The sequence below is a fragment of the Cricetulus griseus genome, chromosome 7 (assembly GCF_003668045.3).
Source record: "Cricetulus griseus strain 17A/GY chromosome 7, alternate assembly CriGri-PICRH-1.0, whole genome shotgun sequence".
In the NCBI taxonomy this organism is placed as follows: Eukaryota; Metazoa; Chordata; class Mammalia; order Rodentia; family Cricetidae; genus Cricetulus; species Cricetulus griseus.
The window spans coordinates 79,043,420-79,187,598 of NC_048600.1; the positions used below are offsets into that span (position 1 = coordinate 79,043,420).

The 144,179-nt window shown below is 43.1% G+C and overlaps 2 protein-coding genes across 5 annotated transcripts in view; both read right to left on the minus strand.

Annotated features, from left to right (window-relative positions):
* Positions 1-21,463, minus strand: part of Arhgap44 (Rho GTPase activating protein 44) — a 159,423-nt gene extending 137,960 nt beyond the window's left edge. For both annotated transcript variants that reach the window (XM_027427147.2, XM_035447638.1), the window contains exon 1: positions 21,098-21,463. In XM_027427147.2, coding sequence (XP_027282948.1) covers positions 21,098-21,150 — 53 coding nt within the window. In that variant the 5' untranslated portion in view covers positions 21,151-21,463. The remainder of the gene's footprint in view (positions 1-21,097) is intronic.
* Positions 21,464-39,375: 17,912 nt separating this feature from the next.
* On the minus strand, positions 39,376-94,759 carry Myocd (myocardin). Of its 3 annotated transcripts, XM_035448189.1 has the most exons (13): positions 94,702-94,759; positions 84,959-85,014; positions 83,567-83,642; positions 79,493-79,654; positions 65,421-65,596; positions 61,770-61,895; positions 56,784-57,058; positions 55,902-56,055; positions 47,657-48,553; positions 45,364-45,507; positions 44,268-44,396; positions 41,853-41,910; positions 39,376-39,947 (listed from the first exon to the last, which is right to left on the minus strand). In XM_035448189.1, the coding sequence occupies exons 3-13, from the start codon at positions 83,580-83,582 to the stop codon at positions 39,376-39,378; spliced, it is 2,709 nt and encodes a 902-aa protein (XP_035304080.1). In that variant the 5' UTR covers positions 83,583-83,642; positions 84,959-85,014; positions 94,702-94,759. The 3 variants fall into 3 exon arrangements, with proteins under 3 accessions (XP_035304080.1, XP_035304082.1, XP_035304081.1); XM_035448191.1 differs by lacking the exon at positions 45,364-45,507; XM_035448190.1 differs by lacking the exons at positions 45,364-45,507; positions 94,702-94,759 and adding an exon at positions 89,969-90,112.
* Positions 94,760-144,179: the final 49,420 nt, after the last annotated feature.

Genomic DNA, 144,179 nt, shown 5'->3' on the forward strand with positions numbered 1-144,179 from the left:
CACAAAATTTGTAACTTTATTTTGTTTCAAAATATCTTTATATGCCCTATGGAATGTCCTGTTTGATCTATGGATTATGTATAAGTATGAATACTGTTTAACATCTTGGATTTCTTCATCAGATATTTGTTGGTTTCCACTCTGGTCAAAGAACATATTTTGTATGATTTCAAGTTTTACAGTTAGTTATGGTTGATTTTAATTGAAAAGAAGGTCAACTCGGTGAATGTTTCACAAGCACATGAGGGAACTATGCTCTTATTGTTGGAGATTATTCTAAATGTCAACTGGATCCAGATTACTTACAGTTCTTTTCAGTTCTACAGCCACCTTGAACTTCACTGTAGTAAGACTTCTAGAGTAACTGAAGGGAGTGTCCAAGTCCAGACCTCTGTGATCTGTCTGCTTCTTCTCCAGCTCTGCCTGAGGTTGTATCTCAAACCTCTGTTCTCATATGATGCACAGGAGAGATTATCATATCACTCTGGTGAATGGAACCTGGCATTTTGTAATGCTTCTTGTTATCCCTATATCAGTCATTGATCTTGCCTAGCATGTACTATACTATTTTAGCCACTCTGTCTTTCAACTGTGCAAACTTGATAAACTTTTAGGAATTCTAATTGTCTGCAGCAGAGATGATTGGACTTCCAACTAGAAAACCAGATCTGAAAACAACGATAGTCAAGAATTTGTTTCTACTTTTAATATCTCTTTATCATGCTCAAGGACTGTTCATGGTATACTCTCTGAATGACAGGGATGGATATGTAGTGCTCTCATCCTAATATAATCCCTCGCCACAACCTACTCAAATTAACTGCAGCTTAGGAAAAGCACATGGAAATATTAACAGAGGGCCACATGGCTACTTTCAGACTCTCATAATTGCGGAAGGTCATCTTCACTGTTAAAGCTCACAGCTTTACAACAAACAAAAGAGGGAAAGGAAGGGATAAAGAAAATTATTCCTAGAGTCCAAATACGCTACAAATTCAGAGGCTCAATGACACCAGCCTTCTACTTGACATTCTCTTAGATGGCTTCCTTCCTCCTAGGCTCCCCCTTCTCAGCTACACCACATTCTAAACCAATCATGTCTATAATCCTATGCCCTTTTCAGCTGCCCTCAGTTCCTCCCACAATCTAACAGGCCCCACATCAGTGTATGCCCAACCTTCTCAGTGTGGGGCTACCAGTCTCAGAATACCCACTTTCTCCTACCTAGCTCATCTCCCCCAAACTCCTACCATACCTCTCTGAATGTCCCTCCCTTCCTGTGGACTGACTGCTTGCCTCCTGATTTAACTGAACTGTTCTTAAGGGTTCACTTTTACATTTCTTGTCTTCCACAAAGTCTCCCAAATGAGAAAAAGAGAAGCATAGGTTTTTTTGTAATATTAGCTTCATTTGCCAATAGCCAGTTTAAACACTGGGCAGAATCTAGATCTAACTGGGTTCTAGTCTGCCATCCATATGCTTTGATTTGGAGCCATTTTTTTTAACCTTTTCTTGACTGTCCCACCTCCTCTAAATTGGAGGTACAGGGGATCTACCTGATTTACAGTCTATACTGTCCTGTGACACTTAGTGATGAGAATGCACTCTAGAAAATTCCTCCTTAGGTAATCTTTTGTGCTTGTACTAACCCATGGGATGTGCTTATAAAATCCCAGATAGCTGAAAGCCTATGACACCATTAGGTGATACAATTGGGGATTATCATCATACATCCAAGTCTGTTATTTATTATAATGTCACTAAGTATCATGTGACTGCATACCTATGGTGGGTCCCAATGATCAGTGCAGGCTCTGCCTCACATCCTTCTTATCCTTTACTCATCAGCTCTGTATATGCCACAATGTCTTGCTCACTATCCCAGCCTCCTCTAGTCACCCCACCACTAAGACTATTTCTGTCTTTCCATTTCTCCCAGCGCTGAACACAATAAGTATTCACTGCCTGGGGGTGGGAGTGGAGGTGGGGTGGGGGCTGCTTATTTGCCTTCGTGAATGAGTATAAGGAGGGTGTGTTTGCAAAGAAATGCAAAAGGTACCTATGTATAGCTCTGCACACCATAACCACTCACAGCATAAGCACTGGGGAACCTCCTCCGCATCTCTCCTCTATTATAGTCTACAGAGTCCCAGGAGTCAGAGAGAATCAGGGAAGGTAAGGCAGGGATCTTTTGAAAAGTCTGAAGAACAGCCAGCATCAGAGCCCTTCTGCTCCCACTCCTCTGGAAAGTCAAGAGTGGGGTTGTTTCTGCACAGCAACCTGACCCTAGCAGTTAATGATTTTAGAAAACTTACCAGTTGAAAATGTAAAGCAAGTATTTTGAAGTAAAAAAAAAAAAATAGGGAGCACAAATGAAAGTAGAGAAAGAGCTGGAGTTTAAAAATATTCGAGGAAACTGAGACAGATCCTTGGTGAAGGACTGTGCCAGGTGTGTACAATGACAAGAGGGATTCGTGGTTTGGAATGCTGCCCACTATCCATGGAAGGGTTATGAGACTCTACAAGACCCCATCTAGAGGGACACATGCGCTTCAGCCTTGTCAGGAAGGCATAATGAAGAAAGCCTGGCAAAAGCTGCTGTAGACAAAGACTTTACACTACAGGACCCTGGAGCAATGGTGACTTTGACCATTGCCATCAAACACAGGACAAACACAACTCAAGAAGGAAGATTTACAGTGCCTGTGGTTTCAGAGGCTTTAGCCTGTCATGGTGGGGAGGGTACAGCACAGTAAACCAGTTCATGTCATGGCCACCAGGAAGTTGTAAAGAGAATTATAGGGCAAGAAGTTCCCAAGGATTCATTCCCTCCAGTGACCCCCTTCCTTCCTCCAGTTGCCCCACCTCCTACTCCTCACCAATACCACCATGTTAGAAACCCATCAAAACCTAATAGTGAAGTCATGGCCCTCAGAGTCCAACCACTTCGCAAAAAGCTCCTCATCTGGCCACAAATCCTCAATGCAAGAGGCTCTAGAGGACATTTGTATTCAAACTATAATACCTTGAGAGAGAAGGAAGCAACTGCTCTTAGAAGTACTGGAAGTAAACCCAAGGCATGAGGTCAACACAACAATGAGCCTCAAGGAGACTTGGCCAGGAGAAATACAGTCTTCCTGTATCACTCTGACACTAGTGTGTTCAGGCATACTTAGTTTTTGTCAACTTGACACAACTCTATACATACCTGGAAAGAGGAAATCTCAGGTGTGGAACTACCTTCATCAGAATGGCCATTGGGCATTTCCTGAACTGTTGATTGATGTGGAAGGGCCCAGTCCACTATGAGCAAAGCCTTCCTAGGGCAGGCAGACCAGAGCTCTATAAGAAAGGTAGCTGACTGAGCCAGTAAGCAGTGTTCCTCCACGGTGCCTGCTACAATTCCTGCCTCCAGGTTCCTACTTGAGCTCCTGCCTTGGTTTCCTTCAATGACAGACTGTAACTTGTAAGCCAAATAAACTTTTTCCTTCCCAAGTTGCTTTTGGCCAGGGTTTTATCATAGCAAGAGAGAAAACTAGAATACTCATCCATGAGTCTTGGCAGTAGGAGCTAAGTCTTCATATGTCCATATATTTGTGTGTTCTGAGCCAATAGCAATGGTACACAAAGCTCCCATGCAAACACAGCATTCTCATAACAAGTGGCACAGCAAAGACAGAATGGTACAAGGCAGCTCCAAGGAGACCCACCTATTGCAACCAACAATGACAGGTAAGACATCTAGGAAAACCAGGGGCCCAGTTCGAGTCCAGCCTGGTCTACAGAATGAGTGCCAGGACCAGCTCCAAAGCAATACATAGAAACCCTGTCTCAAAAAAACTGAAGAGAGAGAGAAAGAGAGAGAGAGAGAGAGAGAGAGAGAGAGAGAGAGAGAGAGAGAATTTCAACATGCCAAAAGGCCATACAGAGTACTACCCTGTTTTTTTTTTTTTAAGAGAGTTAAACTAGCCCAAGCATGCAGTCAAAAATGGAGACTCCCTTCCCTGTTCCCAGTTATCCAAGGGCACTGTGATCAGTCTTTGTACTCTCCCAGAGATGATCCATGCATTTACAAACATATTAACTGCTCATGTTTAGGAAGCCATTTGCTCCAATGTGCTTTTTATAGAAATCAGGTCAGACACAACATAGAATGTCCTTCATCTTGTTCTCCCATTTGTCAGCCTGTCTCTGAGATAACTGCCCATCAATGCATTTAGATCTGGTTCTGATAGCATGCTGCCTACAGACATCTCAGTCTACCTAATGCATTAAGGAATAAATTCTACAAACATCCAGCTACATATCTTAGGTGTGTGTGTCTTCTTTGTTACCATACACTTTGCTAACCTACATTTTCATTTATAGTTCTCCTTCATCTTTATCTGTCAAGATCACATGCTTTCTTCAAAGCCCAGTTTCAATAGGCTTCTGTTCCCAGGCTGATTGATTTTAAAAAGATGTAGTCATGCTTCCATTCTCCCAAACAATCTAATATTTCAAGCTATCATGGGGCATAATCAAAACACAAAAACCAGCCTCAAGTATTTGCAGTGTGTTTGTGTCTCAAGTTCTCTACTGGAACACAAGCTCCTGGAGGACAACACCCTTTTTAACTGGTCTGGGTCATCCTTGAGATCTCATCATCAGACCTACCACAAAAGTGGAAGAGCAATAGTATCTGTTAAAGTGTCCTACATCAAGGGGGAGCTGCTAGTACAAAGGTACAAAGGCTCACTCTGCTCTCTCTCCTCAACACAGGATGACTTTGAACTTATTCCAGCTCTAGAAGTTAGCATGGAACCTGATGAGGTCATCATGAAGAATGTGCCACCATGCAAATCCTTCTGCCCAATCCTTTCCTGCCCTTCCATGCATGTAGAGAGATGCTAAGAATGCTTCTTAACAACTGTTTCTATGTTATTCTTAGTATCTGCTTTCCAGGGACCCAAGCTGTGGCACTAGGTTGCAAATACAGGTCCATTTAATGGCATCTTTACTCCATGAACAGACATGCCTTCCACTGCCTCCCCCCTTGATTGGACTATACAATGGCAGAGTATCAATCAAGATTTGAGGACCATGCTTTAAAGACAAACCATCCCAAATGGCTCTAAAGATATGTCAGACTGTCTTCTAGCACAGAACATTTTTGGCTCCCATGAAGGCCTGGTTAGCTACATATTTAGCATGGGAAACTTCAATTAAGAAATGCATTCTCTGGTTTGGTTGTTCCCTAGGGAGGCAGGAGCAGAAGGATTTCCATGAGGCAAGGCCAGCCTAGTTGGTATAGTGAGTGCTTAAGCCAGCCAGTCAAGCCTATAGAGTGAGGTCCATCCTCAAATAATGATCAAAAAAGTGATTTTTTTAAAAATCCACCTTTGAGGGACTGGAGAGAAGGCTTAGAGGTTAAAATAACTTGTGGCTTTTGCAGAGGTTCCAGTTCAGTTCCCAGAACATATATGGTGGCCTACAACCGTCTGTAACCCTAGTTACAGGGGATCCAGAAGGCATAGATAGGGTTAACATTCATGCATATGGGCAAAACATTCATGCATAAAAAGTAAAAATAAATCTAATAAAAACAAAATTAGCCACTTCTGAGTCTTTTCAGAACAACCCAGAGGGCCTCATCAGCACATTCTTGAAAAGGTCCCAGGAAACATCATGGATGACACTAAGCCCCTATCTATGTGAGCACAAACAACTTCCCACCCTAGTGAGGAAGTAACAGCAACTAGAAATCAGAATGGAATGGGGCAGGTCACAGGTGAGAATGAACTGTAATACATGAAGAGCAGCCGTGGAGGGTGGGGAGACTGGAAGGGCTGAAGTCTGAGAGTAAATGTGACCAACTGTTTTTGAGTCTTTATTAATTCTGTGTTGTGGACACTGTGCCAAGGGTGCAAAGACTCACATAAGACACAGCCAGATGCAGAACCATCCATGTGAACCAGTGTTCTGGAACAGAAGGAATGGCTCTGAGATAGAAGAGGCAACACTTGGTCAAAGTTGAAACTACCTGAAAAAGAACACTTGGCCTTTGCTGTCTGATTTTCCCCAGGACACAGTCCACAAATCACTGGATTAAACCAAGCCACAGAGCACAATGTTGGCTTCCTTTCTGTTTCTTTGTTGTTATTTGGTTTGGTTGTCTCTTTGCTTTTTGAGAATGGGTCTCTCTCCTCAGTGCTGGCTAACCTAGAAATCACTATTTATAATCCAGACTACCCTAAAACCTGTTGTGAGCCTCCCTCTACTTTCTAAGTGCTGGGATTCCAGCATGTGCCACCACCTCCAGCTTTACATGTGTGATGGGGGTGGGGAGATGTCCTTGTTAGTGTGGCTGTATATACACACATGTGTGCTCAAATGTCTGGAGTTCTCCATAGTTAGTTTTTGAGACAGATTCTCTCTCTGAGCCTACAGCTCATCAGTTCAGCCAGACTGGCTAGCCAATGAGCTTCAAGGGTCCTCTTGTCTCTATCCCACCCCTTTCAATGCTGGAGTTACAGGAATACACTGCCACCATGTTGCTTGTGTTTTGTTTTGTTTTTCCTTTTTTTGTTTTGTTTTGTTTTTTGTTTTTCGAGACAGAGTTTCTCTGTATTGCTTTGGAGGTTGTCCTGGAAGTCGAGCTGTAGACCAGTAACGCTGTAGACCAGGCTGGCCTCGAATTCCCAGAGATCCACCTGCCTCTGCCTTCTGAGTGCTGGGATTAAAGGCATGCACCACCAACACCCAGCTCCATTTGTTTCTTTAATATGGGTACTGAGTAGCCAGTCTCAGGTCCCTGTGCTTGTAGGACAGGCACTTTGCAGATAAGCCAGAGATTTGCCTACAGCCAATCTGATGGGGCAGTTGCTTGTTTGAGGTGCCCTCCTCCCAAATAGCCCTAGCTTGTATCAAGATTTAAAAGGAAGGAGAAGAAAGTAGACGGAAGAAGAAAAAGAGGAGGAGGAGAAAGTGGAGGAGGAGGAAGAAGAGGAGGAGGAGGAGGAGGAGGAGGAGGAGGAGGAGGAGAAGAAGAAGAAGAAGAAGAAGAAGAAGAAGAAGAAGAAGAAGAAGAAGAAGAAGAAGAAGAAGAAGAAGAAGAAGCCTAACCAGAACCATTTCTAAGATAAATTAGTGGTACACAGAATTTCCTACAGTCCTAGGAAAAACACCCACAGAAAAGTTAATACAGAAGAAAAGTTATATTCTTCCGAACTATACACAAAGAGTACAGTATAAAGCCAGGCATGACTAGATACAAATGTCACTGCAACCATCCAGGCTACAGACATGAACTCTAGTTATGATTTAAAAAATCAAAAAGTGCAGATAAGCTGAGTGGGGTGACATATTTGTGTATTCCAGCACTCCTTAGGCGGAAGTGGGAGAGTCTCATGTTCAAGTCTAGCCTGGGCTACACACAAGACCTTATCTCAAAAGAGGAAGAAAAAATTACTTCAGGAATAGAGTCACAGAAATTAACCAGGAATGTACAAGTAAAAGCAACTTCCTTAAAAATCAAGAGCCCTGGCAAGCTGGTCAAGGTGGGTGGAGTGCAACTTCACTGCCTATAGAACTCAGTCAGCATCCAGGCTTGCTGAATGGCATCATCCCATCCAAGGATGTGACCCAAGCCTGACCAATCAGACTCTTGACAAAACAACAGAAAGCCCCCAACTCTTCTGTTCCTCTCGTGACCAGGCTCTCAGTAGCTATTCCCATAATGCACTGTCCAACTTTTCATTTGGTTTGGAGAGCATCCCTCACCCATGTCCAAACAGAGCACAGTCTACTGCTAGAACCAGAGAAGACTGGCTGCCCATGGGGAAGCCCTCGTCCTGGGGGCTGTCTGGTGCAGTCCATATTCCAACATATTCTCTTTAAAACTGGGGACAACTGGGGCTGGAGAGGTGGCTCAGTCGTGAAGAGCAGAGAACTGGAGTTCTGCTCCCAACACTGACCTCAGCAGCTCATGGCCACCTGTAACTCCAGCTCCAGGGCCATCCAACCTCTCTGGACTCCTAAGGTACCTGTGTCATATTCTCTCTCTCTCTCTCTCTCTCTCTCTCTCTCTCTCTCTCTCTCTCTCTCTCTCTCCCTTCTTTACTCCTTCTTTCCCTCTCTCCTCCTCCCCCTCTCTAACACACACACACACACACACACTTACTTAAAACTCTAAAAATTAAAAACCCTGGCAGCAATGAAACACAAGAACTAATTCCTCTGGCACTCTCTGCAGTACTTGTGACAGACAATAATGGAGCGTTCACATCAGCAAAGCTACAGAGTCCTGAAATGTTCCTGCATAAAGACATGATCAACATCATCCAGGGAGCTGGTCTCCTTATCCAGATGTATCAAAACAGCACATGACACTCTGAAAATATGTATCATTTTTATATATCGGATTAAAAAAATATTGATACTGGAGGTGAAAATGCTAATTATACTGATTTCAACATTGTATACTCTATATTTATCAGTGTCTCTCATAAATATGCATAATTATGTGGCTTTTTTTTATAAAGAGAGAAGCAGGTCAGCATGATGGCTTGGTGGGTAAAAGCACTTGCTGCCTAACTGGATCCCTGAGACCCACAAGACAGAGAGAGAACCAGCACTTAAAGTTGCCCTCTGACCTCCACACATGTGCCATGCACATGCAAGGCCCCCAGTATGGTACATAAATGTGACAAGTTTTTATTTTAGATACATTAAAAAGGAAAAGGGAGAAAATTAAAATTCCCCTCAAACCCTCAAAAACATGATTAGCTTCACTGATCTAAAAGTCCAGGGCCATGTCACTGCCCAAGAGCAGGCTAGTCTATGCTACAAAATGAAGTCTGCCATCGTGTCCAGAGCACTAAAGATGATCAGTGTCCTGTGTTTGAAACCAGGCTCAAAAGAACTGCAAACATGTTGCATTCGAATCCAAAAAGACCCCCCAAAGACAAAACATTATTACAAGAAACTATGACTACTTTTGCTCCTACCAAGTCCTGGGAGGGCTTTCTTTTTGTTGTTTCTTCATGAAATGTGTGTTGATTCGAAAGAATCCAGATGCAATGTACAAGCAGCAGGAACCAGAAATCTCTTCTCGTCCTGCAGTCTTAACCCTCCCTCTTCTTCCAGTTTACCCTATGCAGTTTGCTTCAGCATTGGGCCATTGCCTCTGTGTGTATTTCTGGATCCTGTGTTTTTATCCTACCTTCTTCTCTACATTTTCTTGATGTTAGGCATGGGCTAAAATAGTTGCAACTATGTCTACCCACAACTTTATTTCCTGACTCTGTTCATTGTCAGAAATTTGATACTGTTTCCCTACTGTGGTCATTAAAGCACAGTAGCCAGCTAGGAGCATGTTGCTCCCAGTGTCTTCCCTCACATGCTAGGAGCATGGTGCACCCAGTGTCCGCCCTCACATGCTAGGAGCATAATGCTCCCAGTGTCTTCCCTCACCTGCTAGGAGCATGGTGCACCCAGTGTCCTCCCTCACCTGCTAGGAGCATGGTGTACCCAGTGTCCGCCCTCACCTGCTAGGAGCATGGTGCTCCCAGTATCCTCCCTCACATGCTAGGAGCATGGTGCTCCCAGTATCCTCCCTCACTTGTTAGGAGCATGGTTTTCCCAGTGTCTTCCCCCACCCTACCCCCTGGGCAAGCAGCAGCCACACTCTGCCCTGCCCAGTGGGTGCAATTATAGAATGGAGTACACTAAACAGATAATGCCTACATCACAGTGAGAATGCACACACTGATGACAGGGACAGTGAGGCCACTGTGAGGTCAGACCTCGGTCTACTTGGCTTGTCCCTTTGGCACAGCAGTCAGGTTGCTGTTTTGTCCTGAGCTGGAGAAGAAGCTGCAAGGCTTTTGCAGACACACAGTCTGCCTTCCCAACAGAAGGCAAAGAACCTTCAAAGGGAGCTTTTTCACCCTTTCTGCTGAAGCTGCAGAAAGGGGATGCAGGGAAGAATATTCTATTGACAAGATTTCATTTATGCTCTTTGTGGTTAAGGCTCTATACAAGATACTCCATTATCTTAAAGGAAATGGGACAGTTTTATTTTTATTTAAGTCAGGAGCAGTTAATTAGCATTTCTAAAACCACCTAGAGCAGTGGTTCTCAACCTTACTAATGCTGCAACCTTTTAATACAGTTCCTCAGGCTGTGGTGACCCCCAATCATAAATTATTTTTTTGCTGCTTCATAACTGTAATTTTGCTACTGTTATGAATCATAACATAAAATCTGATAGGCAAATGGTCTTAGGTGATCCCTGTGAAAGGGCCATTCAGTTGAGAACTACTGACCTAGACTATAAGGACTTGGGACCCTGTGGCCGCAAAGAAATGGGACTAGTGAGAGAGAAGGAGGCCTCCATGCATGCTCACCCCACTCAGGAGGCACCTCAAGTCAGATCCTGCTGTTTTCCACCTCCATTTCCCCATCTGCAGTGTGGGTCTATAAACACCACTTAATTCATAAGGTAGCTACAGTGAAAACAGTCCTCACCAAGTATCTCAGCCAGGCTCCTACAACAGGTCCTGCAGGCTGCTTGCTTGTCTCCCTTCCATGCCTGCAGCCAGAGTCAGGTGTGACCAGCTGACATGCTTTGACCAATAAAAGGGGAGAATTGGCACATGTTGCTTCCAAAAGAAACACGGGAAGCCAGAGAGTGACTCACCATGGTCTTGTGTCCTTTTCTTCCACCACAGAGGCAAGTGTGGAATAGAAGCCAGGAGAGCATGGGACGAGGAGAGCTGTCCTCACTCCACGGGCCAGTGCTGGGAGCCACTAAGATCTGGCACACTTTGACTCTTAGATTACTGCCATTACTGATAGCACAAATCTTGTTTTTGCCTAAGCACAGAGAAACTGGGTTTGATTTGAGGCAAAGATAAACGGCCATCAATTTCAAGTTGTAAGTTTCAAGTTCTCAGGAACACAGGTAAAGGAGACCTGTGTGTCATACTCTGTGTCAAAGAGACTCTGCACAGCAAGGGATCCTGAAATAACTATAATTTATTAAGTGCTTATTATAATCAGGAGTTCCATTGAAGATATTACATTTACTATCTCATTTAACCCCAGCAATGATCCTATAAAGTGTCATGTCACAGTGGCAGGAAGAAGACTTTCTGTTCCCTCCATTATTCTCCCTATTGTAGGAAGGACATTTAAAAATACATTTGTTAAAACTAATTTCAAAGGTGGGCACAGCAGAAAATGCCTGTAACTGTGGCACAGAGACCATGAGTAACAGCAAGAGAGAGATGCTTCTCGGGATGTTGGCTCCTGGGGAAGAGCTGACCAGCTCCTTTGGAAGGAGAAGAGAATCTCAGAGCCATGTTCTGTGATATTCTGTTGCAGTCTCAAATATGCACCAGGGAGACAGTGCAAGACTGGGAGACAGATGTGCAGAAAGAAGGAAAGTCTTGGTGACTCAACTGGGAGGAGTTGGCCTGGGTCTGGTTACATCCAGGGGAACTTTGTGACTAGCTCTGGCCAACGAGGTGTGATAGCAGAGCAACCTTTGTGCATTCTAAGCCAAAGACTGAAGAGCCAGAGTGCCAAGAAATGCCATTTCCTTCTTCTCTCTTCACCTTAGCAGTGCCAAAGACAGAGTGGAGGGAGTCAGGTTCAATTCTCAGACCCCAAAGTCAAAGAAAAGCAGTGACCTTGAGAGTGTTCTCCATCTCAGCTCATTTTTCATGAGCCCAAAGTGAAGGACTGTGACATTATGTTGCTTGAGTGTTCCCACAGCAGAGTCTGACCTATGCATACACACAACATGGGAAATTAAAGACCCAGAGCAGGACAAAACAAACCCAAGGAAATCACAAGAGAACTCAAACGAGAATAAACCAGGCCTAAAAGCTGGTCTGAGGGTGGGGAGACAGGGCAAAGCAGCTAGTCAAGGGGCTAAAAGAGAAATACATAGTAGACCACATTGGAAACCTAATTCATATGCAGAGTCTATTAAACTTGTTTTGGACATCAAAATCATAATAAAATGAATATTTTAAGAATGTGTTACTCAAAGTGATTCAAGGAAAAAAAAAAAAAAAAAAAGGAAAACATGACTAGTCTAATGGCCAGTGAAGAAAATGGAAACCTGCCAAAGAACCGTATCCAGAGTGTCCTTGGAAAACTGTTCAGGAGCTTCAAGGAATGAGCAAGTCCTGGTTTCACCACTCCTTAGAAAAGGAAGACTGGGGAATCCATTTTTACACTGTTACTAAAATGTGAGAGACAGAGCAAAATGCCAAATCCCACACAAACAATAAATGCAATCTAGTCATATAGAAACAGTCACCAAACCAAGGTCTGCAGGAAAGCAGAGTTCAGTACTGGAGACTACAGAGGATCAGGCACACACACAGATACACACACACACACACACACACACACACACACACACACACACACACACACACACACAAAGGACTGGTGAGATGGCTCGGCAAGTAAGGGCCCTAGCCATTAACCCTGACCACCTGAGTTTGATGCCCAGAATCCACATGCTGCATGCTAGAAGAGGAGAATCGATTCCCCCAAGTTATCCACACACACAAGCACACATACACACATAAATAAATGTATGCTAAAAAGAAAAGAAAAAACCCTCTCAAACCAACTGTTATGCATTTATATTAAAGTCATTAACATAGGCACCTATATACTACCACAATACTATAGTGCTTTCCTTTGAGTGCTAGACAATGCAATTAGATAAGAAAATAAAGTAAGTACAAACCACTAAGAAGAAGTCACAAAATTATTATTTGCAAATGATACAGTGGAGAATCCTGTGACCCAAGTTCTAAATCATCTAAAAGCAAAGAAATAAATAAGAGTAAGGAAAAGAAAAAATTCTAATCCCCAAAGCTGCAGCAACAAGTCCAAATCATCTAAAAAGGAAAGCATGCTCAAGAGGGACCAAAATGTAACTGACTGCCCGAGAGGACCACAGGCAAGCTTAAATAAACGGATGCTGCTCTCCAGAGGCAGCCTCATGATAGCCAACTTTGCAAGGACTGCAATGTCTCATGACACCCAATGTTGCAAAGATGGCAACGCCTCCATCTTAATACCCACATGTGACAAAATAGGGACAGGCAATAAACACCTTTCTTCTACAAGGCAGACATCTAGGTTGGGTAGGAAAGTATCCAGCCAAAGGCTCAAAGTTCTGAAGACTGGGCCATGGAACATCTCTAACAGAAGTTGGGGTACAGGGTCCAGCCTGGCTTCACTGTTCCCCCAGTACTGGGGCCTTACAATGAGAACTAGCCTATTACTGCTCACAGCTGAGCCCACCTCAGCTTCATACTAGAATTGATGAGGCAAGCCAAGGAAACAAATCAGAAACCCTCAAGCATATAACAAGTGGTCCCTTAGGACCTGGTTGTGATACTTCAATATAGTACATATGAATTACACCATCCTTTTAATAATAGGGTAACTAACTTAAAAAATAAGTAGGATCACCAGAATAGACTCCCTTAATATAGGTGACAATGGTATCACTGGGACAATATATGAGGCCGCTGGCAGTAGGTCCAAGACCTAACACTAATGCACAAACTGACTTAGTGGAGCTCATTCTACATGGAGAGATACCTTGCCTAGCCTAGACACAGGGGTGTTGGGGTGGAGAGGTGCCTTGGTCCTGCCTCAACTAGATGATAGAACAGACTTAGTAGATTTCCTAGGGGAGGCCTTACCCTGTCTGGGGGCGGGGGGGGGGGGGAGTAGGGGGAGCAAGAGGAGAGGAGGGATGGGGAACTGGGATTGGAATGTAAATAAGTAAATGCAAAAAATAAAAACAAAAACAAACTACAATACTATTTAAAAAAACAAAACAAAAACAAGAAGGATCCAGAAGGTAAAACATGACTTCTAACACGTGTCACACACACCAGAATGGATGACTGGCAAGTTCCAGATTGGATAGTAAAATCAAGGCCTCTCAGACACTGCTGAAGATGTTTGAGTGTCTGTGTATTTAGGGTATGCTTACTAATCAATAAGCATAAACTATAAATTAACAAATCCCAAACTACAAATATTAGATTTCCTTATGAAGAGGGGAGGAAAAGGACCCAAACCAAAATCTGAAAGAAATCAGGAGCCTACAGGGAAATGTGTACAGTAGGTTACTAAGCAGGTACATAGACATTAGAAATTTCCTAAAAATAAAGCAAAGTTATGGACACAAATTTAGAAAATTAAGCCAAAAACAAATGCAGACAATTCAGAGAGTGATAAATGTTCATGGGGGGTGGGGGGATAGTTCAAGCTAACTAAAAATCCAAGGTTTCTTCCACACATTAAAAAACATTGTATTAGTGACTGATAGAGTTGGAGAGAGGGACAATTCTACCAAGGATGGAAAAGCAGTGTGTGTGTGTGTGTGTGTGTGTGTGTGTGTGTGTGTGTGTGTGTGTAACATACACATTCACACAGTATTAAAAACTCACATGGTCTCTGACCCAACAATTCCACTTCTGAAACATCATCTTAGAGACAGAATAGGTTGGATGATCAACAAGGAAACGAGTCACCTATGGTGGATTAATAGATACCCTAGAACATTATGTTATTGATTATATGCACATATGTATATGCACATAGGTATGAGATCATATAAGACATAACATGAAGAGGGTTAAGAAGGTTACAAGAATACACATTAATATGGTCACTATTCTTTTTTTAGAATATACAGTCATATGCCCATGATGATGTCTAGTCCACAATAGGCTGCAGATACAATGATGGTCCTACAGGATGGCATCACCCACAGCAGCAGAGCAATCTTAGTTTGTTCAAGCACGCTCCAGAAAGCTCACACAACCAAGATATCACCTAGCTAAGAGACTGTGGATACCCACCAACAGACTGCATCTAAGGATTTACTGTGGCTCCTTGTGGAGAGAATCACTAAGTTTCCCCCTTTTTCTGACCATGGATAAGCCTATCATTTCTCTATGATAGACATTACTTATGCAACTAAAAATAATGGTTAAAAAAATAAATTGAATTCTGTGGGAAAATAAACATGTATTCTAAAAATAATCTCTAAAGTTAGAAAATGAAAGCTACATCTGCTTTCTGGACAGAAAGGAGAGTTTCAAACTGCTAGACGCCACAGCCTCCCCAAGGCAGCAAGGGGTTGGAGGTCCCTGAACCTGGGGGGGAGCTGGAGCCTCTCACTCTCTCCCCTGAACCTGTTCTCTGCTCCGAGATCCTCAGCTCTGAGCCAAGCTAATTCCACTGTTTACCGTCATTTCTGAAATAGCATTTGAAATAATCTGCTCTTGACTACTAATAAAAGGGATGATTACAGATCCCTCTAAAACAAATAACCACAAATTACTGTTTTATTTACGTGGTTACTAATTCACTTTTTTAAACAGTCACACACACACACACACAAGAGAAAAAAAATACAGCAGTGCTTCTTATCACCCATCATTAAAAAATTACCAATCAGGGTTGATAAATTCCGCCAATGGAGGAAAATGGGAGGGGAGATGAAGATTAATTGCTACTCAAAATAAAAGAGGCTCCCTCACAGTGACTTGCAGGTCTGGGCTGAGAGAATTCTGCAAGAAACACAGGCAGCCTCCTGCTGACTGAAAAAAAAAAAAAAAAAAAAAAAAGGCCAGCAAAAGGGTAGTGGGCAAGGCCTGCATAGTAAAGGGCTTGGAGGACCAAGGGTAAAGGTCCTTCTTTCTGCCTCTAGAGCCTGTCATCATTAGGCCAGAACATCCTGTCATCACATAGCCACACCTCGAAGAAGGTCGAGCCTGGGCTCCCAGGACTCCACTGAAGAATTCTAGGTGCAGTCTCTGGTCTGGAGAGCCCTGCTGCACTCATAGAAAGTGGCTGCAGAAGTCTGCATTGGTCTGAGAAGTCCAAATCACAGACAGCAAAATGCAGGTGATGACTAATGGAGACTTGTTCTGACTTTCCCCTCTGGTCCTATTGATTGGCTGACGGCTTTCAGAGGCCTGCTGAAGGACAAGCAGTGGCTTCAAGGAAAGGGCCCTCTGTGGCTTCGGCCAGAGCATACATGCAGGCCATGCCCAAGCTCCGAGAAACTGTGTGGCCTCACACCCAGCTGAGGACCCCTGGCTGATGTCTGCTGGGTTACTTGCAGTTCAATTTTGCAGTCTGCGCTGAGGCAGTGAGGCTTGGCAAGGCTACAGGAAGAACCAAGCCCTCTCAGCTCTGTCTTGCATGCTAGCAAGCAGTCGAGGAATGGAAAGCAGAGCTCTGGAGACAAAATGTGTTCTTCCACCCCCAACTTAGCACCTCTAAACCTACACAATCTAGTGCAACCCAAACAGCCTTGCTCCCACCTACAAGCCCATTACTACTTGGCTACTCTTGAACTTCACCCAGTGTCCTACAAGGGCAGACCCCATGCAGAACTGCTGGGCAGTTAACTATTGGAATCCATTTCCAAGACAGTGTATGTAGAAGGCTGTTTTCTGAAGACCGAATGGGCCAGCTATAAAGGAAAATGACCAGAACCTGAAGGTCCTTTTGATGAGCCCTTCATCAGGCCAGGCTTCCATCAAACTCATCACAGCCCTCTAAGATGGGGACTTGCTGTGATCCCAACGTGCAGACTGGGTGTGGGGAGCCCTCAGCAGAAGCTGATTTTGCTTCTTACATCTTCTCTTTCACCCTGTGGGTCTCTTGGGTGCTAAACTTTCAGCTCAGCATTTTGTTTCACCCAACACAAACCAGATACCACTCCCAAGAAGAATACCGTCTCTCAGGATGGCTAACACTTCAGAAGACACTAGATTGTATTGAAGACTTAACAAAAAATAAAAAAGCAAGTGGTGCCACACATATGGTATAAACTAAGCCCTCCTTCGAGGCCCCCAGGCCAGCAGAAGTTGTCTCTCACCCCTCTAGACACCCACTCCCATTACAAAAGTAAAAGAGGCAGCACCAGGTGCTCACCCCATCTCTGAACTATTTCCCACGACTCCTCTACTTATAATGCATGGATCTTCTGATGCAGTTGCCAAGGAATTTCAGAGAACCTGCTACATGCCAAAAGGTATGCCTCCCAAGGAACTCAAAGTCAAGTCAGGAAGATAATTGACAAGTTAAAGATTACACTCCACATGAACCATTAAAAGCATGGCACACACATAGAATTCAGGCTCCGATAAGCAGAACTCCTGTTTGGCCAGCACTATAATATTCCTAGAGCAGAACAGGAGACAGCCAATCATCTTATACTGACTGAACACAAGCATGCCACCATCTAAAGAGTTAGAATGCTGGCCCCAAAATCCTGAAGCTACTCTCCATTAAGCTGAGCACTGTGTTGGGCATTTTTCTGTGGTAACTTCATCGTCACTACAATTCCTGTATCTCCACAGAGTAACCTTCATTATTCCCATTTTGACAATAAGAAAACTAACGTATGGAGAGCCAATCTCAAGATCACTAAGCACCCAAGCAAACAGTACCACTTGATGATGAGTGTTCCTGGTCACTAGGTACAGGATGGCCAGGGAGAGATTTCCAGAGAGTGGGTAAAAGTAAAGGGACAAATATGGAAAAATCAAGACAGAAGCATGTGCACTGACTGCAGAATATGACCAAGGTAGGGTCTCATGATTCCCAGGTTGACTTTGAACTCACTAAGCAATCAAAGATGACCTTGAACTTCTGATCTTCCTGTTGCTACCTCCAAGTGGATTATAAGTATGTGTCTCCATATGGTACTGAGGATTGAACCCAGAACTTAATACATGCTAGACTAAACCCTACCAACTGAGCACTTACCAACTCTTTCCATAGTTGCTGATGTCCTACTTAGAGATGCCCAATTCATGGCAAAGTGCTAAGAACCCAAGACTACACTGAGAAGGGCAACCCTTGCACTGTTCAAGAGACATGAGCCAATCCTTATAAGTTTTTCATTTGGAATAATCCCAGAATGTGAGCTAGGTGGGGAGAAAGATGGCTCTCAAGCCCACCTCTCTTCCAGAAAGAGGGATGTCACTGCTTCCAAAACCATAGGAGTAAGAATTGAGTGTCTACTAAAACTACTCTACAAAGCACTTTATGACACCATACCCACTGTCCAAACTTCCAACACTGTGTTGGTTTGAAAGAAAATGTCCCCCATTGGGAGTGGAACTATTAGGAGGTGTGGCTTTGTTGGAGTAGGTATGGCCTATGGGGATGGGCTCTGAGGTAACCTATGCCCAAGCTATGCCCAGTGTGAAACACAGTTCACTTTCTGTTGCCTGGAGATCAAGTTGTAGAACCCTCAGCACCATGTCTGCCCGCACACTACCATGCCCCGCCATGATGACAACGGACTAAAGCTCTGAAACTATTCCCAATTAAATGTTTTTTTTTTCCTTTGTAAGAGTTGCTGTAGTCATGGTGTCTCTTCACAGCAATAGAAACCTTAACTAACACAAACCCTATGAGTTCCTAGTGAATGAAGATATTAAGAAGCAAATCTGGGCCCTTTCCCTATACATTGGGTTGTGCCTCTCAACATTCTCAGTAGGGAGAAGAACCCCATCCCACCCCTTTATTCCCCTCATGGTCCAGGAGTAAACCATTTTAATCTTGGCAATAAATATCAACTGAGCACCAATTGTCTACAAGGCACTGCTGTATGTCCTTGATATGCAAGGGCAATCAATACATTCTATGGGAGACAGATAGGCAAAAAAAAAAAAAAAATTACAAGCTTTCAAACAGTGGTGAGTACTGTGCAAAAGTGAAAAGGATGATGGGCAAGAGTGGGGGGGGGGCTTGCATGAGCCTACGGGCCAAGTCCTGATTGATGAGAAAGCCATTTGAGAAGACCACATCCTCAACCAGGCAGTAAAAATTGGTGGTCAGCAAGAAAAAAGCCCTAAAGTGGAGATGGGCTGGACATGTCTGAAGCACAGGAGAGTAAGTGGCAGGAGTTCAGGGTCAAGAAGAAGGAAAATCAAGATGAGCATGTTGAGACAAAGGGGTCACGGTTCAGTGAGATGTGGTCTCATAGGTCACTGGAATACTGGGAATACTAAGTGGGATGAGATGGCATTGGGCATGTTGAAGCAGCAGAGCATCGTGAACTAATATTTGCTTTAAGAGTTCACTCTGGACTCCATCAAAACAGATGCAAGCAGGGCCTCAGTTTGTACAGGTTGGTCATCCTCGAAAGGACTCCAGCAGCCCTGGCAGATAAGCATGGTACAGGCCTGGTATTTGTACTTCTAAGAGATCGTTCTTTCAATAAGTAAGACCACTTTTTTTTTTAAATCCATTTCGTCTTTGCCTTTTTTCACTTCCCCCCCAATAACAAAGGTGAAAAATAAGGTTCCGACGTCCATGACTCAAAAATCTCCCAACTTAAAACCATTCCTTAAAGGAAGATATAATACTCAGGGTTCATGAAGGTGGCATGAAAGCCTTCGCACGACATTTACATCCTAGCACCAACCGAACACTCAAAGACCATTTAGACACAGGGACCCCTGTCAGAGTGAGGGGCCTACTGAACCCTGAGATGTCTAATGCCATCACATATGCCAGATCACAGAGAGTATTCCAGAAGCCAAAACAGTAAAGAGTGGTCAGCTTGATAACCAACTGCTACATCCCCAGTACCAGGAAAACACTGTCTCAGCATCCAACATACCAAAGACAGTCCACGTGAGGCTATATTTGTGGCAATACCATGCCAAAAATCTGGGCTAATCTGACTCTGCTATTCATAAATTCCCCCCTCATGTTAAAGCACATGTGTTTGGAAAGGGAAAATGAATCCAAGTCTGGTTTTGACGCTGTTACTTGGAAACCATCTGGAGTCCCTGAAAGCGTGAGAAGCCGCCACATCCCCTGCCCTCAAATGCCCACTGTAACTAGGGCAGTATGCTTCCCTGGAGTTGAGAAGTCCTCTATTCTCCAGGGAAGTCCCCCACCCCCACCCTACAAGGTGCCAGCTCAAGCTCCACTTCCCACCCAAGAAAGGTATTTGGTTTCTCAACAAACCTGGCGGAGAGCACTCCATGTGTGGAGCTTGCACTTGAATTGCACCCAAGGCTGGGCTCTTTGCTCTATGAATGCTTTAAACTGCACACCTGAATTCCTTTGACAACCACACAGAAATCCTTCCCCAGGCACAAGGATTCCGGAAAAAAAAATCCCCTCTACCTAACAAGCCTGTGTATCGAGAATGTCTAGCTTTGGAAAAGACCCACCAGAATCCTTATGTAACCTTAATAGATGTTGGCACCCCGCAGATCCTCTCCTAGAGACACTGGCCCAGATCTAGTCCATGTTCACCAAGATGAGAACAGTCTGGGTCCTGCAATTCGTGGGGCCAAGCTGTTCTGGACTGAGAGTGGGTTGGGAGACTGTCCCCATCCCCTACCTGGCTGCGAGCCTCTGAACCTCTCAGCTTCCAAGGGAGCTGGACCTCGCTTTCTGCAGCCTCCCTCCTTCCACTGAAATCAGTCTTGGGACCGAGCCCACAACAGCGCCATGCCACTAGCACCTTCCTCCTCCCTGCCATCCTCTCCCCACCCCCAAACGCTGAAGAAAAGCGGCCGGGAAAGTGATCCAGCATCTCATACAGTCACAGTCCCTGAAAACAGACACGCCGCGCGGGAGGTGGGGGCGGGGGGTGGGTTGTCAACCAGGCCCAACACTACCCTACCAGCCCCGAACTGGGCACAGGTAGGGAGGGATCTCCGGAGGCAGCCAGAGACTCAGCAGCCACCAGTTCCATCAGAGCAAACACCTGTTTCTAGGAAGAATCACGGCCAGAAGGAGAGGGAGTTCCCTGGGAAAGGCAGGGAGGGCGAGGTGAAGGGGCAGTTGGGGACGCAGGTGAAGGATGCGTCACTCTCTGAGCTGTGCAACCCAAGCCTAGACCGGCCGGCTGGAAAGGAGCAGGGGTCGGGTTGAGAGAGGAGAGGTCGCGCCTGCCGGCGCGCGCGAACCCAAGAGAAACACAGGAGCTCCAGGTGGGGCAGCTCCATCACCTGCGCCCGGTAGATGCAGCCCCGCGGGCGTGTCGGCCCCAGGCAGCCAGCGGGTGACCTACCTGCCCACGGTCTGGTTGGCCAGCTGGCGCATGCGGTTAAACTGCTTCTTCATCGTGGCCCCGCTGCCCCGCTAGCCCGGGAGCTGGGGAAGGACAGAGCTGCCCGGAGCCCGCCGCAGGGTTACATGGCTCCCGCGCCCAGCCTCCCGGGCGACGGCAGCGGCGGCGGCACTGCGGAGCCTGGGGAGCCGCCTGGCCCGCGCCCAGCCTCCCGAGAGCACCTCCGCCTACTCTGCCAGCCGCATCCTTTTCTGCGCCACGCCCGGGGCCGTCCTCGGCGCCCGCCGGTCCGCCCCGGGCTGCAGCCCCTAGCCCCAGCCGGGCGAGCAAACCGGGGAGTCTCCGCAGGCTAGCTGGCCAGCTGGCCGGGTGGTCCCCTTGCGCCTGTGCGGAATGCGCCGTGCATGCTGGGACTTGTAGTTTCCTGCTCCCACCTTTCCTCTGTCCAAAGTTTGCAAGGACAGCTTTAGTGCAGAGGTGGCAGAAGGCAGTGTTGTTAAGGCATTCAGGTTTTAGCCTTCTAGGACAGGAAATATGTTCGTGCTTGGAAGGTGAAACCAAGGTCACAATAGCAAACAGAGTGTCTTCTATTGCATCTCGAGTGAATGTAAGGCGGTTCAGTGCTGAATTTACAGAAGACATTCTGGGGGGGGGGGGCAGGTGCTCATTAAATTGTATAAGGTCACCTTATTGGTGTTCAGTTACAGGGTTAAGCTTGGCACAAAGGGGTTTCTAACTCGGCATAGCATGTATTCCAAAATGCCATCCTTAATCTTCTCCAAGCCTAGTAGGTAACCAAAAGCTAATATAGGATAGAATCAGTGACATCTTGTTTACTGGCCCAACCTGAGACAGCTTTCTTGTATGACTTAGATTCTAGCTTCATAGCTGTGCCTATCTCCTTTCCACTGCCAGACTATGAACGGGTGTTGGCTGGACATCCCACTGGTACCTACCAGCTTGTTGAAAGGAATTGTGGTGCTAGATTTAGAGAGTAGCAGTTGAAGGGAAAGCAAGATGACTTAACAGGTAAAGGTGATTGTCATTAAGCCTGACAACCTGTATCCAATCTCCAGAACCTACAGGGTAGGAGAGAAGTGACTCCTGCAAGTTGTCTTACACACACACACATACACACACACACACACACACACACACACACACACACACACGGGGGGGGGGAGGGGGGAGACAGGGAGAGGCATATGATCCCAATTAGTTGTCATCATCATATATCAAGTAAAGTCAAAGTTATTGGGCAGTAGGGACTTTGAGTCAAACAGATGTGAGTTCCTGTTAGAATTCCACATACCTTGTAAAGAACTTTAGGAAAATGGCTGGGTGTCTTTCATCTCCAGTCTCCTGGTCTCTAATAGAGAGCACTACTCCCTAATAGATGAAAATGGAAGAGTACTGTTTTCCTAATTTAATTACATACAAACTACTATGTTGTCCACTGTGACAGAGACAGTGAAAGTTAGCATAATGGAAAAATCCAGGATAATTCCTATTCTGAAAAACGAAAGAGCATCTATGGCCCGAGATAATTTTGCATATGTTGATTACCGTAGAAAGATGTCCTAAATATGGATCTAAATATCTCACTGGCCAGCTGAACAAAAGATGGTTTGAGGCATGTTTTGGCTGAATGAACATGAAATGTTTAATTAATTGTGAATTCAGCCTCTGCTTATTAGGTCAAGAGTTCTAGCCAATTAACTGGTAAAGGCATCATTTGCTTTTAACTGAGTGTATGTGGCTATAATGTCAACACCACATTTATATAAATACGTCATTTCCATTCTGTATTTTTTATAAAAACATGACCATTGTGGTTAATAATGATTATCACTTTGACAGGATCTCGATTCACCAGAGAAGCAAGTTTCTGGGCATGACTGTGAGAACGTGTTTAGGTTAGCTGAAGTAGACAGACACATTAAATGTGTTCAGCACCGTTCTATGGGCTGGGGTCCCACCCAGCCTGTATAAAAAGAAGAAAGTGAGTTGAGGTTATCCTTCATATCTCTCTTCCTCATGACAGCTGATACAGCATGACCAGCCGCCTTGGGGTCCAACTATTACGACTTCTCTACTATGATGGACTGTGTCCTCAAAATGTGAGCCCAGATGAACTCTTTTAAGTTGCTTTTGCTGGAGTGTTTCTTCACAACAATAGGAAATATTACCAATACTCTAATAAGCACAGCTTTGTGTGCATAAGTAACAGTGAGGCAGTAAGAACAATATATGACTTTAAACAGCACTGCTATTTTGTTTGGTTTGGTTTGATTCAGATTGGTTTGGTCACATTTACAATTGTGTTATTCAGTACAGTGGCCCCTGGATATGTGTGGTTGTTGAAATTGTTGAAATTTCCATTAAATAAAAGAAAGAGTTTAGTGTCTCAGTCACCCCAGCCATATGTTAGCTGCAACTTCTGCTTCCTGTCCTAGACAAAAGATAACACAGAAGAAAAGAGAAAATGAGGTTGAGTCTGTGCTTTTGAGCTTTCAAACCAGACTTCAGAAACGTGTAAGAAAATGGAGTTTTTAAAGAAAAGAGTTTGAATTTCAAGAACTGGTGCTTTCCTGTAGCTTATGAAGACTAACATCATGCTGCCTAAAGAACTCGAACTCACATGGCACTGGAGTGTTACAGATGATAGCTCAGGAGAAGAAGCCAAGAAAGAGAAATGGGAAGTAGATGATATGCATATAGATTCTATGATTATCCAAAATAAATATATTGTATGCTACCTATCCCTCTAGGAGGGGCTATAATTTATTGAGGTCATGATTAGTCAGGTGATTTTCTGTGGACAAATATACAGAGAATATCTCCCTTCTCCTTTTCACTATGTCATAAAACCAAACATGAATTAGTTATGGGGTGCTGTGGAGCAGTGACAGCCATTTAGCTGGAGTAATTAGGAAACCTTGATTATTTTACACCAGAGGGTTGGGTTTGTTATTGCCTCATCATTGGGTCTTTGGGGGATATGTCTGAGAAAGAGGCCTGTGCCTTCTTCCTTCTGTGGTCCATGCTAGGCAATAGCAATAGTGAAGCTGTCTGGCAGAAGGACAGGGAGTGCCTCCATCACAATGTCTCACAGCTCCACAAGTCCCTGCACAAAAGCCATATGTGGGGGGGTGGGCAACTCCATGAAGGACCACCAAAGTCCCATCTCTCCAGTTGCTGCAAAAGCTGAAAGAGCTGGATGTGAAGCAGGTGGGCTCTTACCTATGAGCAGGAAGCCCTGAAGCTCCAGTGTGGAATTGCCTGAAATGTAATTTCTGCACCTAGAAGAAATACATTTAAAAGTGAAGTTCATCCACAGAAGAGATGCGGATGTGGGTGGGGGAGAGAATGTTCTATTGTGTTCTTGACTTTGATCTATGGGAGGAATGCACTTCTCTGTCAACGTTTGGCTTGGTCACAGGATTGCCCTGGCCAACAAAATTATGTGGATCTTACTTTCTTCAAAACTTTATTTATGTGAAATAAACTTCCCTAGGAATATGGTAACCAAGTTCACAGCCAGTCATTGAGTAAGAATGGCTTTGGCATCAAATTAATTAAAATTTAAGAGTAGTCCCTCAGCAGCTACATACTGTATTTCAAATATCCAAGAACCACATGTGGTTTTTGAATGATAACCATGGGCTTATGTATTTGGACATTTGATCCCCAGTTGATGACGATGTTTGGGAAGGTGACACTTTTAGCAAGGGGAATCTTGCTGGAAAAAGTATGTCCCAAGGCAGTGGACTTCAGCAGTTTATAGCCTTGCCCTGTCCCCTGCTTTCTGCTCTCTGTGTATTCTCTCTCTGTGTCTCTCTCTGTGTCTTTCTCTCTGTCTCTCTCTCTCTCTCTCCCTCTCTCTCTCTCCCACCAAGTGGGGGACTGAAAATGTGTTCAGCCAGCTTCCTGCTCCTGCTGCCATGCCTTCCATGTTTTGCCTACCATGATGGATGCTATTCTACAAGAAGTGTAAGCCCAAGTAAACTCTGTTCTACTCTAAGTTTCTCTTGGTCATCATATTTTATCACAGCAACTATAGCAAAGAAACTACAATATACAACACATGACATGGCTTCTGCCTACAGTATAAGACAGGAAAAAATGAACCATGACTATCACTACAGAAAAATCCACTGACTAGTGTTTGTCTCAATAATCAGATTGAAGAAGAGGAAGCTGCCTAGAACTCTCCACAAGACACTTTATCACTCTTCAGATGGGAATTAGTAGTTCCAAATCTCTACAATTTAAGGTGTTTTGTTTTTGTTTTTGTTTTTTTTGGGGGGGGGCTTTTCAAGACAGGATCTCTCTATGTAATAGCCCAGGCTGTACTGGAATTCACTGTGTAGATCAGGCTGGCCTCAAACACAGAGATCTGCCTCCACCTCCTGAGTGCTGGGATTAAAGGTGTGCGCCACCACCTCTCTGCCAATGTAAGTTCTTAAATCAACCAGTTCAGCAAGTCATTTGGAATTTGTACAACTGAAGAACCTATCTGATTTTCTGAGATTCTAATCACCTTTATAACCACAGGTATCAATATTGTGCCACTAAAACAACCTCATAAGTCCCACAGTATTGGGGAAGAGTTGGATTTTTTTTTAATTTTATAAACTTCACTATCAAAATAACCTTGGAAATAAGTAAAAACATTACACATCCAAATTAATCAGACCCAAAGTGTACACAACCCCCCTATACACTAAGAATAGATGTTCAGAACGGAAGCTATGGGTCTTCATATCATATTTTTAGTAATGAATATATTGTATGTGCTTATCCACCACCAAGACTTAAAAAAAACTATGTGACAGATATAGAACTAGAAAGACAATTATCCTTATATCCTCTTTTATAACTGTTGTCCTCTGTTACCTATGTTCAGTCCTCATCTCCTTATATGCTCATGTTATACTATTACCCTTGTGTGCATTTATTGTTTACATATTCACATATATACATATAAGTCCATCCATTTCCTGTAAATTTTAACTTCCTTCTTCTTTAGAGACAAATAGTATTCATATATATTTTTCACATAATCCATTCATCTGTTGATGGGCAATAAAGTTGATTCCGGTTCTTTTCTATCCTTAATAAAACCACTATAAACATGGATGTGTGGATATCTCTATGGTAGGGTATGGAGTTCTCTGTGTATATGCCCAGGAGAGAAATAGTTGGGTCATATTGTAGTTCTAGTGAATAAGGGTTCCTTTCTCTCCACATCCTCTCCAACATTTGTTGTAAGCTTTCTTGAGGATAGCATTCTGACTGGAGTGAGGAAGTCTCTCAAAGGAGTTTTAATTTACATTTCCCTGATAACCATGGGCTTATTATTTGGACAGTTGATGATGATGTTTGGGAAGGTGACACTTTTAGCAAGGGGAATCTTGCTAGAAAAAGTATGTCCCAAGGCAGTGGACTTTAGCAGTTTACTGCCTTGCCCTGTCCCTGCTTTCTGCTCTCTGTGTATTCTCTCTCTCTCTCTCTCTCTCTCTCTCTCTCTCTCTCTCTCTCTCTCTCTCTCTCTCTCTCTCTCTCTCTCTCTCTCTCTCCCCGTGGGGGAATGAAATGTTGGGCCAGCTTCTTGCTCCTGCTGCCATGCCTTCCATGTTTGACCTACCATGATGGATGCTATTCTACAAGAAGTGTAAGCCCAAGTAAACTCTGTTCTACTCTAAGTTTCTCTTGGTCATCATATTTTATCACAGCAACTATAGCAAAGAAACTATAATATACAACACATATCAGGCTCTCACTATGTAGTGTTGGCTGACCTAGAAATTGCTAATGGAGACTAGGCTGGCCTTGAACTCCCAGTGATCTGCCTGTCTCTGTCTCCTGAGTGCTGGGACTAAAGTTGTGCTACCATGCCTGGCTTCTCAATTCCACTTTTTTCACCATCTTTGGATTGGTAGCTTTGCCATAGCCTAAGTATAGGCAGGGCTGCCAGGAGACTGGTGTGGCTTAGAGAAAATGGGTTGGAGTGGCCTGTTCTGCTCCCCATCAAACTTTCAGAGACTGTACACATTTTGTCCATGTCTGTTCTTCTAAGTCTTCCATCACCCCAAGAACCCACAGGTAGCTTTGTGTCACTCATCTTTATTTCGCCAAGTTTAAAAAGAGTTTTATTTGTTGATCACCCTCCCCAAAGGAAACTTCAGAAAATGGTAGCCCACTGCCAGACAGTTCGGTAATGAGACATTCTCTATCATCTCTCCTCTCTTCATGTGATGTGCTCACAGCCACAAATCATCAGAAGATCCAGGTGTGAATACTGTGAGATACCCGCACAGTATGGCTCACACCTCAGAGTCCACCTCCCTCCTTGGCAGACAAAGGAAGCCTCCTTGATGCTCTCATTCAATAGATAATTATCGAATTTCTTTTTGTGACAAAATACTTGAAGAACACCCTCAGATATCTACTTTAAATGTACAAAAAATATGTACAAACTATAGAAGAGTACATGTGTTACTTTAGGTTCCTGGGTTATATGCTTAGATGCTTCAGACAGAGTTCAGGTTCAAGTCCCATTGCTCTCCAAAATGGGTAAGAGAGGAGTGGAGAACCATAGAAGTGATGATCATTCTACAGCCAAGCAAGCTTCTTAAATGGCCAACTTGTTGATCACAAACCTGCAGGGACCCAAAAAAGTCTGAGTCTTAAAGCAGAATATATTTCAAAGACAGCCGGCCAGTAGAGTGCTGAGAGATTTGACAGGGTAGAAAGCTTGAAGGCACAGAGTAAATAATCATAAGAAAAGCCGGGCAGTGGTGGCACGTGCCTTTAATCCTAGCTCAAGGGAGGCAGAGGTAGGTGGATCTCTATGATTTTGAGGCCAGCATGTTCTACACAATGAGTCTACTCCTGGACAGCCAAGGCTACACAAAGAAACACTGTCTCAAAAACCAAAATAAATAAATAATGAACAAACAAAATAAAAAGTAAAAAAAAAGAATCATAAGAAAGTTTTGCAGTCATTTCCATTTAATTACACAGGAGACATATAAAGACCTCAGTTGTGATTATACCAGTGTGTTTCTATAGAAGTGCTACAAGGTAACATTGGGCATCTTTGGGTCCAGAGCTGACAGAGCAGCTGCAGCCCCAACAGCAGGACAGACTTAAGCCTGGGGAGTAGATTGGAAGTTTTGAGCTAAACAGGTATTAGGACTACTTTAAGAAAAGCTGTTTGGATTGGAAGGGTTATCCCACTATCTCCGTCCTTCCAGTCATCTGGGATGGTGACCCTGTTTTCCACAGTTAGCTGAAGAGAAAGAATTATCTGAGAAGCTCATCAAAGGTCCCCACAAATGGTGGAAGGTAGAGGACAGGCAACTTTCATTGTGTCCACACATGAGTCACATGGGTCATGGGGGATGTCTTTTTCATCCTCTCTTCTGAATCTAACACTCCCAGCAGGATGGCAAATTTCCTGTTCTTATTAACAATGGGAGAAGTTAAGTTTTCTGTGGGCTCACCACCACTGTAAGCTCTGATATCCTTGCTCCAGAAAAGATGGCCCTTGGCCCTGTCTGATAAAAGAGCAAATAGCTTTACATTCCCCTGGGAAAACTCCAGTGCCAGCTTTGCAGCTCTACTAAGCTTTGGGGTGACACTGGGGTAATGTCTCATGAGTAGGAGAAGAGAATGTCCCCGGAGTCTCTCAGAAAGGTATGGAAGCTCATGCAGCCAATTGTGCTATTGCCCTTGAACCAGGGAAACTCTAAAAGAAGGAGAGCACTGGGCATGGCAGTAACAGTGATGCAGGAGACAATGAGGCACAACCCCAGTAGCTGTCTCTCACCTTTTTGTCCAGTATAGGCACCTGTAGAGCAGGCCTGATACAGATCACAGGAGGAAATAGAGCATTAATTATTAATTTGATTTCAAAGGTTTTTTTGAAGATGGGAGAAAGTGAATATATCTTTAAAAAAACAACAAAAAAGAAAATTGAAACAGAACACTAGAAATGAGAAAAGGGATTTAATCACATATACAAAATAATTTAAAATTACAAGAGTGCCCTTGCATTGTCATGTTTCATTATTTTAAAATAAGCTTGCCATTCACTGGGAAAATATGGCTAGTTACAGGTGTTTTAAAAATAGGAAGCATGAAGAGAGCAAGGAAACCAAAGAAACAGATGAACTGTCAAAGAATAAGTCTCTCCGAAGCAGACAGGCCCAGATGGCTTTATAGAGTGCTGGTCTAAAGAAGATTCAGATATTTTCAATCGTGTTCTCTCAGAGCTTCAAGGAACAGAAAATTCCTCTGCTATTTAAAGCATTCCCCGTCTCTGAGATAAAATGAAAAGCCTCCTGATGTTGACAATGTGATGCATCCCTGCTGTTGGCATTGGCCTCACCATGTTCCCACATTTGGGGAAGATGACAGGAGTCCCAAGCCATAAACTATTATCAGTTGCAAAAATGGAATAATAGTATTATTAATAAAATGTTAGTAAATGAGATCTAACAGTCTATGCATTTAAATATAGGCATGCTTACACACTGATGATAATCTCTCTCTGTCTCTGTCTCTCTCTCTCTGTCTCTCTCTGTCTCTCTCTCTCTCTCTCTCTCTCTCTCTCTCTCTCTCTCTCTCTCCACATTCACCCTTGGTATTAAAAGGTTAACCAAAGTTAGTCATTTGAAACAATCTTCTCTTGTAGAAACTTGACATAAGTTCCCAAGTATAATAAGGCAATTCTGTGCCCCTCATGGAAATTAGAGATTGGTCCCTTTCATGGGCTTGCCCAGTCATGGTATAGGTGGTTTGTAGTTGTAATTTTCTTAGGGCTGTCAACCAGCTCCAAATAAAGACATGGAGACTTATTATTAATTGTGGATGCTAGGCTTTAGCTTAGGCTTGTCCCACTAGCTGTTTAAACTTTATTTAATCTGTTTCTAGTCATCTACGTTTTGCCTCGGGACTTTTTACCTTTCATTCTGTATGTCCTACTTTCCTGCTTCCTCTGTCTCTGCCTGTCTGGTCCCTGGCATCTCTCCGGTGTTTCTTTTTCTTTCTTCCTGGAGCCTAAATTCTTCCTTCTACTTGCTCTCCCTGCCCAGAAATCCTGCCTATACCCCCTCCCTCACTATTGGTCATTCAGCTTTTTATTAGATCAATCAGGTGCCAATTGAGCAGGCAAGGTAAAACAGCAACATATCTTTAAACAAATGAAAGGAATGCAACACATCTTTACATAGCTAAACAAATATTCTGCATACATAACATAAACAAATGCAACATCTTTAAACAAATGAAAGAAATGCAACACATATTTACATAGTTAAACCAATGCAACACTTATTTGCATAGCTAAACAAATATTCAACAACAGTGCCTTCTGAGTGACAAGGAGACTGGAAAGATTTTACCTTGTTTTGCTTTATTTGGGGTAAGTTAAACTGAAATCCACAGGTTCTCTGACAAAGAATCTCCTTCAGTGTTTCATCCAACAATCTGGACTAACAAGACCAGTACAGAAAAATACTCAGTTCAATATAAGAATGTTGAGAATTGACGATGGAGCTGATGATGACAATGATGAAGGTGATAATAAACTATGCATACAAGTACAAGCATCTCAATCCTTAGAGGAACACGCGTCTGCATCCTTAAAGAAATCATTAAAGTATGAGGGCTGTGTTATATCTATTGCATAATTCAACACTCAGAGGGGTTTGGTGAATAGCCATTCAAGTATCAATTGGATACAAAACTAGCATTCCCTCTCTCAAATGCCTGTAGTTTTGCATGGTGTCTACATACATTGGGAATCAAATACTGCCCTACTAATATGTATAATTTTTATGCTTTTATATATCTGTTAAAGTTAATCTAACATTTAAAAATCTCCACTTGTATATATGCCCACACATACAAATGAAAAGTTACTTACTATCTATGCATATATAATGTCTATGCCTTTCTTATAGGTTCTTCCCTTCATCAGATAGGGACACAGATCTAGGGGGGACAGTCTCTTGTGAAAGCATCCTGAACAATATAGTGGTGCACTCTGTCTCAAGAAGGAGGAGGAGGAAGAGGAGGAAACCTGATGGGCAAGGATCAAACTCCTCATTAAGATGACTTTCTCACACCAGAAAGACCTTCATTTCTGCCTGTTCACTGAATACTGGGGGTATAAGAATGCAGACATGGGTTCTAGGTTCTTCAAAGTGGCTTGCATTTCAGGTGACCTGATTTTGTCTCAAGCAGTCATGGACGTGCCTGTTGTCCTGTCTTTGTGTTGGATTTAGCATTTAATCCCAGGCCACAATGTGTGCTCCAGGTGATGAATTATGCAATTGCCCCTATTGGACCTTGTCCTTGGCAGACCCTGGGGAAAGTGACTGTTGGGACTCTTTACCAGCTTGCTATTCTGATGAAGCTTAAAGCACTTGAACCCTTCCCTGGGCTTGGCAGAGTATCTAGAGAACTCAGGTTTAGATTTGGCTTCAGAAGACCATGCTCTTCCAAATCCAACATCCATCTTTAATTCATGCTTCCTTTACAAGGGTCATCATTGCCCTGACCAGGAGGGAGCCTGTGATTTTAAAGATCTCCGAGGGTGGCTAGCAACAACCCATGGAAAGTTATTAGACTCCTCCGTTCTAAGCTAGTGCACCATTCTTTAACTTGGAAGCTGAGCAGGTCTTTATAGAGGGAATTTGACTGAAATAAATCCCTTAGAGCCAGTTCTAAGTCAATATGGCTATGTCTTTATAGACAGGGAAATTTTGAGCACAGGGATATATAGAAAGAAGATAGTTCAAAGATACAGGCATATATATGATTACACAAATCCATGGAGATAGCCAGTAAGAAAGGACTATCCAGAGGGCTCAGAGGAAAAAGGTACTTGCTGCCAAGTGTGACAACCTAAGTTCAATACCCACGAAGGAGACAACCAACTCTTAAAGTTTTCCTTTGACTCCTACAAGTACATGTACACACACACACACACACCACACACACACACACACACACACACACGATGCAATTGAAAAATAAACCACAGTGAGAGGCTTGGAGTAGACTCCTCTAAACTCTTAAAGTAACCAACCTTATTGACAGTTTGAGTTCTAACTTCTATGACCAAAAAAAAAAAAAAAAAAAAACCAAACACAACTCTGCTGCTTTAGCTGCCTTTTGTAGCCTTTTTTATGGCCACTCCAACAAGCAAACAGAGCTCCCAACTTTTTCCTTATGTCCTTCCCATTTCAGTCACAGCATCCTTCCCCCTGGATATAATGCAATGAGCATGTCTGACATCATTTGACTGTGGTCCTTTCCTTTATTTCGAATCCTTTGCATAAGCTGGACCTTCTGCCCACAATATTATCTTCCCATTTGCTTCCTAACTCTTGTGTAATTCATACATTGATCAAATGTTTTCTGAAGCTTTCTTGTGTATCTTCCATTTCCACCAAGACTTTATTAAATACCCTTTTGGTATCCCAGACTATGTGCTTAACAGATTTTACATCATTCTGCATCTACTTGTCTCTGTCCTCTGGACAAAGGCAAAGTTTGGAGAGCAGGGTGTAGTGGTTTGAATAAGATATTTTCCAAATAGTCTCTCTAGATCCCTACTTGGTGTCTGTTTAGAAGGTACTAGGGTATGTGGCAGGGCTGGTGTAAGCATGAATGCATGTCCCTGGAGTAGGTGTCGAGATTTCAAAATCCACATGCTTAAGACCAGTTGGTTCTCTGGGCTTCCTACTTGTGGCAAAGCACTCAGCTCTCAGTATTACTCTAGCTGCTTGTCCCTGTTACCTATTACTTCTGCTCCATTGGACGATAATGGACTGGTATTCTTCTACAACTGTAAGCCAAATAAACCCTTTCTTCTGTAAGTTTCCTTGGTCATGCTGTTTTATCATAGACATAGAAAAGTAACTAAGATACAGGGATTATGAAGTGGGACTCTGTCTCGGACTTTTCTGATTGCATGGCCCCTTAGAGTAATAGCACTCCATCCCCTCTGTGGTCCATGAGATTCAAATGGCTCCACTTTTTAGCTTGGGGGATCTAGGCCATTAAAATGAACTTGTTCCTGCTTCTCCAGGCTACAGAGACGAGTTCAGGGACTCATGAGAAACCCAGACACTGACAGCCAACAGTGAAATTTCTGCTGAAACCCTTAGGAATGAGTTCACTTGTGCTAGAATTGTTAAATTTTGCTAATATTAACTGTGATCTTGTAATTACACATGGGTTGTACAACAACCCCAGTGTAAGGGAAGAACAATGTGAGAGAAGGCAGACCTACCCTATAGGTAAAGAGCAGTTCTCATCTGAACCAGGTTTGGAGATATCTCTCTGATCCAACAGTCATCAATGGCATCATAGCTCCTCCATAGGATCAAGTATTCTTCAACAAGAAAATGACAGATGGAAATAAACTTAAGTAATAAAAGCAGATACAAAAATCTACATCTTAGGGATGGTATGTGTATCTAATAGTCCATCTTGATCCCCAATTTACTCTATATGTTCTTTAGTTTGCACTGTTGCTAAACTGATGAAAACATTGGCTTGATGAGGATGCACGCATGTATGAACATGCATGTATTTCAATGAGAATGTTAATGCAGGTTGTGGGACTGCTTCACAAAGTGTTCACTGTGTTAGTGTGGCCATTGGTGAGCACTTGCAGGGGCTTTGGAGGTGGATGAATCAAAGTCTGATGCTGAGTTCTGTTACTTTGCAAGTTATATTACCCTAGACAATTTACTTAGCCTTTCTGAGCCTTAGTTTCTTTATCTGGAAGGTGGGGACCACAGCGGTACCACTTTTCCAACTGCTGAAAGGAAAAGAGGCAGTACATATAAAGAACATCATACCCGGGCATATTATCTGATCAAAGAAAAAATGCTTGCATCTCGTTAAAATAAACATTTTATTTAAAAATATATGCATTTTTTTTAAAAAAAGGACACATGCCAACTTTGGTATTTTAGCCATTGCTTCTTCACTCTCCCAGTGAGCCACATTTCTTTCGTATTAATACAGAGCAAAGGAGACCAACATGAAAACACCACCACACTGGGGCCAAGAAAACTATGCTTGTTTCCTTGTTCTTTCCAAAACATTGCTTTGTGTTCCACTGAGGGTTGATTTTCATCTCCCAGCAATTCTTTGCCCTTGGTCCTTTGACAAGGTCATTGGAACTGAAGCCTGGGGGTAGCATGGGTCTTGCTCCTTTGGAAAACATCTAAAGAGCTTTGTGGACCGCCTTGCTGTGCCCTTTTGCACAGTCGGACATCTAAACCAAGTAGAGGGAGCACAGCCTCCTGAAGCCCGTCATGAGAACCCAGATTTAGAATGAGCACCAGAGCCCTGCTTTCGGGAGTACCATTGAGTCCCTAGAATCAGAAGGGAATTCACTCATGCTTGCTGAATCCAATGGGTGCTAATATAATATCCCTGGCAGATAGATGGCCACAAAATTCTTCCCATTTGTAAGGAAATTGAAACCATTTCTTTACAGTATGTCCTCTCCTAGTGATGGCTTCTGGACACAACGGATGGGTTCTCAGAACTCTGGGACCATCTTGCTCTAGGACCCTGACTCTCCATGTCTGTTGATGTCATCTGTCTAGGATGTCACAGAAGTTTCTGCTTCTAAACCTCCCTGCTGTTCTGTTAGACTAATCAGGACTCCAAGTTTCTTTATATCTGACAGCAAACTGTGCCCCAGCATCCATGGACTTCTTCCTGTGGGGAATGCAGCATGGAGTTGAGGAGAAGCAGCAGGGACAAGGGTCCTCTAGTGTCTCTGGAGCTTTTCTTTTGATAGATGGAGGTTCACCATGAATACCCACCCTCCACTTCTGTCCCTTTTGTCTAGGGATATTACTGTGGTGATTTGGGAGCAGGTAAAAAAAAAAAAAGTTCCTTCAACCTTTTCCTTATTTCCAAAGGGCCTTTCTGTCTTGTAAAACAGCCCGAAACTTCTCCCTGGTTAAATGGTGAGAGACAGATCTCCAAGATACACTACTGTCCTGTGACCCTGGTAGAAAAAAAAGAGACTGTGTGTCAAGAGCTTTTCATGAAAATAGTCTTCTGTTTCTGGAAAAACCAAGACCCCTTTATCATAGCTAAGAGGATTTAAGTGCAAGCGGCCAGAAGAGTCTTGGCATTCTTGTTCAGAGGAGCTGTGATGCCCCAGACAGTCAACATCTGTGCTGGACCAACCTCTGAAGCTCCTTGTGCTCTGTACATGGTAGGCATCAGTGGCCACTCCCTGGATGGCATACATCCCCTGGGAGTTTTTAGCTTAACTAGCTCTAGGAATGCTGGTGGATTGGACACAAAATAAATAACTTTTGAGAAGAACTATTTTAAAAGCTTAGGGTAGATTTTATTCACTTTTCCTCAATTAATGTTTTCGAAATGGCACAAGGCTGCTAGTTCACAGACCTGGAACCTCAGAATGGAGACTGTGTTGATGTCCCCACTTACAGGCGGAATCACTCCATTGATCAGAAAGGCTTCCTCCTTCCAAGTTTGAGTTTCACTGACATCAGAGCTGAACCCAGTGGTTCATGGCTCAGGAAGTTGGGCCCTGATTTTCTTTTCTCCTCCTTTCCCTTCCCTGCCCGCTCCCTTTCTTCTTCCCTCCCTTCCCTCCTTCCATCCTTCTTTCCATCCTTCCTTCATTCCTTCCTCTGTCCCCTCCCTCTCTTCCTCTTTCTTTTTCCTCCCTCTCCTTCCCTCCCCCTCCTTTTCCCTCTCTTTCCTCCTTTCTCCCACACTCTTTCTCCTTATCCCTGTTGTCTCAATTACACTGTTAGAAGCATAGGCATCATTACTGAGCCCTGCTTATCGGAAGATCTTGCTTGGGGAGAATTTGTACTCCTTTAGATCTAGAGGGATCTGCTATCCTGCTAGCCACAGTAGGAATGACCACCAAGACTCTCTTTCCTATGGGGATATTCCAGGCATCTTAACCATGTGGTCCCTTGAGGCTCCTAGGAACACTGCTAAACCCAAGTGTGGCCACCTCTGCATACTTCATGTTGTCACCACAAGAGGACATAACAGCTTAAAAGAACCGAAAGTTAAAAAAAATAACAATAGAAGACAGCTGAGTAAACATGAATATTTGATCCATCTACATCAGTCATCTCCTAGTTTTCTCCAATCTCCTCCCTGTGCTGTGAGGACAGGGTAAACACGGCCTGGGGAGATGGTGGGAAAAGGCTGAGGCCAAGTATCCAGGGACCCGCTCTAGCTGTATTGGCTTGAAGTAACAAACCAGAGCTGTCTTCCCTTTCGTCTATTGTGAAGTGTGTGTATCAATTTGAACATTTTTTTTAAAATCCCCACAGTCTAGCTAAAAGCAGAGCCATCTAATTGCTCAGGGAGGAATTCCCAAAGGGAAAATTCTACCACTCAGATGAGGGCCTTGGAGGCAGGACACTGTGTGGGTTTGTTTTCCAAGGAAGCAAGGAAGGGATAACATATATGATACAGCTGGAGCCTTAAAAAATGCACAGAGCAGCAAGCTTCATCCAGACTCAGATGAAACATCAGCATCGGAGGTCAAACCAATGTTTGGAATGTGGCAATAACGGTTTCTCCCCATAGCTTCATCTTCATGCTAAGCTTTGCCTCTGGATTTTGTGGTTCTGATGATGGACATACAGACACAACGCAAAGTTCATCACATAGACCCTTACAAGCACAATGCAGATCAAGGAATGTCAGAACAAATTTCATGCTCCCTTTAGACTCTCTGTAAGAGAAGGCACTAGCCTTGGCAGCCACTGATGGGGAGGCCGCTCCGTCCTCTCTCATCTGAATCCATTGCCAGGCTCTGTCTTCTCATATCCATATTCATTGCCAGGAGGAGCTTGTTCATGGTAGCAAGTGGCTACAAGCATTGGGCTGGAGTCCGAGTCCTTAGTCATATACAGTCACATATGTGTAGTCTGGTTGATTAATAAGCAACTCATAGTAAGAAAGACCACGAATCATTCACAGCAGACTGAGGGTTCGAGGCACTCTGAATGTCATCTTTCAGATATGTGCACACATATGCATTTGTATACATATGTATACATGTGTGCATACACATATGTATAGAACTACATGTGTGTGTCCTTCTGTGTTTCCTTCCCTACAGTAAGATCTGGTGGCTTTCAGAGTAGCGGTCACCAAAAACACTCAGTGTTCAAACATTTTTTTTTACAGGTTGACAATGGAATGATTTCTAAATCTTTGGTTTATCAAAAAGACAACTTCTAAAAATTCACAACATTGTTGATTATTTTCTCTATAAGTGCACAGTGAACTTTTTTTTTTACAAAAGAAGAAAACAGTGCCTTTGTGATTTAAATTAAAACAAAACAAAACAGCAACAGCTACTTTCTATAGCATGCAACATTATAATTACTAGAACTGGCGTCACAGTGAGCCTCTGAGAGACTCCTGCAATCTGTGCTGTCTTCCTCTGTCTCCTGTGCCCTGACCAAACACAGGGGCAATGAGGAGCACTTGTCAAGACCACAGTCTCTCACCCTCCCATTGTTTTCAATGTGCAATCGTGCTTTCCTCTGGAAACCTGATGAAATGCTCTCTGCCATAGATGTCACCCTGATTTATCTTCACTCTATAATGGTTTCCAGTGTCCCCAGAGCAACACAAACCAAAGACTGTCCATAAATCAAACAAGAATAAACAAGCTTTGTGACCAATGGGCCACGTCCCCAGTTTCTTCCTAAGGAAATTCTTGTGAATTCTGTTTGCAGTCAACCTGCATGTGAAGAATGAGAGTGGCAAGAGAGTTTGGACTTTTGATGTTATAAGAAAAGAGAAGAAAGCTTTAATAGGTGTATGGCAACTTGTTACACCTGAGAAGCTCACCGTTCCCAGGGAGTGGGAGAGAGAGGAGAGAGGGAGAGAGAGAGAGGGAGAGACACACACACACACACACACACAGAGAGAGAGAGAGAGAGAGAGAGAGAGAGAGAGAGAGAGAGATCATCCAAACCAAAAGAGCCATAAATGATTTATACCTTGAAAAAAAAAGTAGTGAGAGGATGATAAACTGAGGTGAACTTCTCTGTCCATAATAAGAACAGAAAAGAAGGAGGAGGAGAAAGAAGGAGAAGGAGGAAAAGGAGGAAAAGGAGGAGAAGGATGAGAAGGAGGAGGAGAAGGAGGAAGAGGAGGAGGAGGAGGAGGAGGAGGAGGAAGAGGAGGAGGAGGAGGAGGAGTTGGCCCTGTCTATTAGTCTAATAGCAATTCATGGTATTTCTTTCCCGGAATGTGAAATGGCACTATTTTCTAATTTTAAATTGCCCTAGTATGACTTCCTGGGCCTCCAGTTACCTTTCTGATAGTTTTACTTCTAGTCTTTGGAACTAGAGGTAGTTACATATGAGAGCCTCGGGAGTCTCTGACCATGGCATGATGTGTTTTGTTTTTGTTTTTGTTTTTTGATACAAGTTTCTCACTTTCTCTATATCATTGACGAACATAGAGACGGCAGAAACAACTGGGCTACTGGTTAAAAAGCAATATGTTGTGGATGGATTCACTGGACAATGCCAGTTAGCTGTTGTCAGTGATCACAGCCCAGTGGGACAATTTGGGGGTTAGGAACACTGAGTTGCTTTTGCTTTTCTCGGAATGGATTGGTTTTGGCCCTCTCTTTTACATTAAGAATTCTATGGGCTGAAGCAGGACCTGCTCTTCTGATAGATAATGGACACCTGGGAAGTTGCTTCCACCATGGCATGGCTTCCAGAACCTCTGAGGGACTGGCTTCCCTGCCCTCCCCGGAGGCTTTGTTTTCCTTCCACAGAACATTTAGTAAATTCATAACAAAAGCTAACAGTGTGAGCTTATGCCCCAATAATTCGGGAGACAAACTGTAGTGTGAACTTATGTCCCAGTAACACCTGAGACAAACTGTGGGCTAGAAAAATACTGATATGAGAAAAGGCAGTGAAAGACATTTTTGGCATTCTTAATCTGAGAAAGCACAGTTCTGAGTGCATCACTGAAGTTAACAGTTACTGAGTTCTCATAGTAATTACATTATACATATCTTAATGATAGACTCCTGTTTCTTCTGATTAATTGTCACAGAAACCTCCATTGCTGGGATACTTTTCTTCTCCATTTTGTTTTGATTCATCTTTAGGATCACACAAGTATTTCTGACTGTGTGCCTTCCCCATGGAATTCCTATCAAGCTTCCTTAGCATTTGTGACTCAGGTGTTTACCACTGCTGTAAGTGGAGGTCCATGGGGGAATTCAAATTCAGATCTGTGACATCCAGAAAATCGATGTTGAATATGCTGGGGCCACTGGTGGGGAGATTGCTGAAGCCTGGCGTGGAGCTAGGTGGAGTAAGGTCCAGCCATTCCATTGTTTCCCAAGGAGATTCTGTGAAGCTCAGCTGTAGACCACTGCTGTCCACTGATGAGGGTGATAACTGTGTAGGCATCGGGGAGAGGGGTCCAGGCAAGAGCTCATGAGTGCTGAAGAGGTCTTCAGCAGCCTTCCCTGGGAAGCCATCCATGATTCCATCAAAAGGAGTCTCCTCATTTCCAATTTTGAGGAGAGTGACATCACCCACTTTTCCCATGGGGCTGTGAGAATTCAATAAGACTTCTAGGTGTTCATCACTATCGGTGGCATAGTGATCAAAGGAGATCTGACCCCCTGAAGATGCCTGTTCAAAGGAAGCTGAGGGCTTGGGGAGAATGGTGGTAGGGCTGCAAGAGGACCCAGGTATCTTTGGGACTTTTTGAAGACATGAATGATCTTCCCTGGCATCAGCAGGCATTTCTGTTGGTAAAACACAATTCCAGTTGTTAAGTTACCTCAAACTGGCCATGCCACATGATGAGCCTTTGGAATAAATGAGTTGCTCTATGGAAATCACAGAAGCTGACCATGCTTTCCTGCTCAGTACTTAACCCTGTGCTCCCCCTACCTATGCTGCCTATCCATTTCTACTTTCTTAAGGTTTCCCAAAATACCTCTGCTTTGGAACTTCCATTCTGTTATGGTCAAACACTTCTCTGCTGGCTTCTTCACTCCCTTCACGACCACTAGCTGTCATTGGAGGACATTATATTCCTGTCATACTCTCTATTGGACAGCAAATGAGGGATGAGTGCCATCCACAACTATTTTTATGTTGATGGCCATGCCTTCTTACCATGCCTCAGTAGTTTTTAGGGAAGCCCATTTCCCTAGTTTAGGTCTGCTAATCACACCTTCTCATCTTTTGGAAACTATCCCCTAGTTCATAATCATTTTGCCAGGTCAGTGTTTCTTATTTTAAAGACAATAGTATCCTTAGAAATCACACACTGCTCATGCTGGCCTCTCAGTTCCCTGTCCTTCCCACCCACTCCAGTGATGACAGCATCCACTCTCTGTTGGATACCTTAAGACCTGTCCTTGCATAGAACATCCTTCCAAGAACTCTATCTTAAGCAGGATTTCTCACTCGCTGTCCTTCTTCTCCTTCACCATCTCTCACTAGTGTATGAAGTGTTCTGGGTCAATTATTTCCAAGACACTCTTAGGTACCTAATCTACTGGCTGTACTCTTGACCATTGCATGCCAGTGCCTCCCTCATCACTTCTTTCCCTGTTTGGATCATATTCTCTGAGCCATTGTTACAGTTGTTCCTACTTTTCTTTCCTTCTCTCCCAGCTTAGCAAAACTCTCTGTCACTTTCTCTTAGCCTGCTCCAAGTTGCCTGGATAGAGAATGAGAACAACAATTCAACGGGCTGGACTTACTTTCAGGTGATGGATGGCATCAAGCATTTAATTCTACCTTATAATCTTGTGTTTCTCTATAAAACTCAACTCATCACTAACTCATGGCTATCCCTTCCTAGACTCTCCCACATTCCCTTTTGTGTTCTCACTACTCTGCCTCCTTGCCACATACTTCAGTAAAAAGAAGGAGTACCTGGTATGCATAGTCATCTTCCATCACAAAGTTTAAATACACACGTATACCCAACCTGATCTCTCTCATCCTCCTGATTAAGATAAGAAACACCGGTTCCTGTGCACACTATCTGTCTTTCTTATCAGAGTGCAGTCCACAGAATTATCTGGTGGAGAACTGAGCTTAACGTGATGCCTGGCACTCCATCTCTGAGTCATTGACTGCCTCCTGTTAAACTTCAAGTGTTGTTCATTAAGAGTTCAGCCCCATGTTCCTGTTTGACCTTCACAATGTTCCATCAGACCCCTGATGCCTTTGTGTGTTTTCAAATGCTAGGCACACACTTATTGATATTTCTTAAATAAATGAATGAATGGGTGGGGCACTCAGTGGGAATGGCTGGTTGAATCTCAGTTTGAGTAGTGAGCACAGAACTTTCACTACTCTCATGTTTTTTTCTTTTCGTTTCGTAAATTAAGAAGACAGGGATTAGAATTGTAGAAAAAAATGATCTAATAACATACCACACTTACAGAGACAGGGATGGGTTGAAAGGTGACATGCAAAGAATCTCCAGGATAAAGGTGGTGAGAAATCATCCACTGTGGTTCTCTTCACTGCTAACAAAACACCCCTGAAGCTGAGAGGAAGTCACGCTACCAGCAGACCACCTGGTGTACCTAACTCAGTGTATCCCTGACCTTGGTCATCAGAGGTCATGTCCTATAGTATGTACAGATGTGGAGGGTCCCGATGGATAGCGAGCAAGGCAATCTTACCTCCACTTTCAATGAGGACATCCAGGAGTTCATCCATCTGCTGACTCCGAGTCATTTGCTATTTCAAATTAGCCAAAAAGAGAGCAGAGATATTAGATGGTGGTTACAATGGTATGGAGACAGTAGAAGAAGTCACTGTAGGACTTTGGACTAGGCTTGCTTAAGGATTTAAAAAAGCATAGTAAAATAGAACATAACAAAACTTGTAAGCTCAGTCATTTTAAGCGTACATTCACTTTTTAAATGCCATCATCAACATTATGCACCCACAGAACTCTTTTAATCTGCAAAACTAAAAGTCTACACACATCAAACAAACCTTCCATTAGTCTTTTGCAACATCACTAGTCACAATTCTTCCTGCTCCTATGAATTTGATTACTTTTGGTCTTGGACTGAATGGCACTCTGTGGTGTGACTCTACCACATTTTGGTTTCCATTTGCAGGCTGAAGGGCACTTGGGCTATTTCTACTTTTGGCTGAAGTGAATGATATTGTTAAAAGCTTAGCTAGACCTGCAAAGGGGCTTTAGTCCACATTTGATCAAAAATTTTAGTGTAAATCCTACACAGATAATTCAACACAACAAACAAGAATGAGGAAGATGGGAAAGTGATCCTAGCCTCACGAGGAAGTTTCCATCCCAGAAGCGGGCATCTTAATATGCAGCTTATTTCCTTTTCTCGCTTTGGAAGCTACTTGTTTATACCTCTGTTTGTCTTCTATGGATATGGCCCAGGAAGTCAGCTTCAATTTTCTTGGTTCCTCTTGAACAATCTGTGTCTCTACCCTTGCCTCTGCTCATCTGAGTGGTTAAGCACAGCCTTACTTCTCCTGAGGTTTTCAGAAATGAGAAAGCCTACTGCATGACATCTTTTGATGGCAAAAGGAAACCTTTTACTGCCTTGCTTTTGACTTCAGGAGACCAGATATCAGGCAGCATTTGACATAGATGCTCTGTTCTGGGTTTAGTACCTAGATGTGGTTATTCGAGGTCATATATAAACTCAAGCTACTTGAACTACTCATCCTTCAGTATCGGTGGGGGCCAATTTCCAGGAGCACTCACCCTTGGTTTCCAAAATCTTTGGGTGCTCAAGTCTATTCTATAAAATGATTTGGTAGTTCAACAGAACATACACCTGTCTCTTTGTCTTGCAAGCCATCTCTGGAGCTTGCTACCTAATACCGTGTGAATACTGTGAAAATAGCTATGTCCTGTGTGGCTTTGGGGCCAGTGACAAGAAGGGGTGTATGCTCAATACAAATGGAACTGTGACATGCCTAACACAGCACATGAGACTTGATGCTTGAGACTCCCATGCAAATGCTGGAGAGGCGAGGATCTGTGAAATGGCCAGAGGCTGACTCATGACAAGACAGATAACCCTTTCACCTGGATGGGTTCAACATCACACCTGGTATGCAGCAAGTTCAAGGGGTGGTGGTAGGAACTTTCAGGACTTATTTCCCTGAGCCACGCTGTTAGGATGCAGACACAGGACTTACTATATAAAATCACCCGTATTTTTTTCTTACTTTTTAAATTCTGATGTGTTTTCAAACACAAATGTAAGTGTTAGAGTCAGTGAATCTCACTGTATCTATTACTTAGGTTCAACAGCCATCAGCACTGTTTCAAGGACATTGAGTTTTAAAGCTAAGATGTTAGGAAAACACAGTATTAATAATTGCTGTCATACTTGAGTGGCTATCATGTGACCAAACAAGTATGAAAACACACTAGATTATCCGTAATCCTTACAGAGTAAATACTTTCATTTCCTTGAAGAGAAGTTGAGTGTGTATCCAACTTCAGTGACAGTGGCAGGTGACAAGTTAGCTGTAAGTCCAGGGCTTTGTGAATGCCTGCTCAGCCTGCTCTCCCTGAATCACTCAGCTGCTACAAATGTTCCTCAAGTGACCACAGGTTTATGGCCAGGTAAAGACACCCAAAATTGATATCATCATAGATCAAAATGCATTGTGCACACATAGCCCACCACATACCCTAGCTGAGCAATACAGCATGCTGTAGAGCACCTGGTTTCTCTTGTGATCAGACAGTTAATTAATTAGGAAGTGTGGCTCACCGTAGCTGCCCAGCACCCAGAACAATGTACCACATGCTACCAGTTCACAATGAAGCCCAACTTCAAAATGCAATTTGCATCAAATGCACACCATTTTATAATACCATAAGGTAAAAAAGTCGTCAACAGAGCTATCCTAACTTGCAGCTGTCTGTACACAAATATAACACAATCTTAAGGTCATATGGATATACTTTGTTCACTCTATTGGGAAGGTACCCAGTTCATTCAGTAACAGAGTCCACCAAACATACAATGCTTAATACTACAAAGTTCTGTCCACTGAGTCCATTATTGAATCATATAGAACAAAGGCGTTACCTGCTTTACTGCATCTTCATAGGATGGGGGCTGGGTTATCTCTGAAACCACTGAACTTGATTTGGAAAAAGTTGGGGATGGAATTGAAAACTTTGGCCCCACCTTGTCTGAAGATTGCAAACCAGTCATCTGCAAGTGGATACAATCCAGAGAACAACATTCAATCCAAGGGTCTAGAACAATGCTTGTGTTCTAGAAACCACAGGCTACATTGAAAGAAACTCCAAGTACTAATGATGGAAGCCCGAGATGAGGAGACAGCAAACAACACTAACAGGTTAACACCAGTTTGTGCCACTGTAGATTTATTGTTAATGGAATCTTAGTAGAGAACTCACCCATTTATTTACTCCCCTGAAGGGTAAACCCTCCTCTTTCCTTCCTTCCTTCCTTCCTTCCTTCCTTCTTTCCTTCCTTCACTCCTTCCCTCCCTCTCTCCTTTCTTTCTTTCTTTCTTTCTTTCTTTCTTTCTTTCTTTCTTTCTTTCTTTCTTTCTTTCTTTCTTCCTAGACATGGTCTCACTGCGTAATCCTGATATCCTGGAACTCACTATGTAGACCATACTGGCCTTAAAACCTCACAGAGACATACCTGTCTCTGCCTCCTGAGTGCTGGGATGAAAGGTGTGTGCCACCATACCTACTGGGTGCATCATTTTCTACTGGATGATAGAAAAGGGACATGAGCTCAATCCAGTACAAAAACTTTTAGAGCAATTCATTCCCTAGGCCAATTCATTCCAAACTGGGTCATTTCCACACAGTCACTGTGGGTGTGGTCTTCTGTAGGTGTCTATCCTGTGAGGGTTTCTATCCCTTTTCAGATGTAAGATGTGTGGCTCAGTTATGGGCTGTCCACCTTTTGCCTGTCTTATTCCATCACTCTCTTTGCTCTGGGAACTCCCTATATCACCAGCCTGTGAGTACCATCTCTCAATCCTCTACAGAGACTCAGCATTGGACTCCAGTTTTCCATTTTTTAAAACATTAATCTGTTATGTACCCATCTCTGTCTCCAACACTATTCTCCCCTGTGCTCCCATTTCAATCCCCACCCTCACAGAAGCTGGTTTGTTGTCAGCTTCTCTGCTACTGACCTTTGGATGAATAACTGGGCTTTTGGGACAAGGGTTGAGCCCAGCACTGTGACTGCTGTCTGCTTGGGTGCCAGAGAAAGGCTGATGGAGGCTGGAAGATGACGGGGAGAAGCTGGGAGGATGGCCTTCATGTGCCCCTGAGTTCTGTAGACAGGAAGATGTGACAAATTAAAGAGCCAGCAGCATACTTGAGTGTGTGGCTTTAGCTGATACTTCTGGCCCCTGTCTTTTGCCCCCATGTTTCTGGTATTTGCAAGTTTCCTGAATTCTATTAGCAGATGACCAAATCTAAAATCTGGCTTTGCATGTTTACAAACTTTCATTAGCTCTCACATATCCACAGCATAGACTCTACACACCTCACCTGGGTAAGAGTTCAAGGTTCTCTATGACTATAGGCATTACCTAGTTCCACAAATTCTAAATTCTTCCTGTAACCATGCCTTCTACATTCTTGTTCACATGGAATATTTATTTTCCATTTAGACTTTCCAAAACCTCTTCAGCTTCACAGACAAAAGACAAGTCTACTGAACTCCTGTCATATCCTTCCCTATTTTAGCGCTACCTGTCAAGTGTGAACTGGTCACAAAGCCTTCCAGGGCACTACCAGCACTTTACCATAAATCTCCCCCCCCCCCACCTTTTCTGTACTGTGTGACTTAGTGCCATGGATCAGTCATGTTATCTGCTCTGCATGAAATTGCTACTGTCCTATAGAGTCTCTGTAAACAGTAAATTATTGCACCATTTTACCCCTCCACAATAGCACTGATATTCTTAAAAAGGAAAATCATGGCCCAAGGGCTATTTTTACCTTTGTTGCCTAGGGCACTGTGCATGCAATAGATGTTTATGAATGGTGTTGATAAGCTATTTTAGTTCCCATTCCTTCCAGTATGTTCTTTCAGGAGTGGGTATCATTGATTTGAAGTGTTGTTAGGTAAGTGCACTTGTTACCTCTAGTCATGCTTCACACCCCCAGGGTAGAGATATTTCATTATGGAGTTTAAAATCAACAACTCCTGGCATTCTAGGCAGTGAGTTCAGTTTTCCTGGATCTCATTTTTTCTTGATGGTAAAGAAAAACACTAAACTGGAGCTACAGGGCTGCTGTGATGGTAGACAAGATGGCTTCTATTCATTCCTCTTAATACTTGCCTTGGCAGGTACCCAATGTGAGTCATCTTCTTAGATTTTATAATCTTTTGACACTGCAGCTTTCTTCTTCATATAGTCTCCTATATACTTTCTAATAATCCATTAGTTCCATGAACAAAAGGAAAGTCTTTGCTGATCATGTTGGGTATAGACATGTTATTCTCATTCTCCTACAGCTCTTTGCTTATTCTGTCCCAGACACAGGCTGGCCTTCTTTCTGATCCTTCAGCTTTCTACTTAGGTTTTAACCCCAGGGACCTTTCACCTGCTGCTTCTCCTATGCCTTCATCCAAGATATTCACAATGTTTCCTCTTGGCCTCTTCCAAGGTTCCTCTTCAACATTCCTGACCCCTCTAGTGGAGATTGCAAACTTCCAGGCTTCTCACACACCCAGCCCTTCTCTACTCTCTCCACAAGACAGATCCTCTATTTCCTCAACACCCATCACCTGTCTTCCCACAGGAGTTGAGTTCCCCCCTCACCCGCCCCCACTAGAGTGTGACACATAGTAGGTCCCAATAAACATTTGATAAGGATGTAGGAGAAGGAGAAATGTTTTCTCACACACAGGCTCTCACTGTCACTCCCACCCCACCCCATGCCCCAAAATGTGGTCTTGGGATGTAACCTAAGCTGACTGCAAACTCACAGCAATCCCCTGCCTCAGCTTCCAGAGTGCTGGAATTCCAGACCCGTGCCATCATGCCCAACTTCCTTTTGGATCTCTGGATAGAATGATTTGGGCAATGATAATGGTTGATATAAAGCAGTTTTGAGAACATTAATCAGCAAACAATAACCCACAAGCTTAATGTTGCTTGGCATCTGATTTTGCAGATAACTTTATATTGGAAAGTTATGCATTATTACAAGCTGTCTGTGGGTGCGTATTTGCTACAAGGGTAAAGCTTAGGAGTTTGGTGCAGGAACTATGATTTCCAGACATTTGCCTTCTAAGTCTTTACAGAGAAAGCTTGCCTGCGGTGATGCAAAGACTGGCTGTGAAGGCGCAAGAACCCTAGAGTCAGTGAGGCGCTGCTTAGCCTCTAGGAAACCTTCCCCAACTCTCTAATGGTGGAAGTCCACCTCCCACCTCCCGAGACACCCTTTGGCGAGGTCATATGTACTTACCTGTGCGCACCCTTGACTGCTGCTAGGTGAGGAGACCCCATGGCTCTCTCTCTGCGCCCCGGAGGAGGAGGCCAGGAAGTAAGGGTTGTTGGGCGATGGGGGCAGGCTGATGTGCTGCGGGCTCTTCAGGGCCCCCAGGGGTGAGTGCTGAGGCGAGCACTGGGGGCTGAGAAACGTGGATGAGAGTACATGGGCTTGACCTGAGGACTCCACACAGTGGGGCAGCAGCTGAGCAGCCTCACAGGCTGGAGGGGGGGTGTCGGAGCTGTGACCCTGTCCCTTCCCAGACACTTGCTGGGCCGCAAAGGGACAGCTAGAGACATCTTCCTGCTTGATGGTGGTGGCCAAGAAGGGCAGTGGCTTTTGGTCGCTGCAGCTGCTCTTCTGCTTCTGCAGCTGCATCCTCAGTTCTTCAACCTGCCGCTGCTCCTGCCGCAGCTTCCAGGTGAGCTGGTTGATCACCTTCTGCTTCTCCACCAGCATCTTGTCTTTCTCCGAGTCCAGCCCATCCGGCTCCGAGGAACCTGAGCCCCCATTCAGGCTGCTCAACAGGCTCTCGTCAGTGCAAGCGGGCACCGGGGAGGCATGCAGGCCGAAGCCAGGTGAGGCATCGGTGAAGGTGTCCGGCAGAGACCCTGCAGCAGACAGGTCAGATGAAGCGGGAGAGATGGGTGGGCTGGAGCTCGTGCTGCCGAAGTGGTAGAAGCCTGATGGGGAGGACTGGTAACTGGGCAAGGTATTGGGTGTGACAGGAAAGGTGACAGTTGTGATGTCCCCGAAGTTGGGCACAGGGTTGCCAGCACAATCCTGGAAGGGTCGAAGCCGGTCCACCAGTGCTGTCTTGGTGCCCGACACTGGCAAGCCTCGTATTCGAAGCTGTTGTCTTAATTCTGACACCTAAAGGAACAAGGGTCCCATTAGAACAGTGTCGGGTGAAGTGTGCTCACACTGTATTTGTGTTTGTATTTAGGGAGCTTTGGAATATGGGACACACACTTGGGAACTTTACAATATTTACCCATGTCTCTTTTAATGCTTCTTTGTAACATGTCTCCTGCCTCCTATTTAAACCGATTTTATGGGATTTTAACAAATCTTCCTAAAACTTTGTTTCCTAATAAGTCCATCCTAATGTGAAAACATCATTAATTCAAAAACACAAGGAATACACCTAGCTTCTGGAACAAACCAGCTGAGCGGCAAGGCCTGCAAGTAGCATCAGCCATTCCCATGACCACCGACAAGACTGGGCCCAGAGGCCACTCCTGATGCCCAACAGAAAAGACTGACTAGCCCAAGTGTCAAACACCAGTTCAAGTTTGATGTGTACAGATTGCATATCATTTTACACCATGGTAATGAAAAGATAAACCACTGTAGTGAAGACCACATCTACCCTTAATCCAATGGTAAAATCACCTAACCCACAGCTCTCCAACCCCATCTCAGCCTGGGTCAGTTCTGTGGAAAACTGGTGTCTGCCTGGCCTTAGACACAAGTCTAACAGCAAGCCGTGACAATTGTCAGCAATTCTGGATTCTTCTGCCATATGCACTTTCTCAAATCTAAACATGTACCAGTTCACTGCAGAGCTTGATAGACATCATAGGTCGTGGCTGGGGACCAGGATTTTCCACGTATAACAATCCCAGGAGGACATATATGCCTCTGGTCTTGGACCAGACTTTTAGAACAAGACTTTATGTGAACATCATTGAGGGGGAGTTAGGGAGTGGGTAGATTGTGCATGTGTATATGTGACTATCCATAGACACAAATGTATGTTTGTTCAAGAGATGGAACCCAGGGTCTTGCACAAGGTAGACAAGTTGTTACTCTCCACCTCCTCAGTTTGTGTTTTGTCTTCATTTTGTCTGGCTGGCCTCTGACTCTTAATCTTCTGGCCCCATCTCCTCAGTGTTGGGATTACAGACATACCTCACCATGCCCAGCTATATGTTGGGTCTATTTTCACTTTCCAGACTGCCTGGATAGCAATTGCATATTGAAGAAAGCACATGACGATAAAAACTAGGCCCTTCCTGTTCCTAGCTTCTTGATCCTCTGTGCTTTCTCTTTGAAGTGGGATATTAATTCCTGCTTTATACATTTTTGCAAGGTCATACATGGATTTATAAAAGCACTTGGATGAGTGCCTGGAAAATGGTTGTGCAATATAATGCCATTATTATTATATTGATACACATGTAGCTAATTAATTTCTACATTCTTATGAAGTTCACCAGTTGTAAACTATGAAATATATACAGGCATGGGAACTGGTTAAATAAAAATTACTGCAAATGATGGGGTACCAAAGATCCACTAAGATTAAAGCTATGAAAGTTTGTTGACACTGGGAGATGGATAATTGTTTATGGTTCATTATTAACTGAAAGAAAGTTTGAGTTCATACTATTTTGAATAAATTAAATAACACGTATACATTTAAATTTATGTTTGCTTATAAAGTTATGTAGATGAACTTCTGCTAAAATGTTAGCTAGTGTTCTCTCACTGAATCTTCTAAATAGTCCATCACATTTCTAAATAGACACATCATTTTCCAGAGTAATGCAGGAAACACATTAAACACCTAAGGTCCAATGATTCTGTAAACCAGAAAAATACACAGGGAAAGCTTTCCTGTAGGGACAGAATTTTTGAGCATAAAAGCCAATGAAGTAATTATAAAAATATCCACAATCAAAATTTAAACTTTGGTAAATTAAAAAGGCATACACAAAATGCAAATTCAGATAGCAATTCTTGGAAAAAAAAAATCAGTGGCAACATAAACAATTAAGTTGCCCAAATGAGGACACATCAAATGTTCTTACCATCATAAAAGAAAAAGGGGGGATAGAGAAGTGGCTTAACAGTTTAGAGCCCTTGTTGCTCTTGCAAAACAAAACAAAACAAAACAAAACAAAACAAAACAAAACAAAAAAAACAATTCTATCCCAGCACCCACATGGTGTTTCACAGCCATCTGTAATTCCAGTTCCTGGGGATCTGACACCCTCTTCTGATCTCTGTGTACACTTAGCATGCACACGGTACACAGACATGTGGGCAAAACATTGATACATATGAAATAAGCAAATGAACAAAAATTAACAAAAAGAAAAAAGGCTGAGACCTAATATAAAAGTAGGTAAGGCCGGGCGTTGGTGGTGCATGCCTTTAATCCCAGCACTCGGGAGGCAGAGGCAGGCAGATCTATGTGAGTTCGAGGCCAGCCTGGTCTCCAGAGCGAGTGCCAGGATAGGCTCCAAAGCTACACAGAGAAACCCTGTCTCGAAAAACAAAACAAAACAAAACAACAACAACAAAAAAGTAGGTAAGACCTCTGACCGAGCTCTTTATAAAAAAAACAAAAAACAAAAAACAACAACAAAAAAAACCATAGTTTTAAAATGCCGCGCAATAGTTGTGTATGATCATTAGCAACTTAAGAAGTAATGCAATTAAAATGAAAGGTATATTTTCATTCACCCACAACAGAGAAGTAAGTAGTAGCTCTTCCTATGAGCAAAGCAGCGATGAAATAAAGGCCTTGGCAGGCTGAAGGACTTTACTCTCTTTCTGTTTAAGGTATATCCCTTCGAGCAGCAGCCTAACAATGGCTGGGAGCCGGTGAGATTTGCACTCTTACTTCACATCGCTGGGCTGGGGGCTACCTCTTAATGGGCACTGGCACATGTGAACACATTCATGTTGGAGAAGAGCACCCTCAACATGGGGCTCTGCAGCAGACTGTTCAGGGGAGAGAGGTCTGGTAATATCCTTCAAGAACTTAAAAAATATTAATGTGGTTTTTGTTTGTTTTCTCAAGATAATGTTTCTCTGTGTAGCCTTGGCATTCCTGGAACTCACTTTGTAGACCAGGCTGGCCTTGAACTCATGTAGATCCTCCTATCTCTGCCTCCTGAGTGCTGAGACTAACGTATGCCACTACCTCAGGCTAAAAAAAGTAATTAATGTGTTTTAAGCCAACAATTTAACATGGACATGGTTATCTGAAATAATCAGAGAAAATAATAGATGTATGTACAGAGGCCACTAAAATCATATTCTGAATAGCAAAACATTTGGCAGCAAGTTAAATGTCCGGGAGCGGAATGCTAACTAGGTGATTGGATGATTTGCTGTTATTAAAAATAAAACTTTTATTGAATATTAAACATTATGGAAAATTTTCATGGCGTGTTAAGGAAAGCATGTCAGAAATTTATGGGCAGTGTAATTACTTAAAAGTAGTTGTTGTCAAACAAAATGTGTTCACATGCATTTCAGACTGGAAGAAGCATAACGTCATGTTTTCTCTGGCTCTTGGCTATTAAAATGCCATTTACTTTGCTATACACGATCATGTTTCAACTGGAAAAATGTCACTTTGCAATCAACTAAAAGCTATGAGGGAAGCTCCACGGCCGCCTTTGCTGGCATCCAGCACACTGCTTCTTGTCAAAGTCTTGCTGGACAATTTTTTTTCTTTCAAATTTCCTGGCTTGAAAAAGTGCAAGATGGCAACTCATTATTGTTTTAATTTTGAGTTACTTAAAATTAATGAGTTCTACTTATTTTTAGAATCTGTTCTTGCAGCAAATAATTTGGCTACATTATTAAATAATGCAGATAACATTGTAAAATGAAAATGAATACTTGTTTAGTTCAATTTCCCTTGAAAATTTCCGATTATTTGGCTGTGTGGGCTTCAGTGAGATGAAGGCTCACACATCCCTCTTCTGTCCACTCACCCTGTTCTTATTATAAGTAACTTTGAAATCATTTATTATGGGAAAATTCTAACAGACACAACAAAAGCTAGAAAAAAAACAAGGGACTCATATGCTCATCAAACAACTTCAGTAATTATCAATTATAGGCCAGTCTTGCTTCCCTCTCTATTTGTCTTACATTATTTTGAGGCAAATTTTATAATCTAATTGGTATGCCACTCTGTTTCTACCTCTGAAAGAAAAGTGCTCTTAAACACATAGAAACAATGGCACTAGCTAGCTCACATTAAAATGGACAATTTTCCATCAAATACTGTCCCAGTTTTCATAATTTTTAGTTCCTTCCCCTCACTCTCCCTCACATTATTTGATTAGAAATAGGATTTTTAAAAAGTCAGCAGGTGCTACGAAAAACCACTAATGTCTCTCTGTCTCTTTCTCTGTCTCTTTCTCTCTGTCTCTCTCTGTGTCTCTCTGTCTCTCTGTCTCTGTCTCTGTCTCTCTCTCTCTCTCTCTCTCTCTCTCTCTCTCTCTCTCTCTCTCTCTCTGTGTGTGTGTGTGTGTGTAGGCCAGAGGGCAACCTCTTCCTCCTTCCTTCCCTTGCTCCCTCCCTCCCTCCCTTGTTCCCTCCCTCCCTTGTTCCCTTCCTTCCTTTCTTTCCAGACAGGGTCTGTTATTGCTCTGGAAATTGCCCAACTGAGTTAGATTTGCTGGCCAGCCAGTCCCAGGGATCCTCCTGTGCCTGCCTCCCTAGTGCTGGGGTTACAAATGTACCATCATGACACACAGGTATTGGGGATCAAATTCAGGTCCCCATGCTTGTATGGCAATCACTTTCTCACAGGGCTATCTCAACCCTGATATCTCTATAAGGAGAAACAAAACTCCTCTCAGTGCCCTTTACTTTTGTGCAGTGGAACATTTGGTAAAGAAACATCACCTATACTGTATTACCTTCCTAATTATCTCGAGGGAGGATCACCTTTGTAAATGCCCCATTCCATCCTTCTGCAAATGTGAGTGCATTGTTAGCTTCCTTTATTTCTTTTCTCACCCCTATTCTTTCCTTCCCAGTCATTTTTCTTTCTGTCTCATGATCTCATTCACTTTTCTAGTTTCAGCTTTCCCCACTTTTCCAAGGCTTCTAAAGTTTATTGCCCCCATTCCCTGCAGCACAGCTGAGTTGAGGGAGGTTAATGTGTTTCTTATCATAGGAGTGGATTAGATTTTTCTCTTGATTGCTACTTAGCATTCCCAACCTGAATGAACTTGTCGCTGATCCTTCTCCTTAGACTCACTGCAATTCTGCCCTTGGTATAACTTTCCCAGAACCGGGGCACATCTCCCCACAAGAAAAGTGAGAGATCAAATCAGGCCAAGCTCCCTCCTTTCACCCTTTCCTTTGTATTCTCATCTTTCACAGTAATGACAAAGCTTTTGTCATTAGCCACTTAAACTGGAGCCCCATTTGATCACTTGCAAATTGAGTAACTTGCATGTCATTGAACCCCTTTAAGACTCTAGCTTAAATTGGGCTGATAAGACTGACCTGACCAGATAGGAATCTGGTCATTAACTATCCATTGAATGGATAGTTAAAAATATGGTAGCTACTGTCACCACTACCACCACCACCATCACCACCACCACCACCACCACCACCACCACCACCACCATGTCCCTGACCTGTCCTAATTACTGTGATTGTCAACAACCAATGGTTCTTGGATGCCCAAAGGGAACCACCTTGGAGGACCCTGCCTAATGCCACCAGAACTTCTAGACTATGTTTTCTCTGGGTCTTTCCAGTCCTACATGATTCAGGACTTTTCTGCTTTAATGACTTAGCTGCAAATGATAACTTTACTAAGGTAAAGTAAACACAAAGTTTACCATTTGGCCATTGCTGACTACATAGTTTAGCTTCAGCAAGCATATCCACACTGACATCTATCCTCAGGATTTTTTCATCATTCCAGTTTCAAACTATGACCTCATTAAGCAATTACTCCCTATGGTCTTTCTGGAATGGTCCTGGTAACTTCTATCCTACTTTCTGTCTATACGAATCTGCCTATTCAAGTGTTAGGTAAGCTGAACCACAACACCTGGCTTATTTCACTTAGCGTAATGCTTTCAGGTAAAATGGACTCTTTTATATCTGTGGACTTATGACTTGAGGAATATAGGGGAGTGACTGCATGGGTCCAAAGAGTATTATTATCAGTTTAGCATCTCTGTCTAGGTGTGTGAATGACAGACAGAAACAAGCCTCTTTAACCTGTATAAGGAACAGAGGAACATGGATATCAACATGTAGCACGTATCTTATCGTTTCTTGACAGCCACGGGATATCCTTCAACTGTAATAACTGACATCTCACCTCCATCTTGATGCCCCCCCAAAGAAAAAACAGATTGCTAGCTGAGGGTTAAGGATAGAAATGAGGGTAATAATGGGGACTGATAATGAAGGAATGGCCAGGATTGGCACAATGAATGCTATGAGGACCTTTAAGGATTCAAGATGGTTTTTGGAGAGCAGTAGGTAGAGCGGGAACCAGACAAGCAAGTGTCATCTCTGACAACATGATGAGGGTGTGGGTAACGTTCATACACTGCAGAAACTGCGTCTATCCTGATCAGTCCACGCTGATACTGGACAGAAGGGTGAATATATTAGTCTTGAGGCTTGCTGTGAAACATATCAGGTTCAATTAGAAATCCAAAATCATTTGAGTGAATGTAGATCCCTGTGGTCTGTGATCTGTAATCACTTGCTAGCGTGCACATGCCATTTAATGAGCTGTCACTTCAGGGCAGATGTTCCCAGATTTGGGAACATAAAAGACCAGGGCATTGTTTTAAATTATATTACTGACAGTGGGTTACCAACCTTGTTTCTTATTCAGTGAGGATCAAGATCCTTATTAACAACATCTGTATGGAACAAAAAGAAGCAACCCAAACCACCCACTTTCTATCAGGATAGTCAGCATTTTTCTAGTGGAAAGGCTACTTTAAAATTCAAAACCCTTAGGAAGAAATATGGACACATTAGCTACATGGATTTGCTACCTGAAAAGCAATTCCCGTGCTTTCTATTTTTCCTATTTCACCAGAGACTGCCAAAAAGTTCATCCTGAAATTTGTCATTGCTTTATAACATTCTAGAAGCTTTATAAGTCTCAGACCTCTACTCAATGCCAAGCTCTACCCTGACTGACACTTAGTAACTCACTTATGCTAACAAGGAGTCTAAGGTGCAGAAAAGGGCAGAGGAATAGCCTGGGAAGGCTGAGGCAGGACCTGCAGGTTTGGGTTTGAACATGACACCATAAATTTTCCAACACCCTTAGATCTATCCCACACTTTCTCCATCTTCTACTTTTTTACTGAAGAAATCAGGTGGCAAAGATGTTAGTGACAACATAGATCTGTTCTTGTTTTCTTTGTTTTTGTTTTTTAAAGAAAAGAAAAAAATAGATCAAATTGTATACCTTGAGATCATCCAGGTTTGCTGGAAGGGGGCCTGGTTTGAGAGAAGAGACACCAGTTTGTCCAGAAAGACTGTTTTTGACAGGGGACAGAGGGGTATTGCTCAGTGGTGTTGAGGAAGAATTCGGATTTCTGACCATCTGTTCGTTTGGCTCTCTGTAAAACAAAGAGTCACAATACAATCAGACCTATGTGGGGAAACTTGGAACAAGTCACAGTGTAATTGCCTACAGGAATCAGGCAACTGACAAATCGGCAGAAGAGGATGGGAGGGAAGAAACAATAACCTGAACTAGACAGCCATTTGCAGAAACTCTCCCAATTTCTTTTGGAGGACACAGAGAGGAGTGATGGAGACTGTGGCATAGTGGAGCATGCATGTCCACCCATGACCTCACTGAGGCGCTGTTCTGGAGGGGTCTGTGCATGCCATCTGAATCTTGATCATGCTCAGCTTTGGATATATTTGGGTGGCCAAAGACAGGTGAAACAATCTTTATGCTAACTGTATTTGGGAGGATGTTTTTCACCTGGAATATGAATAGGACCTAGCAATATAGGTGCCCAGCCTGGGCTCAGGGGTCAATCTCCAAAGCTGCCACTTAGCTCTTTATCAGTGAACTCGAACTGCCAGCAAAGCCAACTCTGTATCCTTAGACATTCCACAGTTTAGTTTGGACATGCTAGGAGTTTCCCTCTTCTCCAAAGTACCTTGATTTATTTGCTTCCTCTCAGCTCATGGTCCTGAAAATGTGTGCATGGTTTCTAAAGAGAGTCATGCTCCAAACATGCCAGACAAGGACATGATGTAGTCCCAAGCAGCTGACTCTGCAGGCCTCACAAAGAGAAACCCAGAAACCTCCAACCCCGGTCACTGTACTCACTTGAGGTGTGTTTGGTGTATCCCAGGGTAGTTGAACCGCTGTTGTTGCTGCTGCTGCTGTTGTTGCTGCTGCTGCTGCTGTTGGCTCAGAATCTGCAGCTGCAGGAATAGTTGCTGTTGCTGGAGCAGCCGAGCATAGGCGGAGTCCATAGGTGGAGGGGACTTCTCTGCCTTTTGGTCTGGGGGGATGTACTGGTGGTATTTAAGCTTCTTCACCTTTGGTTTGGGGTCCTTGGGCTTTTTGTGGCGGTTCTTACTATCACCCAAAGACTTGGACTGAAAAGAGAAGGGAGACACGGCCTGGATTTTAGGTGATGGTGGTGAGGAGGTTTTTTTCTCAAATCCTGGAAATACAGCAAAGGCATGGTGCATAGTTCCCAATAGAGGTCATGTAGCAGGTGGACAGCTCTGCCATGAAATCCTCACCTTCACTGCACATAGGCACATACAAGGGGCTCTTGGAACTTTCCAGGAGTGGAGTCCAATGGAAGCCTGAGCTTCAGTGATTTAGGTAAAACCTATACATAGCTTAGCACTCTGATGTGGGAATCTCTTGTGATAGTGCCTGCAAGCACCTCAAGTTAAACACATAGTAAGCTGACTTGTTAAGGACATTGGGCTTAGATAAAGTGAACATTGTCTCTATAGATCCAGAACGTGATTCTCAAACCCAAACACATGCACACTTGCTTTCCTCTCAGCTTTACCAAAATGCTCATGCATGGCAGAAAGCCACACCCTCTGAAATAATGATTCCTTACCATGGGGAGGGCTACCCACCCACTACACCCTTTCCAGGATTCACTATTATCTGCCCACAGTGAGGGGAGATAAAGGGGCAACTTTGGGGATTAAGAGAAATGTGTGAATATGATGTCATTACATATGTTTAATATATCTAAATTTCATCACAGATAAGAGGAGCAAAGTATCATTTAATTTGCATCATAGTGTTCCATATAAAGACTATAAAAAGATAATCATAGAAGCCAGCTTCATAGGTAAAGGCGCTTGCTGCCAAACCTTGAGTTTCATTCCAAGAATCCATAATGGTGGGAAGAACTGAATTCCACTAGTTTTCTTCTGAACTCCACATATATCATATACGCTATGGTATGCTATGCATGTGTATATTGTGGTATAGAGCCTTGTATACACACACACACACACACACACACACACCATGGGTTTTGTTATTGTTAAGATCATAAAAGTAGCAAGTGTCCTCTTGTAGAATAATTATATGCATAACCTTCTCTGGAAGTCAAAAGTCTTTCTTATATTAGGAAGCAATAAGTCTATTATCATTGAGTAGAAAAAAAAAATCCAAACCTGTTTTTATTACAGGTGGTTGAAAGGAAGCCAAAGCATGGGTTTCAAGTTGGAAGGAGCATGTAGTTCCAAAATTGTACAGAAGAGGGAGCTCTTGAATAGCTGAGAGGCACAGTCTCCAGCCACAACCTCCAGACTTCAACCACAAAAACCACATTTGCCTGTGACCTCCAAGCAGCCTACAGTGTTCTTTACTCTGACTCAAACATCCTATCAGTGCAGGCACTTTTAGTTTTTGAGTCTTCTTCTTGGAGACTAGTGGATAATGACTTGGAGTATTTCTGTGAGTTTGGTGACTTTTTATTTCCCTACTCATTAATCAGTTGATAATATTTCTGTACCAGGTGATTTTCTGCAGGGCCTGGTGACCAGCTCCCTCCAGCTCAGCTGCTGTTCAGGCCTCATCTCCTCAGACTTGCTTTGCCAGGGGGAGGGTTGTCTTGTTGTTGATTCAGGGGACCTGGAGATGCTTTAGTTCCCCTAGATTACATTAGCACGGGTACAGGAACATGCCAGAAGCTAGTGTGTGACAAACATTATTGACCTAACACAACTGTATGGTTTTATTCTTTTTGTAAGCACAGGGAATACTTGAGCTCCGTCTAGTTCCATGTTTGTTTTTCTCTTTACAACTCACAGGACATAGAAGGCACCCACATGCATTTTCCTAAAGGCAGATCAGGGATGGATCCACTGTGATTTTCAAGTCCCAGGCTAGGATACATCAACTGGAAAAGGAAGGGATGCCCTGTGGCTAGAGATTGCTAGGCTTCCTAATGTGACACTGATACACACACACACACACACACACACACACACACACACAGCCTTTCACCAAATGGCATGCACCACAGCAGCCTACAGCCAATGTGCTGGTGATCCTCTGAAAGGCAAAGCACAGTCCCATGGGGGCTATAGGACACAGTTCTTCATTACAGTTCCTGGCTCTCTTCTCCCGCCTATGCATAGCTCTTTCCTCTTTCTCCTTCAGCTTGCTGTCACCTGCAAAAACCTTTCTGTCTGACTGCAGCTCATTTTCAAAGCTGGTTCCAACTTGGGAAGCTTTGTGTGCCCTCCTCACTCAGCAACTCAGCATGTTGAGGGTACAGGACAGTGGTCACATCACCTACTGAGAAAGTGAGGGAGAATAAAATCCAACCTCCTTCCCCTGCCTCGGCTACCAACTACTTGGGCAGGAAAGCCTCTTTAGTTATTGAGGAACATTTTTATTTTTTGTTCATTTTGGTTTTTCGAGACAGGGTTTCTCAGTAGCTTTAAGGGCTGTCCTGGAATTCGCTCAGTAGACCAGGCTGGCCTCAGACTCACAGAGATCTATCCAGTTCCATAAAATTCCAATTGTTCCCAAATGAATGCTCTACCACTAAATTATTACTCCACACTCGCCACTCTCCCCAGCTCCTACAACTCCAATCTCCATCTTGTAACATTTTATACATGAGACCCAGATGAACACATTTTGTGCCTGACTTCATGTTGTGGCAGGTGTTGATATGGCATCCATTTATATACCTGAATAATATTTAGTGCCATGGCTATACCATGACTTTATTCATGCATTTGGTGGGCATTTGGATTGGTTCAAACCTGCAAATGTGGCAAATGGCATGGCTTTGAAGATTCAGGGATTTATGTTTAGTTCTTTCAGGCATATACCTAGGAGTGGAATTGCTGGACCACATGATAAATTTATGTTTAATTCACCGAGGAAATGGCAAACCTTCCTCCAGCAGTTTAAGCATTTTACATTCAGACCTGCTGTGTGGGGGGCTTCCAGCTTTGCTATATCTTTGTCAACACTCATTATTTCCACATTGTTTTGATGGAAGCTATCCTAATGCTAATGGCACGGCATTTCAGTGGGGCTTCAACTCTGCACTTTCCTAATGACGAACAGCATTGAGAGCATTTTCATGTGATTCCTGAAAACTTCTGAATCCCTAGAGAAGTACCTGCCCAAACCTTCTCTGCACATACTTACACAGGACACTATCGTGGTTGATAATGACCTGAAAACCCAGCTAGACTAGAGGATGGGGCAATGTTCTTGCTGGTTTGTGATATTGCCTGTTGGAGATTCTCTGGTACCTTCCGCTTAGACAGGATTTTTCCAAGTGTTGTCTATGAAATCTCTCTCCAGCCCTGTGAGAATCATGTCAAATCAATTGGGCTGAGAAGCTCAGCAGCTTCCTTCTGAGAAGCCTTCTAGATGTGTCTAGACCAGTTGGTCTCAATCTTCCTAATGCTGTGACCACTCAATACAGTTCCTCATGTTGTGGTGGGCCCAACCATAAAATTGTTTTTGCTGTAACTTCATAACTGTAATTTTGTTACTGTTATGAGTCATAATGTAAACATCCGATATGCAGATGGTCATAGGAAACCTCTGTGAAAGTGTTGTTTGGCCCCCAAAGAGGTTGCGACCCATAGGTTGAGAACCTCTGCTCTAGTTGACCCTAGAGGTGATGCATCTTCATCCATTTGTGTTTAGGTGTTGACCATTTAGAAGAGCTGGGCAGGCATCAATAAACAAGCAGCCCCATAGACCAGTGGAATTTGCATGGGGATGGATTTTTTTCAGTTGTCTGTCCTTCCTCTGAGCTCCCAGCACACATTCTTGGTATGGGGATGTTGACAGCTTTACTAATTTGAATTGTGAAACATTTGAATACTCAACTAGCAACACTACTGTAATTCTTCTTTATAGACATCTTTACCAATAATGGGAACCATTTTCCTCTCCATCTAATGTGCACAATGCCATCCACCCATATGATAAAACTACTACTTCGTTATTGACTATTATCACATTAACTTATAACCTAAAGAAATCCCCCAAGAGGCATGTCAGCAGGTACTAAAGGTGGCCCTACAGCTAAAAAAAAATAGCATGTTTTCAACAACTCAAATAGAAGTTAGCTAGTGCCAAGTATTATAAGAAAGACAAAGGACTATCTAGCGGCTAATTAGGAGACAGTGCTCTCGGAACAGCTGGAGGTAATGCTGAGGAAATTAAGTATGAAATACAGTTGTAACTGCTGGCTGTCTCCTGTGAGTGTAAGCCCTCCTCCCATGCTCATTTCCCACATGTGTTAGAGCTCTTGCAATGCCCAAGGCTTCAGTGCCACTCCCTTCACATAAATAAAATGGCTACGGATGTGTTTTATGGCCCTTACAAGTTCTGTGTGCATTGTAGTCAGCTGTGTCTTTCCTCAGGGTGAATTTGGGAAATCTTCATTTTTATTTTATTTTATTTTGTGCTATGTATCCCAGGCTGGCCATGAACTCACTATTCCATTTTCCCCCTGCTTCAGAATGCTAGAATTACAGGCATGTACTTCCTTGCTTGGCTAATGAAATCCCAACCAGATACACGGCTGGTTCAGCTGTATTCCCAAAGTGAAACATGCAGGTTTCCCCAGTGCTGCTGAAAATGTGTGTGTGTGTGTGTGTGTGTGTGTGTGTGTGTGTGTGTGGTATAGGCCACTCTAGGTCACTGACATTTCTAGTGACTGAACCTGTGTGTGGTTCCTTGTGATACTCATCACGCCCACAGGACTGACTTGAAAGGCCCTGCATTACTTGGCTTCAGTGAGCCTGGCCTCAGGTAGAGGCTCGGGGCTAGACCAATCTGTACCTTTACAGCAGCATGCACAGGGATAGAGGTGCTGAGGGTTCCAAGCCCTTGCTTCCCAGAGTCTGACTGGTTGCTTGGCTGGGAGGCTGCGTCATTCTTGTCACTTTCTGAGCCAGGAGCAAGATCCTGAAATCCAAATTGTACTGTTACTAACACACAAGAATAAGAGGGGCTGTGCCACTCAGTTTTCACCCTTGCTTTCTGTCCTGGTAATGTCAGGTGCTCCCTGCAGGAGGCCATCCCATTCTGTCACCTCCCCCAGGGTACCACTGAGAGATAAATGGGTAACCTCAGTGGCAATTCCAGAAGGTGGGGTGAACTTCTGACTTGATCTGGACAAATTGGGACATCTGGTCACCTTGAAGGAGTACTCTACATAAGAATGAGATGAGAAAGAAAGGAAAAGCAGAGAGTTCTGAGAAAAAAAAGAACAAGCCAAATGGTGAAAATGTCTTAAGTATGAATAATGCCTAAGTAGGTGTGCAAGTGTGTGTGTGTAAATATAGAATGTTGGTATATGTTCATGTGTGTATAGAGACAAAATTATGAATATGTGGGACTGCATCCATGTGTACTTGTAAATGTACACATCTCTTTGTTGGGCATATATGGGTGCATATATGTTTACACATATCTCTGTGTATATGCATATGTGCATGTCTTTGTGTATATATATATATATATATACACACACACATATATATATGTGTGTGTGTGTGTGTGTGTGTGTGTGTGTGTGTGTGTGTGTGTATGTGTGTGTGTAGCAATAAGTACAAGCACATTCCTGGACATGAGCATGCATTCATTCATACATGTGTGTGTACATGTGTGCTGATTAAATGTTTGTATATGCATGATCATACATGCAGACACATGTTTGTATGTGTTGATTGTAGTTTATTATATGTGTGTGTACATGTTTACACTCATGTACATGCATATGTTGGGATATAAATATAAAAATATCTGTGTGTACATCAGTACACATCTGAGTGTATATGTGTGTCTGTGCCTATGTTTTTATATGCAAGTTACAGCAATGTATATTATAGCAGATAAATATGAAAGGGAAAGAATTGCCAGAACGCAGGAGCAAGTTAATATATGCATGCGTGCGTTTGTCCATGTGTATGTATGCATTTACATGGATCCATGTATTTGTGTGTGTCTTTTGAAGAAACATGTTTTTATGAGAGGTATGTTTCTTTCTGCTGAATGTTCCATGAAAGGAATAACTCTCTTCTCTTCCTTTCCTACATTCCTAGGCTATGACTCAACACAAAGGGCTGGGGGCCAGAACTGACCTTCTCAGTTCTCCCCTGAACCCTGGCATCTATCACCAGTCTACGGCTGCTTTTCTCCCAGAGCCTCAGTGTCCTTGTCTGTCAAACATGGTTGCTGAGAGAAAAAACATGAAGCTGTTCCTGCATTTTCTCTGCATTGCTCAGTGCTTGGCCCCCTTTTTCCCCTTTGCTGGGGGGGGGCGGGGCGAGTAGAAAAGAACTTGTCTTTTCCTCAAGACTATTGTTCAATCAGAAGCCAGGGAATTTGCTGTCAGAAGAATCTGTGCAAGTGGTCTGACAGACTGATGTTATCAGGGATGTTTGACTGTGAAGCTCGGCATGGGTGTGCCGGGCAAGGGGGATGCTTTGATGCTGAGCTCTTGCACAAGGAACACACATTCAGCCCTGCTTCATACACCTCCCTTTCCCTCCCATGTCACATTTTCTTCTTGGCAGCTTTAAGTTTGCTCTGATGGAGTGGAGATAGGAATGACAGTGACCAGTGACCATCATGGTTTCGGGAAAACTGGACCCTACATAAACATTACTGCAAACTTCTCCTCTGGATGGACATTCCGGTAGGAAAATAACTTCAAATACAAGTTGAGCATCTCTAATCCAAGATTCCAATATCTAAAATGGTTCAAAGTTTGAAACCTTCTGAGGCTGACAAGAAACCATGGGAAGAAAATGCCACTGCTTAGCACGAACTTAGCTTCGTGCACGAAAATTATAAAAAGTAGTATATAAAATTACATTTAGGCTGTGGGTATGTATGCATATCTAAGACATACATGAATTTTGTGTTTTGACTTAGATTCTGTCCCTGAGACATATTATCATGAATAGATACAAATAAATTCTAAATCTAAACACTCTTGTTCCGAGCGTTTTTTTTGGGTAAGGGATAGTCAGCATAGATGTTTAATTCCCGTCCAATCAGTCGAATCCTGGAATCCACACAGCTACTTAGCCTTATGGAGCAATAGTCCATTGTCTGTGGTCCTTGGCATCAGTGATACTTATCTGTCAGGGACTATGATCTCATGTGGGGAGATATGAAGTGTCCAGTGTAGCTATGGGCCCAGCATGAACATCGGGGCCAGAGATGTGTTTTATTAAGCCCATCGTTATTTTTTATAAGTGTGCTTCATATTTTTGTACTGTTAAGTATGTGTGGGTTTGTCCAGAAAGAATGAGGACTGAGCTGAGTGTGTGTATGGTGTGTGTGTGTGTGAGTTTGTGTGTGTGTGTGTGTGTGTGTGTATGTGTGTGTGTGTGAGTGTGTGTGAGTGTGTGTGTGTGAGAGTGTATGTGTGTATGGTGTGAGTGTGTGAGTGTGTGTATGGGGCGCGCGCGTGTGTGTGTGTGTGTGTGTGTGAGTGTGTGTGTGTGTGTGAGTGTGTGTGTAAGTGTATGTGTGTATGGTGTGTGTGTGTGAGTGTGTGTATGGTGTGTGTGTGTGAGTGTGTGTATGGGGTGTGTGTGTGAGTGTGTGTGAGTGTGTGTGTGAGTGTGTGTGTGAGTGTGTGTGTGAGTGTGAGTGTGTGTGAGTGTGTGTGTGAGTGTGGGTGTGTGTATGGGGTGTGTGTGAATGTGTGTGAGAGTGTGTGTGTGTGAGTGTGTGTGTGTGTGAGCGAGTGAGTGTGTGTGAGTGTGTGTGTGTGAGTGAGTGAGTGTGTATGGTGTGAGTGTGTTGTGTATGAGTGTGTGTGTGTGAGTGTGTGTATGGGATGTGTGTGTGTGTGAGTGTGAGAGTGTGTGTGTGAGTGTGTGTGAGTGTGTGTGTGTGTGTGTGTGTGTGTGTGTGTGTGTGTGTGTGTGTGTGTGTTGACTTCAGGCTGCATGGTAGACTCCTGCTAGGATAGAAGCAGCCCGCGTCTCCTGCTTTGCTGATGGTCAGCACCTCCTCTTCCCATGCCCTGAGACCCTCTGATGAGTTGGATATCAGTCCTGCCTGGACATTGTTGGCCTATTGATCATGTAATCTCACTAAATCAACTTACCTGATGCATGAAATGGAGGTAAAGTTATCTACTTGCTTACAAGGTAAGTTGAAAGCTAACATTGTGAGGGTTTTCCATGTTTCTGTGGCCCAAAGTGCCTGCACCTAATAGGTTGGGAAGGGACATTAAGAAAATACACCATCAGGTAACTTTGGTGTGGTGGCATACACTGTAATTCCATCACTCAGTCTCATCCAGGAAGGTCCTGAGCTTGAAAGCAGGGTCTATACAGCAGTACCCTGACTCAGGATAAAGCCACCACCAGCAGCAGACAGGGGCTGCAAGCAACACCAGCCATAGAAGTGTTCATATGAAATCTAAGTGACTTGACAAGATTGTAAGACAGGGGCAGTCTGTTTTACCTGGATTGTGTCCAAAGGACCAGCCAAAGGGGCCTCAGCTGCTTTGATATCTGGGGGCGATCCCACAGAGCCCTGGGGGTCTTCGCTCCGTGTCTGATCTGGGGAAAGCCCATCGCTGCTGCTGTCCTCTTCAAAGGCAAATGCATCCGCTGATTTGGAGAAACTCACCTCTGTACCTGAGCGAGAGAAAAACCAAGCTGGGATCAGTGGCTTGGAGCATCAGAGAGCTGTTTTGGAGACACTGCTAAGCATTGTCCCTATGATGAAGCACATGGCTTCGCTTTCCAGTGTAGGACGAGTTCAAGGAAGAGTGAAAATGTATTTTAAATAATTTAGATTTTCTACATGAGAACATGTATTTAAAAAAAGAAGTCTGTTGTTGGGGAAAACGGATGATGTATCAAAGCTTAGCGCTGTGCACCAAACTTTATTTCCAGGCTGAGTCATTTCTCGACGCTTTCTCTGGAGCCTATGTCCTTTTGAAAATAAATCAGGAAAGGCAGAAGGAATGGACGTGCTGTGAGGCTGCTGGAATATAATGCAGAATGACTGCCCCTCTCCTTTGGGCTTCCCGGCACGAGAGAATCGAAATGACAGCTTGCCAGATGCTTCATCTTCAAAGATAAAGCAGGGCACATGGCACAAAAAGTTTAGCAAGCTTCGCTAATAAGGAGAAGTGAGGCCAGCTACTAAGTTTAAATTCCTAGATGTCAGATTTAGCTATCATCACTGAATTTCACGGCCAAGGAGCCACCCAACCAAGGCACCACCCACTAGAAAAGCCAAAAATCTACCTCAGAGACTTCAGCCTGACTCCTATTTTCTTAGTACGTGTATTTTATTTTCATGTCTAATATCTTGTGTCTTTGCAAGTCCTTCAGCACCTCCTACCCACCTCCAGACTTCTCCTCTGTCCCCTGGGTCGTCTTTCTAGGGCAACAGAGAAGTTATGTTGGACACAGAGGTCATCAGCCAAGATGGGTCTATAACAATATCCTGATCCATTTCTTACACTTGACATCACCCATTCTTCTACAGTTTGTTGTCCAACTAAGCAGTACACAAAGTGCCAACGCCACAAAGTTCTTCCGACCCCATTCTTAGCACCACCCTTTCAAAGGAATTTCAGCATTATCAGGAGATTTTCCAGCCCCCGTTCTGCAATCACACTCACAAGAACTTTTGACTCTTGCTCGGTATAGATAAGAAACTGGAGCTCTCACTGTGGCGATTGCAAAGGCCTCGAGGAGCTGGGAGGAATGGAACAAATGTGGTTTGGGGCTTGTCATCACCACCACTGTTGGCATGTGTCACAGGTTCTCTGTACATCCGTGTGTCAAATCAGGAAAGAGGCCAGGCAAGGACACAGCAAGTGGAAGCTCCAGTACCTAGCCCAATGGCAAGCCCACTAACCTGGAGGGGCTTAGATGCCAGACATCTGTCTGCTCCATGGGTCAGGCATAGAAGTCATTGTTGCCGTTATAATTATCGAGGTGGACAGCTCATGATAAAAACTCATGTAGTATAAAAATACCTAATGAACACATTCTACCTCACAATAAGAGTCAGTAGTCTCTTTAGATTTAACTCTATGGATACAGAAGGATACATGCAAAATAAGAAGTTTTAAATAGATTGGACTGGGTAAAATATACTATTCAAGGCCTGGGGTATAGCTCAGTGTAGTGTGCTTACATAGCAGGCACAAGGCCGCAGGTTGAATTCCAGACACAGACACAGACACATGCACACACACACACACACACACACACACACACACACACACACACACACACGATTATTTCTTGAATTTACGTTTTTTCCTATTCTGAAGTTTTTTTTTTTTTTTTTTTTGAGATCTTTCCTCATGAGAGAATAGACTATTCTCACTTTAAACATAATTGTATAGTGTTCCATTGTATTAGTGGGAACACTTAAAATTCACCCTTGTACTTGTGTGTGTGTGTGTGTGTGTGTGTGTGTGTGTGTGTGTGCGTGTGTGTGTGTTTGTGTGTCTGTTTGTGTGTGCAGATGAAACTTAGGCCTTTGTGCATGCTAGGGATGTATTCTAAAACCTAATAATAACCCAAACCCATTCTTATACATTTTTAGAACAAAAAAAAAAATCCAGTGGCAAATGGTCAACCCTGGAAACAGACATACAGTTACACAGAATGAATAGGTTATATTTAGAAATACGTATGATTATAATATATATGACTACAAAAATTAGTGAAAAAAATCAGTCATGAATTTGTAGGAGGTTGGAGAGGGGGTATACGGGAGGGTCTGGAGGGAGGAAAGGGAAGAGAGAAATTTTTATCTCAAAACTAAAAATAAAATGAAAAAACATGGAAGATTAGGAAAGTGCAGAGGATTACAGACATCATTTATTTACCAAAAGCCCAAATAAGTCAATGTTAGTATTTATGTCAGAAACCTGCTTCTCCTCTGGTTAGAAAGACTCATTGGATGTGTGCCAACTTTGTCATTGAGCCCAGAGTCTCTCTTCTATCCCATTACTCCTCTTTTCCCAGCTCCCTGCCCCATCTCTCTGGAGTCAGTCACACACTCTGCTCTTCTAGTTCTCTGATCACTCTAAGCCCTGCAGAAAGCCTCTGCCGTTCATTTTCCTGCATTAAGGACTCTGTGCATTTTCCTTTCTCAGGGGGAATCAACGCCTGAGATCCAAGGAAGTGCCTTCTGGTTGCTTCCATGAATATGTGGCTATATTGTCTACTCCACCCATTTGAAAACACTTTTATGAACTATGCTTTCATTGGAATTTTCATTCCAATTTATGAATATAGCAAAAAGGCTTCTGTCCCTGTTACGATCTTTACATGAGCCACTGAGGATCAGGTAAACAGGAGAAGGGGGAGCGGTGTTTGCTGCTGCCCACCGGGAAACCTCGGCATGCCATTGAGATCTACCTGGCTCATGCCCTGAGTCCATGCTGCTCACCATCTCAGAGACTGCTGCACGTGATCTTAGCAGCCCCTCAGGAACAACGCCTTCTCTGCCCACCAGAACTCTCAGAGAAGTTCATTGTCTCATATCTCTTCCCATTTCCTTCACTACAAGGGGACTGAGCCTTCTCTGTGTGGTCTGATGTTTCATGTGAAAAAAATGCCCCCCACCCCCTCAGGTCAGCCAGAATATGGCACCCCAAATGTGCAAAACTTAGGGAGAAATGAACTGAATTGTGGAATTGTCCCACTTTCTAACATACGGGTAGAAATGTTAGAGGAAGCATGGAGAAAGAGGGATAATGTTTTTCCTCTTACTTCACAATGGCCTGATTATATCTACAAGAAAGGGGAGATGGGGGAGGCAGATTTGTGTAATAGTGACAACTAGAATAAAACAGATTTGTGAGTTCTCAAACAGGCACGGGGAGCCTGAGCACGATCCAGTTTCTCAAATCTGTTGGGTGCTGGGGATATTCAAAGTTCTATTTTATGTGATTATTTAGTGACTGAATTCCCAGCCTTTGGACTCTGAGTCACTTTTCAGAAGAGAGTGGCTAAACCACTTACCCTCCCTGTTAGCCATAAACCCCTTGGGTGGAGCATCTGTTATTTAAGAAAAAAATCATCAGCCTGCCATGATTGGAAAGCAGGGAGTGCCAGAGAGCAGCAATGTATCCCCACTCTGTACACGTTATACACTGAAGATGCCCAGTGAACTAAGGCATCCCCCCAACTCTGATCACTGGCAAGTGGTGACCTCAAGCCAAGACACTACAATGGTTTTTTTAAAAAGTCTAGAAGTAGAGAATTTGGAATAAGGGGGTAAATGCTATCAGCTTGGTGTCTGTAGGTTCTGCATTTCTGGAGTTGACTGGGACTGACAAAATTGCATCTATTCTGAACATATGCGGGCTTTTCTCTCACTATTACTTCCCTGGAAGTGAGTATAGTAACTTTTTACATAATATTTGCATGGAATGAAGCATGGTAGTTAATAAATAGATGATTGACATAGAAGGGAGAATATGCATGGGTTATGTGCAAATAGTATTTAATTTTACAGGAGGGACTGGAGTACTCTGGAATTTGTCATCTGTGGGGGGTCCTGGAATTAAGCCCCTGTGGATATGAAGGATCAACTTTCTGCAATCAGTTCTATTTTTCCCCCAAGGCTGAAGAGAGTGGGGCCTTCATTTATTTCATTCACTTCCACCCTTCACACTTCAAGAGGAGTAGAGGTGATCAGATAAGATATGGTAAAGAGGCTGAAAGTCAGGAGAAAGAGGCTGTCTGTGTATCTGCCTGGGATAATCGGAGAATCCGTCAAGAAGATGTGGCCTGGAGAGTGTCCACCGCAGTTAGGCAGAGGAGATAGTAATACAAGGTTGTCTAAGAACTCTCTTGGAGGAGGAGGGCTTGTGTGGGACCTGAAATAACTAGCAGCTACGGACAGGACAACAGGAGGGGACAGCATCTTGGGTGAAGATGGAGAGAAGAATAGATACTAAAGTGTTTGTTGAGCAGAATTGGGGACAGGGAAGAAAGTCTCCTAGTCAGGGGAGAAAATTATTCTAGGAGCCAAATCCTACAGAGTCATAGCCCAGGAGATTACTTCATCAAATCATCTGACAATCATTTAGAGGTTCCCTGCTTAAACCAATGCAACAGAGAAGCCATTGAGTTCACGCAACCAAACACAAGGAAGTTGTTCACACTCACACAAAGAAGCAGGGTGGAAGCCAAGGTACCTAGAAAGCATGAGGTTGCCTTGTCAGATTCTGCCAACAGGTACATTTGAGGACCACTAAGGGATGTGCCATCATGTGGGCCCTGCCAGTTACCCCTTCAGGGCTGCAAGTGATTTGGGTTTGCCACTGTCTGGGCAGAAGAGGAGGGGCAGGATGGGGGCAGGGGACCTCTACACTGCTCCACAGTTGCTTGGTTCACACTTAGAGCAAGAGCTGGAACAATGGAGGAGCCCCCATCCCCCTCACCAAGCTGCTGCTACATGCTCTCTTACTTTCACAAGATATACCAGGCACTTGTGGGTTCTAGAGTTGGAAACACTTGGGCTACTTTCTTCTTCTTGGCTCTGCCACATCAGTGGGAGTGTGAATATTGGAAACTCACTGGGCCTCAGTTTCCCCATCTACAAAACTGGAATAATGAATGCAGTTACCTCTCCAGATTTCAAGAAATAGTATCTGTCTGCAGTGCACTCAGTGAGTGGCCTGATGTGAACTGTTCAGTCATGTCTAGTTGTTATGGTGGCCAATATTGTTTTTGTTAGCATCTGCCATTCTCAAGTTTACCATTATCAAAAACAAAAAGACCACCCAGGAGGCAGTTTATTCTGTGGCCAGCCTCGAAAAGGTCAGTGCATCTCCATGGCCAGGAAAACGCATTTGTCCTGAGAGAATTGTTCTGGAAAAATAAGGAGTCAGCTTCCCGAGAGTAGGAAGAGAGTGTGTCCTCGAAAGGCCATCAGTTACCCTCTCTTCCCAGTTCAAGCCACAGTGGTGCAGAGAGGGACACAGGTCACCTTCTGGTCGCCTTATCTATATTGCTGTAGAACAGTCACATCGAGTGTATTGCGTTGTGACCTGGGGCCTCTACTCCAATCTCCCATGACAAGAGCCTGGCTGGGAGCTGTTGGAGAGCAGAGTGCTGGCTATTGTCCCTGCAGACATGTCAGGCAGTGTGATGACAAGGACCTGCTCTGGGAAGCCCTGACATCATTCTCTGGGTATGCCCACAGGACTGGCTCTGGGCACAGGCCCCTTGGGGACCTTAGGCTGGCGACAGACCCTCACTCCCCCATTCCCTGGAAGTGATTAGATGAATGAGTCAGCTGTCCTTTCCCCTGTACAAACATGTAAAATTCCAAGAGTAAATGAGATAATTGGAGCCCTGGTTACTTTCCTCCTAGAACCTGCACCAAGGGCTGTGAAGGAAGGGTATGGCAGAATGTGGAAGTGTACCTCCTGATTTTCTATTTGTACCTTAGTCCAGTGAATTGCAGGAGAGCTGTTTTCATTTGAGGACAGACTGACTGTCCCTAACATCCACCTGAATGGGCATAAAGCAAAATCTGTTTCACAGGGGAAACTGTCACAAATCATTCACATAGATGTAGATGTTAATGACCTCGGCTATTGCCCAATGAGACTTAATGAGACCCAACAATATTATTATCTAGACTAATTAAGAACTCCATTTATGCTGGGTGGTAGTGGCGCACGCTTTTGATCCTGGCACTCGGGAGGCAGAGGCAGGTGGATCTCTGTGAATTTGAGGCCAGCCTGGTCTACAAGAGCTAGTTCCAGGACAGCCTCCAAAGCCACAGAGAAACCCTGTGTCAAAAAAACAAAAAGAAACAAACAAACAAAAAGAACTTCATTTACATGGATATCCCAGAGACCTGGGATAGAACCAAACAGGACAGCAGAAAAAGAGAAGAAAAGAAAGAAAAAGATACTGTCCCTGTAGACAGGAACTTAGCATAATTGTGATCAGAGAGGCTTTATCCAGCAACTGATGGAAACAGATGCTGAGACCTATAGACAAACACTAGGCAGAACTCAGGGAATCCTGTGAAAGAGGGGGAGGAAGTACTGTAGGAACCAGATGGGTCAAGGACATCACAAGAAAACCCACAGAAGCAACTAACCTGGCCTCTTAAGGGCTCACAGAGACTGAACTGACAATCAGGGAGCCTGCATGGGTCTAACCTAGGCCCTCCTCATATATGTTATGGTTGTGTACCTTGGTTTTCTTGTGTGACTCCTAATAATGGGGCAGGGATGTCTTTTTGGCAGCTTTTGGGATCCTTTTCCTCCTACTGGGTTGCCTTGTCCAGCCTTAATATGAGGGGTGGTGTCTAGCCTTATTGCAACTTGATATGCCATGTTTGGTTGATATCTATAGAAGGCCTGCACTTTTCTAAAGAGAAAGGAAGGAGGAGTGAACGGGGGAAGGAGAAGAAGGGGGAGCAGACTTGGAGGGGAGGAGGGAGGGGACTGTGGTTGGGATGTAATATATGAGAGAAAAATGAATAAATTTTTACAAGATTATTTTGATAAAATGAATTTGTCTTTGACAGCAGAGCTACATATTCTAAAACACTGATTGAATTGAAACTGAAGTGTTGACTTAGATTGAAAATCTGGTCCAGTCTGAAGACAAGATGAGAAACTTGTCAACTGCAGCAGGAATCCAGAGTCATCCTACTGTTTAAATAATGCAGTTGGATTTGGTTTAGATCAAGTCTGGAGTCAGGCATCTGGACAAAACACTGCTTCTTCTGGAGCTAGGGCTATTTAATGATTAGTGAGTAGATTAACACATGAGGTGAGGAACCCAGGGCTCTCAGTACTGAAGAGCCACCTGAGTAATAACCACCACCCAGAAACCTAGCAAGGCACCCCACATTCTGTAGAGAAGTCATGTTTCCCATGGAGATTGAATTAGCTATATGCTGTGTCCTGACTGATAAGGGTTTTTCACAGAAGGATGGTAGGTAGCCAGTCAGGTACACTCTGAGTTGTGGCCATAAGAGCCTGAGTGTTGTCTTCCTGTAGAGTATGCTATTCCAGAGTGATGTGACTAAGACCAGCTAGAGTCTTGAGAACTATAGGTTGCAGATTGGGACCAACAGTTGGCATCCTATAAGACAGACAAATCTATGGTTAAAAAGGACTTGGTGTGGCGGGTCTTTCAGCCATGAGAGGGTGATCTGAGAATGGTGAGAAAAATGCCAGGTGGGAAGGCTCACTGTCAAAAGATCCTTCCTTGTGTTAGGAAAGGTTCTAGATTATTCTCTCTTAGATTTGAATGAAGTTTGGAGGGAGGGAGGGAGACAATGACACAGTAGGCCTCTCAAATCTGGCAGGAGCATAGAAACACAGCTGGAGAGAGAACCACAACGTATAAACACAAATGGAACGGCACGTGGATGGAGAAGGGGAAATACACAGAGGTCGTGAAAAAAAAACACCACATGAGTTCATCTGCGCCTCACCATAGAAGGGATGACGGGATGTGATCCCTGGGAGGAACAGGCACAAGAGCGAGCTGGGTTGCCTTTGCTGCTGGGAGGGATCCAGCTGCTGTTTCTACAGCTGGGCTCCAGGCAGCCTTGTGATGTTTCTTAGTATATGTTCATTTGCTTGTGAAACTCATAAGTACAGAAGGGAACACAGGGTTGCCGGGTGAGCACTGTCTTCTCCAAGGCAGGCACCCACTTCTGGGATTTTCTTGGACTAAAACAAATGTATGTTTAGTCTTTTTTTTTTTCTTCAGCTATTCTTTGTTTATTCAGAGTTCCTACTACACAACAGTCTCAAGCTTAAGCCTTTGCTCTTTTTATGCATCACTCATACCCTGAACTGTTACTACACTTAGCAGCTTTTTCTACAATACTTAATTTACATGTAGGCTCTGATCACCGAACAAGAGTTTAGAGTGGGGTCTGGCACATTAGAAGATATTAGGTGAAGAAATGCATGCATTCAAAGGCAATCTTATCTAATCCATCAGTTTCAATCACCGAATGTATTGAAGATTTGCTTTTGTGTTATTGGTGGACTGCTCATATTCAACCTTCAACACGAGAGTTTGTCACTTTCCCCCACCTTACTCATCATTCATATTCCAGTCTTGATAAATGATTGCATAATTTACCTTGTCCAAGAGAGAAGCCTGTGTGTTGCAGGGTAATCTACAATTGAGTCATGCAATGTTGGTCATATCAGACTCTCTTTTTGTACACTCACATGCAGGACTTTTCCCCAGCTTGTCAACTCTCCTCAGACAAGTGTGTTAGCTTCCCAGTGGAGCTCTTCCATCTCTCACAAGGCCACTGCATGCCACAGGTACAGTACAGTCTGCATGCACAGTCTGATGCTGTAAACACACACACACACACACACACACACACACACACACACACATACAGAGAGAGAGAGAGAGAGAGAGAGAGAGAGAGAGAGAGAGAGAGAGAGAGAGAGTTTTGACTCACCAGAACCCTTCCTACACTCACCATGACTTTTTCCTTATCCCTCAAAAATTATGCTTTTCCTAGCTAGGAAATTAGAAAAAAAATGGTTTTATTAAGTTTCTTGAGCTAGAAGAATCCTGAAGTTCAAGCCTTTTTATGCTTGGAAGACACACTGCAAAGTGCTTCTAGCAATTAGCCAGAACTTTCCTCCCCCCCCCACATGCCTCCCTTCCTTCAGGGCTCCCCTGAGGCTAAGAGTGGATTGTCAGTGGGCTCCTGATGATCAGTAAGTGAGACTTCAGCATCTAGGTAGTTCTCTCTCTCTCTCTCTCTCTCTCTCTCTCTCTCTCTCTCTGTGTGTGTGTGTGTGTGTGTGTGTGTGTGTTGTATGTGTATGGAGTGTGTGAGGAGGTCAGATGAAGTGTCAGTACCAGATTCTTTCTCAGTCACCATTCACCTTGTATTTCGAGGCAGGGTCTCTCATGGAACCTGGAGCTTGCATATTTGGCTAGACTTACTGGCCATGAGCCCCAGGGGTCCTTTTATCTCCAGCAGTAGGATTAAAGCTATGTGCCTCTGTACCTGGCTTTTTACTTGGATGCTAGGGACTGAATTAGGTTTTCATGTTTGTGCAACAAGCATTTTTACCAATGGATCAGTATCCCTAGCCCCAACTTCATTCTTTACATCAATTATTTGAGATTATTTGCAACAAACATCCCTGAGGCATAGTAATTACTGTAATGGCAAAATTTATAGACGAGACAGTCAGAGTGAGATGAAATAACAATATCGACAGGTGCATGGCTCAGAGTCACTGAACTACATACAGTTGAAAGCCAGACTGATGCATTCTGAAGTTCTGGGTTGTGGTCATTGGCGCAGCTCAGTGACAGGGCACTTGCCTTAGAATTTGCCAGGCCTTGGATTTGACCACCAATATGAAACAAACAAACAAACAAAAACACAAAGCAACACACACACACACACACACACACACACACACACACACACACACAGAGAGAGAGAGAGAGAGAGAGAGAGAGAGAGAGAGAGAGAGAGAGAGAACCAACCAACCAGCCAATAACAGCAAAACAAGCCTCCAGCTCACTTTATGTAGCTTCTCAGTGAGCTGGACTAGAGGCAAATTGAACTCAAGTAAAGACATGGAACCAAAAGACTTTAAGAATAGAATCATAAATGTCTCCTTTCTAAGAGAACAAGACAGACTTCTAGTAAATGTAAAGGAAATAGGAAGAGACAGTACACCGAATATAGTTAGGTTGAAAAATGGAGTCCAGGTTCAGGGACATTTAGAACCACAGCAAATCAACACCACATACTGCGGAGACTCATGAACTTTGACATGCAGACAGAGGACAATTTCCAGCATGAGGTAAACCTTACAGCTGATATAGATAACAATTTGAATACACACGAGACTATGAGTATCACCATAGAAAGTCACGGAAGAGCAACTTCAGAGACAGGGACTGGGCTTGGGAGATGTGAATGAGGAATGTTCATGAAACAATTTCTGTCACTCAGAAAAATGTCAAAGGTAATTATCAATTATTTTGGGAAATGCATACATATAAATCACCCTTGACTTACGCTGAGGCAACTTCCAATAATGCAAAACTGTAGTATTTTTGGAGGAACTTGACTGAGAAATTTGAATTTTGATTTTTTTCCCCCGGACTGGCTCTAGCCTTTCCAATTCAAGCGAGGTGTTCTCCAGATTTCACCGGCTAGATCCAGAGGGTGATGAGGGTCTATGCTTCTAAGCTTCTAAAGAGAGTCTTATTGGAATACAGCCCTGCCCTTTTGTTTACTTGTTGTCATGGTTACATCCTCACTACAAGAGTGAGTAGAGCAGTTGTGACAGACTGAGCTTATGGTTTACTATCTGGCCCTTTAAGAAAAAGCCATTATGCTTGGAGGGTGGTGGGGGATGGGGTGAAATAAGATTAAGGAGCCTGCCATGGCTCCTCTTGGTGGAAACCCTCTTCCTGGACTGTTGGAACACTAAATAAATGCAATGACATGCCAACTAATGACAAAATTATTGCAAGTGTATAAGAAAAATGTTAGCAATTTCTAAAAACAGAGTCACCCAAAGTTGCTTCCAGGAATGTTAGGGCGATTTGGAAAGGAAGCAATGCCACAAGACTGTCACAACCAGAAACTGTCTCTTCAAATCATTGTCATTTCACACCCTTTGAAAGAGTTTTACTCAGTATCCTCTTCAATTTCGCCTCAGGGAAGAACATGTCCTTATGCTACCTTTACCAAGAGCACCTGTTGGATATAATGGCAGTGATCCTAGACTTGCAGTTAAAAGAGAAAAAGATGGAAAACATGTGATCATCCAGCTGTAATAATGTAGATAAGCATAGCATAGACAGCCTGACATGCTATGGCATCACCTTGACCAGACAGGGTCTTGATGTACACCCTCGTCTGGCCATAAGCTCACTGCTTCCTGGCTGCTTTGAACCATTGTCAAACTATCAGTAATAATAGGATTCTACTAAGCAAGAGACACGTGATTATTCAATCATCTCGCATGCCATTATTGATTGCATATATAGGAGTTATATAGGCTTTTTATGCCATATGCATAATTTTATACATAAGGTATATGTTTCTATGGGCCCTTAAGAAAAAGAGCCATCCTGCTAGATATCATGTAGAAAAATTTTATTTTATTTGATACACTACACTGTATCAATGTATAATTTATATCAGTGGATACAACCTACAAATGTAAATATATATTGGAATTCTTAAATGAAGTACAAATCCATTGAAATGTTAGTGCGCACGAACAGTTCTAAGATGACATTGATCATGTAATATATAGTTAGGTATTCAACGACCAGTCAGTGCACAAAGTGGAGCAGGAAACACCTTTCATTCATTGCTAGACGTAGACACTTCCACTTAAGCAGGCTGAACTGAGAAACTTACTGGCACTCTTACGGAAATCTTCAAAGGGGTTAAAAAAAGAAATATGCAAAATTAATGTTTTCAGTGTCACAGTGCTCTGAAGGGCCTGGACTATAACACCAAACTGTGTTGGGAGAAATATAAGGTTTGGGTAAATGGGAAGGAACCTTGTATTTCTGACTTGGAAGAATCCATATGTTTTAAACATATGAATCCACTTCAAATTAACATGTAAGTGTGTTGCAGTCTCAAATGAATTTTGACAACAGTAGGTGAATACACAAAAATTTTTTCCTAAGTTTTATCTTCAATATACCTCTGTAAGTAGCCAGGAAACAACTGACAAAGCAGACCGACATAAAGAAGTTCTTGAAGGTAAATGTCAAATCAGATTGTAGAATACATCACAAAACTTTGGACAAAGCAAAATTACATGTGCCTCTTAATCTAAGCCCTTTAATGTTTTCAGAGGCACTCAGACTTTAAATGTGAAAATGAGGGTGTGTATGTGATGATGCAGGTGAAAAAGGTCTATATTATTGAGCTGTTTTTTTGAGACAAGGTTTCTCTGTGTAACAGTCCTGGTTGTTCTCAAACTCACTCTGTTAACCAGGCTGGCCTCAAACTCACTGAGATCTCCCTGCCTCTGCCTCCTGAGTGATGGGATTAAAGGCATTTGCAACCACTGCCAGGCATGTTGGGAAATATTTTCAATGAAAACAAGTTTAGAAATTATGAAGAAAAAGATGAACAGATGACAGAGAAATTTGAAAGTGCTGTGTGTAAAATCAGGATGCACAAGGCAATGTACAGGTAAACTGCCTGCCACATTAGTGACATTTTTTTTTTCTTGTATAGGTAGAGCACACACAAGGAAGGAGGAAAAAAAGAGAAAAGGCTGCCAGTTGGTAATGGATAATCACAAGGGAAGGTGTAATGTTGGTATAGGCCAAAGGTACAATTTGCCTATAATAGAGAAGAAAGTGACAATTGCATAGTCCTGGAATAGAACGTTCTAAGAACTGATGAGAGATGCTCAGTGGCATTTCTCCCCGCCCCCAACATTTTCCCTGTCTGATGAAGTATCAGAGTAGTGATGACAGCAGGCACTCCTGAGCACTGAAAGGCACAAGACATTCAGTGTGGAGACTGTGTGTGAAGAGGACAGACAACCACTGTGAGATGTCTAAAAGGGCATTGGAAGAGGAGTCAGTGACTCTCCTGGAGTTCCTAATCCCATAGTTACACATTCCAATGGCAGCATCCACATGGTCTCTGCATAGATGGGTGAGATCAAGAGGTGCATCCACTCAAGGGTAACTCACAGTAAACTTAGTTTAGAGAAAGATGTCTTCACATGTACTTTTGAGAACACATTGAATCTTTTAAACATCTATTGTTAATAATACCTTTCAAGTGTCACCAGGAAGCTACCTGTGGGTCTAACTGGAAGGAAGTCAATTTGCCTATAGGAATGTCCAGCTCCCTACTCCACTCTTCTCTGTTCACCCATGGCCCAACTCAAAGCACAGCTCAGATGAACCCTGTACTTGCAGGCTGTTTGGATCCACCTGGTATCAGTTGGTCTAAAGGTCTATGGGTTGAGCTAAGGCAGTTTTCTGAGGGAACTGGTGAGTGCATCATCTCCTTGTCACTTTCTGTCACTTTCACATGTGTCATAGCATGAGTTTTGCTTGTGAAACCCTGTATATCATTGTCTCCATCTCAACTGTAGCACACAACAGCCAAACTGCTATTTCCAGTGTGCTAGTTCGATCTCCACCTCTCTCTTGTGATTAACTTGGTTTTGAAGATCTCACTTGCAGCCCAGATTGGCCTAGAACTGATTGTGGAGCCCAGGCCAGCCTTGAAATCATGTCAGTCCTCCTGTCTCAGCCTCTCAAGTGCTGAGATTATAGCTGTGAGACTTCATTGCTGACTATTCTCGTCTCATTCTTCCTGCCTCTGCCTCTTTAACATAAGAAGCTCAAGACAGTGGATCTCTGGGTATGTGGTATATGCTTGGAGAGCAATCCATGGTATGGCTCATCCAGTGAGCTGCTCAGAACCAGGTTCCCAGATTGCCAGAGCTGTGGCTGCCCTGGGGTTCACAAGCATGAGACAGCCATGCCTCTCCCAACCCCAACTACCTTTTATAGCCTCTTTCACTGAAGAATCCATAGGCAGAATGTTCTTCTCCACCAGTTCCAAGGGCCCAGGGCGGAGAGCAATCTTTTCATTGAGGTCATCAGCTAGGCGAGCTCTTTTCAGCTTCATCTGAGCAGTTGGGATGGATCTTTCTGCCGTGGAGGCTACGAGGTTGGAACAGACAGGATCCGTTTTAGAATTGGATGTCGTTTTGTTGGGTTCGCTTTTTTGGCTGCTGGTTACAAAACACTGTGTCACACCATGCTCTACCATCCCGATAATTTTTCAATGCAAGCATCATCACTTCACAGGGATTAGCACCAGAGAGCAGCCACTTCCAAATAAAGGCAAATGAAGAGGCCCAGGAAAACGGGAGAAACTCGCCTTGAGAGGATTTGTTTTAAAAAAAAATGCAATTTGGCAATTTTGTAAGCAAGCAGTCCATGTGGCTTGCTTGACCCTAGGTTCCCAGCTTTTGAGAATGACTGGCATAGGCTGGGCCTGCAGTAAACACCATCTCCTGGTGACAGTTAGTAGGGGGAGTGTAACCTTCCAGGGGTTTTAGATTTGTCAGTGTTGTGATACTGACCGAGAGTCAAATGTTCAGATACATTGCAAAAAGCAAAAAGAAAATCCTTTGAAGTTGATATTTTAATTAAACACAGGGATTAAAAAAACTGAATTTATCCAACAGTCAGTTTCTCATCATTTGGGGGGGGCGGTGGGAAAGGTCAAGCACAAAGTTGTAAACTCTCCTCTTTATGGCTGACCCCAAATGTCCTCTTTAGGATGACTTGTGAGTGATTTCCGTGAAAAAAAAAGATGAAGAAAAATTCAGCCAACCTGTCACTTTGGTGGAGAAATGTAAGGTAAAGGGCTTTCAGGGTCTAGCTCAACACGCTGAGATTATAGGATGAGGCATTTATAGAAAGCTCTCCCAACCTCTAATCCAGATGTGGGGTCTTGAGTCTGTCTGAGCATTTCTTATAGAGCAGAGAAAATCCCTAGTTAGTCTCTTCTCCCCAGGTCGTGCTTGTCCTGAAGCTTCATGGGTAACAGCGGGAGTGCTGGGGGCTGGTGAGATGATGCAACAGAGAGTGTTACTGCTCCCAACACCTATGTTAAATGGCTCATAACTGCTTAGAACCCCAGCTCCAGGGGATCTGACACCTTCTTCTGGTTTCGGACAGCACTCTAGCACAGCATTACTCCCTCTCCCCTTGCTAACACATGTATCTAAAAAATACAATAAATCGAGAGAGAGAGAGAGAGAGAGAGAGAGAGAGAGAGAGAGAGAGAGAGAGAGAGACAGAGAGAGACAGAGACAGAGACAGAGACAGAGACAGAGACACACACACATACACAGAGAGAGAGAGACAGAGACAGAGACACACAGAGTGAGACAGACAGACAGACGACACACACACACACACACACACACACACACAGAGAGAGAGAGAGAGAGAGAGAGAGAGAGAGAGAGAGAGAGAGAGGTGGTTATCTAGCTCCTGGTTGGACTCCACTTCGACCCTTTTCAGTCCACCCTGCCACAAGCTCTCAGGCTCTCTGCACACAGGCCCTCAGCCTTTAAACCTTCCACAAATGGATCCACTTATTTTCTGAACAGATAGGTTTCCATTCCAATCCCTACAGGTCAACCCCTGGTCCTTTCTGCCCTCAGGGCACAATGTTCTTGCTTTTGCAATCTGTTTCCTATTTCTTGTCCCCACCTGAGTGAGAAACTCAGGAGAGAGGGGCCATTCACATGTGTGTTTTTGGAACTCCAGGAAACTAATTCATAATTTCTGTTGGAGAGACTAGAAGGCTCCGTGGAAGAGACATGCACAGAATCAAGGGCTGTTGTGGTGGAGAACTTGATATTAATGGCAATGATGAAAGAAACGACTCTTTTTAAAGTGCTGGGAATGAAAGCCGGGCAAGTGCTACACAGCTGAGTCACAACCCTCCCTCCTAGGCCTTCTTGACCACAGCGCCTCTGTGCACATGGTATCACAAACGCCAAGGCTATGCCTGAGAAAATGAAACGAGCAGCAAACGCCCCATGCTGCACCAGCCTTTCGGAATTGTCTGTTTTTATTATTAGACCAATACTTTTTCTTCCCAGAACTGGACCGTGAATGCACATATTTACATGTTTAGCTTGTCTTCCCAGAATTTGTCTATAAATACTGTTTTGCTTTCTGCTGTTTTCACTAAACACCCTCTAAGCTTTTTCTTATTACGTCATTATTCTTCGAAGCCCTTGCTGTGGTGGCTATGTGGTATTAAACTCTGCAAAGGATCCCCAATTTACTTGGTGGGGGAATCTCTTATTGTTAGACATTTAGACAATGTTTTCCCTCCTCCAAATAACTCCTTGCTAAATGCCATTGAATACAAGCCTTTACAGGACACACAGTCAAGGAGTTTGATATACTCTGCCAAACTGCCCTGTGGAAACACTGACCTGGCTGCACCCTACCAGCAGAGTACAGATGCCTACATCTCGTGCATTCTTGCCACATGCAATATCTATTTTTATTTGCTAACTCGACCATTGAAAGTCTATAACTCAGTTGAATGGCATTTCACAGTCTATTTGTATAGCTGTAGTTTTGTGCCACCACAGCAGCGGTTCCCAGGGTCTTCATAGATGCCACGGTAAAGGAGGCAAGAATTTTGTCTCTTGTGCCTGGAGAGCCCTTAGAGTTCTTCGGAGCCTTCCCTCCATATTCTGTACTGTCTACTCTTTGTCTTATTACATCTCACTTACTCCATGGTTGGAGAAAGTTTGGGAAGCCAGAAGAGTCAGAGATGATGCTGATCAAAGAGGAAAGACTCACAACTTCCTCTCTATTTCAGGGCCATTGCTATCCTGTAGAACTTGCATCTGGGCTTGGAAGGAAATCTTCATTTTAGAGAGAGCACACTGGTGCTGGGTGCAGGCTGCACCTCCACCATAAATGTCCCTCCTTCTTCCTGAACTTGGTCCATATTTCATATTTCTCCTCTCTTTTCTCCTCCCCTTTCCCTCCCTCCCCTCCCCTTCCCTTCCTGAGACTACTCTGAGTCAGATGTCTGCCTTCTCTGTTACCGTGGGAAGGTTCTCTAAGGGACGACATCGACATCTTGTTCATCTTTGCACTGACAAGGTCAGCCAGTCCCTTGCAACCCTCAGTGCATCACTGATCAAATGGTTCACAGAAAACGTCAAAGAAGAAGTTGGGCCTCTCTGAAGCTGGGCACCAGTGGTCTGAGCATTCCCATTGCAGGAAAGGCCTCTCCTCTGCTCAGGTGCCAGACTAAGGTGGCAACTAAGCATTTGCTTTGTTTCCCATTTCCCAACATGGTCAGAGCATCCTAAGGTAGAACTGCACGGATCAGTGCTGATTTTTCTGAGATTGTTGTTTCCTATACGCTAGAGCAGGGCTACTCAACCTTCCTAATGATGTGACACTTTAATGCAGTTCCTCAGGTTGTGGTGACCCTCAACCATGAAATTATTTTTGTTGCTACCTCATAACTGCCATTTTGTTACTGTTAACAATCATTATTTAAATATTTGTGGTTTCTGGTGGTCTTAGAGGACCTCTGTGTAAGGGTTGTTTGACTCCTAAAGGGGTTGTAGCCCACAGTTGAGGACACTACCCTAGAACATAAAGACATACACAGGGCAGAATCAAAGTGCTACTTGATGACTATAGGAACAACTGGATGAGCCCCTCACATGTACAGAGAAGGATACTCGGTAGGTGCTCAATGACATTATGGAATCACCTGGCCTTAGAGTCAGGAATGGCATAGGTGAGGCAGGAAATCGAATGTGAAACAAATGTGTGGTTTTCTAAGTCTTTTATGTCTAAGAATGACTGGATGACTTCTCAAAATGACCCAAAGCAAAGCCAGGGGGTGTGTGTGTGTGTGTGTGTGTGTGTGTGTGTGTGTGTGTGTGTGTGTGTATTTTATCTTTGGAGAGGCTTTTTAAGGGACTTAGCAAGTACAGAAACAGGAAACTCTAGAGACATGCCCCGGCTTCTGGGCAGGCATCTCCTAATTTATGATTTCTGTAGCCTTACCTTGGAGAATGTGCATATTAACCAGGCTGCCACGATCAGACCTATTTCTGCCCTTGCGCTTCAGGGAATCTTCAGTCTGTAGAACAAAAGCACAAAACACTCAATTTCTCTCAAAAGGAAAAAAAAAGTACTCTGTGAATGGAAAATGGAAAATATCTCCTCCCCTGCCTTTTTTTTTTTTTTTTTTGCAAAGAAACACAAAATTTCCCCCTAGAATTTTAGTATAGGGAAGAAGGGCAGAGAGGTAAAAAGCCTGGCCCTGAATCAAGGACTATAAATACAAAGGCATCCCAGTGATATTCATATGGCAGCTGACCTGCAGTCATTTTGCTGTAATTGATCCTATTGCCTAATAGTCACAAAAGCAACCAAGGTCAGAGATTAAACATTGCACAAACATGCACTACAACAGGACTCCATATAGCCCTTGCCAGTTGTTTTTGACATGGAAAAGTGTGAAACCTGTGATTCAGACTTTGGAAGGCACTTTGGGAAGGATGGTTTTCCATATCTCGTTGTCATGGAGGAGCTAGCTGTCTGGAGGGATGACAGGCTAGGCTCAAACCAACTGAAGATGGCATGCCTCTGACTCCTTCTTCCAGGTTCTTCCCTCTCCCTATCCTAGGTCTCCCCGGTCTCCCCAGTGCTGATGGCATCTGCTGTTCATTATTCTGCCCTGCTAGGAATCACAGCTCCTCATAAGCAACGTGGGAGAATCACAAAAGCTGTTCTTCCTGTCTATCCACAGATGGGCTACAAGGCTGCAACTAACAGGCAAGGAAAGACAGCAGCCTGCCGTTCCCATGTCACAGAAGGTGCTGACAGCTCTTACATTGTATTTATATCACCGATAGAAATCTGTGCTAAAGGTGCCTGATGAGGATGTCAATTTTTCCTTTAAATGAAAAATGAAATAAACTGAACAACCCTGTCTCCCAAATGAGAAAATCAAATGAATGTCATTCTTTGTGTAGCTCCAAATAAGTCCCACTCACAACTTTCATCTTCCCACCAAGCCCACTTATGAAAATCTGATTTTGCTAAAAATGGCTGTACTGAAAGATAACTCAGTGGGAAGGCCGACCTTACTTCTCTTCCTAAAGGTGTTTTGACTTTTTGACCTCTAGCATACCTTTGGTGACTATCCTCCAACACCCAGTGTTTAGGAGCTTTCCTTTTTAAGTTGAAAACCATCACTCTTAAAGCTTATACAGTAGATGTCATTTTCACAGTATCTTTGGTCCATGGGAGTGAGAGTCCATATGGTGTGAGGACAGGGATGTGGCCATTTGGAGTTTGTCGTAGAAACCCTACATACTTAAGCCAAAGTTTTAGCATGCAATGTATATAATCTGTCAGCCATGGTCAGAAAAGGCAGTTTGCAAAAATTACCTTGATACTATCCAAATTTTTTCTTGGGTCATGGAATTCAGTTGGACTTTTCAGTGCTGCAACAGAAAGATAAAGAGGTGAGCAGAGGCTGGCTGAAGGCAGGGTCAGTATTGCAAGGTTGCTGCGTGCTTGCTGAGCTATGCACAGTCTGGACGTGATGGCCTCTGTCAGGCTACAAGCAACAAAGTGATGGCCTGGAAGATGCCAGCTGCGCAGAAGCTGCAGGAGACAGAGGAAGACAGAGCTCTGGCCTAAACCAGGAAGAGCAGCAGAGGCAGGATATGCAACAAGAGGTGTGGTGGAGGCAGGCCATGCCAGGTTTCTGAGGAAATAGAGGGGCTAGAATAACCTTGGTTTGAGGGAGATGCTAAGTGGGGCAACCAACACCCTTACTGACTTAACTAAAACTTAGTTCTAATGGTTTGGTGGATGGTTGTAGTCTGGGATGCATGAGGGGATCTTGGAGGAAGAGACTACTTTGGAAAAGAATGTGGCTGGTTCACCATGAACAGGCAGCCAAGGGTGTTGAGTGAGAAGCTGAGATTCAGAATATGAGAACTCAAAGGGTCTATGGAAACAGTGAACTCCAATCCCAAACCTAAACAAAGTGGGGAAACTGAGGTCCACAGAAATGGATTGACTTATCCAGGAGCACACAGTTGGATCCTACATTCTCTGATTCCCTCATCTTTATCCAGGAGTGGGGTTCCAACTATTGTCTGTCAGCAGACATGGGCCTCCCCAGGCACTCATGTCCTGTGGCATAGAGTAGCACAGAACAGTCAGCCTGTACCAGTTAGCACTTCCACTCTTCTCACTGTGTCCTCCCATCTCTCCTCGGAGCACCTCTCCACTATGGTTCCATAAACTCAGTGTAGCAAGAGTGCAGAATCTCTTTCTGCACACATCTGGATTTTGTATTGGCTTCCTGGGAACAATCTCAGCTGGGAGCCATAGACAACCACATTTCACTGTAAGTGAAAGATTGAACAAAGTACAGAATTGCATTGCTTTCCTTTTTAAATTAGTTGTAAATCTGGATGTATTTGTGAAACACATGATCCAGATTCTACAAATATTCTAGCAGGTGTCCACTCTTATGCTACAGGCAAGGAAGTCATTTTCCAAATATTGAATTAGGTTTCTGGCTAGGTCTCTCTCTCTCTCTCTCTCTCTCTCTCTCTCTCTCTCTCTCTCTCTCTCTGTGTGTGTGTGTGTGTGTGTGTGTGTGTGTGTGTGTGTGTACTTGTACCCATACTTGCGTACATACACTGCAGCCCTGAAAACTACACTATTCCTCTTCTAACCTGTTGGAGTTCAAGCTAACAGGACATGGTAGGTACCATAGTGGTGGTTGGTTATAATATTTTCTATGTAGGATGCTGTTTGGGCATGCTCTATCAATTCACCCACCTCACCCCAACATTAACAACCCTGACCAAAGGCCATGCCAAAATTGTTGCAGCTAAATACTTTGTACCCAACATGGTCAGCATGCTCCATTCTTGCTTAGACTGGTCACAGAGTCTCTTTCTCAAAGGGAAAAGGATGAACATTGAGCTTGACTATCACATTTCACACTGACCTGGAAATAAACTTTCCAGTTTCTGTTTGTCACTTTCCATCTTAAAATGGGCTCCTCAGACATACTGACTACTGTAGGTGCCCCCTTTCTTTCTCACTCTTCCCCAGCCAAGTGATTCCGGGAAGCAAATGTGTAGTGTTATCGTGGTCCATGAACTTTCTTAGACAAGAATCTCAGTAACTTGGTGAAAGAGGCTTGCCTTTTCTCATGGTTTATCCCTGAAACTTTATGCTGGGAATGTCTAGAGGGATGTCCCCTCACCAAGCTACCGGGTCACAGAGTCTACTTGGGCCCCTGTAATGTGTGAGCTCTGCACCAATAGCTTTTCCTCTATCCCATAACCTGGTGTCCATGGAATTAAGCATGGCTGATTAGTTAGTATGGCTGAATTACTTTCATCACCAGTAAAGGAACTGATTTTGAACTGATCTTTATTAAGTGGTGAGGAAGAATGACGTGTTTTTCCTGGGGTGGTTCTTCAAATGGAACCATAGTCCTTAGTTAGCCTCCCATATTGTAAACACAATTTGTTTTTTTTTCTCCTAAAATTCATTGTTATTACTGTGTGTGCATTTGTACGTGTGATGTGTATGTGGGGGCATTACGTCAAAGGGCATGTATGGAAGGACGACAGAGGACACCTGGTGGGGTTACCTCGCTCTTTTCACCATTATGTGGTTTCTGGAATTCAGGTTGTCAGATTTGTGTGGCAAATTTGTGGTTCTAATTGGACATGAGAAAGATTTACTGATTCTGCATCCTCGAGATTCTCCAGGTCTCTCTAGTGGAACTCATCACTTTTCCAAGAAACACTGCATGCCCTTCATTGGTTTTTACAAAACCATGTATCACTACTGTGCCACTCACTACTTTTCCTGTGAAACAATTGAAACAGTTTAATTCTCTGATGTTAGGAGCACAGAGGTCTTCTGGAACCTTCTGCCATAGGGTGGAAAGCTATGTCCATTTATTGAGGTCTTGGGAAGAACATGAAGAGATCAACATGCCGCCCTCCCAAATAAATACTCTCCTTGGGCTTGCTGTGGGGGTTGGGTGTGCTATGGGGCACTAGTTTGAGGTCACATTGTGGAAAACTCCCCAGCAAAGTGGCCCTGGGGTTGAGGTTTGCCTACTTTGTGACTTCAGAGATTGTGGGCTCTGGCCATCTCCCCTGCAGGCCTCCAAAATCATAATGTCTCCCTCAGTTGATTTTTGTTTTAAATACACAAAGAGCCCACTTCTGCTGCCAGCCCTGGGAGTATCAAATGGCAAAATTTCATATTTAAAGGACACTGACATTTAAGATGGAAAAGGAATTTGGATTTCTAAATTAAAAAAATAAGTCCATGTGATTTCAAATTAGAATTTGACTATAAATCCAGTCAGCCACACATCTGACTTGTTCCCCTGGAGGAAGATTAATCGCTCCTCACAGGGGAATTCATGTTCTCGCCTCAGCGTTTAGTCGCAGGCTATTCCTATTTCTGTCCCTACAGCTCCAGCTAATTTGGGTCAGCTGTGTGGATAAACATTCGCCTAGATAAGAACAGGCCTCCTGCAGTCCTTTCTGCTCCACTCAGACTTCAGGCCTCCAGTGGGATCCCAAGAAGAAAAGAGGCTGAAGATGCGGAAGACTCATTTAAAGCTGAGACAGGCTCTTTTGCATAGGGCTGGGCTTTGGTGTTGAGTGGCAGCCCACCGGGGATGTTGCAGCACTAACTCCCATCTAGGGGAACCTTTCACTACCAGGCCCAGAGAGAACTTCTTGTACTATTCCTACTCCACTGAATAGAGACAGAAAGAGATGCCAAGAGCCACAGACAGTTCTTAGTGCAGGCCCTAGGACTGGCAATTCTCAGCTTCAACTGGGAACTTGTTAGGTGTTCAGAACCACAGCCTCAGAATTTCTGGGGGTGAAGCATAGGAATTTGGCTTTGAACAAAGGCTCCAAGTGATGTTGATACCCAGGTTTAAGAACAACAGCCGTGCACCCCTACTGAGGATCTGGAGAAACAGGGAGTTCTGAAGAGAAGTACTGGATGGGGATTGTCAGAATTGGCTTTCAGTTCCTCAAAAGGATGCTCAGGAGAAAGACACTGTCTCTTTTGTCATTGCTGCCTGGAGTCACAGTAATGTAGTTTTAAAAACTCTAGCTCCAGTGAAAAAGCATTTGCTAGTAAGTTTGTAGCTTATCTGTTAGTTGAAAATAGACATGTGGATTAATAATGAGTATGTATTAGGTTGTTTTAAATTTTAATTTTATGTGTTTGGCTGTTTTGCCAGCATGTATGTCTATGTACCATGTGTGTGCCTCGTTCCCATAGAGGCCAGAACAAGGTGTCAGATCCCCTGTAAATGGAGTTACAGAGGGCTGTGCGTGGCCGTGTGGGTGCTGCAAACTGAACCCAGGTCCTCTGCTCTTAACTGATGAGCCAATCTCCAGACCACCTACAGGGTTTTCTGTAGAGAGGGAGACATTTATTTCCAGATATGAGACTCACAGTGCCTCATGATTAAAGACATCCTGAGAATTTAGGACCCATCTAGTCAAGACCTTTTCTTGTTGGTATAACCTTGAACAAATCCAGTAGGTTTTCTGTACTCTGGGCTTTCCATTTACAAAATGGTTTTCATGGGGTTTTCTCACTCTGCCTTGCTTTGAAAGGCAGAAGAGAACATGAATACTTCCCCCTGAGCAATCAGGATACAGGCTTCATGTAGGTGATAGCAACTTGGAAATTATTCTTTCTCTCTCTCTCTCTCTCTCTCTCTCTCTCTCTCTCTCTCTCAATAAATTGCTTATTCTATGCTCAAATTATAGTCTTATGGATTTGAAAATAGTGTATTTGCCCAATGTAGCTGGTGGCATTTAAGACCTGGCAGTACACTTCCAGATTCTGACTTAACACGTGCAAATGCTTGGGAGTTTCTTCCCTTGTAGTCACAGAGACAAATTCAAAGCATGTCTCTAGTGACTAGTTTTCTACTTCTTAAGAAACAGGCAACTGGAAAATTGTGGGAGAGATGAAAGAGAAGAGAGAAGTCACAGTTGATCTAGCTTGGCATCAAAGTTCAGGGTAACTTCCCCTAGCTGTGAGGGGGAGGTGGTAGGGAGAAAGGAAGAGGCAGACAGATTAATCCCCTCATGCCACTTTCTGCTCAGGCAGCCAACAGTGTGTGATAGGTGCTGTGGGGAGAAGCCAAGTCAGCTGGTGCACTGAGGAAAGGCAGGGAGACTGTCTTGTGAATGTCTCAAAGCTATGGTGAGGCTGCATGGGGAGAGGGTGCGGGGATGGCCCATCATTCTTCTGGCTATTCAGGAGTGCCACAGAGTTCAGGGGTTTACCAAGGCTTGGCAGTAAGTATGTGGCTGATGTAGCTTGGATTAGTCTGCAAAACAAATAAAGGCAGCACACTTCACAGACAGCTCCTTGTATCTTCAAATTCTTTTACATTGATCCAATCATTGAACTCAAGCTTCCCAGAAATCCCACTCCAGCTTTCTCTGAGATTGTGGGCACACAGTGACGTCTCTGGTCCCTAGGCTCTCAAAAGTCCATCCCAGTTCTTTCCTTCCCTTTCCTGTTTCAGGAAGACAACTGTATCCCGTATTCCCCAAGTTTATCCCCATTAGATAGATGCTCTTTAGTAGTAGAGAGGGAGGGAACACTCAGGTTCCTTCTTCAACCGCCTTGGTACTTACTCTCATGAAAAGCTCAATACTTTTCCCAAGTCATCAGTAGGAACCGTTAAGAGTGCTCTGAGGAGCTGGCTCCTTATTGACTGCAAATCTCTTGACTTAGAAACTGTGCCTGATCCCCACTGAGTATGCCCTACATACAGCCTTACTCCTAGTAGATGCTCATATTTCTAAGTCCATTTTCATGCATCTGGCTCAGGAGGCTGAGAATCTTTTATATGAGGGCTTTGGAAGGGGTCAGAATAAAATGGCATCATTTAAGGTTCTGAATTCAAGACTGGAGCAAGTCCAAGCCAGACCAAATCCTAGAACATGGCAGTTGGGCATGAAATTCCACCTCTAGCTCTGGGGTTACTGACAGTTGTTAGCTCCTGGGAGAAGAAGAGAGTTTTCTCTAAAGGTGTAGCTCCCTCCTAAGTTGGTAATGTTCCATGGGAAGCCTACACATCCAAGAATATTTGAGCATCACAAGTTAGTCTTGAGGGGTTTAAATAAAATGACACACAGTTGGTTGGGTAGGGAATCTGGGGTGTGTCTAGGAAGAGTAAATATCAGCAAAACACTTAGTGCAACTATCAAAGGAATAAAATTTGTAAAAACAAAGAAGTGTCTGCCTGGTAGAGTGATGCTCAGGGAGAAGTGTAGGGAGGATGTATGCATGAAAACTTTAACACCCTTTGCCCTCTTCTAAAGCCCCAAGAATGCACTGTCTATATGTGCTGTGTCATTGAGCATGCAGGCCTGGTGAAGACAACCTTACAAATCCTAGCTTCATTGGAGAGTCTGGCAGTTCCATTTGGGGAATCATATGTGGGTCTGGGAGATAAGTCTAAACAATAAAGCTTTACAGTTCATGACTGTTTGGAAAGCATGAACTTTACCACTCACTGAGAAAGCTCTCTTAAGATATGGCTCAGCCTCCTACTCAGGTCCAAAGAACACCTTTTTTATTAAATTTTTCTTAGGTTCTATATTGGCGTAAGAATATAAGGACATCTGTCTTTATTTCCAACAAAAGATGGTGCATTTAATTTCATTCAAAGGACCAGAAGGGGGAAAACCCTAAACTCATACAAACAAGGACAATGTGAGTGCTTTTAAAGTGACTGAGATCATTGAAAAAAATTTTGTTGCTACTGGTGTGGACTGTTTGTTACTTAGTAGCAACCTCAAAGCCTGCACGATACATGGCTGTGAAGAAGGGAGTAAGGAAACTAACTGAACCCTGTTGAACTAGGAATAGTCAACTGGAAAGTATGTCTCAGCTCATTAGGGTCAGAGAAGAGAGAACTTAGTTTACTTATCAAGTTGTAAAGAGTGAGATCTGTCAGAGGCTAGGTAGTAGAGTTTATCAGTCATCTTTGGTCAATGTGAAACATCTCATTGAGACTCTTGGATCCCCTTCACATTTTCCCAGTCCATCTTTACAATACTCGGGATCAAAGCCAGGGTCTCTATGCATGAGAAGCGGGAGCTCCACCATGAGCTACACCTCACTTTCTACGTGGATATTTTTGCAACAATGACTTAAGTTCTTACAAATGTAAAACAGTTTCTCCTGAACACTTGAGAACAGGTCTGTGTGGGGCCTGAACATCGCAGGTAGAAAGGGGGTCAGTATGGGCACTGGACATTGAAGGTTCTGACCTCAGCTCTACCACATGAAGTGGTTGACATTTCTGCAGTGGCCAGTCTCTGTAGACAACCAAATGTAAAAACAAAAACAAAAGTACATAACACAAATTCTGCCAAAGTGGGGCAGATGCCCCTGTTAACTAGATATGTGACAATTTAGAGTAAGTCACTAACATGGCCACTGGTTTCTTTTTGTTTGTTTGTTTGTTTGTTTTTCGAGACAGGGTTACTCTGTGGTTTTGGAGGCTGTCCTGGAACTAGCTCTTGCAGATCAGGCTGGTCTCGAACTCACAGAGATCCGCCTGCCTCTGCCTCTCAAGTGCTGGGATTAAAGGCATGATCCACCACCACCCAGCTGGCCATTGGTTTTGTGTGTAGGTAATTTATAATAAGTTGTAAAATTTTCAGAGTCAGTTACATTTATTTCACACCACAGGCAAAGTGAGATTTTATAATAATCTTAATTTTTGTGTACTTAAATTCCTGCAAGTTAAAATGAGAGGGACCTGGAACACACTGGATCTGCTTTAAGACATTTGAAGACTCTCTTGGACCGTCAGCTTCATTTCCATAAATGTTAGCTAGAAATAAAGATTTGACTACCCTGTTTCTAACTCCTGCTGAAGAAAAATAGCATTCTAGTGAGGCGACTTCAGAGCTTCTAGGAGAGATGAGGAAAGGCCTAGGAAGTGGGTGGTGCAGACTATCAACATTGTCTTGGCTCGAAAATATGTATATGATTTCCCTAAAATTGAAAAATTTAAAAAAAACTCATAGAATTAGCTGATCTTTGTAGAATTTTGTCCTAATAGTTTCTCTCATTTCCTTTCTCTTTCTTAAAAAAAATGAAACAATAGAAGGTCTTTTTGTGGGAGAGAATGGGACCTCATCGAGTTAGACTATTGTCAGCTCCCCCTAGCATTATGAATTCCTCCAAGGAACCATCTTGCTCATTATTGTGGGCTTCTCAGTGCATCTCTCTAGATTCTGTGGACAGTTAATAATAAATTATGTTGGATAAGACCAAATCCAGGAGCGTCCGAGCCTCCTGGATCCTCTACTTGCCATCATTTGCCTTTAGGCATGGCCCCTTGGTGTACTGTGTGGCTGCTTAGTCTATTAGGACTCTGGGCCCACCAGCTGTGGAAGAGACCAGTCCTTTCTTTAGTGTTCTGAACAGAGCTGAGCAGAACCCATCTATCCATACAGGATCTGTGGTGTGTGTCAGACACCCACACACTTGTCCACAGCAGGAGCTGTGTCCTTGGAAACTCTGATTCAGAGGAGGTGGCTAAAGAGGAGTAAACCTTTATCATTTGGTCGAGTTTCAAGTGAAACATTTCATTTTTTTGTGGGACTTCTTTGCCCTGAACTTGTCTTGATGATGCAATGGACTAGTCACAAATTCTCCGTAAACATTTTAGTAGAGTTTTGTTGACATCTATACTATTTGAGCATGAAAATTCTGGAGAAGAAAATATTACATCTCCACTAGGTTCCTCTACAGGAAAAGATGCTTTACTTTTACACCTGACATGAGAGCTGTGACTTAAACTGTATCCCAGGGGTCGTCGTTGTCTTGGCCTGTTATTTTTCCACTTTATTTCCAGATCTAACTCCATAGATCTCAAAAATATTCTTATCCAAATGCCAGCTGTGAAATCCAGGCTCAGCATTTGGGCTCGTGGGCTAAATTTTGTTTTAAATCAGTTGTGAACTTGGATGAACTAAATGGTTCTGTTGTGTGTGAGTTATCTGCCCTTCCAAAATCAAGGAGAAGGAAACACCACTGATGTCACAGTCATGAACTTTGAGGGAAATCATATTTCTTTGCCCTAACCAGTCTCAGATCTCTGTCTTCCATTTTCTTCATGTTCAGGAGACTGACCAGACTAAAACACCAGATGCAAACTCGCTGCCTCAGTTTACCAGCAGAATGGGGTTGTTGAAGCAGTATTGACATTGCAGGAACATCCATCCCTTCTGTGCTTAGGAAAAACTCTAAAGAAGTTTAGCTCCACAGCTCGCTGCTGCTCACCACTTGTATTCTTAGCTGTTGTGAAGGCTACTTTTCAACCATGAAAGAAAAGGCTTGAGGACTCTGAGTCCTGGGCAGTCCTCAGGCCTTAGTGCTCATATGCATTACCCATGTAGTCTGTCTAGGGTACAACTGAGAGCTGAGAACTAAATACTGAAGCCCAGCTTGTCAGTATGTGTAACAACCCAGATTTCTGCAGGTGTTATTATGAACATGGACTTTTACATTTTGTTTGGAAAGTTAATACTACCTAGAAGAATTTGAACTGTGATTTCATGGGTCTGGGACACCTTTCCCTGTCCTCTCCTAAACAACCGAGACTTTGCTTCAGTTGTTAGAAAATTGCAAACCATGTTCTAAAACCCATAAGAACCCTTCTTTGACTCACACTTTGAGTAGTAGTTCAATATTATAGTATTCATGCTAGAACCATATTGCAACTGGTCCTTCTAGAAAGGAAATGTTTGACAATGCTCGGTTAATTGTGCATTCAAACAGCTGAACCCCAACCAAGAAGGTGAAAGAAAAAAATACCATACATCTGGTACTTCTAGAAGAACCAGCTTCAAAAGTAGGAAAAGAGCCAGGGATGCCCATCATAAACTTGAGTTTACCCTGAGAGTAAATCTACCATATTGAAGTCTTAGGAACAACCTCTATGTAGGCAAGGGTAGGGGACAAAACAACCATGTTTGCAGATTCAGATTCCTGGGGACTCTCTAGCCTCCTTCTGTCTCTCAGATATCACAATGCTGAGTGAATGAGAAAGAGCTGTGAGTACTCACGTGGTATAAAGCCTTGGTTAGCCAGCTGCTCCTGGGTCCTTCGCTGTTGAAGCCGTAACTGTAAGACTTGGAGAAGGAAGCGAGAGTTTGTGAGTTGGGAGAGAAGGATTACAGTCACGTGTTTTTACCACACTTTCCCAGCCCTTCTGGTTTAATGTCTGGAGCGGCTTTGAAAATTATTGGGAAGTATATTTTTACTTCCGAGGCAGACAGAGAGAGGGGTGTGAAAGGAGCAAGACACCTGCAGTGTTTCGAGGCTACAGAAGCTAGAATGGTGGGCTGTTATTTCCCCAGCCTAGTGTTTCCCCCTCTCTACTACATGGTTTCCAAGATGGTTCTGACCCAATGCTGTTTGGGTGGTAGCCAGTGACTCCAAAGGGGAAGACAACTTGAAGAAAACATCAGCCACAGAGATCCAATGAAACCCAGATAAATGTGCACACTGCTTACTCTCCTGGGACCTCAGATTTCTCATTTGTTATAGGAACCACACCTGTCAGCATGAATATAAAGACCAATAAAATAAATGCATGCACATAACTTAGCAATGCCACTGTTAGATGCTAGTACTAGGAGAATCTGCAAGTCTTATGGGAATTTAAAGGGTATTGAAATTATGCCTCTCTTAGGAAAATAACACTATAAATTACGCAAACAGTATATTATGTACATGCATTAAATATTCATAACACAAAGATTATGCATAAAACATGTACCTATAAAATGTTAACATTGAATAGTACAGGATTGTTAAAAATATGAGTATAATATTTACAATTTTCTCCTCTCCCTCGAACACATTCTGCCTTTGGAAATTCAGCTTCCCTCTCATGAATACTCTATTTTCTCAGGAAGATTCTGTTTTTCCATCATGGTCCTTGGCTTCAGTTGTTGGATATAAGAGTGTGTATTAGTCAGCCTCCATCACTGTGACAGAATACCTGTTGTAAATACTATGGAGTGGCAAGGTTCATTTTAGCTTGTTATGTTTGGAGGTTAAACCAACCCTTTCACTAATTAAAAACAGTAAATTCTGGACAAAACACCCCCCCCCACACACACACACACCCTGAAGAATAGAGAACATTAATTAAGCAGAATGTAGAGAGGACCAAAGCTTAGAGAAATGACTTGACTGCAAGTTCCAACTTTGGAAGCTTAGGCTTGAAGGTGACTGCAGTGAAGTGACAGTTACAGACAACTAGAACTCCAGAAGCAAATCAAAGCTCAAACTTCTGCTCAGAGGTATCAGGAAGTGGTGGTCTGCTAAGTACTGCCAACTGCCAGAGTGAGGTGAGGAAATCAACAAGAGGACAGTAAGAGTGAGGTTCTCTAGCTCACCAGGATCTCCCAGTTTCACACTGACTCCCATTGTTTCCATGGAACAGTCTTTAGACTCCCAGACAAGAGTTAGCATAGTTTGTGTCTCAGCGGATTGTCTGCTTTGATAAACCCAGAAAAATCTGCATTTCCAAAGGACTGTGACAGACTTTGGGCTTATGTAGTATAAGGTTTGTCCAACGTCCAGGGAACAATTTAAAATTACTCTGTACACAAAGAAGCAAGTCATTGTAACACATACTAAGTGGAAATGGTGAAATAAAATAAAGCCAAATGCTGGTCTTGTGATGACCCTAGTTTTGGGATTACCAGACAAGCACAAGTGATGATTTTCAACCATGTTCAGGAAAGTCAAAGAAGCAATGGCCAAAGTGAAAGAAAGGACAGACAATCAAACTATAACATGTAAAAACAAACAAATTGGGAATACTAAAATTATAACTGTAGAATATCTGAAAAACACTACTTTATGGAAAGTGAGTTTATTAGATCTGTAAACTCAGAGGCTCATCAAACTGAAGGAGGAAAACAGATGGAATTAGGTGAGCAGATTCTCAGGGATGTATAAAACAATATCCAAACATCTGAGTCTGAGAGATTAAGAGTGCCAAAGGATGAGCTGCCCAGGAAAACAACGGCCAAATAGCTTGTCTAGGGAGGTAAGGTCAGATTTACTCCTTTCTTATTAATTTAAAAAGCACATGACTGTTGGGAGAAAGACTGAGCACCACCTGGTGGTGTTCCCAAGGCACAGGGATGCAGTGCAGACAGCCCTGCTCTCCCTTGGATTTTGAGCTTCCCACAAAGGTCCTTGTGGCCATGGTTTGGTCTGTGGCCTTAGTGCTCTGGAAGAGGTGAAGTGTTTAGAAGGTAGAGCCTTATAAGGAAGTTAGGTCACTGGGGGTGTGCCCTTGGCTGAAATATTGGGTCCTGACCCCTTCTCTCTCTTTTTCTTTCTGCTGTTTGGGACGTCCTTCCTCCTCTGCCACATGTTCCTGTCACGCTATGCTGCCTCACAACAGGCCCAAATGGATCAGGGACTGGTGCCAAGATAACTTTTAACTGTTTATACATTGATGATCTCAGGTACTTTGCAACGTTGTACTAAAATGAGCTATTGACTACAGACTTTCTTTAATTTACATGCAATAGTACAATTTCAATGATAAAAGTTAATAATGCATTTTACAAACCCTGGAGCACCCTCTCCAAAAATAAAAATATACCTTTAGCAGCCAATTAAAAGGAATGCTGTCTGTTTGTGGTGGTGCACATTGGTAGGGTTTGCTGCAGGGGGCAGAGGCAGAGGATCATGAATTCGAGGCCAGTCTAGGCTACACATTCTTGCTGGTGGTGGCATATGTCTCTACCCAGCACTTGGGAGGCAGAGGTAGACAGATCTCCAAATTCGAGGCCAGCCTGTTCTATAGAGTGAGTTCTAGGACAGTCTGATCTATACAGAGAAACCCTATTTTGGAAAAGAACAAACAGACAAAAAACAAAGAAGGAATGCTAAATTATTTTTTAAAAGGAGAAAAAAGGAGGTATCGTAAAAAGAAAGAGGGGCATAAGAAAACAAATAATATAGTGAGTGGTAGCTTTAGACCGAATCAGACATCAGATCAACATTTGTTAGTAAAACATCCAAAGTAGAAGACTTCACCAGAGTGGGTTTTAAAGGAATGTCATAAAAGTCAACGCTGTTCGTAGCAGCACTATTTGTAATAGCCAGAAACTGGAAGCAGCCTAGATGTCTCTCAACTGAAGAATGGATAGAGAAAATGTGGTACATTTACACAATGGAGTACAACTCAGCGGGAAAAAAATGGAATCTTGAAATTTGCAGGAAAATGGATGGAACTAGAAGAAACCATTCTGAGTGAGGTAACCCAATAGCAAAAAGACAAACATGCCTTCATCCAGCAGCTGGTGGAAATAGAAGCAGACACCTACAACTAACCACCAAACTGAACTGGAACCCAGATGCAGAGAAGGATGAGTGAAGAGCACAGGGGTCCAGAACAGGCTGCTAAAACCCACAGAAACAGCTGACCTGAACATCAGGGAACTCTTGATCCCCAGACTGATAGCTGGAATACCAGCATGGGACTGATCCAGACCCCAGGAACATGGGTTTCAGTGAGGAAACCTCGGAAATCTACGGAACCTCCTGTAGTAGTTCAGTACTTATCCCTAGCACAGGTGTGGACTTTGGGACCCCATTCCACATAGAAGAATACTCCCTGAGGCAAGATACATGGGGTTGGGCCTAGGCCCTATCCCAAAGGATACAATAGACTCTGATGACACCCTATGGAAGGCCTCACCATCCAGGGGGAGCAGAAAGGATATGTGATAGGTAGGGTTTTAGTTGGGGGGGGTGGTAGAGGAGGACGGGTGGGATAAGGGAACTGGGACTGTCATGTAAATCAATCCTGTTTCTAATTCAAATAAAAAAGTTGAAAAAAGTCTATATTACCTACAAAAGATACATTTTATGTATAAAGATCTTAATAAAAATAAACTTAAAACAGTCTGCCACTCAAAAAGCGTCAAAAAGCCTAAGTGATGGTTAGAATATAGCACAAAATGGACTTCTGGCCAAAGAGCTTACTAGATGCCAAAGGCATTTTAGAGGCTGGTAAGATGACATAGCATATAAAGCTTCTTGCCACCAAGTCTGACCACCCAAGTTCAATCCCTTGGACTCTCACTGTGTAAGACGAGAAAGGAATCCAACAATCGACTTCTGACCTCCACATGCATACTGTGGCACAGGCACACACCCCTACACATACACATAAAAGAAATAAAGAAATGTTCTTAAATGTGGTATATTAGAACTGAAAAAATGGACAATCATTTGTAAGACATAGCAACTCTACATGGACAATATGATTGTGTCCTTTATCAACATTTGATTCATCTAAATGAAAAAAAAAAAAAACTATCCCCAGTGACTCAGAGGGGTTGAACAGCATATGCAATCTCATCTTAATTGACTTGTATCTTGACTTAGTTGCAGAGCACTGCCCGCAACAACTGCATGGCACTCTTTTGAAGTGTGCATGATACTTCACTGAGCCACCCCAGGCAACAAACTGTACCAACTTCAGAAGGACTTAGCTCACTCAGTGCGTGTTCCCTGATCAGACAGGAATTAATTAAAGATCAGGAGCAGTGTCACTAAGAAAAATATTTGGCTACACACTTTAAATAATTCACAGGCCAAGGAAGAAAGCACAGGGGAAATTAAAAGTATTTTAGCCTGAATGACAACAAGTAGAGAGTGTAATTTATGGAAAACAGTAACCACCATGGTCAGAGAGAAATTCAGCTCTATATGTCCAAATGGGAACAGAATAAAGACCCAAGATCAATAACCTAAGATTCTAACTTAAGAAAATGCCCCAAGTGATAAATAAAATAATTATTATTAGAGATTAAAACAGCATGGTAGTTTGGCTGAAAATGGCCCTGTCTTAGGGTTTCTATTGATGGAATGAAACACAACAACCAAAAAGCAAGTTGGGGAGAAAAGGGTTTATTTGGCTTATATTTCTATATTGTTGTTCATTGTTGAAGTAAGTCAGAACAGGAACTCAAATGGGGCAGGATCCTGGAGGCAGGAACGGATGCAGAGGCCAAGGAGGGGTACTGCTTACTGGCTTGTTGCCCGGGCTTGCTCAACCTGCTTTCTGATAGAACCCAGGACCAACAGCCCAGGGATGGCACCACCCAAAATGGACTGGGCCCTCTCCCAATGATCACCAACCGAGAAAATGCCTTACAGCTGGATCTCATGGAGGCATTTCTTCAACTGAGGATCCATTCTCCCTGATGACTCTAGTTTGTGTCAAGTTGACACAAAAGAAACAGCCAGTAGAGACCCCCATAGGTTCATATATTTGGGTGCTTAGTGCCCAGTTGGTAGAACCGTTTGAAAAGGATTAGGAGGTGTGGCCTCATTGGAGGAGGTGTGTCACTTGGAGTGGACTTTGACATTTTTTTTCAAAAGCACACAGCGGGCCCAGTCTTTCTCTGCATGCTGCCATGCCTCCTGCCATGGTGACAAAGTCCCAGTCCTCTGAAACTGTAAGTAAGCCCTCCAGTTAAGTGCTTTCTTTTATCAGAGTTTCCTTAGCCATGATGTGTCTTCTCAGCAATAGGACAGTGACTAAGACAAGCAGAAATTGTCAAAAAAGAAAGCAGATACATAGGAGAGAAACCTAGCATATCTAAAAGCAGATCCCCAAAATGGATTGATAAAGTCAGCAAACTTTTATCTGGTGAAGAAAAACAGGATAAAATGCACCTATGTTAGGAATAAAAAGTGGAATATAACTATATATCATGGACATCAAAAAGATAACAAGAGACTATCATTAAAGAATTGTGAGAATAATTTTAGCAACTCAAGTAAGTGGACACATTTCTTGAAAACTACAGCTTATCAAAACTGATATAAACAAAACTTCTGAATAACATTCATTAAAGGAATTACATTGTTATTCAAAACTTCACTCACTCTGCACACTGATAAACACCTCTAGGCCTAGGTGATTTTGGTAGTGATTTTTTTTCAAATGTTACTGTAAGAATAAATTATTTGGGAAGCTGGAGAAACAGTTTACAGTTAAGAACTTACTGCTCTTGTAGGGGCCTTGAGTTTGGTTGCCAGAACAAGAACTCAAATGGGGCAGGATCCTGGAGGCAGGAACGGATGCAGAGGCCAAGGAGGGGTACTGCTTACTGGCTTGTTGCCCGGGCTTGCTCAACCTGCTTTCTGATAGAACCCAGGACCAACAGCCCAGGGATGGCACCACCCAAAATGGACTGCATGGCTTACAACCATTTCTAACTTCAGTTTCTGGAGATCTTATGCCCTCTTCTGACTTATGCAGGCTTCTTCATGCCTGTGGTACACATACATACACTCAGGCAAACACACACACACACACACACACACACCTTTTTAAAAAAATAAATTATTTTCCAGGCTCTCCACCAAATAACCACCACATTCTATTCATTTCCAAAATTGTAAATAAGCATATCCAATTATTTTGCCTTTCAACATCATGAATTTCAACCTAACAAAGAAAAGCATTTAGCAGTCTCTGTTAAGATCCGAAGGTTTGAAGTCTGTTTCAGTTCTCTGCACATTAAGTTACTTTGACTGGAATTGAGTTCAATGAAACAACAAAACAGAAACAAAAGAGAAAAATCTAGAAAAGGTAGCAGAAGTTGGTGACAAGAAGGAGAGAAATATACCTTTCTCTTTCTAAAGACATAATGTGAGATCCTCTGAGATGCTAAAGAAACTCAGGGGTTCCTTGATAGAAGGAACTATATCAGCATATACATTTTTCCTTTTGGGAATAGACAATGGTGGTAACTAGATCTGCATATACATTTTTGCTCCTGGGAATGGACCACGGTGCTCATTAGATTCTCAAACAGAGCAAACTCCAGAGTTTAAAAGCACTGACGCAGAAATCTGAAAAACCAAGAATTCTGGGAATGTGCATTAGAGTCATGAAGTTGACAAAGTAATTTGAAAATGGTGATGAGCTGAGACAATCTGAGTTTTGGAGATCCCTGTAAATCATAAATGAGGTGTCTTACTGTCACTTACAGGACTTGAAAAGTTCAGAGGTCAAGGCTAGGACACTTTGGGTATCATATTGCAGAATTCCTAAAGTAATAGGGATAGAGTATCCAAGGAAAGAGATAATAAGAAAATAGTGATACAATTGCATTATAAACAAAGAAAAGATGCTTAAAAAAGATCTCAGAGTGGAAATTAGCTCCATGCATCTGATAATATACAACAGTTATGAGAGCTGACACTATTCATTTTCACTTTCAAAATCTTTTGCAGGTTTTTACTGAAGACAGAAAAGCATTGACCCTTTAAAAATTATCTGATTACCTACTCTGTGACAGGTACTGTTCATGTTAGCACACAATGAATGAGGGTGGTGGTTAGTCTCGTGGTTCAAACATGCTAGTTGAAGAGATAAACTAAATTTCCCTTGATAGCAGATCATTTTATCCCCCACTCTTTTATTTTACCTTCTTTATGTATTGTCCTTATTTTGGAGTATTTCCCCATGAAAAGTCTTGTTTTATAAAGCTCTGTAAATGCTCTGAAACTAGAAAATTGCTTGCTTGCTTGCGTGTGTGCATACCTGTGTGTGTGTGTGTGTGTGTGTGTGTGTGTGTGTGTGTGTGTGTGTGTGTGTGTGTGTGTGCAGTGCATAGTTCTGCTGATGGGTATACAAATTCTGTTCGATTTTTGGAAGTCTTCGGAGTCTTCAAATGTTAACAATAATCATTAATTCAGACCTAGTTCACATCTTCTCATGTGATTACAAGCATGTTGCCTACTGGTAGTTGTGCACATGATGAATAAATGTTTCAAAGAAAGTTCATACCACTTAACCAATAAAAACAGGGGCAAGTGTTCTTTGGAATTATGTTTCTTCTAGATCCCTTTTCCATTTTTAGTGGTGCTGGGGATTAAAATTGGGGTCTTATGTGTTCACCACATTTTTTCTACTTCTTTAAAACAGTTACAGTAACTAAGCTAGAAGTAGAGTGATTTGGTACAGGCAATGCAGAGTTTGAAATCTTCAGGCGACAGGCCTCTCTGAAGGTAGTTGTGATTTCCCTTCCACTACAGTGTGTGCCTGGTCCTTCCACCTTGCTGGGCTTTTCTCACTGAGCCACTGTGATCCTTCCACCCTCTGAAGATTAAGAACTGGCAGCTCACTGCCTCACATCTCCAGCCTGGAGTCACACCCAGGATGAGCTTGCCAAGGCAATCTCTCTGTTCTGGTGTAGCTTCTTCTCCAGGTTTAGCAAAGCTGGGAGTTTGCATGTCAAACCTCAGTGACCACATTCCTCCCCAAGTCTGCCTATGCAGAGACCTGTAGCTTCATGGTGACACCATGCCATCCTCTGACGGTGCCAGTTGGTGATGCTGCCTTTTCCTCTGGGCACAGCGATTGCTTAGTCCCCATTCCTGAGAGTCCTTTTGTTCTCTCTCCTTCCCTTCAGTGTGCTGTGGCCACTGGTGACCCTCAAGCTCCTGGCAAGCCCGGGATAATCCACTGTAGCTAAAAATAATCTCAGCAGAGGGTTGTTTTTTGGCTCATCTTTTTCTCCACTTCCTGCAAACAGCAGGTGTTCATAGAATTCTGCTCTATCTCCTCTCAGGCTCTACTGGTTTTATGCAGCTGAGGGGAGGGGTCAGTTTTTGGGGTTTTACCCATTTCATCCTGGTGCTTTAGCTGAGCTGATTTGAATACTAATAAAAATAATGATAATAGTAATAAATGGTGTGTGTGTGTGTGTGTGTGTGTGTGTGTGTGTGTTCGAGTGTATGAATGTGTAAGCATTTGCTTGTTAGAGTTTGAAACAAGGCTTTGTGCTTGCTAGGCAAGAGCTGACTTAGCTGTGGCTCTGCCATGCGGGAGTCAGTCTTTCTCAACCTCCAGAACTAAAGCAATTTGCTGTCTACTTCCGAATCATCATCAGAATTGGAAGTCACATGTGGGCTCAAATTGCTCTTTTTGGGGGGGCTGGGGTGGGGATGCTCTCTACATCTCTCTAGCAATCTTGTCTTAGTGCTACAGTAGTTATTAATAGATTATCCCAAGTCACAAACAAGGATGAAAATATTCGAATACATTTAAAGTTGTGACCTGGGGGATGACTCTTGCCTGTGCCCAGGAAGAAGGATCAAGTACCACTGTGCTGTCTCTTGAAATATTCCTCTCTTAAGAAATATCAGGAGCGACGGACATTGTGACATTTTTCCTGTCACATAAACATTTCCCTCTTGAGTGTGCCAAATGCTGCTGGATAGGCTTCTTTTGCCGTCAAAGGAAAGCAACATGATGGCGCAAAGGCAGCTGGGCAGAGGCCAGACTCCACCTGGACTCCTCTCACTTAGGCAGAATGACAGTGTCTTTACATTTTAATATTCTCATCTTTAGAGCAATGTGATTAGTAGTAGAAGCAGGATTGGGATGGGGCCAATAAGTTAAGCTTTTCCTGAACTCTGCAAACTCTGCAAGGTTATCAAATATCCTTATGGTAATGACATGTCTTTACTGATGTGGTGGCACTTTTTTTTTTTTTTTTTTTTTTTTTTTTTTGTAAACCAGCACTCACAGGTCTGAGGCAAGAGGACTGAGAGTTTGAGGCCAGCCTGGTGGATACTGTGAGACCTTGTCTCAAAAATGAAAACAAAGAGTGGCTACAGAAGAAAAATTCTCTGATTGTTTCTGATTAAGAAATCTGAGGAACAGACACCTTGAGCCACAGTGGGGAAACAATCTCAGGTCTTTCAACGGAAGCAGGCCTCTTAGACGGGGCCTTGCCAAGAGCTACTGTGCCCAGGAGGAGGACACACAATTCTAAGAAGCAGGAACTGAAGGCACATGTAACCTGGCTCACACAGAGGGCTGGGAAGACAGAAAGTGGGTGGAGGGAAGGAGCTGGTGCCCATCCATTTTTTTCTTCCTGTCTTTCTGATACTGTTCATTTCTGGTAAGGAAGTTAAAGGGACTAGTCATCACCAAGAATGTGAAACCCTCAGTTTGGGAGAAAGAAGTTAGATATGAATTACCTCTCGGGGGTCCTCCAATCACCAGCATGTGGGAATGGACATTATCAGCCCACAGCACACCTCCCGAGCCCCAGAGGTTATCACCAGCTCAGCTGAGGCTATGGAAGTTCAGAAAGGACAAATGCTGAGGGAACTCTGGGACATTAAATTTGGTCTCCTGGGTGCACGTTTTAAAATAGAACTGTTTTGATGTGGAAACATTAACTGTGACCAGACTATGCTTTGTGTGTGTGTATCTTTTAAAGATTTCTTTTATAAGTATCTTTGATTGCCTGCATGTATGTATGTGCACCCCACCCTCAGAGGCTGTAAGAGGGCGAGAGAGCCCCTGGAGTTAAAGCTGTGGATGCTGGGATCTGAACTCCATTGGCCTCCTCTTTCCTACAGGAGCAGAAATCTCTCCAGTCCCACAATTGGTGTTTTACTGTGTCTCCTCATGGGAGGGAGCAGGGGGGATTCTATAAATAAAGAATCAGGTGCCCCTAGAACATTTGGCAAGTTTCATGCTACCTGCCTGGTTGGCAGCTCAGCATTAGAACACTTGGTTCAGAATCACTGCCTACAGTGTCCCCATGGCAACAGTCATAGAGGGTGCCATTCTCTGTGGAGCCCACAGGCAGCCAGGTAGCTGTTCTGAGGACCACAGGTAATGATCCCTGCAGAGTTGTTGATAAGAACACAAGGCCCCTGAGTGATTGGCCTGTGACAGCATTACATAGAATGGTTGCTATGGCTTTGGTGAGAAGTGTTGCTTTTCTGAGGATTGCAAAACACTTTATGTTCCAAGCTCATGCTCCGTCATTCCTGACAGAGTGGAAAATGTGCTTCCACGGCTAAAATGTTCCTCTTGAGTCTAGCCCAAAGATGACATTTTTAGGAAAGTTTGAGAAGAATCCTGTGGCTGTTACTGAGTCACGGTAGAGTGGAAATGGATCTCGGCTATTTAAAGAGTTTTCTGCTACTGTTTGAAAATGTCACATTGCTAGGGAACAGGGAAGGAACGGAAAACTTTCCACTTGCTATCAACAAAGAAAGATTGTTACCAAAAGCCAAACAATGGGCTTGAGTCTGTTACCTGGCTGACAGAAGGAGGAGGCTATGTTTCAATAAATATGATGCTCTTGATGTTGATGGCTCATTTGGAAATCAGCATGGACATCTCTGGAAGCTGTTCTTGCTATCGCCTCAAACAGCTCCCTGCCTCATTGGACCGCAGTTGCAACTATACTGAAGGAAGAGGTGAGGTGAGATCTTATCATCATTTCTCCAGCTTACCTTTGACCCTGACAAAAACCATGAGAGTCCCTGGTCCCTTCCTGTAGAAGAATATTGTTTAGTAGGTTTGGAGTTAAATGAGAATAGGCATTGAGGAACAGGCAGATATAGAAGTAGAAACACCAGTAAGGGGTGTAGCTCAGTGGTCAGGTACTTGTCAAACATGTACATGTGCTGACCTCCATCCCTGGCACCATGCATGCATGTGTGCATAAGTGTATTAATAAATAAAAGAAAACACTGTGTACAAAAATGTGAGTTTTGGTTGGTCCTGGAGATGGAACTCAGGGCTTCCAGCATGCTTGGCAAGGCCTCCATCCCTGAACTACATCTCTGCCTAAGATGTGTTTTCAAAACACTTAGTGCCCTGCTTTTTAACCCATAATGCATGTCTGTCACTTCTTGTGTGTGTGTGTGTTTTTAATGATTACTTCGAAGTTCCTTGTACACTAACTCTAGTCTCTGTTATTATAGGTTTACTTTCTTTCTCTAATAAGCAAAGATGTATAATTCTGTAGTTAATAAAAACTGGCTTTGCTAACTTGATAAGTAATAGTGGCATCCTACTAAAGTGCTTTTAATGAATCAAATGTATATTCATGTATCTGTTGGTTATTAGTATTTTTTTTTTCATTTTTGGCAAATTGCCCAATAACATTCTTGGCCAAATATTCTTTGGGAAATATTTTTTGTACAGTTTTGGGAAAGCTTTGGATATTTAAAGTACAATTAAGCATAGTCACCTGTGTTGTAAATTTTCCTGGGTTACCAGTATTTTTTCCAACTTTATTTGTGATGACTTGGGGCATTTAACATTTTTTTATGCAGTTCTTTAAAAATTCCTTTATGAAGGACCAGAGAGATGGCTCAGCAGCCAAAAACATAGCTGTTCTTCCAGAGGTCCTGAATTCAGTTCCCAGCACCCACACCAGGAAGCTCACAACTTCCTGTAACTCTAGCTTCAGGGTATACAAAGCCCTCTCTGGCTTCTGTGGGCACCCACACATGCAAGGCATTTGCAGATACATAAGTAAAACTACAATAAATCTTTTAAAAATTAAGAAATTCTGGTGGTTTTATGTATGTGGGGGAGTATTTGTTTGGGTGCATAGTGTGTATACATGTTTATTTGTATGTGTGTATAGTGCATGCTTATTTGAATGTAGAGGCCAGATGTCAACTTCAGGTATGTTCTTCTATTTTTCCCTGCCTTATTTTTTGAGACAAGTTTTCCCAATGAACCCAAGATCACCAATTTATCCATGCTGGATGGCTACTGATCTCCAGAGATCCACTTGTCTCAGCCTCCCCAGCTCTAGGATGGTAAGTGCACACTGCTATATATGGTGGCTTCCTCATGCATACCTGGATCCAAATTCAGGTCCTCATGCTTGTGTGCCAACCACTTTACTGACTGAGCCACCTCTTTAACCTTACATTTTTATGGTTTTCTTTTCTGCATTTGACTTTCAATGTGTTTGGAATTAATTTTAGTATAGAGTAATCAAAGGCTCTATTTTCCAAACACTAATTTCATTTTAGATATCAAATTACCATATTATTCAAATGTCTACACCCTCAACTTGTCTTTCTTTCTTCATATTCTAACCTTAATGTTTAGTTTTGTTTGCTGGCAAGCTGAGTTTATATCTGATTTAAATATATACTGTATACTAGAGTGTGGTAGTCTCCTTTGGGATAGACTAGACCTCCTTTCCCTACTGCCGTTACACAGTTATACTTTAGTACTTTAGAAATCCGAAGACATTTGGGGACTGTTTCTAGTAATAACTTATTACTGCTAGATCTCAGGGGATCAAACAATAGTGAGTAACTTATCTCACTTCAGCAAATTGAATCGACGACAGAAGTAGGCCTCAGATATTTACAAACCACAGGTAGATGAGTTTCACTGTGATTTCATCTGAATCTGAATTAGTTATGAACATTCCAAGGACTTAGAGAAGAGGGAGAAAAGGGAAAACAAGAATAAGGAAAGTGGACAAGAGGAGGAGGAAGAAGCACAGGATAGAAAGTTTTATCTTTTTAATTGTAACAACATGGTGTGTGTGAGTGAGAGAGAGAGAGAGACAGACAGAGAGAGATAGAGATAGAGATAGAGAGAGAGAGAGAGAGAGAGAGAGAGAGAGAGAGAGAGGGAGGGAGGGAGCTTGTGTGTACTTAATAGAAAATAAGATGTGCAAAATGAGGAAGAAAGGGAAGAAGCGTAGGGGTGGGACAAGAAGGATTGGGGGCAGAGCTTGTGAACTTCATTATACAAAATAGGTCATTTCTTCCCCAGACCACTGAAATGGAACTGAGGGGCCATAGGAAGGAATGAAAGTGCTGAAGTCAACCACTAAGGTGACCATTGCTTAGTTATGATGCAGGACTGTCAACTGACACAGAAAGACTTAACAGTTGCCACCTTACTGGCCAGTCGAAGCTTGCCAGATCCCTCAGACACTAAAGTGCCAAAGAGCTCTCATCCAAATTGAACCACACAGATTTCTGTTCTAATACACCCTTAACTTTCTCTTTGTTCCGACACAGGAGATGCTATTCTGCTCGATCTCTCTCTCTCTCTCTCTCTCTCTCTCTCTCTCTCTCTCTCTCTCTCTCTCCCTCTCTCCCTCTCTCTCTCTCTCGATTGCAATTTTACTTTGTTTATTCACAGAGTTCCTTTATGGGAAATTCATCCATATAATTTTGTTTGATTTTGACAAAAGAAAGAGAAGAAAAATGACTTCTGCTTCCACAGCAAGAATCTGCTGTAAGGTTTTCAGAATGACTGGCTGTTTGTTCAACTGTTTAGATGAATTCGGAAGCAGCAAGCAGTGCAAGAATCACTTATATAAGCATTGGTTTAATAACAACCCGTGGCTCAGTTTTGACTGTGATGACAGAGCTGGGAGGTCTAACAGAAGCTAGGAGGCATCTCTGTTGTCACTCAAGGTGGAGACAGTTGTCTTTCTCCATGCAGTGCAGCTGAGATTTTTAGCCTTACTCTTGTTCCCAGACAAGGATACAAGATCTCTCTGTGTTTCCATAATGATACTTAGTGTCCATTTTCCCCGAGGTTTAATTATGCAAATGATCACCAACCTTCCTGGAATCTATTTCTTCCAGCAAATAGCTATCATTGCTATCAGCATCGAAAATGTCGCCATGGGTATGATATTTTCCTCAAAACCATCATAGTGCTGATATCTATCCCAGTTATTTTCACTCCCCCCATCAGGATTGCCCTCCATCTATCCGTTATGAGGTCTTGTCTTTGCTTGGCAGGCTTGTACAACCCTACATATTGCAACCTCCATGCTCACCTTCTCTGGAGAAGCTCCTGAATACTTGGTCTGACAAGATATGTTTATGGCTTATAATTTATGCTGAAAGCCTATCAAGATCATGACGTAATTTACAATTCTCTCCCGTGTAATATATCACCTCATGAACAAAGACTAGCTGGACATATACAAACAAAATGTGGTGGGGAAATTAATAATGATAATAATAATAATAATAAATCTCAAAATTGAGTGGGAAGTGACGAGAAAGTGAAATAGGTGGTTATAGGAGGAGTTTGAGGGGGTGAATATGATCAAAACACATTGTTTGGAATCCTCAAAGAATCAATAAAAATATTGTCAAAAATAAGCTGCACACACATTTCATTTCTTCTGCTCAAATAAGCAAAATATATGCGAGTGATTAGAAGGAGTCTCCAAGTTCTGTCTGCTTAAACATATCACCAAGATGCACCTGGCAAGTCACATGAGGGTTCGGGAGACTAGTCCCCATTCCTCCTACTGTATAGCTGTCAATTTGACCTTGGCGAGGCCTCTTCATTTCACCAGCTTTGGTTTTCCCTGTAGAAGGAGAGTGATGGGCTGGTTTGAGCTCAAAGTCTCCTTGGAGGGATGATGTTTCATGACACTGGGCTTTGCTTTTGACAAGCATCTCTCTTTATGAGCCTCCAAATCTGGAGCTCTGAGATTTTCCTTAATCTCAGCGTTTCCCACTATGAGGTTATCTTATTTCTTATAACCTTTCTTAGCATTACAACTATAGTCCAAGAAAAGCCCATGAGACTCAACTGCAGGGCTCTATTGTGATTTCTAAGGGGCCAATCATGAAAGCCAGGTCCCAAGGAGAGCAGGCCAAGCTACAGATCACACATTTCTGACCTTAACTCACTCAGCCCCAAAGAATCTTTAAAACATCTGTGCTCTTTGCTGCTCTCTCTAGATACTGAGGATGATGCAAGGAAATCAAGGCCTACATCTTCCATGGAGGAAGCAGACACAGGCTTTGGAGTTAGATGAGTGAAGTGTTAGGTCATGGGTGATTGAAGATGGTTTTCTCTCTATCAAGGGCAGGAAATCTGAGCCTTAAACACTTTCATGAGACAAAAAATCTTACGTGGCACAGGGAATTATCTTATTTATTTTTACTTTTTAATTATGTGTCTGTGTAAGTGTGTGCCATGTCTGTGTGGGTGCCTGAGAAACCATAAGAGGGGTGCTAGAGTTATAGGTGGTTGTAAGCCATCCAACATGTATACAGGAACTGAGCTCTGGGCCTCTGGAATAGCTGTGAGTGCTCTTAGGCTCTGAACAATCTCTCCAGTCTCCCCAAAGTCTTGACCAATGGAATAACGTATAATATCTGAATTCTGGAAGTATGGCATATTCTGACCAGGGCTTCCTGAGTGTGACCTGTGCTGTCATGGGGTTCCATTTTTAGAAGGCCCCAGTCTTAGTTTATTTTCATGCCCTCATTATTTTAAAATTCTTAATCATTTTTTGAACAAAGGCCTGGTATTGTCATTTTTCCATTGAAAGCTACAAAATATTTTATCTCATAGTTGGCATCATTTAGGGAAAGTCCTCACAGGCAGTGATGACACATGATACTGGGGAAGACCTGGGATGTTCTTCTCAAGCGTTTGCAATTTTTCCTGCAGAATAGTATGGTAACATTGATATTCTTGGAACACTAATATGATGTAAACATGATTGTGACACAAAGCTGATTTGGAGACTGTCACTATCCACGCATAAATCTCGAAAGTCCACTTGGGAATGGAAAAGAGAGTGGATATGAGGAAAAAGAGCATATATATATGCTGGTCAGTGACAAATTAGGGAAAGATGGATGGAGAGGACATATGTGAAGCAGAAGAAGAGACAGAAACAAGAAGATGGGAACATACAGAGACGAAACTTACATCATGTCCTCTCTGACAGACTTCTAAAAGATGTTATGTTTTTTAATTATGCTTATGTGTGTGGATATGTACATCTGAGTGCAGTGCCCTCAGAGGTCAGAACTGACAGATTGCGCAGGAAATGGAGTTACAGGTGGTTGTGAGTTGCACAAATGAGCGTGTTGAGAACTGTAGTGCATGCTTTAAACTGCTGTGTCACTTCTCCAGCCCGTTAGTTTGTTCATGTATTTAACATCCACCCATCCACCCATCAATCCATCCATCCATCCATCCATCCATCCATCCATCCATCCATCCAGTGTTTGCTGGCCACCCACTGCTTGTCCAAATACTTTCACACTGAGTGGTCCAGCTGTGATTAAAGCTCCACCTGTGTGATGCTTATTGTAGTTTAGAGAGGAGAAAAGATACTAAATGAAAAATCATGGTTGTAGGACTGTTCTGGAGAGGATCGGCCTGTAATTTTAGAATACTTGGGAATAGGGAGAGTTTTCTAGTCCCACTCTGTCTCTGTCTATGTATGTGGTGGGGGGCATGCTAGAGGCAGAAAGAGAAATAAAAAAGGCAAAGAGTGCCTCTTCCTCAAACTATTTTCTGGCACGGTTTCCCTATAGGTTTGTTAGGAAATGCTGGTCTCTTCTGCTGTCTACACAATTCCTGTGTTGTTCTGATGGTCCCCTTGGTGGCCTCTCTTCCTAGTCACAGTTTATGTTTCTACTCTGGCCAGCCACACAGACCGACTGGATTTCCCTGGGAAGTTTGGGAATGTAACTAGGAGAAGTCTGATGGCTGATTCTGGCCATGTGAATTGATGGCTGCTTTCACCACATGAACTGAGCTAGATCTGGTCTGTGCTTCAGGGGCGGAGTGGGAGGGCAGGGGCGAGGAAGGCAGCTCAGAGAGAACAAGCCCTTCTATGAGTTGTAGAAGTTTCCAGCCTCCGGTTCCAGCTTACTTCACCCAAGTCCTGCCGCTTTCCCCGAGTTTCACTGTCTCTCCAGCACAGCTGAGACACCATTCTGTTGTTACACAGATTTATAGAATTCCTATTATCTAATTTTCTTTTATTTTTCCACAAAGATCCTCAGTATTAATAGTAAAGAGACACTAGCGACAGAAACCATTGATACCACCAAGGGCTACTTTGAGTTCCTTTTATTTCACCTAATTTCTGTCTTTTTTTTTGAGATGTGTCTCAATTGTGTGAAGCAAGCTGGGCTCAAACTTGTTATCCCCCTGCTTCAGACTGTCCTGAGTGCTGGGATGCGCTATCATGCACAGCCATACTGTCACACTATGAATGACACAGGCCCAACCATCTCTTGGTAGGGATTCACTGTGAAAAGGACATGATGACCAGGTTACTCACATAGCCCTCCCAAAGGAAAGCATGTGGGAGAATCAGGGCGTAGGGCTGGGCTTAGCAGCTGGCACAGGCATGCACGCACAGAAAGAATGAGGCTAGGTGAACTCTGACCTTTCCACGGCCTCAGGGGTGTCCTGATTCTCTGCTTCCTTCCAGGAGATTAGGAGACATTAATTTTGGCCCGCTTCTAGCTCAGGCATCTGGAGGGTCAACCCAAGCAGAATACCAACAGAGTGTGGCCTTCGATCCCCAAGCAGTTACTTCAATGACCTAGCCTCACGCGAAGGCTCAAGTTGTTTCGGAGAGATGTCTGTTCACACAAACACTGCGAAGCTGTTCTTTCCCCTAAGCACCACACTCTGGGTTTGTCAAAACATTTGAAGAAGACTAATTCAGGCCTCAAAAGGAATTCTCTCTCACTCACAAAGCTGCCAGGTCTGCGGGCTTACAGCCTTCATGCTAAAATATGTCAAGGCATTAGAGGGAAGAGGAAGGGGAGCCTCCATAGAGACTCAGGCATGCATTTCAAGGAGGTGGCAAGATTTGCAATGTATGTCCTCAGTACAGAAGGGAAAGTCCAGTGGTTTAGGATTCTGACGCCCCCCCCCCGCCCCCGCCCCCAGTAGGTTTAAGTGTCACAGGAAAGCAGAAAGCATGGGTTCTGAAGCCAGGGACACACACGTTCAAGTCCTATTTGCAGGCCAAGGGGTTTTGTGTCATTGCTTCAGTTTCACCCGAGAATCAGCAAGCACACTGTCAGGTATGAGGCTTAATTAGGATAAATGTTTGCAGCAGGATCCAGCAAACATTGAGGACCGCATAACCCTCAGGGTGCTATCTTGGGTTGTGGTGAACCCCATGGGGGACATGCAGGCTACAGGTCCCACCTTCACCTGAACTCTCTGCCCAGGAGAACTGGCTCAGCTGTGGGGCTCTTTTTCTTCCGTTGCCAACAGGTCCTGCGGTACAGAACAGAAACTCGGCAACTGACATAAACAATTTCAAACAATAATTTCAGAAGACAAATTGCTCCATTTGGGCACCAAGATTCCTCACAGAGGCTTTCCCTGCTTGTTTATGTATGCTGTGGCACTGAGCCATGAGTGAATTAAGCAGACAGCATGCACACACCCCGGAGAGGACAGCAGAAAGGGTGGGGTAGCGGGGGACCTCCCATTTGACTGGCTTTCCTTGAAAGCCATTGCTGAGGGAGGTCCTCTAGCAAAGGGACTCTGATTTATGTTTCCTATGTATTCGTTCACGGAGAGGTCACATGATCTGGTGCCAGAATATAAGAGTTCAAGTCCAGCTCCACTATGCTGTGCTTGTGTGAATTTGGGCAGAGATCACAGACCCCTTTCTGACCTCCGTTTCCCATCCCCCAGGAGACTAATCAGTGGCACCCACAGTCTAGGAGGACAAGGAAGAGTAGATCTTTTCAATCATGATAAATTGCTAAACAAATATGAGCAAGACTAACAGAGTTGGTAGTCAAGAGAAAATTGGGAATAAGAGGGATTCGAATTTGGAACAAGGATGTGGTTTGTAAGGGTAAAGATATTCTCCTTAAACAAAGAGATTCATTTCCCCCCCACCCTGTGACTGTGGTCGTTGAACACAGATTTTAGTTTTTCTAAAACCCTGATTCACAAAGCTGAAGAGATGACTTGGTCCATAAAGCACACACATGAGGATCTGAGCCATGGTCCCCAGCACCCATGTAAAAGGGCAGGCAAGTCCAGGTTCCAGGAGAGACTCCTTCTCACAAAGTAAGGTGGAGAGGGATTGAGGTGGTGCACAGAATTGGAGTTGTATTATGTGTGCAATTTTGAAATCTTCTACCTGCACTATAAGCATTCTTATAGCTCATTATTCTTTGAATACATGTACTTAATGTACAAGTAACAAGCCATTATATATTATTTTCAGTGTATTTGGATATTTCCACTTTGTTGGACAGTTAAAATTTTTCCATTATGTTTTTTTTCTGCAGGATATATAAATGTAAATCTTTAATCCTCTCATGTTGTAGATATGTTTATTATGTTGCACATGTAGTATGTGTATGCTACATCCATATATGTGCATGTGTACAATATATAGAAATATTAAAATTTTAATATAGAAAATTATGATATGCTTAATAGATATTACATTTAATGATATTCTCTTAACATTTTAAGAGAAGAAAATAATGGTGGCTCTACTGTTTAAACACCAGGCTTTGAAGCAAACAGAAGACTCCAGAACATTTTCTAACCAGAACATTCTAATCCGCATGTAACAGTGGGGCCATTGGCAAAGGCTGGCTCTTCTACTCAGCCAGTGCCCCTCTGCTGCTATCATGCCTCATCTTCTTCCACAGTCCTTGCTGAGTTACAAGCGCTCCATCTCCACACATCTTCTAATGCACCCCCTTGGCCTTGAACCCAGCGAAGACTGCTGGGACCCTTTGTTGAGAGAGAAGCTGATCTAGATACCAGATACCACCTGCTCTTGCCTCTGCTTCTCCTGAACGGCTCTTTATCGGCTGGTCTTTTGACTTGTGGGAAACTGGGAGACAGCCGTGGTTTTTCTTTCTCCTGCACGGCCTTGGACTAGCCTTCACATCTATGAACACTATTCTCCCCAACCATATAGCCAGCCTTGTGCTCGCAGAGTTGGTGGGAGTATAAAGAAAGTTACTGACATGACTTGATTTTACTGAAGGAATGGCAAGTTAAAATGAATCATAGAAACAGAAGGTATTAGGTGGCCATGCCTAAAGCTTGATTTGTTCTGAAGAGAGCTCTTCTCTCCAGCTCTATTTTTAGACAGGAGAGTATTTTCAATTATAGTAGAAGAGACTCGACTCTTAGCAGTGCCTGAGAAAGAGCCTCTGCCAATGCCGATAGCCCGTGGTGACCTTGTCAGAACCCAGACCAGACCTGGACCGCTCTGCAGCTGCACAAACCAGATCTTGGATAGAGCCACCCACTTCCCTATGGAGACTGAGAAGGACAAGAACTCCTTCAAAGACTTGTTTGAGAGAGAGAACAAGTGATTAAAAGTGCCTGATAGAATAAAGTATAAATTCCGTGATGACGTTAAGTATCCTCATGGCTCTTACACATGATCAAGAAGGCCCAGTTAGGAATTAATAAGAGATGATTGTGACAGACCTGATGTTATTCAGACTCAACAGAATAATATTTCTACAGTGACATCTAATAATTTTAAAGTACTGTAAGTTAACACACCAAACATTATCACAGAATGATCCCTTGGTATAATGATATAGTGTCACATGCCACTCGTGCATGTGACATTGCTGCAGTTCACTGAGTATAGAAATATACAGCATGGCTTCCTTACTTCTTCCATGCTCTCTCACTAAAGCCTTCTGAAACTTCCAATGAGGGGGCATCTTGGTTACCACATTTGCAAATGGAAATTGAGGGACTGGAGAGCTGAAGACATACAGCCTGGTTCTCAAAGAGTGGTGCTGGAGTTTTCATCTAAGCCCCAGAGACTGTAGCAATGGCTTACATTTGCATTTTAAATGTGAAATTTTCAGCAGTGAGTAGTATCACCTTATGCCCCCTCAGAGCTTGACTGCTCAGGTAATATCGGACCCTGTATTTACTGTGTTTTCCCTAAGTAAATGTATCTACCACAAAATTTCGTTACAAGTTAGGCACAGTAAGGTATTAACAATAACTCACTAAAATAGAAAATCGTAATATATTTTACAAAAGCTTCTTAGAGAGTATGCAATTTTTTTAATTTCTGGAGTTTGTCATTTGGTATTTTTAGATCACGATTGATCATGGCTAACTGAAATTTGTGAAAGCAAGACGCTGGAGAGGTGGGGAGGAAAGGGGACAGTAAATTAATATTAGAGTCTGTGTGTTTTCTGTCTCTTGACTGAGGAGAAGGCCCTCTAAGGTGCCCTGTGAGGTGATGAGAACTTGAGGACAGATAAATTTCCCAGGTACCCAACCAATCCCTCATTCTACTGCTCCTGAAAGATAGGATATGCCTGCCCTTCTCCACACATCACTCCAAGGCCTAAAACTAAAGCAACAGATAGACCCCAGGACCAACTTATTCCTGTGTGTTACAGAAGGAATAGGAGACCCTCAAGAAATGACCAAAATAGAGTCAGAAAGGACAAGTTACGTTGACATGTTTGCAGTTATGTTTTGATTACTGACTTGTTGAGTTAAAAGTATTTCATCTTTGAAAATAATTTTCTTTGCTTTTTTTTCTTTTGATGCCTTATGGTCAAGAAATGAGTTTAGTGCATAGAATTTATTGACATTTGTATGTGTGTATTAAATGTATATTCTATGTCTCTGTCATCAAATTCTGTTAGGCCAGGGGCTTATGTAAATCAATCTTGTTTCTAATTCAAATAAAAAATGATTATAAAATATGTATATAATCAAATTAATTACATTATTTATATCTTCTAAATTCAGACTTGAGGTTTTATCAGCCTTATTGAAGACTTGTAGAAATAAGGTATTTCCAGCCTCCACTAAGAAATGAATTCCTCCTTATGTTTTAGGCAAACTTGAAAATTATGTAAATACAAATCCATTCTTATCTTAAAAGATTCAAATGGAAAAAGACTTTCCTCTACCTGAGTCCAGGTGTCTTTCTAAATAAGGTGACACATATCCTTTCCTTTCTTATGTGTTTTTTAAATGCATAGTTAAAAACTGTAAATAAAAGTAAACTGCCCAATCATTTCATAGTCTGTTTTTAAAAACCTGAATCTTGGGCTGTAGAAATGGATCAGTGGTTAAGAGCAGTTTTTGCTCTTCCAGAGGACCTGGGTTTGATTCCCAGAACCCATATGATGCCTCACAAACATCTGTAACTCTAGCTGCAGGGGGTGTGAGGCTGTATTCTGGCCTCCATGGGCACCAGGCATGCACATGGTGCATATGTATATGAACAGAGAAAACACTAATGCGTATGAAATAAAAGAATTAAATCTAAAAGAAATGTTAAGAAAAACAGTATTGGAGACCTTTCTGCATCAGTCCACATCATATGTCTTTTAATCAGCTTCTGCTTTCCATTCCATTCCATTATATTTCATATAGTATGGATTTAACATAATTTAATTAAACAAGTCTCTGCAGGTGAATGCTTATGTGGCTTCCATTATTCTTAGGTTAAACAATAGAAACTTGGTTCTATTGTTCATACAAAAAAAAACCATCTTTCGAGACTCGTACAAAATTGTGTCAATTAGTTTTTATAGTTATGGTTATCTCACCAACAGTATATATGTACCCATGTCTTCACGTTATGTAGCACCTAATGTTACCAACTTTTGACCTGCAAAACATGTAGCATCTGACTTTCCAGCCTGCATCGATAGGGATAGTCAACCTTTTGGTTTCGACATTGTCGTCTATAAAGTTCATGTTTAAGATCTGTGCAATTGAATAAACAAATAGAAAAAAAGACTCAAAAACATCTTATACTGTTTTAAATGAGCTTATGATTCTGTGTGGGACCATGTCCTTAACTTCCAGGGCCACATGTCCCTGGGACATGGGTTGGATACTAGGTTAGTGTGTTTCATGTGTTTGTGGACCATTTCCCCTCTGAATTCTTTCTCATGTTGTTTGCTTTTAATCTTATTTTTAATAGAAATCTTTGCAATGATTTTGTCTTGAATATGCTTTCCAGAATTATTTTTTCAACTACTATTTGACTTAAGTTTTGGGGGTAATTTTTTTATGTAAAGTTGCAAAATTTTAAGTAGCTAGTGTATCCATTTTTATTTCTACTCTGGCTGGGGAGGCAAGCACTGGAATAATCCCATGACAAGATTATAAAATTGTTCTCTACCCCTCATCTATAATATCTTACAGACTTCACATACTCTCTAATCTATATGAAATTTATTTAAAGTTTATGGATATCTGCTTTCCCAACATACTTTTATTACATATTTTTCTGTGATTCTGAACAGTGGTTATCACATAAGAGTAAGACTATACCTTTTTCTACATATAAATATATGTGTAGGTAGTGCATGTGTGCGTACATGTGTATGCAGGATCACACATATGTGATTCTGGCCCACTGATAACATGTTGTTCTTTTACTCTGAATCTTAGTTACTAAATAGTTCTTACATATCTATGTATATTGTCTCAGGATAGATCTCTTCTCATTACTTTATTGGCTTCCAAAATTTTCTTGAAATTCTTTCTTTCAAAACAAAATAATATTTACTAATCAAGTTGTATAAAAATTCCAAGGTAAGGAGTGGCATGAATCACTTAATTAGAATTTAAACAAGTAACTTCCTTAGTAACTATTTGGTGATGATAACCGTAACTGGGCCATATTTGGAGTTGTAGCCAGACGGTCTGTTAAACCTACTGGTTTAGGTGTGCATGTGCATGTGTATTTGTATGTGTTGTTTAAACATGTATGTGTTCATGCTTGTATATTTGTGTATATGTGTGGTATATAATGGTTTTGTTGTATGTGTGGGTGGGTGTACACATGCCTGCTCACACATGTGTGTATGTGTACAGGTGAGGGTCTGGAGGGTAAGATGACATTACTCCAATGAAATGGGACACACAGATTCATATCTAGTCTCCAAGTCATTTGACATCTTGAGCTCTCCCTCTTCATCTGTAACTGGGGAGAATCATTCCCACCCACAAGTCTTTTCTAAGGCTCAGATGAGACCATAGACATGGACAATAGGTTGAGAAACTCCTAGCCCTCTTCTTTAACATGTTATTGCTTATATTTCATAGTCTCTTCTTCTTAAATAGTAGACAATGTAGGGCTTTCTAAACAAACACTGAAAAGACACAAAAGTCCCATTGAATACCACTTTCTGTTGGAAAAGAACACAAGATGAGTCAGTTCTACTGAAGGTAAGTATTTGTCATCTGGGGAAGCAGTAGGTATGAAAATGCTAGCCACCACCGTAGTTAACAAAAAAGCCCATTATTCCCACACTCAGGTATTTATCTAATGAGGACTTATCAAAGCAAAATAAAGAAAAGACACCTTCTGGTTCTTAAAGCAGTGGTTCTCAACCTTCCTAATGCTGTAACCCTTTAATACATTTCCTCATGTTTTGGTGACCCCCCACCATAAAATTATTTTCCTTGCTACTGTTATGAATCACAATGTAAACATCTGTGTTTTTTGATGGCCTCAGGTGACCCCTGTAAAGGGGACATTCAAACCCAAAGGGGTCACAACCCACAAGCTGTGAACCACTGTCTTAAAGGGTTTCATAGAGTTATGGATAATGATTTTTTTCAGAGCAGTATTATGCATACATGAAATGAAAACTAACTGAATTTTCTAATACAAGTGATTAGTAAATTGCCATGTACATGCTCTTTGGAATATGGAGTCTTAAAGCAGAATTGTGTTTCTGTTGAATAGCCAGAAGGAAGTATCTACAAAGTTGTGATATGAAGGATTTCACTGATAAGGCCTTTCAAGTCTCGAGGAGATGGCTGTTAAGTTCATGTTGAACAACACACAACACTTTCCGTGTCTAGCTGTTTGTTTTTTTCTTTTTTTGAGCCTCACTGAAACTTCTGGAACTTTACCTGGTACCCAAAGCTCCACCCACAGTCATGCAGACACGAAGGCTCAATGGCTTCCTAAGGGAAGTTGGTTTTAGAACCAAGTGAAGGCAGAACCGTTTACAGAACACTTTCATCATGTCACATCGTCAGTGAAATGGAGATGCCCCAAGAGGTCACTCTTGTCCTCTAAGACATAGTGGATGCCTTGGTGCCACTAAAGAAAGGCCCCAGAAGGGAGCTGTGGACTGAGGCTGGAACCTTACCTGTGTGTTCATTCAAAAGGGCAGCAGACAAGAGGTTCTAGTTAAGACATAGTAAGTATTAGAGAGCTGTGTATCCATTTGTCATTGCTGCACATACCAAGTGTTACCAAGACCCTACATGAAAGATCACCCAGAAAACACATTTAAAAATACTACAAGGCCTTCATTTATTTTGGAGCTATAGCTTGTCATGGGGGTGGGTAACATGGCTAAACACAGCGAACAATCGAGAGACAACCGCACTTGAGTCCCCCAGGAAAAGAGTAAATTTATCGTCCCTCATCGACAGGAGAAAAGAAAGCTATTATTCTCCCTTCTAGAGGGCATTTGGGGGGCATTTTGGAAAATTCAAGACAGCAATGAGACTTATTTATTGTAGATTTCTGGGGATAAATGATGCATCTTGCTTGAACAAAATCTGGCGAACACTTCTGTTTTGTCTAAGAATAGTGATCCACATCTGGTTGCGTAAAGCTTGATTTATTAACAATTCTGAAAAAAAAATAACTACTACCTGCTTAATAAAGTGGAAAAATCTAGGGACTTAAAGTATAAGGTTGCAAAGCCATTTGGCTAATGGCTGTTGTTATTGTTGTTAATCCTGTTTATGTCCATCGGGATCTTTTAACTACTTCATGTTTCTCTCTTGCGGAACTCACATGCCAGTGTGTCAAGCAAGCCATTCCCATGGGGAGAGTAAGATTTCTCCCTGAAAAATAAGTCCTAAGTAACTGTCAGAGGTCTTTCCTTCAAAGAGCCCTGCAGCTGCAAAGACTGTGAGTCACTTTGCCAACATGCAAATGGAGGCCCAGAGAGCAGAGCTGGCTTTCCCAAGATCATGCTGTCAGGGAAGATGCTTACGGGCTGGAGAGAATAGTAATGGGAGGCAGATGCCTGCAGCACCTGCTGGTCTTCCATCCCCACCTGGCAGAGATACTAGGTGCCTGCTCACCATCTGTTAGGTAGCTTGTTATGGGTAAATTGCAGCTGCTCTCATTCAGGTTTGACCCTTCTTCAAAATGTCAAATTTGAACCTCAAGACTGAGGACTTGACTTCTGCCCTGTATCTATTTTTCTTCCATTTAATCTACATTAGGTTAGAGACCATGGAAACAAGCTCATTGCAATTTGATTATAAATAAAGATTTTCTGACTATCCCCATCATATACTATAGCAGATAAAATGAATACCATTTGCTCTGATCTTAAAAGCATACCCGTTTTCCATCCCATCACATGCCCCCCAACCGCACTGGGGACTGAGCCTGGAGTGCTCCGAATGCCAGGCAAGTACCCTCACACTGGCACCATCTCTGGTCTCTTTTAAAGAAACAGAAGTAACAACTCAATTAATCACAATACCTGGTGTGTAGTACACAGCCACACATCTACCCTCTGCCCATGAGTGATTCGACTTAGTTAATCTGTCTATAGTAATTATGCATGCAACCACTTCCAAACTCCAGAGCAGATCCTTACTTCAGGTTCCATATACCTCTCCTTGCTTCCTCCACTTGGATACTACTCTGGATTTTAGATTCCTACACACTGTTCTTTCTGGGTGTTGTTATTGCTTGCAAATGACAGTAAGAGCTAGCTTCAGTTCTCAATGTTGTATTCACCTACCTCAGCACTCCCTTTTAAGCTAATCTCACCACCTACCCATGTACCTAAAATCAGATAACCTTTACTGTAATTGTTTTTGAACAGTCTTTGTGGGATATATGACAAGTATTTATGACAAGTATTTATTTAACTTTTTTTTTTCTGAAGCCCTGAGGATCAAACCCTGAGACTTCTGAATACATACTGTATTACTGAGTGACACCCCAGCTCTTAGCACATGTTTTGTGGGGTGCCCATTCCATGCCAAGTCCTGGCCTAGGTGGCAGAGAATAAAAGCAGTGAACCAAAAGCAGGCAAGAATTCTTCTTGTACACATAGGAAAATAATAAACCAATAAATAAGAAAATGTTTAGTCTGTGCAAAGGTTTTGAGTGGATAGCGGATAAAAATAGGGAAGGCAGAAAGGCGGGGCTCTTGCTTCTAACTCAGACAGGGAGAGAGGAGCCCAGGCTCTGTGAACTGCTGTGGGAAATACAATGGTCTCACGAAGGTGATGCTAGTCAGAACCTGAAAGTATCTTTGCCCTTTACAAAATTATCAATGGGTATGAAGACTCATGTCTATAATTCCAGTACTAGGAAGCTGAGGCAGGAGGATCACTACAGTTCTAGGCCAGCCTATGTTAGATAGTGAGTTAAAAGCTAGCCTGGCCTAGAGAGTGACCCAGCCTAAAAACAAAGTAAATAAATAATTAAAAGATGAGTTAAGACTCCCATTTAAAAATTGAAATACAATTCATCTTTTAAAGTTCAATTAATTATACTCTTTTGTGATAATGCTTCAGTATTTAAATTTTAATACTTGTAGTGTTTAAAAATTGACCAAAACAGTTAAGGCCATTCAGTTGGGAGTTGGAGGTGAAGTCTTTATGCTGGGGATAACCAAAGAGATGAATTAGTTAAACTCTTTTATTTTGCACTTGACAAAAATGAGATCCGAAGAAGCCGAATTAAATCCATATCCATCTAAATTGCATGTAATAGTAAAGGCCTTCCTTCAGGTTAAATTTGTTGTCTAGGGCTATAAGACTAGTTAATGGCTAAGGCAGCACCAAGTTTTTTTTTTTTTTTTTTTTTTTTTTTTTTAGTGTATAGTGGCCATTCCTTCAGTCATGTCTATGATGCTAAATCTGGGACCAACCTCTCCATATAACAGCCTCAGCTCACAAGAGAGACAATTCTATCTCAGTTAAGGGTCTACATTAATATGAGACAGTAAATCTCCTATGTTGTCTGAAGGATGGAGGACAGAGGGACAGCAAGAGTCCAGAATCCTTGGGGGAGGCCCTGGGGTTTCTCTCGGAGAATAAGAAACTACTCACACATATGGGAGGCCGGATCCTGAGCACTGGGTCGTCTCTGCCTGTTTTGATAATCCTCAGCTTCTTTTTGATGCAGCTGTGTGGTGTCAGCATCTCCTCCGCATCAGGAAGGCAGAGGTAAACCAGCAGGCTTCCTTCCCTCTGAATCCTGGGTCTGCCTCTGGTCACCCAGGTTCCCTCTCATGCTGCCCCCACCTCATGCTGCATCTTAGCTAAGATATGAATTCTGCAATTTAGGGAACCCAAAATCTCAAGAGGCTCATGGGATATTGGACAGGACAGCAGAACATTGGAGAAACAGTCCTGGGACTGTCGGTGATTGCCAAGGAAAATACTACAGGCACAGTGAAATGTGCATTTCAGAGAAAACTTTGTCCTAAATATTGATAAATACCAAAAGCTTATCATTGTTTATTCAAAATTAAAACTGAACAGGGTGTTCTGTTTGCTAAATCTGACAAGTCTACATTTATGAGGAGACAAGACTGGCAACAACAGGTACCAGAGTTTGCTTTGCTTTGGGCTGTTTGAGATGGGTACGAGGGAGACAAAAGGGAGAAAAAACTGGAAGTGTCTTGCTGGTACTTATCCCTACCATAGGAATGGACTTTGGGAGCCCATCCCACGTGGAGGGATACTCCCTGAGCCTAGACACAAGGGGGTTAGCCTAGGCCCTATCACAAAGGCTCTGACAGACATTGAAGACCCCCTATGGAAGGCCTCACCTTCCCTGGGGAGCAGAAAGGGTATGGGATGGGTAGGGGGTTAGTTGGGGAGGGGGCAGAGGAGGAAGGGCGGGAGAGGGACCTGGGATTGAAATGTAAAATAATTTTCTTTCTAATAAGAAAGGAAAAAAAACTGGAAATGCATTTTTTCTTTTGATACAAAAACCATGAGGGAACCTCGTTATTTTTGATTCGCCTGTGTTTCTGTGTGTATCCTTGTATTTTGTGGACAAAGAAATTGATATTACACAAAACTGCAGAAAGTGACACCAATTATAAGTATTGCATTAACAATGAGAAAAGAAATACTATAAAAATGTGATCAGTTTAAAAATAACAACCATATTATGTGTAGGCAAGCTGCCTCTTACTTCCCTACCCGAATGGCCAGGCAGCCTAATCATCTCGCTTGTTCCCATTCCCATACAATCTTTATGCCTTCCAAGAGCCATACATAATGCCAGTGGGGCCTAAGAAACCACTTCATTTCCACTTGGACATCTACAAGTTAAGTAAACAAGGTCTAGAGAGAAGCAACGGCAGACTGAGGATCCCACTGCCACAGAGTGTTAGTCCTGAGGGCTCACCAGTGCTGGTCTGTGTCCTAACTAATGTGCTTGTATTATCGTATTTAGCTCTTATAAGAGCCATAGAAACACCTTCATTATTCAGGTGTGAGATGAGTAAGACAATATGACTCTGCCTAGGTAAAAGGTCATGTGGCAAAAAGATAGAGGTCATGGCTGAAAACCCAGCTACTCTGGTTGAGACCCTTACACTCAGCTATGACACCCTGATTCTGTCTGGTAAGATTAATTTCCGTCACCAAACATGTTCACAAATGTAAATACTCAGCGTCCCCAACTCCTATGGTAGATCTGTCACTTAATCACAAGGTGACTTGGACAGAGTTTGTGGAAAGTTGATAAGACACGGTTGCCATCCACGTCAATTTCAGAATGAAAGGACCTATCTGCGGGCTATGAATGTGCCCTCTTACCATTGCTATCATCACCAAACAACTGGGTTTCAGTTAGTTTTGAAACATTAATTTTAAAATCATAATACCAGGGTCTACTATTGAAGCAAATATTCACTGCCATATAGGAAATTTGGGGCTGGAGTCCCTCAAGAAAGAAGAGGGGAGCAAAAAATAGCACAGGGTGGCTGAGAGGGGGAGGGTGGGAGGGACAGAGAGAGAGAAAGAAAGAAAGAAAGAAAGAAAGAAAGAAAGAAAGAAAGAAAGAAAGAAAGAAAAAATAGAGAGAGAGGAGAGAGAGAGGGAGAGAGAGAGAGAGAGAGAGAGAGAGAGAGAGAGAGAGAGAGAGAGAAATTAAGGTGAAGTGGAAGCCTTCCTCACTCATTGTCAGACACAAAATAAAGCAAATTTTTCTTGCCAGCCAGACTTTGGGGGCCATATGTCCACTATGATCATGCCATCCAGAAAGTGTACCCAGTATTTAATGCTGTATGCTTTTCTTCATTTTGTATGAGCTTATCAACCATGCCATCTTAGATGCCCAACTTGCTTTGGCCATCCCAGATTCTAGTTTCCCGTTTATCAAAGATTGAGGATTAAGCTTCCCGCTTCTGTATCATGCTTCCCCAAAACTACCTTCCTTATGACACAAAGAACTGAAATAAATAAGATTGGATTTCTCCAAAGTTCCAGAATAAAATTATGCACGGTCCAGCTGGAGACCTCAGGCCTCCACAAATCCTCTGAGATGGGGATTGGAATGGTGTGAACATTGTCTTCCCGCTCCTCTGTACGTTGGCTGAGGAGTTCCTTGATAAATCTATTTTGCAAGCCCACTATGGAGAACATCACCAAATCCTTTTACAGACGAATCAGCCTCTGCCTATCCCTCCCCCCACACCCATTAAACCACACAGGAGCATTTGAAATAAACTCAGCTTAACGCAAAAAACAAAGGACATCCTCGCTCCTTCAGAAAGGTGGCAGTGTTGCCTTGCAGTTTTGAGCAAGCTACCAAGCATGTGAGGCCTCTGATTAACAGATTAACCACCTCCTCAACATGGAAAGGAAAGGACAGATGAGATTCATGGCTAACACTGGTGGCTAGTGGCTAACAGATACACCCTAGAGCTACACAGGCACTGTGGCTTGTGGCCACTTAAGCTCCTGAGTTTTCAACTTGCCTCACTGTACAGAGCCTTAGAAAATCTGTAGTGGGTCCCACAGACACCTAAGGACCTGGAGCAACTAAGGCAGTTACAGAGGATCCTTATGGCCTGTCACCCACTGTGCTTATTTTTGAACCACCCATCTCAAGTCAAACAGTTGAGTAACCCCTCAGAAGGACCAAGGAAAGCAATCGTGCACAAGTGAGCGACACCAGCATCCAGCCGACACCTGTTACACAGAGGCTCACACCAGAGCTCTCATCAAAAGGATTCTTCTTAGAAGTTGGGTTCTACCATCAATGAATGGTCTGTTTCCACAGTTACAAAAGCAATAAAATGCAAAGCTGCATGGCCCTGCCAGGATGCTGATGCAGGAACCCACACTCCTACACCTTCTTAGGCCTCCATACAAACACTTTCCTTCTACTCACCTCTTTTGAGTATCCCTTCAGAAGTTTCTCTGGGTGCCACTGCCACAACAATTTTAGGGGCAACTGTCCATTTATAAATATCAGATGGTTTGGGAAAAAATATTTGAGGCACTGTTTTTTTTCCCCCTACAGTGATGTCATTTTAAATTCTTAGTGTGCTCCAAATTCGCTATTTTTACTTCCTCCAAGTGACTTTTTTGGGAAATATATTTGTTTGGATTAGCTACATGTTAAGTGACCCCTAGACTTGATACACAGAACTAGTTTCATCTTCTCAGCAGTTATAGCTGATAAGACACCCACTCTACAGCTTCAAATCCCGAATTCGCCCATTTTAATCCCGTTCCCTTTGGATAGATCCCTCAAATTTTTCTATTCACAGATAGAGGAGAAATATAGTAAAATGAAGACACTGGATTATTCATAAACAAAACTCACACTCAACAGGTTGACATTTGAAGGCATTCAGTCAAACACTTTTGGGGGAACAGAGTGGAGGCCGCTAGCTCAGGCCCGAGCATTCATTGCAAAGCAGTTGAGTGGACAGTGGTAGAAATGAAAAGTTTAAGGAGTGCTGAACGCCTTACTCTACCTGATCGGAACTTCCTTCTAATCAGCAATGAGTGCTCAGACCCCAGGAGTGTCATGGTGAATCTCAGCAAGCCGCTGGTCGCTGGCCAGACGCCCCCTGCTTTCCTCCAGAAACTGGCTCCCGGGAGCCCAGAGGACAGCAGCTAACAACCCAGAATTCATCCAACTCTCAGGGAGCTCCCTTGGGCAGGAGGACGCACAGTGGCCTCCAGTGTCCCCAGAAAACTGGCGCCTCCCCCTCGCCGCGCGCGAGGCTAATTAACTCCCAGCAGGCAGGACCCTCCTCCTCTCAGGGTGGCCAGGAGCAGCCGCATCCTAGGCGTTCCTGGCTGATGTCATAGACTGCCAGCGGTCGCGGAGTACCGCCACCACGCCTTTATGAAGGTCCCAAGTTTGCTATCTGATCCTCTTTACTACTGACAGGAGATCAGCCAATCAGGAGCGGTTAGCAGGGCCTGGGGACCCGGCGAGGCCCCGGGAGACTCAGCAGCAGGCTCTTAACTCTTTGCAGAAGATTAAGCAGCGGTTGCTGGCCCGGGCTAAGTCGGCGGCCTGGAGGCTGCAGGTGGCGCCCGGCGACATTAGGAGCATACCGGCGCTCTGGCTGTGCCGTACTCCAGTGTCTCCAGCCTGTTGCAGGGCTCCGGAAGGGACACGCTCAGAATCCGCTGGAGTCCTGGCCAAGAAGCCTGGCTTGCAACGCCCGGGAGCTCCCGCTTTCTCTCTGCATCCGAGCGGTGCTGTATCAAGGAGATGCCATCTCGCAGCAGCTGTAGCCGCCCGAAATGAGCATCCAAGGAGGTGGAGGAAAGCCTTTTGCAGTGGTTGGATGCTCTTTGGGGACACAAGAGACTTTGTGTCTGGGGACTGAGCCCAGAGGGGGAAGGTGCAAGAGTCGAGTGCCCTACTGGGTTCTCAACAGGGTGGGCCTTGGGGGCTTGGGGATGCCAGGTTGGAAAGGTGTAGAGGCTCTCCCCGTCCCCTTCCCTAGTGGGAAATTCATCGCGCACTCAAAGCGGCGCTGATGCACGTTTCTAGGGGTCCCTGGGGTGCCAGGGGTCCCATGTGCGTCATTAAGTACAACAAATATTCCGTCTAAGATGAAGGCTTATAAATAAAATATCGAACTGCAAACATACAATACATAATTTGCCATTATTTGCAACCTTCTGTGCATGTGGACTCTCAGGTACAATTTCTTTCATCTCCGCTTTTGTCTCAAAACTCGGGATTCTTGGAAGATCAGTCAGGGACAGGTGGAAGCCTGAAGTGACAATAGCTCCTGCAGCTAGTCTCTGTCCTGATGCGGGGGTGGGGGGTGGGGTGGAGGTTGTCCGCCTCCTTCATCTGTTACTGGAGACACCGTAGGCTGATTACACCTTGCTTTTCCTCATCTCTGGGCTGCACCAGTGCTGGTATGAACTAAGTTTTCTGGGACAGGCAACTTTCTTCCCCACTTCATCAGAGAAGAGGTGGAGCCATCCTACCCAACTTCCTCTAGCAAATAGGGTTGGGCAGCCCAGGCCTGGGACAGGCTGCCTGCCTCCTGCAGAAGCCCAGCAGTGGCTGTGCAACATTCCACAAGCAGTGCTGGACTGAGCTGTTCCTGTGGGAACAAACCAACAGCACATTAATGGCTTATATCAACCGAGATTCATTGCTGTGCAGGTCTGAAGGCTGGGAGTCAGAAATAGGCCTCACTGGGTTAAAATCAAGGTGTTGGCACAGCTGTGTTCCTTTCTGGAAGCTCATGAAGAGAATCCATTTCCTTTCCCTCTCCAGCTACTAGAGGCCACCCATGTTCCTTGGCTTCTAGCCTGTTCTTCCATCTTCCAAAACAGAAATTGTGGGTCAAGTTCTTGTTACATCTTATCAGTCTAGCACCTCCCTCCGCACCTTTTGCATCTCTCTTTGAGTTAACCTTACTTTAAAGAAAAACTCTGTCAGGCTAATGATCATGAACCTTGATTCCCACTTGCTATGTAATGTAACAGAATTGCTGGTGCCTGAAATTAGAATATGAAGGGGAGGGTGTGATACTGTGGGTCACATAGATAGATGGATGTCTTCCTTCCCAGCGACTCTTTGTTGTAGTTAAAGCCTACAATCCAGGACTTCAAGGAAAAGAAATAAAATCGAGGAAGGCTTGGGAGGGGCAGGCTCAGGTGTTTAGAAGAGTCCCAAGCAAAACTGAGATGCATAGGGCAGGGGCTACTGCAGAGAAGGGGCGGGGGTTTGGCAGGATAAGGAACATTGTTACAAAGTCCTGTGGAGAAAGCAACTCTCTGCAACACTCAAAAAGAAAGAATTGAAGAAAAGAACCAAGCAGATCTTTACACTGGGGGCAGTGAAGCTGAGAGGGTGCCCATGGCTATTTAATGGGGCATTCTTGTTTAGTGATGAAACCATGGAAGGATCCAACCCAGGGGTCTTCCTGACCCAGAGGGAGGGAGTATGTTTGAGTTTGTGTTTGGAGACAAGAGCATAGCCCCTGTTTTGTTTTCTTTTATTGTTGCTTAGTGAGATGAGGTCTCCTGAATTAGTGTAGGCTGCCCTGGAATTCTTTTAGTTTTCATCTCAAAAGGAGTTGGTTAATTTATCTTTAAAATAATACTCTTACTAATTCTTCAAGAATTTCACATAATGAATTTGGATGGTATTCATGATCCCTCCTCCTAAGCCAATCCAGATCTACTGTCTCCATCCACCCTCCTTACCTCCCTTCCCATCCAACTTTGAGTTGTCCTTGTGGTCTCCTCTTTTCCTCCTCTCCTTCCTTTTCTTTATTTAAAGCCATTGTGCTTGATTTGTGCTGCCTAACTACTCTCAGGAATGGGGCCTGCTCAAGTCAACCACAGTCCTGCCTCAGTCTCCGGAGTGCTGGGATTAAAAGTATGTATCACATGCCCCCTTACCTATTTTCTTTTCATTCCTTGCTCCCTTCCTCTTTCTTCTGTCTCTCTGTCTCTTGGCCTTGACCCCACGCCCAGAAGCCCCAGTGTGAGTTGGGAAATCCTGATAACCACAGCCCTCCTCACTTTTTCCCATCAGAATATAGAGCATCTGACTTTTGCCCTCTGGGATTTCTAGGCCTTATGGCTTGGGATATCTATGGGTATAAATATGTGCATTATGGATGCTCATCCTCTGCCCTCTGTGGTCAGATATTTTTATGACTTTTTGGGTGGAATTTGGACAGGCTGTTCCCCAGGAGAATGGAATCTCAGACAGCTGTTGTCGGAGTGTACTGTAGCAATGGGGCAATGGCTGCCCTGCTGCCTGACTCCTCTGCGCTGATTCTTCTGAATCCTTCCCCTTTCTCCCGGCATTCTGTTTTTGATTTATTTTACTTTTCTGTTAATCAGTTCTTCCCCCCCCCCCAGGTCACAAATCATAGCCACATAACACATAAGCATGGGTCAATCCACCATGGACTAATGGAGCACATATACAAGGATGTAAGTTCTTATACAGAGATGAAAAGAATCAATTCTAGCTAAGATAGAATTAACACTCTCTATTGCTAAACTGAGAGTGATGGTGCTTGCCTGTAACCCCAGCACAACGGAGGTAGAGGCAGGATAATCAGGAATTCACCATTATCTTCAACTAGAGAGGGAGTTTCAGACCAAGGCTATAGGAGAGAGAGCCTGGGTAAAATTAAAACAAAACAAAGAAAAAACCTAAACAACAACAACAACAATCTTCTCTGTCCTTTGCTGATACTTTGTCTCAAAGGCTGCTGGGCAATTCCTGCTCATAGGCCTGTGGAGGGGGGTCCTATTTACCAAATATTGCACTCTAATCAGTCAAGTGCCACTTGCCATTTTTACCAGTCCAGCACATGGTGAAGGGGAACTATTTTTATACAAGGGAATATGGAAATCATTACAGGCTCACCTTAGAATTCTGTCACTCATAGCTATGGTCCTCAGCCTGAAGGTAATATGGAAATGGCTGTGTTCATGAGCCTGAGCCCAAAGCATGGCTCAGGGGAGTCAACTTGAATTCTGATCCCTTAGAGACCTTCTTCCTGGAGTACATCATGAGGTCAATTGTTGGATTACAGGCAGGTGCAGTGTGGTGAGCAGAGTCAGCTCACGTATGTAGGCTCAGGACCTGCAATTCCTCCCTGGAGGAGGCTTCTCCTTAGCGTGGTCTCTGATCCTCCTGCTGGCATCCCTTTTCACCTTGATCTTGAAGAATTCCTGATTCAGGTGTCTCCTGCTTCCTGCAGCCTCTCTTTTTCCTTTCACAGATCTGATGACAAGCAACCAAAGGACGATTTGCTCTTCCTTCACACTCTGAAAGTACATTCCCGGATCTGCCTGAGTCACCATGGCAAGTACCTTGTCAGGCAGATTTGCCAACTCAAATGAATTGAGTGGGAGGAAGTAAGAAAAATATGTATGGGTGAATGGTAGCATACTACATATAGGGTGGCAGATAGCTTGCCCAGTGCCAGGTACCTGTGGCCACTTGGGAAGAAATACAGATCCACACTGCTGTGTTGGACAACTGCTCAGAGAACTGGAAATCCAGGGTGTAAAACACACCGAACAATTAGCAGAGAACAGCAACAAAATATGTCCTAATATATGACTGTTCAGGTTGTGGGGAAGCATGGGTTGTTCAAAAAGTGAGTGTAAAGATGTAAATATGATGTTTAGTGTAAGAGCAACTGCCTCTACTGAATGATACCATTGCTATGCTCACTGCTGACAGATGCATGGAAGATACGGTCCCTTTACTGAGGTCCTCTGTCAGTTAAGCAGAAGTGGCCAGGTACAAGTGCTTGCAAACTGTCTCCTCTTCCCAATCTAGGACACTCTTAGCTGTCAGCTTCTCTCAGCACCGCTGGGACCCATGAAGGGGGAGGAGGGTACACTCTCTGCTACATTAACTTCCACTCAAAAGACATGAAGACACACTCATTGTGACTTCAGGCTGAGCGGCAATTTCATGCCACTATTAGCTGCCCCAGGAATGCAGTTTCATTTCTCACCTCTGAGAAACTATTTAAACTCTAGTTGGGCAGGGGAAATAGGTCAAGTCTCTTACTAAAGGAATGCAGCCTCAGTCACTAGCTTATTTCAATTCCAGAAATATTTATTCAGCACCAACTGTGTTCTAGCAGCAAAGGGAATATAAAGATGGAACAGATAGGGTCTGGGACCTTGAGCTAAGACTACAGTGATGGGTCTCCCACAGGCTCCCAACAAACCTGAATCTGGGGTCATTCCTGCACAGTGCTAGTTAATGTCATGATGTCTCAGGTGGAGCTCATGTCAGGCACACCTAATAGAACCTGCTCTATTTCGTGAAATTGAATATAAAAGGACTTTTGCCTAATTTAAACAAAGACTTCAATTTAAACAAATGTTAAAATAAAAAGTAGTTTCAGTTGAAAGAATCTGTCCCAAACCTTTCTTTCCCTGCCTGCCAGAAACACTTCTCACCCTACCTCCCTCCTTGAAGGGCACACAACGTGAAGCCAAGTTGAAGCCATTGGGCAAAAGGATGGTGTTACGGGGTTGAAAGGTCATGGGTCCTGCATCCTCACCACTTTGTCATTCAGTGTCCTTGCTAATACTTTCAGAAGTTGAGACCACACACCAGCAGAAACTCTTATGGCAGTTTTTGAATCAACCCCATTCCCTTTTCCAGGCTCGTTTAGTGTTTAGGTTACAGAGCATGGAGGTTTTGTGCAAGCTACTTTGAATTGCAGCTCTACAATGGCGTATCCTTCTAGCCCAGAGTTGTTCTAGCAAGACTCTTATTGCAACACTCTCTGCAGATGGAAAATAGAAAAGCCTAGAACAGCGATTAAGCTAAGTGTGAGTTTTATGCTACAACATATTCAAATTCTTTTTTTTCTTCTACAAAATCAAGATTACCTCTTTTGTTTGTTTGTTTTTTGAGTGCAGTGGAGTAACCTACAAAAACAATTTAAAAGAAGGGTTTATTTTGTCTCACAGTCTGAGTGGATGTAGTACATCATGGCAGGGAAAGTCTGATGGACAACTAGAGTGAATGTGAGCAGGATAGTCATGTTGTGCCCTCAGTTGGAAAGCAGGGGGAGATGAACGCAGACTTTTAGCTTGTTTTCTTCTGTCAAGTCCTCAGCTCATGGGATGGTGTCACCTTCATTTAGAAAGGATTTTATTTACCTTTTTGTCTAGAAAAATCTCCCAGTTGTACCCATATATGAATCTCCTACATGATTCCAGATTCAGTCAAGATGACAGGGAAAAACTACCCAGTACAATGACTGAAGATTGCTAGTTATCCAAGCACACCCAGAAGTTTATCTTTCTAGATTTTCTTGGGCATAGAGCATTGCTGACTTTTCTATTCCTCGTGAACCCCATCTCATGTCTCTTTGTCCATCTAAAGTTTTTCTCTCACACACTGGACCATAGCTTATTGAACGGTGCTATAACTTCCTGTGGGATGGCATAATCGAATGTGAGGTTCCAAAACATTTGGCAACAGTAAATGGTTTGTAGACTGTGGTGGTTTGAATGAGTATGCCCCTCCAGAGGGTCATATATTTAAATGCTTGGGACACAGTAGTAGAATTGTTTGGGAAGGATTAGGAGGTGTGGTCTTGTTGGAGCAGGTACAGCCTTATTAGAGAAGATGTGTCACTGGGGTGGGCTTTGAGGTTTCAAAAGCCCATGCCAGGCCAGTGTTACTCCCTCTGCCTCCTGCCTTTGGATAATGATATAAAGCTCTCTGATAGTTTGCTTCCTGCCATGATGATCATGGACACTGCTAAAACTGTAATCTAGCCTCCAATGACATGTTTTCTTTTATAAGAGTTGCCTAGGTTCTGGTGTCTCTTCACAGCAACAGAACAGTGACTAAGACATGGACACTTAACAACTGAAAACGAAACTGATAACCAATCCAAGGTATTTCAGGCAGAGTCTGTCAGTGTCATGTCACACCACATCTTTGTAGCCTTGGTTCTGAACACACGTGTGGGCTTTATAGTGCTCATGTGTCTGTATCACAGGTCTCCAGAGAACACTACTGAAATGTCTCAGCTCACAATCAGGGTTTGTATGTGTCAGGAACTGCAGTGATTTTTTTACTGTAGATGTGAAGGCTTCTGCTATTACAGAAGCAGAATGGTGTAGACACAGAAAACAGTGTGTTGTTTTGACAGTCAAACAGTGTGTTGTTTTGTTTTGTTGTTTTGAGGTAAGATCTTGCTATGAAATTCAGGCTGGGTTGGGACTTCCAATCTGCCTGCCTCAGTCTCCTAAGTCACTAGAAAGAGTGTTGGGGGCTGTAGCTAAGTGGTAGAGCTTAGCCTGCGTGTAGCCCTCACTCCCTTTACTTACAGAAGATAGATAGATAGATAGATAGATAGATAGATAGATAGATAGATAGATAATAGATAGATGGAAACAAAGTATCTGGGATGGTAGGCCTGTGTGAGCATGCTAGAGCATCATGTATTCTCAACACAAAGATTTCGCAGTCATTTGTGGGAGATTGAAGGACAGAAATAATGCTGCCACTTGTGTCTGTAACTTATGATCTAGTTTTCCCTTCTAGTCTAGTTAAATTTTGTGTCTCTCCTCTCACAGTAAACTACTAGCCTTTGATGTATCCATATTTTCATTATTACATATTGAGCAGTGTTTCTCCCTCCTATAATTAGTTTATAAACTTGAGGCTGATAACTGTGTGACTTTCTTTGAGTCTACAGAGAAATCTCAGGCTGTGGCTTGCTTTCACAAAGCATTGCTCAGCTTGGGTTGGTTGGTGGATGCTGGATGCAGCAGAGGGATAGTTTTGTTGGGCTGAGTCATCTGGGGCCTGCTATAGCTGTCTGCACTTCCCAGAGATGATGACACCACTTCTGGTTCATAAAGTGTGACCTGGGAGTCTGCTATTTCCTTAAACTTTCTTTCTTTGTGTGTGTGTGTGTGTGTGTGTGTGTGTGTGTGTGTGTGTGTGTGCAAACTGGTTACATTGTGTCTTCTGACTCCTCTTGGAGTTTCACTAGCCTGCCATCTCTTCTATTCCCCAGATAACAGAACAGAGGCCCGTAAATCTCTGCCCTTTATCAGGTGACCTTACAAATCATGTGAGCATCATCTAATTAATCGAGGATGCTTAGTATGACTAGAGCGTTGCTGAGCACCTCCCACAGTGCCTGCAGAACCGGGAGGGGTGGGAGGTTGGCAGATCAAGCTGCAGATGTGGCATTCAGTCAAGGCTTGCCACACCTCTTCCTCACATCACCCCATGTCTCCAAGGATGTGTGTGACCGGACACCGTCAGGGAAGGAGATCTGCCTCAGGAACAACATGGACCAATGAGGGAGTTCAAACACATTCTCTCAAACCTACATCTGACCATTAAAAAATAAGTTCATTTTAAGTGCAATTGTCTGAAAAGGAAAAACCCCAAGTGCAATTAAAAGCAGCTACAGTAACAGCATGGAAATTCGTGGTGGGAGGCTTGTTTACCAAGATACCCTCAGGAAGCTGGTCTCTGGAACCCAGTGTTCAGTCAAAGGAAACTTTAAAGTGACTGAATTCAGCAAACAGCCAAGGGATGTTCACATTGAGCCTACCCTTGTGCAGCAGAGTGACTTTTTATGAACCCGGCCGGCTTGGACAGTGTCCTGTGTTACGGGAATTCACCAGGCACCCTTCCCTGAACCTCCGCATTCAGGCTGTCTCACTATGCCTCTCTTCTCGAGGATTTTTCTGTCTTGTAACTGCTCTGTTTTCATACTTTTCCCCAAAGTCACTCCTATTTTTTTCACTTTCAAACCCTCACAGGCATTACTTCCTCTGAGCCTTTGAGAGATTTAAGATGTGCTTTTTTTTTTTTTAACATGGAAGATGACATGTGAGTCAGGGTTGTTGATTTGAGCAGCCTCTTCCTAGTCAGAAGCAGAGCTAAGACCCAGGCTGAGGTCCATTGTCTTTCTGTGAAACTACTCTTTCCACAAATTCATTTGTCTGTAACTTGGCAGGAGATAGAGGCTTGTCAGCAGCTCTCTGGATATCCACATGCCCCACAGAACCGCTGCCCACCGGGGACAGGTGTTTCCTTTATCCCTCTGGGTGGCCAGCGTTCATGTCAGGAAAATTAAACATCTCTAAGTTGTTTCCTGGCTCATGTAGCCTTTTCTTAAGAGTTCATTGCTAATTCCTGTTGGCTTTTTTGGGGGGGGTGTTCTGGAAAGTTCTTTATTATGAACTGACCTTGGTACTAACCCATTCAATGAAAAGAAAAAAGAAACCCAGAGATTTTGTTACATTAGCATGTAAAACTAAAGAACAGTAAGTGTATATATGAGCCTTTCAAGACAGGAGTCTAGGGAATCCTGATGTGTTTGACAGGAACATTGTTTAAAATGGTCAGAGGAGACACGGTAAAATTCACATGACTGAAGTTAGACTGGGTTTAGAAGGAGTGTTGAGACATCTGACCGCTCTGGTGGTGTTATGGTCCTTCATCTTGTAGTGTCACTATACTGTCATGGAGGCTAGTTATAGCAAATGTTGTGGGCTTTGGAACCAAATTTCAAAGCCAGTTCCTTGGCTGTATCTTCTATTGCCTGTGTGACTGTGAGGTAAGTTACTTAACCTCTCTGTTATTTGTAACTCAGTTCTGTCATCTGTATGGAGAGAATTCAGCAGATACATACACGAAAAGCACCCTCAGAGGCCTGCACATGGCAAATGAAAGGCATAGTACTGATGACAATGAAGATGGTGTCACAGAGAATCCCATTGCTAGAACCTTTGATCTCATCTACAGGCCAAGCTCCAGTGCTCAGAAGCCTCTAGTGCATTTTAGAGTGTTCTTGCAACACAGCTACATGTCAAGGAACTCTGCCTATGGCTGTGGTAATCTTTCTGCAGGTGTGTGATAAGGTGTGTGGCCAGGGAGGCTTCACATAGCCCAGCTGAGTCTTTTTTTCATTTTAATTAAGATCCCTGGGGACTATAATGTAGGGGACAGTAAGCCATGCCTGCTAGAAGCTGGCTACAGATGTGCCTGACCACTCCTGTCAGGGTGTGGTCAAGGTGAGGTCAGGATGACTCATGATAGAGTTTTAAGGGGCTGCAAGGCACATGGGAGCCCCTTCTCTCTGGTCTCCCTGCCTTGCTGCCCCTGGCATACTCTGGCTTTTGTTTGGCTGGTGTTTTTCCAATAAAGGATATCCTTATGGTAAACTCCTTTTATTTCTCAATATCTGGCGTCCAATATGTGCATCATACTATAGACACATTCTCAGGGTTCCAATGGGCTACTGCTCTCAACTCTGAAAAAGCTGAGTCTGTTATTACACACCTGCTAGAGGTGATGGCAGTTATGGGTATACCTGCACAAATAAAAACTGACAATGCTCCAGCATATATCTCCATGAAAATGGAATAGTTTTTCAAATATTATAACATAAAGCATGTCACTGGTATACCACACAATCCTACAGGACAAGCAGTAGTTGAGAGATCTAATAGAACACTTAAGGAGATGCTCCATAGACAGGCTGGGAAGACAAAACCCCCCAAACATTGGTTGCATAATGCTTTATTGACACTAAACCTTCTTAATGCCAATGAAAAAGGACAGACAGCTGCAGAAAGACACTGGACTACAGAAAAAAACTGCTGAGCTGAATCAACCAATATATTTCAAAGATGTACTAACCTCGGTATGGAAGCCTGGACATGTGTTAAGTTGGGGTAGGGGTTTTGCATTTGTTTCCACAGGAGAAGAAAAACTGTGGATACCATCAAAGTTGATCAAGATTTGAGTTGCAAAAGACAAACGTCTCATCAAGGACAAGTGACAGGTATTTTACTGAGGTATATCTCCTAAATTAATAGGAACCTCCCAAAGGAAAGGGAAATGTTTTGCTTCTGTCTTCACATGAAAATTCATCTCCACAAGTCCAAGATTACTACATGGGTAGATGCTTAAGAAGAGAAGGTGGCTTAACCATCAAACAAAAGGAATGTGTCATATGGTAAACTTTACAGTTGTCTCTCAAATAACTCTATTTCTCTTTATTTTTCTAGTCCCTATTCAAGTAAATCAATGCTGCATTTAGAGTGGGATTTGGCTTTCCTCCTCTAAAATCCAAGCACGTTGTTTAAACTTTAGAGTTTCTGTATTGTATCAAGAAGCCAATTGATGTAATACAGAACAAGAGAAGAATTTGGGACTGTCTTTGACTTTCTTGGCTCTTTCCTACAAGGTGTACACCATTTCACAATCGTTATTTTTCCATAGTTGCCTTTTCCAGCACGCATATATGTACAAGCAAACATTTCTCTGCTAAAACTTACGTTTGAGTCCCACACAGCCAATGAAGAACCACCTGACAGCAATCTCTGGACACTCCAGAAGGAAATTGGACCATGCCTCCTAGACTGCATTGGATACAACTTACTTCATTTCAAATGACACTCCGATCAGAGCTTCAGGTTCTGACTTCAATCAAGTTGAGGATTTCAACCGAGATCTTCATTCAAGCAAATCCCATCTAACATGGACTGGATATAATCCACAGGACCTCACCAGGCTACCGTTGTCCCATTTCAGCAGGAAATAACTTGGAGGATACTATACCTCCTTCCCCCATTATTGTCTATTAGGGTAGTATAAGCCTAGTTAGGGATAGCTTACTATTGTTTATGGTTGGGATTAGAAGGAGGTGTTCAGGCTTGGACACTTCTTTTCAGATGACCTTAGGGTTTAGCAAATGTAGACATAGTTAGGATGTGTCATAGCAACTTATTGTATCTTCTTGTATTTCACCTTTATGATTGTTATTTTTGGATACTTTACACTGTTAAGCTTTAATCCTCTTTTTACACTAAAAGGGGAATTGTAGGGGACAGTAAGCCACGCCTGCAAAAGCTGGCTACAGATGTGCCTGACCACGCCTGTCAGGGTGTGGTCAAGGTGAGGTCAGGATGACTCATGATAGGGTTTTAAGGGGCCACAAGGCACATGAGAGCCCCTTTTCTCTGGTATCCCTGCCTTGCTGCCCCTGGCATGCTCCGGCTTTCATTTGGCTGGTGTTTTTACAATAAAGGATATCCTTATTGTAAGCTCTTTTTATTTCTCAATACTATAATGTAATGAAATGTCCTTATGTTAATTGTAATATCTGAAGTGATGGCAGTCACAAAGGTTTGAGTTTTGTACTATTCAGAAAGAAAAATCCCACAAAAATATTTGCTGGGGTGGAAGTCTATAAATCTGGAATTAAAAACTCTCTCTAAATTTGACCTTATCCATGAGTTAGTTTGAAGACAGGCATGCTCTCTCTTCCAGGAGACAAAACCCACTATTAAAAGATAGGAGACACATTTGTCATCAAAGTTCTGAGTCTGGAAGTGTAGCTCAATGGTAGAACTATTGCCTAGCATGTGGGGCCCTGGGTTTCATCCCCAGTACTGCCAAAAACCAGTTTCTTCACTTTGACCTATAGCACATGTATTATGAGCATGTACTTAGGTATTCATACATGTCTAACCATTAGCTGACACTGAGTGGTCCTGTGCACTAGATATTTGAATGGTTGTAGTATCTCATTTAATATTCACAATTTAGGAAGTGGGTACAATTTTTTTCTCCTACAGATGGGGGATCTGAAGCTCAAAGCAAGTATTGACCTTAACATAAGATCATCAGGGTGTCTATACTAACACCACATCTCAGGGTCATCCCTGGGGCTTGGAAGGCCTACCGTTCTTGACATTTTCCATGCGGATGGCATCTGAGGAGACCAGAGGTGGTATCTGAGAGTATGTGGATAGGATGGGCCCAACCCCTTGTTCCATTTCTCTGCATGGTCTGATATTCATGAATGGTCCCTAGAGTGAGTGGGTCTACCAGGTACTTAGACATGTCAGGACTAGTCTTGCTGGTTGTCTGTCCTGCATAGGTACAGGGGGTTTCCTGGTGTTGATACAGTTGGGCTGGGGTGCTATTAATTTGATGGTGCCCAAGTGTAAGCATTACCACACCAGGGTTATCTGATTCATGTTGGTGAGAAATGAAAACCAGGTCATGATGGAGGAGGTCTCAGCAAGACTGAGACTAAGACAAGTTTATTGTAAGCAATCAAATGTTTTATACCTTACCAGAAACTGAATACAATGGCAGTTAATATCCAAGACCAATTGTCCTGTCATGTTTCCATATGCTTCTCTGACTTCTAGGGAACATAGAGAAACACAAGGTGGCCTGAATGCTTCACTGCCCAAGGGAGTGCCTCAGTTTCTCAGAAATGTTCTGGGAGCCATGAACTCTAACCTGAAAAACCTATGACACATGCCTCTTAAGAGAGCTAGACCAGACCAACTCCATGATCCTCTGCACTCAACATACTTTTCAGTAACTCAAAGTTTGATATAGATGTTGAGTCCTACAAAAAATATTCATTCAAAGCCTTCAGACCTTCAAAGGATAGGCCTGCTTAGAGAAGTGACATTGTGGCTGAGGTCATCTGGTTGCTAAGGGACAGGGTTGGATTCTAGACTCAGGTGCATTTGAAGTACAAAGTTTTTTAAAAAGATACTACTGGTTATAGTCCTTCTATGTAAATTTTACAAAAACGGGCAATTTCCTCAACTTTCCTCCGTTTTGTCAAATCTTTTATGTGTAGGCAATCAAACAAGCCCTTCTAGAACTTCCTTTGCTTTTGACTGCATTCTTCTTCTGGCTCACCTTATGTAAGAATATGAATGTTCTGCAAGTTTACTTGTGGGTCACTGGAACTTCTCAGATGTGGATTCATAATGTAGGTTGATGTGAGGACATGAGCCACTGAGGTTGACACTAATGGCATTCAAAAATAACTTCACAGCTGTCAAGTTGGAAACAACACCGCATCTGGGGGACATTCTGATGTCTGACAAAGCAGAGAGATGGCTTGAGTGCCTAGGGGAGAGAGAGAGAGAGAGAGAGAGAGAGAGAGAGAGAGAGAGAGAGAGGCATTCATGACTAGGAATCAAGAAATGAACGATGCTATTTGTTCATGAAGATGATAACTCATTTGAACATCACACGGAGCTCACCCCCTTTAAGCAGATAATAAGCACGGCGTGTTCTTTATGATAGCGTGGCCATAAAACCAGAAGACTTTACTCTTTGTTATTTATTGGGTCAACCGGACAAATCATTTTTCTACATGCCAGGCTTGGAAAATTCTTTTATTTTCTGTCTCCTTCTTATAAATAAAAACAGCATAGAGCTGATAAATTTATCTTAATGTGTTCTGTACTGTAAAATCAACATGAGTTGGCCTTGGCATAGAGGCTTTTGGTCTGAGTGTGGATGGCATGCATATGTTCTTATTTTTCCATTACACGTTCTTTTAGCTTAGAGCAATGGTAGAAAAATAGTTTTTGGATGCATATGCTAAATCCACTTATTTCTCTTTCTCTTTAGCCACCATATTAGACTGTGGGCCTCAGCAAGCTCTTCTCACGTGGATGCTATAATCCCTGCCTAAATAACCTGCTTGCATCTCACCTTATCCCTCTAAAATGAATTTTCCATACAGCCATTAATGACCTACTCAGTGGAAACAGCTTGCTTGTCAGAATCCCACAATGCCCTTAAGGATCAAACCCAGCCCCTCTCATTGTCCATCAGATCATCTTCGTCCAGTTCCTCTTGTTGCTTCTGGCTCTCCTGGCCTCTTCTTCCATTCAGCTCTTCTCCTCAGCAGCTACTGGGGAGAGTGGCCAAATACGATGACCTCATTAGCAGGCTCATTTGCCCTTTGCTTTCTGGATGTGCCCAATTAATGGGAGACTCTGGCAGGAACTGGAAGGAAGTGCAGAGTGAAGTTCCCAGTCCAGCCACAGCCTTCCTGATAGCCATTCCCTCCTCTTCTTGCTGTCCTCAGCATGGTCAGGATGTCCTGCCAATCCAGCCCCTGGGAGTATTTCAAATGGCTCTGTGGGGCCCTCATCCCACCTACATCTTTGCAATTATTCCCTTTATCCAAATTGCCTCCAATTTTCAACATGACTACTGTTCCTTACTGGTCTTAAGTCCCTGTTGTGTGGCACCTGCCTGTACTGCCAACCTTGTTCTAAGCTTGGCTCCTGTATTCCAGTCAGCTTGCCTGCTCTCATTCCATGTATACCCTAAAAGCACTTGTGATGCTTCATGGGGACAGTCTCCTCAGTCCCCTAGGTCTTTACTTGCCTGCACTCCAATCCCCTAAGCATCTCAGAATCATCTTCTCTGACAATCTTATCTTAAGTAATCTGCTTCCCTCTACCAGACTCTGACTCCTTCAAGCCCCAGAATTAGCTGGAGCTGTCTTCCTTAGTTATCTATGTAGGTCTCTGTTTTCCTAGTCGAATTTCTGGAATGTGAGCAGGATCGTGTGTCTGCCTATGACTTTGTAACCTCAGTGCCTACAATTGAACCTTGCACATGGCAGCTGCTCGGAAATATTGACTAAGTGTTTATTGGATGAATCTAGTTGAATCATCTCATGTGTAAGTGAGGAAGTTAAGAGGTGAAGTTGGATTGAATTTCCCAGGAACTCACACAGGGATATAACCAGTGTGTCTGGACCCTTCAGCACCTCCTAACCATCCATTAATTTGTATCTTGTCTTTTCTGTAGAACTACAGCTGTCTTCTTCACCAAGTATGCATTTTATCAGAGTGAACAATTTAAACCATGACATGGATTTTCTAATTCATATTGTCCTAATCTATTTTTTTTGGAAGAAACAGCAAAAAATATTTTATTAATTTTTTCTCTCTTTTTATTATTATTAATTCAAGTTAGGGAACAGGCTTGTTTCACATGTACTTCCCCTCTCCCTCTCCCTCTCCCTCCCCTTACCCCCATTCCTTCTCCCCCACCTCCAACCTACCCCCCACCCCATCCACCCACCACTCCCCAGGCAGGGTAGGGCCCCCAACCGGGGCTCCACCAAGTCCACCAAATCTTCCTGTGCTGGGCCTGGGTCCCTCCCCATGTGTTCAGAGACAGAGTGCATCCCTTCAAGTGGGATGGGCTCTCGAAGTCCCCCACATACACCAGGGCAAAAAGCCAGTCCACCTCCGGAGGCTCCCAGGAGTGCAGGGGCCTCCCCGATGGCATCTATGATCAGGGGCCTGGATTAGTCCCGTACTGGCCTCCCAAAGAGCGTCTGGGGTCGATAAGCTTTCCCTTTTTCAGGCCAACTGTTTATGTGGGTTTCTCCAACATAACATAAGGGGTACAGACCCCTTCGTTCTTCATTCCTCCCTCTCTTCAACTAGGTTCCAGAATTCAGCTCAGTGTATTTCTGTGTATGTCTGTCTCTGCTTCCATCAGCCACTGGATGAGGACTCTAGGATAGCATAGAGAGTAGTCATCACTCTCATTCTAGGGGAAGGGCTTCTAGGCCATCCTCTCCTCCACTGCCCGGACTGTCAGATCGTGTCATCCTTGTAGGTCTCTGGAGATCTTTCTAGTTCCAGATCTCTTCTCGGACCTATAGTGGCTCCCTCTGATATGGTATCTCTCATCCTGCTCTCTCTCCTCTATTCTTCCCCCAACTCAATATATCTGCTCCTCCATTTCTTCTCCTCTCCTCTTCTTCTTGTGCTCTTATTATGGCAGCACCCACTCCCCTACCCTCATGCTCTCAATTAGCTCGGGAGTTTATGCCACTTCCCATTCCTGGGGTCCATTTATCCCTTAGAGTCATTCATGATTTCTAGTTTCTTTGGGGAAGAGGATTATAGGCTGATAAACCTTTGCTCCATGTCTAAAAATCATATATGAGTGAGTACATACCATGTTTGTCTTTTTGTGATTGGGTTACCTCACTCAGGATGGTTTCTTCTAGTTCCATCCATTTGCCTGCGAATTTCAAGATTCCATTGCATTTTTCTGCTGAATAGTACTCCATTGTATAAATGTACCAC

Bases quoted from the DNA above. Each gene is read 5' to 3' on its own strand.
- Myocd (XM_035448189.1), bottom strand. The intron at 65,597-79,492 runs GTAGTTGGGGTT...TCTCTCGCTCAG, and splicing joins AGTGAAAGAGGCTATAAAAG to GTACAGAGGTGAGTTTCTCC. The intron at 56,056-56,783 runs GTGAGTACAGTG...TTTGTTTTACAG, and splicing joins ATACACCAAACACACCTCAA to AGAGCCAAACGAACAGATGG.